General features: G+C 47.4%; 2 protein-coding genes, 2 long non-coding RNA genes and 1 other non-coding gene across 10 annotated transcripts; 1 reads left to right on the top strand and 4 right to left on the bottom strand.

Moving 5' to 3' along the window:
* Positions 1–6,066: 6,066 nt before the first annotated feature.
* On the bottom strand, positions 6,067–8,087 carry LOC140696265 (uncharacterized). The gene is made up of 3 exons (XR_012072403.1): positions 7,923–8,087; positions 7,102–7,219; positions 6,067–6,397 (listed from the first exon to the last, which is right to left on the bottom strand). It is a non-coding gene; the product is annotated as an uncharacterized lncRNA (long non-coding RNA).
* Positions 8,088–12,639: 4,552 nt separating this feature from the next.
* On the top strand, positions 12,640–18,400 carry LOC140696264 (uncharacterized). 2 transcript variants are annotated; one of them, XR_012072401.1, is made up of 3 exons: positions 12,640–13,173; positions 16,949–17,177; positions 17,984–18,400. It is a non-coding gene; the product is annotated as an uncharacterized lncRNA (long non-coding RNA). The 2 variants fall into 2 exon arrangements; XR_012072402.1 differs by having other exon boundaries at positions 12,641–13,064.
* SPP2 (secreted phosphoprotein 2) lies at positions 17,970–34,002 on the bottom strand. The gene is made up of 7 exons (XM_072960662.1): positions 33,930–34,002; positions 33,710–33,834; positions 27,297–27,419; positions 26,080–26,187; positions 21,258–21,312; positions 20,463–20,513; positions 17,970–18,073 (listed from the first exon to the last, which is right to left on the bottom strand). Exons 1-7 carry the CDS (start codon positions 33,994–33,996, stop codon positions 17,988–17,990), a joined length of 615 nt encoding a protein of 204 aa, XP_072816763.1. The 5' UTR covers positions 33,997–34,002; the 3' UTR covers positions 17,970–17,987.
* An 18,040-nt stretch (positions 34,003–52,042) lies between these two features.
* Positions 52,043–126,778, bottom strand: TRPM8 (transient receptor potential cation channel subfamily M member 8). Of its 5 annotated transcripts, XM_006209134.4 has the most exons (25): positions 126,662–126,778; positions 123,247–123,320; positions 120,176–120,332; positions 119,364–119,541; positions 116,702–116,874; positions 114,716–114,890; positions 113,823–113,890; positions 111,699–111,896; positions 107,060–107,162; positions 104,856–104,974; positions 100,568–100,858; positions 98,875–98,970; positions 97,926–98,055; positions 96,405–96,550; positions 93,358–93,470; positions 92,787–93,003; positions 83,037–83,128; positions 81,672–81,813; positions 80,448–80,619; positions 78,183–78,360; positions 69,427–69,617; positions 61,226–61,325; positions 60,128–60,161; positions 55,741–55,833; positions 52,043–52,855 (listed from the first exon to the last, which is right to left on the bottom strand). In XM_006209134.4, exons 1-24 carry the CDS (start codon positions 126,776–126,778, stop codon positions 55,783–55,785), a joined length of 3,315 nt encoding a protein of 1,104 aa, XP_006209196.1. In that variant the 3' UTR covers positions 52,043–52,855; positions 55,741–55,782. The 5 variants fall into 5 exon arrangements, 4 of the variants coding, with proteins under 4 accessions (XP_006209196.1, XP_072816759.1, XP_072816761.1 ...); XR_012072400.1 differs by lacking the exons at positions 93,358–93,470; positions 96,405–96,550; positions 97,926–98,055; ... (10 more) ...; positions 123,247–123,320; positions 126,662–126,778 and adding an exon at positions 90,761–90,913 and having other exon boundaries at positions 52,043–52,299; positions 52,820–52,855; positions 92,787–92,954; XM_072960658.1 differs by lacking the exons at positions 93,358–93,470; positions 96,405–96,550; positions 97,926–98,055; ... (10 more) ...; positions 123,247–123,320; positions 126,662–126,778 and adding an exon at positions 90,761–90,913 and having other exon boundaries at positions 92,787–92,954.
* On the bottom strand, positions 105,687–105,760 carry TRNAG-ACC (transfer RNA glycine (anticodon ACC)). The gene has a single exon. It is a non-coding gene; the product is annotated as a tRNA-Gly (tRNA).
* Positions 126,779–143,181: the final 16,403 nt, after the last annotated feature.

The following is a 143,181-nucleotide window of genomic DNA, read 5'->3' as shown; positions in this document are numbered from 1 at the left end:
TTCTCCTCAAGAACTTCCTCCTCCAAAAACTGCACAACAACATGATACCATGTCCTTCTAGAAGGATTGCTTGAATGTTTGCCATAAGAAAAATACCAAGCCTATTGTTAAACCCAATACAGAATGCTGTGTTTCATTTACTTTTTCCTCTTAACCTTTATTTCTGGTTTTGTGAGAGGTTACATAGCTCCTCTCCACCCACATCAGTTGTGGTTGAGGTGGTAAAAAACTATATCTCATCTTTTGGTTTCTAGCCGACAGAATAGTAAAGTCTAAAAGTTTGGCCCATCTTTTCATGTTATTTTTAAAACACATTGTTTATTTTTTGAATATATAATAAATGCACATGGGATAAAATTCAAAAAATGGAAAATATTATATGATGAAGAATATATATTCCCCCTTTACTTTCTCCAACTACACAGTTCCCTTCTTTGTCTCCTGATTTTCATTGATCTCATCATTTCTAATGCCTGTAACCCAGTGCTTTGGTCTGAAGCCCACAGTGTAATGAATTCAGGGCTCACTGGTGGTCTCTTTGCTGTATTTTTTCCATTGACCTTTCAACTAGCTGAATGTCATCCTCTAGTAGTTTCTTTAAAAGCACTCATGGAAACGATATTCTCTAAGCTCTTGCAGGTTCAAAGATGCTTTTCTGCAGCCTTTATTTGTGATATAAGGCAGAGGAGGCTATAAAACCCTTGTGTCCTGGGGTTTTTCTTTAGGACTTTTCAGACTTTGCTCTATCACATCAAGAACCAGTTGAGGCTGTGAGCACTCTGAGAAAGACTGATTTTCCCCTAAGATGTAGTTTGATCTCTTGGCTAGGTGTCCAAAGGATTCTTTCTTTCTTTCTGAAGTTTAGTAACTTTACTAAGTCAAGTCTCCATCTTGATGGTTCAATGTAAATATTTTCATTTGAGACAAATGCTGTCATCTTTCAAACTGAAGAGCCACTTCATCCTTTATTTCTGGAAATTGTGCTTGAATTACAACTTTAAATATTGTTCCCATCCGTTCTTTTGGTATCTTCTTTAGAGATGTCAATTATGTGTGTGTTTGATCTCCTTTGTCTGTCTTGCTCACTTCTCACTTCTCTCCAATTGTTTTGTGATTCTCGGCTCACATCAGTTTCATTTTTTTCCTAGCTTCCTCAGTCCTGTCGCCCATTACCTTTGGTCTGCTGTCAAGGGCAGGGCATTCTTTCTGTGCTGCTTCTAGTTAAGTTTTCTTTTCTATTGTCAGGGTGGAAAATTCTTCCCTTTTTCTCTTTTAGGCTCTGGTCTGATGATTAAATTGACTTAAGACAGATTAGCAAGAGAAAAACAAATTTAATTTCATACCTATGGGAGTCCCCAAAATATGTGACCCAAGGCAAGTTGGGCAATGGGCCATCCTGAGGAGCTTAAGGCGTAAGATGAGGGCCTGGGACTCCAAAGAGGAGGAGGGCCATTCACAGGGAGATGAGAGGAGCAGATGTTTGAAAAGTAGAAGTTTTTCCTGTCGCATAGACAGGTCATTCAGATAAAAGAAACATCCCTGTAGTTGAACCAAGCAGAAGGCCCTCTCCCCAAAGTGCTTCACAGAGACCCACAGCTCTGAAGAGGGGTTAACCAGAAGCTAAATTAACAAATCCACCCACCTTAGCCATACCTGCCTCACCTGCTCCTTGGAAGGTATTAGGGTAAAGGCTTCAAGCAAGATTCCCTCTCTCTGCCTGTCTATCTGTCTTCTTTTCTTTTGCTCCCATCTCCCTGTCTTGCACACAGACCACAGAGGCTCTCCTCTCTGCTGCTGCCATGGGCAGAAATGTTCACCGGGTTCTCCACTACAATTCAGTGGGTAAGAAGGAAGATAATTTTTCCAATCCATCAGTAATGAAACAGGAGTTTTGACTTATAGTCAGTACTTGTGTTTCTAAGTGAAACTGTTCAGAACCCCGAGGATGGGGCATTGGACTATTTGTGCCCTTTAAAGCCCAAACAAAAACTTGTCTCATGATCTACTGTATCCACAGTGCCAAGCACAGTACCAGGTATGTGCTATGTGCTCAATGGATTTCTGAAAGACTGTATACATATATGCATTAATAAACTTCCTCTGGGAAAGTAATGGAGTAGGTAACACAGCATCAGTCATAGAGCAGAATTGGACTAAATGTCAGGGATGTTGCTGTTGGCTTTCCTTTTCCCTACAATCTGTTTTTGAGAGGACAGAGTTCTCCCCACAGATTTCCCCAAGACATCATAAAACAGAATGAGAAAATAGCTTAATTTCTCTGGTCTTAAATCATTTTATTTTGGCATAGTCAGAGACATCACATTTCCCAAAATATATGCACTCCAAAAAAAAAAAAAAAGATAACCAAACATATAGTCTTACTGGAAGTAACAGTTGGTATCAAGAAATACACTGTTTTTTTGTCTCCGAAGACTTAACTTGTTACATGGTGATGAGCTATCTGTTTCCTAATGACCTGAGGACAGACAAGCCTGCATTACTGGCCTCAGGAGCTTACCTGAGAGCTCCTCTACTGCCCTCATAATACCTACAGCCGGGACCAGCCACCACCATCAGTTTATGGTGGCTCCTGCCCCAGGCGAGCCTTCGGATGAGACCCCTGCCCTGGCCAACACCCTGAGTGTAGTCTGTGAGGGACAGCTAAGCCACACTCAGGTTCCTGACCCAGAGAAACTGTGAGATAACAAAGCTGTCTTACGTTAAGCTGCAAAGCTTAGGTAATTTGTTACACAGACATAGATAACTAACACAGCATCCTTCGAATGATCTCCTTTTCCCAAATTTCTTATATACTGTAGTAGTTTCCCAGGACAGCCACAACCAAGTTCCACAAACTGGATGGCTTAAAACAGCAGAAATGTATTCTCTCACAGTCCTGGAGGCTGGAAGTCTGAAACCAGTGTGTCAGGGACAAGATCTCTCTGACACCTGTGAGGAAATCCTCCCCTTCCTCTTCCTGCCTCCTGGCAGTTGCCGCAAGCCTTGGTGTTCTCTGGCTGGAAGCTGCATGACTCCAGTCTGGGCCTCCATTGCCACGTGGCCTTCCTTCCATGTGTCTTTCTCTTCACACGAGTTCTTTCTCATAAGGACACCAATCACGTTGGATTAGAACTCACGCTACTCCAGTATGACTTCACCTCAACTAACCACATCTGCTATGACCCAATTTCCAAGCCAGACTACATTCTGAGGCACTAGGGGTCCAGACCTCACGTGTCTTTTTTCTTGTAGGGGAGGGGGACGAAATTCAATCCATAGCATATAAAAGGATGCTTTCAACTAGCATAATGCCGTTTTCTGAGTTAACTCAGAAGCAACTTAATCTCTTTTGACCACAACCTTTACACAAAGGGTAAAGGTCTGTGCTGTTCCTGATCCACGGGTGACCAATGAAATAGAAAACAAAAAGTGAGAACTTCCAGGGACGTCAATCACTTGCAATATTTACCCGACACTCTAAAAGCCCAGTGATGCAGGGCTGCAGACAAAATGCCTCAGCCGATGCCCTTTATAATATTTCCAGCTGACATGGTTATTGCTCGGTGAGGAAGGTGCCATGGCATGAAAAGCATGGTATTTTGTTTTTATCACTAATGTGAGTAATAGAAGAGCCGGGAAGTTTATGGATGTGAGAGATGACAGTACTTTAAGAAGAAATAAAATGTTTAATGTAGTTTCCAGGGGAGTGCTTTTACAATGGTAACAAGACCTAGCATTTAGTTAATGCTCCATGATTTATATTTGTATCTCCCCCCAGACGTGCCTTTTGCCTAGTGGGCACCCAGCACGTGCCAGTGAACTGAGCACCATAACCAGCTGGGGGTGCAGCTCAGGCAGGAGATGTGCTGGGGGGGCATTACTATTTTCATTTTCAGATGAGTGAGTAGAGACCTGGGGATCCAGAGTTTTTCAGCGACATTGAAATGACCTGCTCACGGTCATTTCCAGGGATTAAAACCAAGTTGTCTGATTCATGATCTAGTACTTTTGTCTGCTAATATAATGCCCAAAACAAAAACATTAAAAGGTGCTTTAATGGAGAATGGAATCATGGTTCCACAAAAATGAGACAAAGAGAAATGGGTTCACATACTCTAAAAACAATCCAGGCATGTGGTAGGGTCTGGAGTGGAGGGCGGACTACAGCTTTGTCTTATCTCCTCCTTTTCTTCCCTAAACGCGCAGCCCAGAGTGGATGTGTGGCCAAGATGTCCTCAGGAGCCTGAAGCCCTTTCTGCGCATCACAACAGCAATGGGCAGAAACATCCTAATCAAATGGCAAGTCTAATTGGAGAACAGGAATCTCAATTAGTCTGCCTGTCAGTGTCAAACCTCTGAAACGTCATTCTCCAGGCAGGCACCTCGGTGCTTGAGCAGAGATCAAGGAGGATCTCAGTAAGCTGGGTCACAAGATACAGTCTCTGAAACAGACACTGCTTCCTTGATTTTATCCTCTTTCTCTAAACGTTAGAGACTGCCACCCTCCCAACCCCAGTCCAGAGAGGTCCACTGGTCCACCAAAGAATTGTGTGCTCGGAAAGGTGTGTGGACCTTCCGCTTAAGCATATACAGGCTGTGATGGGAAGAGCTGTGGGCCGGTCATTAGGGGACTGGGCCCCGGTTGCTGGTCCTTCTCTAAGTAGCTGATGGTCGTGGGTCCTTCCGGCATGGCCTGATGGGCTCTGGTCTCTTGTACACAATGCGATGAACTGAACCTGATAGTCCATCACACTTAACGACCTTTGGCAGGACAGCCAGCCCCAAACCCCAAGCGCCTTATAACAAAGAACCGGCCAGCTCTGGAGGCAAAGGTGTAGGACAGGTCTGGGGCTTAGTTGACCCCACTGGCTCAGCTTCTCTCTGCTCTGCTTTCTGCTGGGTGTCAACTTCATCTTCGTAGAAAGAAAGCAGACCTATAAAGCCAGGAAATGTGTCCAGAGGCCTCCAGGAAACTCATAGCTGCTTAGCCCCGGCCTGCATGGACTCACCTGCCCACTTCTGAGCCAGCCCCTGGGAGGAGCTGGGATTCCCACGACTGGCTCAGACCACGCTGACCCGGACTTCCGGCGAGATCGAAGACTTCCGGGCTTCTGCTGCAAGGTGCTCGCCGGAGTCAGAGTCCACCTGACTCTAAAGACTCAAGAGGTTTTACAAAACAACACAAGTAAATCCAAACTTAGAAATACTAAAGAAACCCAAATAATGTCATAATATTAAGGAAAAATAAATTTAAATAATTCAAGGGCATTGCCCCTGGGTCTTCTAGAGATACGGCAGGCAGCCTGAGGACCAGTGTCTACTGGCCCTTCATTAACTGAAGGTGTGTTGTGTGGAAATGTCACCTTTCTTGGTGATGACTTTACTACTACAGGCCTTTCTTCATGATATACAGTGGTGATACTTCCTCCCGAAGAAGAGGCATAACGGTGCCAAGAAGAGGGAGGCGGGGCTGCTCCTCTGCACTGCTCTGTACTTTTTAGCATGTGTGCATGAGTGTGCCTGTGTGCATATGCGCAAACGTGTTTGTGTTTCTCTCTTAGAATCAAGAAGGAGTCTTACCCGATAGTTCTCAGCCAAACTAATAATGAATCTCCTATCTGATGGTCCTAATCAACTTCTTTCTAGACTAAAATGTTTAAGTCATTGTCAGATTCCACATCAGCATTCTATAGGCATCTCTGGTAAGCTTAGGGCAGGCCACAGTCTCTTATAAACTTACAAACGAGACACGATAGCTAGTTGGATAATGATTCCATGATTTATTTTGTTGTCTCTAATTATATCCTCAAGAGAGTAGTTCATATAAAAACCCAATGCTTTTTTCCACTGAAACAAATGAGGTAGGCTTCCTGGTAGAATTGCCTCGGTTTAATGTGCTTGTGACCTTTGTGACTACTATTCTTGCAAGGTCTTGACTTCAGACACCGTCTCTGAATGATGTACATCGCAAGGCTTCATGTGGTTCAGACATATCTGTTCAGACTTAGAAATGAACATGCGAATGCCCTTCAGACGAGCCCTTTAAACACGAGCAGGAGGACAGAATCTCGGAAATCTTTGAGTTTATTTCACCCACTACTCTCATTGTCCAGAATATGTCCCCAGGTTAAGTGATACAAATATTCTCAAGGTAAAAATAATTAGATGTTAGCAAAATGCAAGTTGAATCTCAGATCGTTTGAGTCAGGATAAATACAGTTTTCAGTGATTTTTTTCTATGCTGACTTCTTCAGAACAAAGGTACCCGAAGACTTCTCGGGCTAACGCTACTTCCGGCAGCTTTCAGGTTTGTCTTTGAGTATTAAAGACCAAGGAGGAAGCTGACCCCGTATTTGTTCTTGATGCTTAAAGATGACTTGTTATATTTCAGGGTTTGCTTTTAGAATTGAGAAAAAGCAGAAAGAAACACATTTTAATACACATTGGTGCCAAAACTGATGGCTGTGTGCTAGCAAAACTGTATCAGATGGCTGACGCAGACGGGCTAAGAGCTAGGCTGTGCCTGGTTTTCAGAAGGCTGTGTTTCACGCTCACAAGGACGGCATTTGTAAGTGTTGTTATATAAGTGAGTCCCAGGGCTTGGCCATGTCTTGGACCGACTAGCATCAGCTAATATTTACAGACATGATAGGCCCTGAGGGATAAGCTTCACGCAAGGGAGGCTCGCACACAGTGGAGGGTGTATCTTTGACCCTGTAACTCCACCCCTAGGGAACCTTCTTAAGGAATTTACCAGATACTCAAAATGAACGCTCACGTGCATTTAATTCCTTAGGATTTAGTTAGTTCAATTTTCAAATTCTCAGTATTTTGCAGTAGAGGATTGATCGGCTGCCTTACACAGAGAATAGTGACAGAATAGTGAGTGTCATGGAAGACACTGACCACAATGTCTGACAGCATGGACTTCGCCCAAGGCTCCGGGCAGAGTCCTTCCTCGCCTCCCAGCTGCTGGGGGCGCAAGGCGTCTGGCACGTGGCTCCAGCCTCTGCCTCTGTCTTCACGGCACCTTCTCCTCTGTGCTTACGAGGACACCTGTCATCAGATTTAGGACCCACCCTGCGTTCACGGTGATCTCACCTTGAGACCCTTAAGTGAATGATGTGCGCAAGGACTCTTTTGCCAAATCAGATCACACTCATGGATTCTGAGAGGATGTGTCTTTTTTCGGTGGGGGAGGAGGGGAGCAGAATTCAACCTATTACAATTAGAAAGGCAGTATGTAAACTTTATACTGTCCCGTCCCAGCAATGTAAAATATATTTCTATATGTTTATGTGTATTTATACATGTAAAACATATTACAGGACCACCTGTAACAGGTTGTTAGAGCTGGACTGGGGAACCAAAATGAGTGTGAACAAACCCCAAACCACCCCCAGATGAACAACTTCAAAGGGAGTGAAGGAACACATGGTCCCACACCTGGGCCTCTCAGCAAGACTGGATTTGCTCAGAGCATGCCTCTGGGAGGAGACTGGTAGAGAGATCTCTTTGGAGAGAACGGTTGCCTTGCTGTAGGTGCCCACCTTGGGAGAGGGGAGACAGGATGCTAGTCCCCAGCTCACAGCCCAGGGGAGGTCAAGGCGAAGTTGAATGATGCTGAGGACGGGTGTCTAATCCTCACTGAGAAGGAGAAAATGGACGGTGGTCTGGGGTCCAACTGCCACCAGGAAATGGAGGGAACAAGAGAAGAGCTCACCAAAGGCTTTGGTGGCAGGGCCAGGGGAGGGCTGCCCTAGGGGGGGTCAGCCTGTCCTTCCAGGTTTGTGGGGACAAACATTTCCTCCAACCAGATGGGGACTAATCGGGGGGGACATTGGTGCGTTCATCTCCCAGGGTGGCCATAATGAAGTACCACAAACTGGGTGGCTTAACACAATGGAAATGTGTTCTCTCACATTCTGGAAGCATCTGCAGGGCCAGTTCCCTCTGGAGGCTCTGCAGGAGATTGTGATCCCCGCCTCTCTCCCCGCTCCTGGCTGCTCCCGCAGTCCTTGGAGTTGCTCAGCTCGCAGAGGCGCCGTTCCCTTCCCCGCCTGCAGCGTCACGTGGACTTCCTCCCTCTGCCTCTGGGTTTTCCCATCTTATAAGGACCCTGGTCACTGGACTGGGGCCCACCTGAATCCACTATGACTTCATCTTAACTATTTACATCTGCAAAGGCCTTATTTCCAAACAAAGTCACATTCTGAGGTTCTGGGTAAATGTGTATTTCGGGGGACATTATTTCAACCCAGGACGGCTGACAGGGGAGAGTCATTGGATTCAGGTTAGAGTGACTGCATGGAGGGGTGAAGAAACCCTAGAAAAGGAGACTGGGGTGAGCTGCAGGGCACCCCAGGGCTGAGCGAGGAGTTATAGGGACCATTTGAAAGGTGCTCAGGGCCAAGGCCAAGGAACCCCACAGGGAAGGGAGCAGAGGGCATTCCTTTTTTTTTTTAAATTCAAGTATAGTTGATTTAGAAGGTCATGTTTCTGGTGTGCAGCCAAGGGGTTCACTTCTACATTTATATGTGTATTCTTTTTCGTTATAGGTTATGACAAGTTACTGAATATAGTTCCCTGTGCTGTACAGTAGGACCATGTTTATCTATTTTATAAACAGCAGTTTGGATCTACAAATCCCAAACTCCTAATTTATCCCTCCCCCTCTTTCCCCTTTGGTAACTACAAGTTTGTTTTCTATGTCTGTGAGTCTGTTTCTGTTTTGTAAATAAGTTCATTTGTGTCATTTTTTTAGATTACATATATTAATGATATCATTATTTGTCTTTCTCTGTCTGACTTACTTCACTTAGTATGACCATCTCCAGGTCCATCCATGTTGCTGCAAATGGCATTATTTCATTCTTTTCATGTCTGAGTAGTATTCCATTGTGTATATATATTTATATACACCACATCTTCTTTATCCAGCCTTCTCTCGGTGGACATTTGGGGTGCTTCCATGTCCTGGCTGCTGTAAGTAGTGCTGCTGTGAATATTGGGGTGCATGATCTCTCAGAAGTCGTGTTTTGTGGAGATATATGTCCAGGAGGGCATTTCTAAAGCACCCCAAGTAGAACCAAACCAGCCTCACCATGTGCCAGGCCCCGGGATACAGAGCTACCCCGCCCCCTAAGAACTGTCTGGTCCTCTCTCTCTGCCTGCAGGGGGAGGTGAGAACAGAAGACCACCCCGGCTGCTTCCCCACCGCAAGCTCAGCTGGGAGAGAGGGCGGGGAGGGGAGGCTTAGAGGTCTGGCTGCATCACAGGGCATATGCCAGTAGTGTCTGTTAGTATGTGATGCCCATCCATGCCCCGTAGGTAACATGGCATTATTCTAATTAAAGACATGCGTCTGTTTCAGGACTAAAATTAACCAGAGAGCTTTTTGTTATCTGAGAGTGATCAGAAGGGAAGTTGGGGGCAGCCAGCCTCTCACTCTCAGTCAGAGGAAGATTCTACAATAAATTTTAAAGGAAGATCAAGAGACAAATGTATGTGGAAGAATTTTCAGTGAATTTTATTTATTTTTTCAACGTAATGTTTCCTTTTACAAAGCTATGCCCTCTTTTGAAGACATGAGTGTTGCTACCGCAATAGCTCGCTTTGAGAGTGGAGAATGCGTGACTTGGAATGGGTCGCAGCAACCGTGCTCACCCTCCGAGCCACTGGTGTCAACCTGGGTGATGTCCCGGCAGGTCCTGGTCCAGCCAGGGGCCAGACAAGAGGGTGTGACACACTGTGACAAAGCAGAATGGAAAGGAGAGGAAAGAAAGGCAGACTGCAGTGCTCTTGGGGCCGCATGGAGCCTTGAAGAAGCAGCTTATGCCCACAGGACCACACACTTTTCCCAGTTAAACCATGACCTAGTTACTGGGCCCTGGTGAAAACGCCAAGCCTCGCTCTCCTGGCCGCCAGCCCGGGGCTCGGCAGCCCGCGGAGTGGTGCTTAGCAAATTCTGCCACCTCGTGCCCCTGGGGCAGGGAGCCTAGACAGACTGCTTGTTTTTCGTGCCCTCCTCCTCTGATTTATTCACCAAGCTGTGACCTCCACAGCACCCTAGTTCAGAGACAAATAAGGCTCAGATGTCTTATGTGTTCACAAATTTTGCTTTTTCTTTTGAGGCAAGTTTTGTTCAGCTTTTAGAGATGCCAATGTGCTGTTAAGTGCCAGCCAAGAGACTGTGAATGTGGATCCCAACAAAAGAATGCAGCTCATCTTATTTCATCAGCTGAGAAGTCCAGGCCTTCGGTCTAGGGAAGAGGAAATAGAAGAACAGCAGCGAGCGTATTTAACACGGTGCTTTGGGGTCAAAGAATCCCCACCCTCTCCCGTGTGGAGTCCCAGCGGCAGATTCAGAGACCCAAGCTCACTGGATTGGCTCCTGCAGTCACTTAATGCACTTTTATCAGAGAGGAAGGTGGGATGCAGGCGATGTTTGCAGTGGCTTTATAGAAGCAGATGTGGCAGCATCTGTTGGCCAGAGTGGTCCATCAAGCCAACAGTCTGGCTGTGATCCTCTTTGCTTCACATCTACTAAGAGAACTTCAAATCCACTGATTTACTTTCAAAGATTGAATTTTTTTTTTCATTTTTTTAGGGACGGGAGAGCAGAATTCAGAGAGCTGGGCTATGAACACTGGGTTTACCTCTTCCTAGACGTGGGAGAGGATTTCCTCTAAGCCATCTTTCTCTCATTGGTCTAACTGGGGTAGTGGCAGTAGATACCCAGAAGGGCTATTTCAGAATTAAGTGATGGAATATATGTAAGGTGCCTGACTGGTCTGCAGCGTTCAATAAATGATAAACACTTGGTAATTTGATCATGGTTACTGTGGTAGCTGCATAATGCACCCCTAAATGTGTCCACGTCCTAATCCCTAAAACCTGTGGACATGTAACTTTCCATGGTAAAAGGGATTTTGCAGACGCGATTAAGTTAAAGATCTTGAGATGCAGGTGTGCCAAAATATCTGATACTTTTCACAGTGTGTGTGGAAATGACATTTTTATGGACTGATTTGCGGCCTTGGTCTTGCAATGGGGTATCTATAGAGGTCGGGGTTGGGAGGGGATGTTACTGGGGACCCCTTCCCCACCCATGATCAAGGACAGTGCTGTGCCATTCAAGGGAAAGCCACGAGGTCTCTGTTTGTTCTCAGGAACATCCTGAGTGCGTGGGTCCCACATTCAGCTCCCATCTTTCATGAAGTCTCTGTTGCTGCCGAGAGCCAGTGAGCCCACATCCCCTACTAAGCAAGTGAGTGTCCTGTCACAGGAGGAATCGCCAAGGAAGCATCCAAGGGCCTCAGGTCCCCCAAGACTCTGACTTAGAAATGGGCCCAATTTGGTGCCATTCCTGGAGCCCGGACTTTCTACAGCCAGCCAGTTGCGGGGCTGAGCAAGTATTAAGACTGGAGGCTTCAAGAACCCACAAACCCAAATGCAGACCCCCACCAGCGAGACTGAAACCCATGTCAGTTCCCCTGGCTTCCACAAAGAGCCAGGAGCCCCTGAGAACTATTTTCCAGATGGATGATGTGCTAACTCATCACTGGTCATTTGTACCTTGATTCAGATTGATTTCTGAATAAATTTAGTCATTTATTCCTGCTCCTTCAGGGAACTGTTCTACTTACTGCAGCTCATAAATGTCTGGCGAGGCCAGTGCCCACCTCACACCCGATCACCTGTATTTCTCAGACCTCTCCTGGGTATTCCCATTTACTTGTTTTATTTCAACTGTAAGATCAGCTTGTCAGGCTATGAAAAAAAAAATTCTGGTGATATTTTAAATCAAAATATAATGATCCAATCTGTAGATTAATTTAGAAAAAAAGGACATCTCTAGGCTTTTGAATTTTGCTCTGTAAGAATATGATATATGTTTCCATTTACTAAATTCTTTAAAGAGCTCTGTATGCATGTTCCACATACTGCTTTTTAAATTTATTTGTTATTCTTCTTCTCATTGTTATTATAAATGAGCTCTCTTGTCATTATACCTTATAATATAAAACGGACCAATATATATTACTTTCGGGGACTGTCTTCCTACTGAATTCTTATATTTGTAATAGGTTTTCAGTTGATATTCTAGAGTATTCAGTTGATACTCTAGCCATAACTTTGGCGAAGAGTATTAATTTTCCCTCCTCCTCTTCATAAGTGAGAGTGATCTGTAATTTCCTTTCTGCTCTTTATCTGGTGTTAGCATCGATTTTGTGAAGCTCCTTCTAGCTTCAGTCTCTACAGGGCCCCTCCCCCTGCCGACAGCACCCAGCCTCCTGGTCATATAAGGGACCATGGGCGCTCATGGAGGACAAGTGTGATGTCTTTAATGGTCAGAAAAAGGTATTAGCTGCCTAGAAAGTACGTTATGTATGTCTGTAATTTGCCAATCTCTGAATCCACCAGTCTTTCCCCCCAATTTTTCGAACACCTTCCTTCCGCTTTCTTCTAGGGGTAGAGACTGTAATAAACATCAGTCCTGGCCTAGCAGTGGTCACGGCCCTGAGGCCGCAGGCTGCGGGGTCGGGTGTCCGGCGGCGGCGGAACACGCCGGTTTGTGGCGTCAGCGCGCACCCCGCGGTGGCCGGGGCCCGCCGCCTTCAGCGCCGCCGCGCCTGGCTCGGCCCCGCCTCCCCCAAGCTCCGCCTCCCCGCGGGCGGAGGGGAGCAGGCCCGCGGGAAGGGGACTCTCCTCGTGCGTCAGCTTCTCATCACAAAATGTGATAGCTACTCCGACTGAAAAATAAAACAGGCAATGAAAGAAAGCCATTTATTACGGACTGGAAGCCATCAATTCACGAAGTGTCTTTCTTCACTGGAACTTTACTCCTTCCAGTGCATTCTGCTGTGAAAAGAGAGGAAAAGGGAGGATTAAACCCCGTGGCGTGCGTTTTTCCTTCTTCCTACAGAGGCGCAGGACGCGGGATTCCTGGGCGCTATGTGAAAGGGAATCCAAGGTGGCACCAGGGACCAGAGCATCTATGTGAAGCTGTGAGCCCTTGAAAGAAGAAAAGGAGGGAGAGACACCTGCTGAGAGAAGAGGAGGTAATCAAATCCGGGGAGCAGAAATGCAGCCCCAGAAAGGAAGCTCATCTCAAGAGTGTCCCTCGGGAAAGTCTACAGGGAGATGCTGGACTCAGGCAGATCTAAAGAGGTGCTGGTGGTGAGAGGGCGGAGGGAGGGAACTAATCAAGCCACTAAGGAGTAGGTGGGCTGCAGCTGCAGTCATTTGAGGGCACGGGTTGGAGGTGGGACTATTTATTCATCCATCCATCCCTTCATCCATTCAATAAACATGTACGCACTGAGTATCCACTGAGGGTTATGAAGGTTAGTAAGGCACAGCCCCAACCTCTGAAAGGGAAAGCAAGAACTCACAAGCTAGGAGAAAAGACAGAGGCAGTTAGAGCGCAGCCTGGTACAGGCAGTTCCAGAGAGTCCCACGTGCAGGAAACCTCAAGGAAAGGTTTCTGGAGAAGACATATGAGACAGACTCCAAGCATAAGATGGGGAGCAGGGTCACTGGGCCTGGGAGTGAAGGTCAAACCCAGACTGGGGGCCGGTGGAACAGTCAACCGTGTGACTCTTCTGTGTGAAGTGAAGGCTGAGAAGCCAGGGACACAGACAGGGACCCTTCCATTGAAGGGAGGGTCCGATTCTGCATGTCCCGAATCACTAGGGAGTTTAGACTCCACCTCCCAGGTGAACAGGACCTTGACCTGTAAGGGCTGGTGTTAAGATGTCTCTGGTGGCAGTATAGAGGTGACTTTTAAGATCATCAGGAAGGTGCTGACCACACCAGGCTAGAGTGATGAAGCCAGAGCACAGACAGGGTCAGCGCGGTGAAACAGTTCAGAGGAAGGACTGGCAGAACACAGTGACTGATTGGATGAGGGCGGGGAGGAGGTCCAAGACGAATCCGTTCCGGTCTGGGTAACTGGAGCTGAGCTGGATACAGGAAGAAGAGTAAGACAGTCCCAAAAGGACGAATTCCATTTTGAGTGTGCTGTGCAACATCCGGACGGAGTGTCTGGCACGCTGCTGTTTAATCAAGCCCGCAGTTCCGGCTAGAGGGACAGTGTGTGCGTAGAGGTTGGAATCATCCCCGAACAGGTGGGCGTCACGGCCCTGGGGGTGCGTGCGATCGCCTGGGAGAGCAAGGACAGTGAATAGAGGGAGAGCGGAGGCTGGAGCCCTGGTGAACGCCACCGCAGTCTGACGAGCAGGAGGAAAACGGAGGATGCAGCAAGAAGAGAGAGACGTCTTGGCTGGAAGGAGGGCCAAGGAGACCAAGTCTCAGGGGCCGGAGGATTTCAGGGAAGAAGGAAGTTTCCCTCAGCATCAGTTCAGCCACGAGGTTCAGCAGAAAGGGAATGGACAGCAGCAAAGGGCGGGTATCGAGCAGGACAGAGACAGTGCCCTGAGAGAGGGGGCAGAGGAGGACCTGCAGGCAGCAAGTGCAGACGGCTTTTCCTTAAAGATGTGGCGAGAGGGACAAGAGAGATGACAGAGAAACTGGGGTAAACTAGAGGCGAAGCCCACTGTACAGCTGGCCCTCGTTATTCACGGAGGTTTGTCTACGTGCTGTTATTTTCTTGTTCAGTATTCCTGGCGCTTTGGAGTCATTCCAGGCCATGCACAGAGTGACAAGATTGACAAAGGGCCTCGCTGAGAACTGCCTTCTTCGCTGCTCTGGGGCGTAGCGTGTAGGACTCCCACACTAATAACCCCCACTAATCGACACTGCTGTGTAGACGCCCGCGCATCACTCACGCTGCGCAGTCTGGGGGCCCCTACATCACGCAAAAGTCAGAACTAGGCCAGCTATGAAGACCGGGAGAGCATGACGCTCTCCGACAGATTCCTTTCAACGTGAGCCGATTCCCCGCCCTTCCTACGTTAGAACAGCAAAGAAGGAAACTTTCAGAGCTCTTTTTTAAAAAAAATACTCCCTTTCACTACCCACTCCTGTATCTTAAATGCTTTTCTAACAACCTGAAAGCATCCAGAACAGTCACTGTGAAATTACAGAAACCCTTCCTGGGCTTCTAATTTGTCCCAGAAACGGAGGGAAGCTCGGAGGATTCGTGCTTTGTGAGCCAGGGTCTCCGCCTTCAGAAAGCTCCCCGCCGGGCACGCGGCTTCACGGTGTGAGAAGCGTCATCCTGAATCTGGTCCTGCGTTTGTTCATTCCTTCCTTTCAACCCGATAGAACCCTTAGGATGTTCTAGACACTACTTTCAGCATTAGGAAGTAGACAAAGGATATTGCTGTTAATACCTTAGTAGGGAGGTATTATTAATCGTATTTTTCTTGTTAGTAAGCCAAAATAGCTCATAAGGAGAACGAGGTAGCACACCCTAAAGGCACTCGTGGTCTAGCAGGGACAAAAACAAGTACAATGATTGTCATGAATCTTTGAAGAACTGAGCCCGAGAGGTTAGGGGACTGCGTTCCTCCCGCAGCTCCCAAGCTTGGCAGAGCAAGCTGGGAACCAGGTTCCAGACCCTGGGGATTGGCCTCCTCACTGATCCCCCTGTGCTGGCCTGATTCTAAGGTTCCAGGAACCTCGGAGCACAGTGTGGAAACCTGCCCTGCTGAGGGTCATGGGAGGGCAGGGCCATAACTGGGACACAAGTCAAAATCAATGTCCCAGCCAGGGCAGTGGCCTTTGGCCTTTATTTAGTCTGTGTGGCTTTTAAACAGACGTTTTTTAAGTGATCAGTTTCTTTACAGAAATCAGATCATAAATTTATACTGGGATTATACACACCATATGTATTTCCAATATAATCATTAATGAAGAAAATGCAACCAGTCTATTAAGGATTCTATTTTTCCCCTGAGGATGTTCTGCAAAGCAAAAAGAAATGATTTAACTGTATAAAAAAAGAATATGATGAGTCTGTTTCTTTGTAATGAGCAGTGTCTTGATCTTAGCATGAAGCTGGTTTGTATTTTTAGGGTGCACATAGATTAAAAAGAAAATGTACCGTTTGCATCTTTCATCCAGTACAGCCTCGCTGGTAAATTTCCATTCGATTTTAGTAAGATGTCAGTTGACCTCTTTCAAATTCTGGTGGTTAAAAATTAATCATACTACACTTAGCCGAGTTTTTTTTTTTTCTTTTTTTGTTAACAGAAGGTCAAGAACCCGAAGTGAAGTTCTGTCATCCACTCAAAAAATATGTCCTGTATGCTTGCTGTGTGCCCGGCCCCGTGCAGGGCCCTGGGAGTCACCTCGGCCCTCCCCTGGGAGGGAGGGGGCCTGGTGGCTTACTGTGCCCTGTGATAAGGATTTTAGGGGAGCCCATGAAGGGCCACATCTCTGGTTTGGGGAGGGGGTGAGAACAGACCTCACAGGGGAAGCAGCACTGAGCTGAGATCTGAGTGATGAGGGGGAATTAGCCGGGCCGATGTCCCAGGTAGAGGTCGCAGCAGGAGGAACTGCAAATATTTCAGTCCTGCAGGAGCTCTGGGGCAGGTGGACTTGGGAGAGACGATGCTAGAGAAGAGGGCAGGGGCCAGGTCACGGAGACCTTTGAGGGCCATGCTGGGGAGTTTGGACTTTACCCTGATGGCAGACTGTGCTATGCAAACTGTAAAGCCCCTGACAGCCCCCAAGCTGCATTATCAACTTGTGAGCGTGTATATAAAATAAACGTGCACTGAATCAATACCTATAATCACACCCAAAGTCTCCTTTTAAATGTGCCCTTGGTGATGTCCCTTTAGTACTTGGGAGCCTTTAAAAAGACAAAGCTGCCTTTGCTTCAGTCCCTAGTAACCGGGGATTTATACACCCGTGAGCCTCAGTGGTGTTAAGTGCGGCTTGAAGAACCAGGGCTCAACCTCCAGCTCCCCACACAGCGGGGCAAAGAGGCTGCTCCTTCTCTTGGCTCAGGGTCTGACTCTGCTTTATCCTGTAGGTGGAGTGAGTACTAAGGGGTTAAAGGAGAAGGACCAGAGTCTCCTCTGCGTTTCCAGATAAACCTGAGGGCAGCGCACAAGGTGGACAGTGTGGGATCAGGACCTGAGGCAAGAATGCTCGTGACAGTTCAGTGGTGATGGTAATGAAATGATGGGCAAAAGCCAGACAAAATGTGTGGGCAAAATCAGCAGGACCGGACCCCCGTGGATGTTGGGAAAAGATAAAGGGTAAGGAAGAGCCAATGATACCCTTAAGTTCTGAGCTTGAGAAAATTCGGTGGATTCAGTGACGCCTTCAGTTCAGACAGGGAGATGCAGAGAAGGCTAGTCAAGTTTCAGGAGCTCACAGACACTCATAGCAGCTACATCCTGGGGGCAGTGGATATAAGGGCCTGGATCTTGGGATAGAGCGAGGTAAGGACGCGTATTTAGAAAGACTTGCACATCAGTGATCAAGTCGGGCAAGTTGAAGGGATGATGGAGTAATCCACAAAAGAAAGAAAGAGCTGGGCTAAGGCGATAATCCAGATGGTCAGCAGGATTTAAATGATTGATCAAGAAAAGGAAGGCAGAATAGATGTTAGAGGTTTGAAGGATTCATATCCAGTTTGCAAAGAGCAGAAAAGTGAACAGGAAATGGGGAGGTTCAGGCAGCAGCCGAGACCACAGTTTTGTCCAGAAGCTAAGCAGAGAAGGAAGGATGGAAGAGAGGCAGTTGCTGGGGTGGGGAGACTGGGCCAAAGAAAGGGGCTGTTCTGTTGGTTGGTTGGTTTGCTCTTAAAGTGGAGACATTTGATCACATCAATGGCAACACATAACAAACACCACGGGAAAAAGACTGAGGGTGCAAGAGTGAAGAGATGACGGGGGAACAGTGTCTGGGAGGAGAGAGGAGGAGGCAGAAGGCCAGGGCGAGAGCTGAGTAGCAGCCTGCAGACATCTGGAGGTGTGGGAGTGGCAGTTTTAAGGCCTTCCGTCCCAGTAGCTTCTACTTCTAAACACACATGCTTTTCACCGCGTTCCCTTACCTCCAGGCTGTTACTCGAAGCCACTGTTTATTCTTCCTCTGGGCCGCTGGTTCGGGTACCTTCTATTTCCAGGAGGAAGGACCCTTCTCATGATCTCTGAAGACAAAGGGAATTATTCACATCAAGATCTAAGACAACATGGACTCCGTGACTATAAATTAATGAGAAGGACTGTGATGAGCACAACCAGAGCCCTTCCTGCCAAGAGACTACCCAAGAACGTGACGACTTTGCCTTCCTTGGCAAGCTCTCCCTCGCTCTCGCCTGCGTGGTGCTACCGCTGAGCCCAGTGCTGATTTCTCTCCACATGTGATCTGCTGTGAGCCCTCCAGGGCAGGGGTGTCACATCTATCTCTCAGTCCTCCGTGGAATCTGCCCAGTGCTTGTCACACACATGTGTTGAATTAAATTGAATTCAAAGCAGTTTCCAGAGATTGGCCTCACATCTGTGTCAATGATGGTCCCAAGGCCCCAAATGTTTTTAGAATTCAGCTCTGGGGTTATCTTCCGAGGAATATAAAAAGGATCAGTCACGTTCATTTGTATCCATATCATATTTTTTTGTCCCAAATGACATTTTCCCACTGTGGTAGCCAGCCTCCAAGATGGCCGCCTGGTATTCACACTCTTGGGTATCCCCTTCCACACTGGACCAGGGTTGGTCTGTGTGATTAATAAAATATGCAGAAGTGATGGTATGTCACTTTCAAGGTTAGGTAATAACCCAAAGACTGTGTCTTCTGTTTTGGGAGCTCTCTGTTGCTTGCTCATTCTCCTCTCTCTCTCTCTCTGCCTCTCTCCCATTCTCTCTCTCATCATGTTCTCTGGCAGAAGCCAGCTGTCATGTTTTGTGGGCATTCAGACAGCCACGTGGAAACACCCACATGGTAAGAAATGAAGGAAACCTCAGTCCAGTAGCCCATGAAGAACTCAGGCTTGCCAACAACCATGTGAGTAGTCTTGGAAGTGCATCCCTCAGCCCCAGTCAAGCCTTCAGGTGAGATCACAGCCCCAGTCAACGTCTTGTCTGCAATCTTTTAGAGACCCTGAGCCAGAACACCCAGGTAAGCTACTTCTGAGTTCCTGACACTCAGAAACTACGAGATAATAGAAATTTGTTGTTTTAAGTTGTTAAGTTTTGTGGTAATTTGACACACAGCAATAGATAACTCACATACCCAAACTGGTTATTAATCTGATTAACTGGAGTTATTTCCAAGTGACTTTTAGTTATTTCCAAAAATCAAATCCAAGGGCAACTGTTTGTCACCACTATAGAGATTCAAAAGAATGGGCCAGAGATTCGAAGGCATTCCAAAACAGAGTGTTCAAAAACATTCTCAGCAGTGGTCACATTGTTAGAATAACTGTATTTCTCCCAAAGTGTTACCTGGGAGGAGGTCTAAACTTAGGCATTTTTTAAAGCAAGCCTCAGCGTTCGTGCTTCAAATAAACTGGAGTAAGCATAAGGAGAGTCAGATAGCACACTCCATGAAATATTAATATCTGTGTTATTCACTTTTTTGAAGTATAGTCAGTTACAGTGTGTCAGTTTCTGGTGTACAGCACAATGTCCCAGTCATGTGTATATATACGTATATTCATATTTTTCTCATTAAAGGTTATTACAAGAACTGAACGTGTGCTATAGAGGAGAAACTTTTTTTTAAGTCTATTTTTATATGTAGTGGCTAACATTTGTAAATCTGAAACTCCCGAATTTGTTATTCATTTTATTGAAGAACTCTGATCATAGGGTGAACTTCACAATCCTGGAAAGCACATGGAAAAACAGAGACTTTAGAGTCCTCAAAGTCCTATCACTGCCACTCCTTACCTGGATTGAGGTCCTACATTGGCCATATAGCCTTCGACAAGTTACAGTAGCTCACTAGGCCTCAGTTTGCTCATCTATAAAATGGGCAGGGACATAGTGCTGCCTCTCAGGATGATTGTGAAGTTGAAGAGTAAAACTGTCATGCAACTTGTAGAGAGTGAGAATTTTTCATATACAATGAACACTGTGAGTTGCTACCCACTTCTTCTACGTAAGGAGGTAATAAACTGGGTGAACAGAGCTGCTATGAGGGTTAAATGAGAAAACTGACTGTAAAAGGGAGAAACTAAAAAATTATTAGTCCTGTCTTCTTGCTGAAAAGTGCAGTTGAGGATGGAGAGCAAAGAGGAGTTCAGAAGAGTTTGGGGTCTTCAGAAAATGCTCCAGACTGAGGCAGAAGGGAGACCAATGCTGATTTCCTGTGCCAAAATATTAAAAATATTTTGATGATTTTATTCCTGACAAATTGTGAGTTTTATAGCTTTTCAGTGATTGGCAGAACAAGTTTATGCAGGATGGTTCTTTTCATTTTCATTTTAAATAGTTTGTATTTCAGGGGTTTATCTCCTGCAAAATAGCGTTAGCAGAGTTTGGCCTGATCAGAAAAGAATGTGTTGGTGTCCCACCGAAGAAAACAGGACCACTTACCGACTGACCGCTGGTGAAACGTCTCACTTCTGGGTCTGTCGGGCATGAGGCCTGTAACATAGGAGCAGTTTTCAGGCAAGCCCCCTCTGACCACTTCTAGAATGTTCTATGCTTTTGTTACTGATGCCACACATACACCTTTCAGGCAAGGAAGCAGTGGAAGGTCACCAAAAAGTTTTGCTGCCATCAGCACCGGTAGGAAAAAGCCTCCTATTTACCTATTTTACCAACAGGTTAAAGTGTTTCTCAAGTCATGGAACACTAACTCAATCCCACTTCAAATGAGAGACCACATTAGAAGGGGGAAAGGAAAGCCCTTCCTCCCCAAAACGAGGTTCTCAGAGGGATGGTCAGCTCTGGTCACATGGCTGGGGGATGACAGAATTCCACCCCAACCAGTCAGATGAGGTTTGGTCCAGATCCTCCCACCTGCGCCTCCTTGCACACTGGGGCCCTGCCACGCTGCCATGCTCCTGGGAGGGAACAAGCGCGTTCAAGCTGGGGGACCCTCTTATGGTAAAAACCAGCATCTGCGGTGTGTAACCGATGGCGATGTTGGGGCCATGAGATAGAATCATGTATGGAGAAGCTCTGTATAGATATAAAGAGCTGCCGAAATGAAGAGTTGTGTCATTATTGCCGGGTGTCAAGAAAGGAGCGACATTAAAAGCAAATGTTTATTTTCAAAGGTTATGTAGAGATGGCTCCAGTTTTAAATGACTTCCTAACAGAGAGCTTCAACAGGAATTTGATTCACAAATTTAAAAATGCTGAAAAGAATAGGTCTCCACTTACCAAGTAAATAACTGTTTCTTGATGTAGAGGGTCCCAACATATCCGCAAAAAACATCTAAGTAAATTTAGGCATCAGTGTATTTCAGTGCATGAAAGAGAAAAAAAGGAAAGACACTGTAAAAAAATGCAGATATTATCTGGAAGACTCGTATGTATTATATCATTTATTTTTAGTGAAATGAGGGGATCTGACTACTCAACAACAAAAGGACAAAGAACCCACTTTAAAAACTGGCAAAAGATTTGAGTAGATATTTCTCCAAAGAAGATAACAAACAGTTAATCATTAGTCTATTAGGAAAATGCAAATCAAAACTTCACACGCATTAGAATGGCTAAAATTTAAAAAGACAGATAACAGCAAGTGTTGGTAAGGATGTGTAGAAACTGGAACACACACATTGCTGGCGGGAAGCGAACATGGTTACAGTTATTATGGAAAACAGTTTGGCAGTTTCTGAAGTTACACATCTAGTAACTATATGACCCAGAAGTGACACTTGTAGGTATACACCCAAAAGAAATAAAATATATGCCCACAAAAAAACTTGTACCTGATGCTCACAGCATCATTGCTTACAGCAGACAGAAAGTAGAAACAACCCCAATTTTGATCAGTTAATGAATGGAGAAATCAAACGTGGTTTATCCATACAACGGACTACCACTCGACAATAAAAAAGAATGAAGCACTGATTCACGCTACAACATGTGCGAACCTCCAGACATGCTAACTAAAGTGCGCCAGTCACAAAAGAACACATGTGGTATGTTTTCGTTTAGATGGATTTAGGCAAATCCATAGACAAAGTGGATTAGTGGCTCCTACAGAGCTGGAGGGAGCTGGGAGTGGGACTAAGGTACTGGGGTTTCTTTCCGGGAAGACGACATGTCCAGGATTTAGGTAGTGGTAACAGTTGTACAACTTTATGAATACACTAAAAATGACTGTATGCATTAAAAGGGTGAATTGTATGGTCTGTGATTATATCTCAATAACGGTGTTATTTAAAAAAATATATATATATATGGGACACATAGCCAGTCCCATGGGAGTTAACGCCAGACGGTGTCTTCAGCTAAAGCTACAAAGAAATGCTCTGTTTTCCACCTAAGCTTAGAGGATGTGAGTCTGGAGTCGCTCAGAGTCCTGCTTCCTGCTACAAGGAGAGAGCTCATTGGCTAAGTGAGAAGGGTGGGCCACGGCAGAGGAGAAGGAGAAAACGAAATGGCACCGATGGGGCCATTTGGTCCATGGGGCCAGCTCCTCCCGCTCCGTCCTGGAAACGTGAACCAGGAAATCATCTCCTTCTGGCTTAGGCTACGTCTAGTTGAATTTCTATCATTTGAGATGGAAGACAGTAAATAAAATGAAATCCCTGTACCGCTCCTCCTCTGAGTTCAGAATTCCTGTTCAGTTATTCTTGCTCAGTGACTCCTTTTGGACCATTTTGGGTCTCTTGGCTGAAACTCTAGCCAAACCTCATCCCATTCACTCTGAGTCAAAAGGATTTGCCTCAGATCCATTCATCAACCCACAGACCTTAGCGTTGCCCTCGCCGTGGTGACTCGCCATCGCGCGGTTGACTGACATGTTGCATGGAAACCTTTTATCCTCTACATACTTCTTCAAAATTAAAAAAATAATAATAAAAACTGGGGTGCGGCAGGGAAGGGTATAGCTCAGTGGCAGAGCGCATGCTCAGCATGCATGAGGTCCTAGGTTCAATCCCCAGCACCTCCTCTAAGAATAAATAAATTAATAAACCTCATTACCTCACCCCCCCAAAATTGTTTTTAAATAATAAAAATGACCCATAATTTAAACATTTATTTGATTAAGAGAGAATATTAGCAAATTTAGAAATTTATTTTCTCATATCTCTTTACAAAGCTTTTATACTTACTAAAATCATGGAGTGGAAACCCAATTTTTTTTTCTAATCTGACAAATTCTTTCTTCTTTTTTTTAGGGAGGGAAGGTAATTAGGTTTACTCATTCATTTATTCATGGAGCGGGTACTGGGATGGAACCCAGGATCTCCTGCATGCTAAGCGCTGCTCTACCACTTGAGCTGTACCCTCCCCACCCCCCAATTTCTTATATTACAGACACTTCCTCTCATTGTATCCTTACCAGATATTTTCCAGTTGAGCTAAGTCCTATTTCATCATAATTGGGGTCTTATTCTCCATGGCTTTGCTTCTATCTTTCTCTACATTATATTCCTTACTCTGGAAATTCTTTTACTATCTACATATGTTTTTCAAGTGGTCATTATTTTCATTATTCCGGAATTTTTTTTCCAGTTTTATTTGTTTAATACTCTACTTCCAACAATGATTTATTTGTTCCCTGGCTAAATTCATCCCAGTCAATTGTCTTTCATATTTGTAATATCACCATTTATTTCACTGAAAATGGTTAACAGCTGTTTTCTAGTTTTCGTTTTTTTCTGTTTCATGTAAGAAGTCTATTTTAGAGTTTCCAGAAATTACTTTAAATCTCCATCTGCTTTCTTCTCGTTCCTTTGAATTGCAGAGTTCTTTCATTAAAAAAATATTTTTTCTTTGCCCATAATTTTTTTAGGATCACCTAATCATTGAGGAAAAGGAGCCTGGGAGTTTATTTTAAAATCTTGTTTGTTTCAGGGGCTAACTGAACTTAACAGCAGAGTCTTCTTACAAAACTTGGGATTGGAAGAAAAGTGAGTGGTCTTCACTCTGCAATTAGAAAGTTGCAACAGATCTGTGGTTTGTGCAAACATTCAGAATCAACTTCCCAAATCAGAGATGGAAGAGAGGTTAAATTAAGGGCCACTTAGTTTAAATTGATTTCGATTGTGTTGAAGGTCACAGAAGAACTGGAATCCGTCTCTCTCAGCACTCACCGCTAACTTCTAGGTCTAGTTAACGCCCTCCCTCACCTGTCTGCCAGCCTCCGAGGGCCCCCATCTGTTCTTGCCTGGTTCCAGTCTGTTCTCCATCTTTTCTGTCACTTCCCTACTTATAGCCCTTCAGTAGCCCCACTGCCATGAGAATCAAGCCCAGGATCCTTGTACAAGACCCATGAGGTCCATCTTGCCCAGGCTGTCTCCTCTCCAGCCCCACCCCCACGCCTCTCTCGCCATGTTTGCTCTTCCATTTCAACCCATCAGCTTAGCTTTAGTCACACTTCAGGGAACTCCGTCATGCTCTCCCCATGCTAGGAATCTTTTCCTCCCTCCCCTCAACACCCTGTCCCCTTCGTCCTGATGGCACCCTCCTTCCAGTCCCCAGGGAAGGTGCGCTCTGACCCCAAGTGCTGTTCCATCCTCTCACCACGAGCTCCCGCATGCTTGCCTGGCAGTCAGGGTGACCCGTGCTTCATGGGCACCCCCAGACTCAACTGCCAACTCCACAGGGCCGAGCTGAGCTCGCCCTCCTCCTCACTGTCCCCTAGATTTCCCCACATAAACCTCAAAATCGGTACCAACAGAAAGCTTGTGGAATGATGCTTGACCTTGTCCCTTCTGGGTTAGCTTGGCCAAGCATGCACCCATGTGTCAGCTCCCCGGATACTTCACTGGAGCCGAACAAGGAGGCCCTGGGCACCTGCTCTAAGACCAAGAAGACAGGGCCCTCAGGAAATCACCCAGAAATCACCTGGGGATTGACCCGCAAAAGTTGCCATTATGGACAAGATCAATTAGGTTCTGCTCAACCCAACATTTTGCAGAGTTCACCTCTCCTTCCAACAACAAAACCATTCCTGTAACAGGAGACCCTCAGCCACCAGGGTCACCCCTTCCTAATTCTAAAATGATCTTCCATGGGGGAGAACATAGCTCAGTGATAAAATGCATGCCTAGCATGCACAAGGTCCTGGGTTCAATCCCCAGTGCCTCTGTTTAAAATTAATAAATAAATAAACCAAAAATTACCTTTCCTGCATCAAAAATAAAATAATAAAATAAAATAAAATAAAATGGACTTCTGTACAAAGTGTGTACAACACAGGTATGTTAATAATAGAAGAACATTACTTTTATGTCTAATTCTTGAAGTGGAAATTGTATACTCTTTTCATGTAATTTTCACTAGAGATTTAAATCTTGAGAAACTAAATAAAAATATGAGTAGGAAAAGTTGTTGGGTAGATTCGGCTATTTGATGGCAGAAATAATTTTTAAATAGCAGTCAAGGATATTATCCCATTATGACTAAACAAAGAATGTGATAGTTGTGTTTTTATCCCAAGTTAGAGTCAAGAGGCTTCCTCCTTGACATTTCCTGAGCATCTGTTATGTACCAGGTGCTGGACCAGATCTTTCACATCCGTTAACTTACTTGGTTTTCGGGACAGCCTCTCGGTGGTCTTTATTACATCCCCGTGATCTGGCGTGTAACTGGTGAAGAAGCTGCAGATCACGGAGATGAGATATCCTGACCTAGACTGCAGAGCTGGTAAGTAGTTTTGAACACTAGTGCAGCAAAAATGCCCCAGTGGTTTGTTCCACTAAACCACAGAGGCAGTGAACTGCAAAATTAGAGCTAAAGCTTTGAAGATTTGCTAATTATTACTTTAAGCTCATTTCCCAAATCTCAGTGCAAAAGAGAGAGAGAGGGGAGAGAGAGCGAGAGAAGGGGAGATTGGGAAGCAGTAAGGGATACTGAAAATGAGCTTGCAGGTGTAAAACGGAGACTCCAGGGGAGGACGCAGAGCTGTGCTGGCCCCACCCAGGTGATGCTCCAGCTACTCTGTCAACCCAGTTTGCTGGTCACAGACCCACACGGACCCTAACGGGCCCTGCTCCGGAGGACGCCAGGCCCCTGCTCATACCTCTTCGCTGCTGTTAGACTCGGAGCTGGAGGACCAGTGGCAACGGACCCACGCGTCCTGCACCTGCTCGGCAGACACCCGCACGGTGCTTCTGCAGACGGCCACCGGCTGGAAAAGGGGAACAATGAGCTCTGTGCCCAGCAGCTGGCAGAGACGCTTAGGACCCTCCCCAAGAGATCAGGCAACCCCGTAGGGCTTGACACAATGGTGCGGACAGAAGGGGAAAATCCACAGAGACATTTCATCTTTTCAAAATGAACATTTCTCAAGGCCTAAGCAGAAACAAACGATAGAAGATGTCACTATCTCTTAGTCGTTGGCTGCAGTACAAGTCCCCGGGGGAGGCACATGCGGCCTTCCTGAGCACCGAGCCGGCCGCCTCAAACGGCTTCCCGTTTGCACAGAAGGAGGTACGAAGATCTCCACTGCTCTCTCCTGTCCCTTGGCCTCAGATTTCCTTAGAAACAGATGCCAGTGACACTTGGGGTCTTTGTAAAACAGAATCACAGAGAAAAGTCTCATGAAACAACCAAACAAAAGACGCCCTTTTCAGAATTGGCATCATTGTGAAGTGACCCAGACATCAAACTGATAAAGTAATGAAACCCTGAGAACGCATACAGCCAAACGTGAATGTCGAGAACAAATCTGGGGGGGGGGGTGCTGGCCTGCGTGGTCAGGGTCCTGCCCCTGAGTTAACCAAGCACAGGGCCGGGGGGCTGGTCACTGGGGATACAGAATGGACCTTGCCGTTGCCCTGACCCCTGTGCGGCCCAAGCTGGTGAGGGAGATGGGTTTTATACAACAGTCAACTGTAAAGCAATGCAACTTTCAGGCTGGCGTTTTAAATTCACTCAAAATAGAATTTGAAATGTCTCTGGGGCTTTTCTTTGGTATTGGCCTCTTCGCAGTCACTTTGCCTGGAACCATCATTATCCCCATTTTAAAGAGCAGAAAAGTGAGGCAACAGGAGTTAAAGAATTCTCCAGGATTATCCAGGACTATGGACTCCTGAGCTGGAGTCCTCCACCACCGAGCCACACTGCCCCCACCCGGGGAACAGCGTGGACACAGTGAGTGGTGCCCCCAAGGGTGGCCGGACGCCAGGCAGCGGCCAAGCCCTCGGTGTGACTTTGAATCAACTCCAGTGCGTGGAAGAAGACAAGGCGCTCCCTTGCGTTGGCTTCTGGGCTGGTTGCCCTTCCCCCCACACTCACCACATAGTAGCCCCTTTGGAAGTCACAGGCGGCAGGATCATCTCCAGAATCCCGCCTGCACGTCGTCTCTCGAATGCCAAACTCTATGTCCATGCTCAGGCTGTCCTCATCCAGGACGTTGACCTTCACAAAAACAAAGCATCAGTTGGCCATAGATGGGTTTCTGAAGGTCACATGCTAGAAAGGTTTCTCCCTGCACAAGGAGGAAAAGACCCTCCACCACGGACGGTCTAAATGTCATAGCAATCACCCTGCTCCACGATCTAATTCTGAGGACCAGAGGACAGAGCGCTTTACCAAAAGCACACAATGCTTACTGAGATACTGGAACCAGAGCTTAGCTGTCCTAACTCCAAGCTAAGCGTTATAACTTACATCTACAAAGAATCCTCATTATTTACAAATTTGCCTGCTTGCTAAAATGTATTTGTAACCCCTGATCGGTACTGGGGTCCTTTCACAGTCATCCATGGACACACACAAGGCAGAAGAAAGACTCTAGTCCCCGACGGGTCAGAGAAGGTGACGTTCCGCCTCCTTGTCTCGGCTCCCTGACTGTACACTGTCACTTTCATGATCTATTTTGTGCCGCATTTTTCTCATTTTTATGCTTTTTCTTGGTGATTTTGCTTTTTAAAATGGCCCCCAAGCCAAGTGCTGAGTCCCGTCTGGGGTCCTGAGCACAGGAAGACAGCGACGTGCCTTACGGAGAAAGCACAAGTGTTAATAAGCTTGGGTCAGGCATGAGTTACAGAACTGTTACAGTGAGTTCAGTATTAACGAACCAAGGTATATATTAAATAAGTCTTTAAACAGAAACACAAGTAAAACAAGATCATATATTGATCAGGTAACAGAAACACTGTGCCCAGAGGCTCCCAGGAACCTGACTCTGTTTTCCCCCAGTAGCAACAGCTCAGGACGCACTAACCCAGTGGTCACAGCATCTCTCTGGGATGTAACTACAGCAAATAACAAGAACCGACTGTATGTGTTTCAAGTGTCATTTTCCTGAAAGAATGTGCCATACTTTGTTAATAATTCCTGAAATAAGTAAGCGGCAAGGACTTCTGTGCTGTACAGTGTTGTCCGGCCTCGCTTCCTGCTTGATCAGTTGCAGACACAGTTTTCCACTCCTTTCCACCAAGGGTGGACACCGGGGGGACCGTCCCAACTTCCCAGTGACTCCATGCTGTTCTGATGACACAGAAGCCTCGTGGCTTCTGAAGTGCCCGCTGTGTGTCCAGCACCAGAGGCAGAGCAGAGAGGACTCCACAGAGCTTAGAGTCCGGTGGGGGCACCACATGATATACACGTTAAAGAAAATTGCGATCAGGACATGGCAGATGACTGTGGTGCGATGAGGGAAAAACACGTGGTGATGGGGATGGGAAGCAGATCCTTTAGAAGAGGTGCCAGAGAAATCCTCCCAGGGAAGGCATGTTTAAGCTGAGACTTCAAGGATGGGAAGTGAGGAAAAAGCAGAGCCAATGTCCTGGGGCTGAACAAGCCCAGCTGTTGTGTGGCACAAAACGAGCAAAAGGAAAACTGCATCCCCGACGCAGGAGAGCTGGGGTGGGCCAGACGGCTTATGGTCGTGTAGCCCATTGCGAGGTGTTTCGATTTCATTTTCGTCGCATGGAGAGGGTCTCAGAGGGTTTTAAGAGATAAGAGCTGAGTCACTGCAGCTGCAGCAGGAACAGGATGGCAGCAGGGAGCCAGGTGGGAACCCCTGCCCGTCTACACCCCAGGCTCCAAACATCCCATGGGCCAATTTGAGTCGGTCACCCATTCACCTGCTCCCCAGAGAACACTGTGAGAGCACAGACCACTCACAGGGAGGGGATAACGGGCACGCACAGACATTCTGCTTTGGAGAGAAGTGACAAGCTCCAGGCTGGGGGTGGGGGGCCTCCCTCCGACACAGGATGAGGAGCGCTGATACGGCAAGGCTTTCTGAAAGCCAGTGGGACTTACAGCTCAGCCTTGCCTTGTTTGTGACCTTGTTTATCTATAATATTTAAATATTAGATATTACATCTCAATCTCATACAAAATTAAAACCTCTTCTGTCAGCCGGAGCACATCGTACAGGCTCTCCCCCGCCCCCACCCCCAATCATGCTTCCACCATTTCCCTTAAAGCAATCTGATGAAAGCAAACTGGCAACACCGCGGCTCAGTTAAAAAGATGAAAATGTGGCAGTTTTGAGTGCTGATAATTTTATTGAACTATGAGATGATTTCATAACCATTTTTGCATCTTTAAGCACTTTTAAGCACGCTTTCCAGAATATGGAAAAATGCCTAATAGCTTTTCTTTGTTTTTCATTTCAATTTACTTCCAGGCAGTGAATTTCTGCTCTATGTTGTTTGAAAGAGACAGGACAACTCAGGTACTCAACAGTAAGGAATCAACTGGCAAAAATCCCAAACCAGCGTTATTGCTGAAATAAATCGTGGTATTTTATAACCACTGTACCGTACGATCCTATTTTTCTTAAATAATGTATTTTATAACTGCAGATGAAGAGAAAAAGATCCAAAAAGATATCCTGCCACACGTTCACAGGGAGTGTCTCAGAGGACTGGGTGATGGATGTTACTTTTGGTTTCCTCTTTCTTGTTGTATCTTGTAGCTCTTTATAATGAGTATGTTTCTAAAGAAATAGAAATATACAAGCAATAAAAGACCCATAATAATCCCTTTTGGGAATTATGTTTAATTTTATAGGTTGACTTAGCTGGGCCACAGTGTCCAGATACTTGCTCAAACATTAATCTGGATGTTTCTGTGAAGGTGTTTTGGGATGAGATTAAAGTGGTAGACTTTGAGCAAAGCAGATTATCCTCCTTCCTGTGGGTGGGCCTCATCTAATCAGTTGAAGGCCTGAATAGAACAAAGACTGACCTTTTCCCAAGCAGAAAGGAATTCGGCCAGCAGAAGGCCCTCAGGCTTGAACTGCAATGTCGCTTCTTCCCTGGATCTCCAGCCTCACCCACCCTAAAGATTTTGGCTTTACCAAGCCTCCATAATGGAGTGAGCCAGTTCTTAAAAATAAATCTCTCTCAGTCTCTCTCTCTCTCTCTGTCTTATTTTCTGTGGTGATGCCTGACTAACACCATGATCATTTGGGTTTTTCAAACTAAGTCCTGATGATTGGACCAAAAGTAAAGATCAAGTGCAGCTGGCTAGAAGAATTTAGAAAGCCAAAAAGCGAAAAATGCCAAGAAGGGTAAAAATGGACAGAAATGGGCATGGGTCCATAAAAGATCCCACAGCCCCTGTGGCTTTGCTTCCAAATGTCCCAGAATCCACACACTCGCCATCCTCCCTGCACCCACTTGGGGCTCTTCTGCCACCAGCACGGCTGCCTCCCTGGCCCCCCACTCTCCACGGCAGCTGGGGAGATCTCAGAAGGCCTTCTTGCACTTCTCTGTTCAAAGCCCTCCCGTCCCCCAGGTAGGGGATCTTCCCTTTAATGAGGCCGGAAGTTCTCATCACTGTGTGAGTCTTAGCTCAAATATGGCGCCTCCAGAAAGCCCTCCACCCCACCAGAGGGCTGCCCCAGCCCCAGCCCAGGCTCATCCATCCGCCACCCTGTTCTTTCTTCTCCACAGGACTCCCCACTCTCTGAAACTAACTTCACTTATTTATAGAATTTGCACCCCCTTCTCCCTTCTTCCCCCTCCCTCCCTCCCTGCTCTCTTCCTCTCTCTCCCCAGTGGAATCTGAGCACCACGGAAGCACAGCCTTGTCCAGCCTCCTCTCTCCTCGTCCCCAGCCCAGGGCCTGTGTCCACCTTTCCTTCCTGTGCTTGTGTCCAGAGGGGACAGCCTGAGTGAGCCGAGTGTTGATGTTGGAGCAAGGAAACCATCGTGGCGGAAGTCACGTGGCCCCATGTTTTCCTATCCTTCTTTAAACTTGGAGTCCAAGAGGTAAGTAATTTAAAATCAATTTCAAGAGTATTTGATCCAGGTCCGCTGCTAAAACCCAATGCACGTTAGACTGACCAGGAAGCATTTAAGAATATGAACCCTGCCCTCTGAGACTGAGATTTAATTGGGCACCATCTCTCCTGGACCTCAGGGAAATTTCTGTCTTCCAGATAATGCTGGTGTAAAGCAGGGTTGAGAACCCCTGGGCTTTTTAAGCAAACTCAGGGGTAAAGTAGCAGGGCCTGGCCCTTCTCCCTCAGTCCACTAAACTCTACCCCAAAACTTTCACACATACAGAAACATGACCAAACCACTTATTTCCTTTGGACATTTTCCTAGAAATGAAACCATCAGATCAAAAGTTATAAATGTTTGCCATTTTCAATGTTTAACGCGTTTATAAACACATAGTTCCAAATTGCTTTCCGAAGATAAGTTTACCAAACTGCACTCTCTCCAGGAGCGTTTGAGAGTTCCTTTTCACCGTGCTATTTTAATTCTGATTTTGTTGGCTTTCAGAGAGGTGAGATATCTCTCCAAGTGTTTCAAGCTCAGCTGTATGTCTCCTCCCGTGAATTTTTTTATACCCTCAGTGCCAATGATCTTTTCCTTCATTCCTTTCCTGAGGGCTTTGCTTAGCTCTGAGTGTATCTCTTGCGTCTACTGGCAGGGACGGAATTGGTGTATTTGGAGCCATCTTTAGGGCATTTTAGAAGGTATGACCAACAATACAGCAAAACATGAACCACGTTTAAGAAGAAAGGAATGTCACCGGGAGAGATCAGAGGAGGAGGGTTTTCCTTCCCCTGGGAGAAGAAAGGAAGTTTTCGTGGAAGGGACATGGCGAATGCAACTTGACCGATGAATCTGAACACGGATAAAAGACTGGCGAGAAGCGGGGAGGGCACTCTTTCTGGCGAAGGATCACCCACACGCATACATAAGCGTGTTCATTTGCAGGTGCACGTGTGACTGGGCTCAGGTCTGTCACCACAGTGGCACATGTGCTGGAATGAGCCCTGGATGACCACGCCTCACGCTGGCTCGTCTCCACTGGCCAGATCTCCGTGGTGTCAGTAACTGGTCCTCTCAGGGCCTGTCCTCACACTCTTATTCACTTAGTTAATTGACCACTAACCTTCTTGTGTCGTGAGCACTGGCTAAATCACAAGTAAATTTAAACTTCATTTGCAACCTTGGCAAGAGGACACTGAATCCCCCACGCCACACGTGGACTTCATTAAATGCAAAGGACGGAAGCCAGTTTAGCCAGTGTGCAAGGGAGGGGTTCTTTATTGTGTCCAAGACTCTTCCAGAAGGAATTCACCCTTCGTCTTGGGAGCTGACTGTGCACATCATGCGGTGCCTCCGCACCAGGACGTCAGGCCACGTGACCCCAGCCCGGCCAGGACAGTGGGGCTCTGGGCTGGCAGCCTAGCTGAAGCACCGCCCTCATCTTGGTGACCTACGGCCTGGCTGGGAGAGACAACTGGGGCAGCTCGATTGACTTCCTGGGACCTGCAAATGAGAACCTGAGCCAGTTTCTGAAGAAGAGGGACCAAGGGGAATGCACTGTGTTTGGAGACTGGACCCCAGAAGCCGTGTGCTCCTCCCAGGAGGGAGGGAGCAGACTAGGTGCGCACTAAGGTGGCGCTGGTAGGGGTCGGGGAGGGGAGCAGGGAGGCAGAGAGAAAGCGATGACCTCCGGCCTCGGCTGCCTGGACCCCTGGCCACGTCCCCACGGTTCCCAGTTCCCAGGTGGCCTGGCTGCAAGTTCTCATCAGTGTGACCTGGAACTCTATAGAACCTCCCCACCTCCCATCTTAACCTAAACTCTCCAGAGAGGAGGACAGGTATTTATAGAACAAGAGGCAGGCCACCTGGGGCCCAGGGAGGAGAGAGGCCGCCTGCGGTCTAGTTTCTCATTTCCTTTGAAATTCATTTCCCCTTCTCTTTCTTTGCCAATCATGGGCTTAGTCACTGGAAGCCCATGAAAATTCATCTTTTCCCATTTCCCAAAGCTAACAGGAAACAGGCTACTGCCACGCTGACAAAGGAAAGTGGATTTCCTTGCCTCAAACGCCAGAATTTATTTCCTGTATTAGGAACAGAACTGCTGGACTGGAAAAGGCCTTCTTTCTAATAAACACGCAGTTCTTAACAAGACATCTCAAGAGGAGCCACGGGGACTGTGGGTACAGAAGCAGGAAGCGCAGAGGGCGACAGCTGGAAGCAGGAAGTGGGGCCAGAGGGAAGGAAACTGCGGGAGAATCCACCATCCAAAGGGCTGTGAGAGCTTTATGACCATCATTGTAATTACATACTTTCTCGACTGAAAAAGAGTGTGAAAGGGATGAATAGCTGCTGTCTTTTTAAACTGGCAAAAATTGTTAAGTGGAATCAAAAAAAGACGAAAGAAAAAAAAACCCAGAAAGCAGTGTAAAGAGGACTAGAGAAGGCGTAAGGGGCACTTACTCTTTTTATTGAGCTTCTGAACGCCCGAAACAGGTAAGGGCTCAGCGACTGGGAGTTCACTTTTGCCAGCGAGGCGCGGACTGCCTCCCTCAGAGAGGACGGGTCGTAGTCATAGACGGGGAAGCCTGCGCTCACGAGCACACGGGGACACGGTGAGACGGGGGACACGGACCAGGACGGCTCCACGTCGCTGCCGGCGGCCGGTCTCTGAGCTCCTTACCTGCGCAAGACCAGTAGTTCGTTCCAAGGACCAGCACGATCAGCATCTTCATCGCCGTCTTCTCCATCCTGGGGAGAATGATTTCAGTTCAGCGCCAGGGGTTGTCTCTTGACAAGTGGCAAGTCTTCTTGAAAGCAGCCCTTGGCCAGATGTGGCCCGGCTTGCTCTCTCTGGCCGCAGCAGACTGCCGTTCAAACAGAAACCGCTGGGCCTGGGGTCAATATTTACTGCTGGCTTTTCCCGTGGAAAGGTTCCAGGTAGAGGCCACTTCTGAAGTCTTGACCGCCACATGGGACTTTAGCCCGCGGCAAGAGGGCTCGAGAGGTCCGGGGACTCCATGCGCGCTGCTTGCCTCTGTTTTAATTTCATCCGCATGGACCGCCTTTTTCTCTGTATGTTCATTTCTTTTTCAGAGGCACATGATGTAATCTTGCTTTCAACAAAATGGTTAATTATATTTATTTTTTAAGTTTTTTGGGGGGCGTGGGTAATTAAGTTTATTTACTTTTTTATTTCTTTTTGAGTGGAGGTCCTGGGGATTGAACCTAGGACCTCATGCATTCTAAGCACACGTTCTACCACTGAGCTCTATCCTACCTCCAAAATGGTTAATTTTATTTTTTTTTAATTTTTAATTTTTTTAAATTTTGGAGGTAATTGGGTTCATTTATTTATTTGTTTGGTTTTTTTAAATGGAGGTACTGGGGATTGAACCCAGGACCTCATGCATGCTAAGCGCCTGCTCTACCATTCAGCTGTACCCACCCCTCAAAATGGTTAATTTTAAATTGGTGTTTATTTAGTTCTCTCTCATGGTCCTAAAGCTCTTGCGGTTGATGATTTATAAAAATGGTGTGGTGATTTCATGATCCTACTGGAAACGATGACTGCCAGGGAGGGAATTGAATCTGTAGGATTTAAATGTGCCGAGCAAGTGTCCATGCAATGAAAAACAGTGACACGTCTTTGTGTCCACCAAAGGACACACGTCTACTAATGGGCACTTTTTTTGCACTTCACCTGGATGAGGAGATGCATATTGGTGGTTGCCTTGTTCTGTAAGAACCCAAGGTAGATTGTGAATCATTACTTTCTAGTAATACAGAAAATACAGTTTGTATTGTATGCAGGTCATGGTGTTTTCTGGATTTATGCTTAAGAAGCTGTATTTTCCTGGGGCTCAAAAAACCTGGACTGAAATCCTGGCTCCACATTTTTCAGGCATGGATCCCTGGGCATAGTACTCAATGCCTTTGAACCTCAACTTCCTCACCTATAAAATGGGCATAAATGTTTAGCCATAAAGATGTATGATTAGCCAGAGAAAGACTGATTTTAAGGAACTGGCTCATGCAGTGGTTGAGGCTTAGCAAGTCCAAACTCTACAGGGTGCACTGGCAGGCTGGAGACCCAGGGCAGAGTTGCACTGGAGTCCAAAGCCGGTCTACTGCCACAATTGCTTCCTGCTCAGGGGAAGTCAGTCTTTGTTTAGTCAGGCCTTCAACTGATTGGATGAGGCCCACCCATAACATGGAGAGTAATCTGATGTCCTCAGAGTCCACTGAGTTAAGAGTTAATCTCATTTAAAAATTACCTTCATGGAAACATCCACAATAATGCTTGATCTGGGCACCACGGCCAAGCTGATGTATAAAATTAAACATCACATAAAAATTAAATAACAAACCCTTGGAAGAATGCTTAGTAAATTAATTACTCAATAAATGGTAACTGCTAGCAAGATTTCAATTCGATAAATATTTTTTAGTATCTGCTACATAAAAAGGCAACAGGGCCAGAGAATATATAAATGGACTAATAATCTAGCTCAGCCCCCTTAAACAAAGCAAACGCAAGGGTCAATAAGGGAAGCAAGAATGGCTAGGAGGATTCTCGGGACGGGGTGGGGGGTGGGGGCACCGGCAGTTTGCCCAGTCCTCTTGACCTCGGTTCCCAGGTGGTCGCGTGTCTCTTTGAACAGATGCAGGAGCGCCCAACGGGAGAGAGGGAGACCCAGGCCAGGAAGAAAGAGCCGGTTGGAAACCATAGGGAGGGGACTGCAGCCATTTACCAAGGACGTGATGCGGGGTGATGAGGTAACTTTTAATTATTGCTACTACGTAAGGCAATTTTATTAGTTAAAATGTCACCTCTGCCTCACCTGCCATTTGCACAAAGGTCTAAAATCATGCTTCTGACTTTACATTCTGTCTGGATCATGAATATTCACTGCCCTGACCCCAAAGCTGTTCTTCCTGTGAGTCTTACCTATCAGTACATTGGCACAAAAGTGTATTTAAAATCCCTGGAAAACCTCAGTGCCTCCATGCCCCCAGCCCCGCGCAGCACCTCTGTGTCCAGCAGCTCCTGGCCTCATCTGGGGCCACCCTCCTCCCCACACGAGGCTCCAGCCACAATTGTGTCCTTGCTGTTCCCTTGGAGACAACGAGTGACTTCCATTCCATGGCCTTTGTGCCTCTCCTTCCAACACACAACAATGACTTTCCTCTTGCTTCCCGCCCTCAGTTCCTTCTCATCATTTGAGTTTTAACTTGAATAGCACCTCCTTGGAGAGCTTCCCTGACTGCCCACCTCAACGTCACACAGCTGCTTGTTACTGAGTCCGAGCTGGTAGTGCTCGCCGCACGTCAGGCCAGCAAATCGAGAGACGAGTTGTTGGGGCAAGGAAGAGTGACTTTATTCAGAAAGTCAGCAGCCTGAGGGGATGGTGGACTAGTGTCCCAAAGAACCATCTCACCTGGGTTTGGAGGCTAGTTTCTTTTATACAGCAAAGCAGGGGAGGTGAGGAGGTAAGTAAAAAATGGGATAGATTGTTGCAATTATTTCCTGGTTCTGACCAGACTCCAGAGGGGATGTGTTAATTTCTCCTTTCCTGGAGCTATTTACAGGTAAGACTGGCCAGGGTGTTTCCTGTGAGCCAAACAAAGATATTTTAGCTTACGCTCAGGCATGGGAAGCAGGGTTCCCAGAGATGGGCCGTTACGTGTACTTTAAGCTATAGGCAACATCCTTTAAGTGGTTGACTTGTGGCAAAAGAAATAGAACACAAAGGTTAAAGTAAAAGAAACATTCACTATGGAGTCAGATTTGTTCTTCCCTGTTATTCTCTGCCCCCGACATCAGTTTGCTTCTTCCCTCTTAGGGCTTAACACAAAGCACAGTAACATTGCATTGTTAGATATGTTCTTTCTCCCATAGTTGACTAGAAGCTCAGTGGGGCAGGAACCACGCCTGTCTTGTCAATGCCATACTGCAGCACCCAGATGGAAACACAATGAAATATTTGTTGAATGAATACATGAATGAGTGAGTGAGCACACACAGTCTCTCTGAATACCAATCCAAGTCTTTCTGTTTGAAGCCAGTACTGATTTCTGGTGTGTAAAAGGCACACAAAACAGCGCACCGTGAAATGATGACCACTACAGTTTGTGATTCTGTTACTCTTAACCTGGTTTGAACTCAATTCCATTAGAGTCTTCCAGATTTAACTAACCATACCATCTGGCTGCAAACTCCAGGGTCTCATTAAATGAGCAGTAATAATAAAAGTAATTGCAAAAGAGTAGAGGAGATTAAGCAGACAGCAATAAAATGATGTTGCCAGCACAGGGCTATTGATTTTGTTTGTAGCTTGCTGGCGCGAGGATATATCGTTTTGTTTCTCAGATTCACTTGGTTACAATCAACATTGACACCGGGCAGGCAGAGCCACCACTGATTAGTGCTAAAAAGCAATTACTACTAAAAATGCCTCTGCAGAGTTCTGTCATGACTGATAAACCTAGAAGATTAAATATAAGCCAGCCACTGAAATTCAGGCCATAATGATTTCTTTCATTATTCTCTTTCTGATCTGCAGAAATGTGTACAGCATTCATTCCAGCCATTTTCTGCTGTTCCAACAAAAAATCATTTAGTTAAAGTGTTAAAATGTTTGTATCACTAAGTGAGGAACACAGTATAACTTTTCTTATACAGCCTCTGGAAATTCATAGAAAATTCGTCACAGGAAGCTTAACCAGCAATTGGGGAAAAGCTGAATAAAGCTGGGTGGGCGTCCACATCATAGACTAATACAATTCATTACTGTCTTCTTTATTATTTCTCTTGAGATAGTTTCTTTTCATTTTGATCATCTCTACAGTAATATTATTTGAGAAAAATCACTGAATTTAGAGCAAGTGTAAACCAAATCTTCATCAGATCCACAAACCACAAATTTTGCAGCTGTCTTCCAATTTCTTGTAAGAGCATGGATTCTAAACTCATCTTCTGGAAATGTCAATATTATTGCTACTTTTATTCTATAAGGAACGACATGTTTATTTGCAAGCAAAGTAGTAGAAATCAGAAGTTCTTAAAGTGTGGTCCCCAGACCAGCAGCCTTAGCACCACCTGGGAACTTACTGAAAATGAGAATTTGCAAACCCAACCCCAGACTTACCACATCAGAAACTCTAGGCGGAAGACCCAGCCATCGATGTTTCACAAATCCTGATGTAGATGGTTCTCAACTTGGGTGAGTTTGTGCCTCAGGACATTTGACAACATCTGGAGACATTTTCAGTTGTCAACATCTGGGGGAGAGAGTGCTACTGGGAATCTAGCAGGAAGAAGCAAAAGGTGCTACAATGCACAGGACAGATCCCCATAACAAAAACTCCAAGTCCAAAACCTCAAAGGTGCCAAGACTGAGAAGTCCTGGTGAAAGGAAAGAACCTTTGATCAGCAACCCTGAGTCTTAATCATGCTTTCCTATTCATTTTCACTTACTGTTTTATTTTGTCTTTCAGTGTTTTATGCCCTACAAATGATTCTTTCTTGTTTTAAACCCATTCAACTTGTTTTTGGTTTCTATTAGTGTTATCTTTAGAAGATCTTCCTCTAGCTTAGAATCACGTAAATGTTTACCTATATGTTATGATTTCCCTTTTACATTTAGTTAGTTAATCCATTTGGAATTCATTTTGATAAAAGTTGTGAAACAATGATCTAACAATTTCTTTGTTGTATTAAACTCCTTGTACCTGAAATATATGGAATTGTTTCTATTTCCTGACCAAGCCATGACTAAGAGGATGTGCTTCATCAAAACAAGAGCATTAGCTAAGCAAAATGAAGAATCAGTTTGAATCAGCTTCATCCTCATGTGACCAAAAACTCAATACCATACTAAATACTATGGAAGTTTATTTCTCACACTAAAAAATAATAATAAAACCATGACAATAAGCATCCCAGTGTTTGTTTTGTGGCTTAATAATTATTAGAGAACTAGACTCCTTCAAAATATTCTTGTCATCATGGTCTAAAATGATTGCTGGAGCTCCAGCCATCACATTCTATCCCATGTAGCTTGATACAGAAAAATACAAAAAAAGGGTGAGCCTCTTTTCTTTAAGGACACTTTCTAAAAGTCACATACAATATTATTGCTTATATCTCATTGGCCAAAAATAAGTTACAGAGCCCACCTACCACAAGGGAGGCTAGGAAATGTAATGCATATCTAGGAGAATAGATGTTGGGATAGCAATAATAATCTTTGCCAATTTGAGTTATAGGAACTAGGGGATTTATGCTTCACAATATGAAGATGAAGGGAATCTCCAGGGAGACAACTGTACAGGGGGCTGGAGGGAAACTCTTGAATGGAAAGTCCCAAAGAAAGGAATAAATTAAGAGTCCTTGACAAAGAATACTGAGAAGAGATTTATACTTTTAGTGGAGAATTTAAAGTGGGTACAGAGATATATCTTATATTACATATTATATTTCAGGAAAAATAAGCATTTCTTCAAGAAAGAATTATCAGTTAGGAAAACTTCAGTTGCAGTCTGGTAACAAACATCCCCCAAATCACAGTAGCTGAAAACAATAAGATGTTTTTTGCTTATGCTCACTGGATTGAAAAGGGGCTTTCCTCATCATAGTAGCAAAAGGGCCCAGGCTGATAGAGCAACTATCTTCTTGAACACTGGTGATTAGCAATGCCAGGTATAAGGAGAAACCCAGAGAATTTCATACCGGGAATTAAATGATCTGGAGATTATCAACCAGATCTAGTCATATGACTCCACCCAAGTTCAAAAGAGCAGGGAAAATGTCCTGCCATGTACCCTGAAGGTTAGAAACCCAAATATTTAACACTCAAATATTTGACACAGAGCATGTGACAACCACGAAAGGATAGGTGGTGTTGCTGTGAACGACATTTATATGGTCACCACCACAAACATACTACACAATCATAGCTGGGAGGGTGGAGGGTCAGAGGCGTGTATACTGCATGGAGGTGGGGTGGGGGGTAGAGACAGGACAAAAAGAACTGGGTTCTCATCTTTCACAAGCTGAAGTCACAAGAATTTGAAAAATCAAGAAATAGCAGTATCAGCCTATTATTTAGAAAGATGAAAATAAAAAAGCAGAACATATAAGCAAAGGCTTGTAAGTGTCTGCCTCAGTTCTTAGTCAGGGTGCAGTAGGGTAAGGATTGCTCTTTTTCACTACAAGCTTTGTGTTGCTTTCCGGCTTTTTAAAATATGTCAAATATTGTTTTGGAAAAGAAAGAAATATTTAAAATTTCAAGGCTGGGAGGAAATATTTCAAATATTTCACAGTTATCATCTCTTAATTTTTTAAATGTACACCACCACCACATCACCGTTCACTGCAAAAGGGAGGCATAGGGTGATTTACCTTATTGGCATCTTGGTGCCGCTCAACTCCAGGTGCTCAGATCTGGAGCAAATCCTGGTCTATTTCCATTTTCACAACCAGCAAATAAGCACCACTGAAGAGCAAAGAAAACTGAAGAACTCAGGAACCCCCCGTCAAAAGATAATTCACAGGCTTTTACCTTCCAATAATCACATCCAACCCTGTACCAACCCCTTGGAAGCACAATAGCATTGCTATGAGGCTGGAATCCAGATAATTTTAAAATAACACACTTTCCTGTTAAAAATTTAAATCAGTGGACATGTTTGCAGGCTCAACCTTGGAACGCGCTCCAAAGATGTATCTAAAAGCTCTGGGATGCTTCCAAATTCCTGGGCTCACTTTGTGTCTCTCTGAAATGAGCAAGAAATAGCAACACGTTTTCTTCCTACTTGATAAAATATAGATAGTTTCAGAACAGACATTTTCCAAGCATGCGCTTGTTTGAAGGACCAGAGGAAACAGGAACTGCTCAGGCCAGCACGGCTCTCTCCTGCTGCAGGCTTCTGGAAGGCAGCCCAGGTGACTGAGGCTGTGAAACTCTTTTTTGACTCACACAGTTGTAAATAATAATGACAATCTTGCATCTTCTCACCAGATGCCCCGAATCGCCCTTGCCTTCCTTCTAAAGACTGTGATGCAGGTGTTGGTGGGAGAAGACACAGAACAGGCGACCTCTAGACAATGCCCCGCCTTCCAGGGCTCACCTCGTGCTGTCCAATCCTATTATGCACATTAGAAACCCACAGTTACCTCTGTCCCCTTGCTGGACTCTGAGATATTTCTGAGCTCAGCCCCTCCTCCCACCCCAGGCAGGTGGAAATCCTGGGCCAACTGGGGAGATGGTCATATTCTCCAAGAGACCAAAAAGAAAGTATGTGAATCATTTCCAAAGTCGTCCCCCCACCCCGTTTTGATGCAGGCCCTTGGATGTTGGTTGCCTTGTACCAGGGGCGGTGCTGAGCATTCGCGTCCCCACAGCCACCCCGTGGGGGATGCTACCGGCCCAGACGGCAGGGCTGTGCTGGAGGCGGGGGCTGGCCTCTTCACTTGGTGGTGATACTGCCGTCCACTGGGTACACGTGCCGTGGCCCTCGGGGTGATAATGACTGTCTCTTAGGGACACCACTAGAGGTTTGATTGTCGAGGAAAAGGAGAGTAAGGAAGGGAAGTAAGGTAAAGACTCACCACGAACGGTGGGGACTTTCTCCCTCCCTTCCCAGCCTTCCTCACGGCCAGTCATGGCCCCACCAGACTCGGCTCAGGCCCCAGCCCACGCTGACCCCTCCTGCCCCTCTGCCCAGCCCCCGGGCCCCGCGGCGGCTCTCCAGGATCTCCTCTGTTATCAGGCCGTTCACTGTGTTGGGGTCTTGAGTACCTGCATCTGCCTCCCCCATTACACAGTGAGTCTTCTGAAGACAGCAATGATGTCATTTATTTCAAATAATTCAATAAGTGGTTTGTTGAATGAATGAATGAGCGAGCGAGTGAACAAACTCAGATGAGGAAGCGAGTTTGGTGACTTGTCCAACTTCACGTAAACCTGTCACTCCTGAGCGACTCTAACAGCTGTCTCCCAGCTTCTGACCCAAGGCCTTTTCTTCTGTACGTTACTAAACCTTGGATGTTTTCCTCACTCAGAGGAAGATAAAATTCAGCAAACAGTTGTGGGAGAAATTAGTTTACCCACTTGAAAGGAAATAGAATATAGACTAAAGACCTAGGAGGGCTAAAAATTTACAGAATTAGAAGGAGGAAAAGAGAACAAACAGAGAGAGAGGCAAACCATCAACGGCTTCAGAGGTTCCCATGGGGGTGGCCCCAGGGACGTGGCTTGTGTGGAAGGAGCAGAGGGATTGTTCTCAAAGCATTCACGTTTCATTTCTTTACATCTGGATGCTGAAGTCCCAGGAACATGCAGTGGATAAAACAGAATTACGCTAATTAATGTCAAGACCAGTGAAAAGTCTGAGGGTTCACCCACCATGCGACCGGCATGGATACGGGGAGGAAACCCAAGACTCCGGTGTCAGAGACGAGGGACCCGTCACTCACCGCGGCAGCCAGAGCGCCCGCGATTTCTGCCTGCGTGGCCTGAGCCCTGGTGCCCACAGGCAGCTCGAGCAGAGCCAGACGAGCCCTGGGCGCGCCGTCAGCTGTGCTGCGGAGAAGCGCCGGCTCCTGCAGAGCCCGAGGCTTTCCTAAGGCGCAGTAGGCACGCCTGCGCTTTTCCCCAGGGGAAGTTATCTTTGTTACATGGAAGGTTGGTCCCTGTTCTTTGTTCTGAAGGAAGACATTATTTCCATCTCCAAGGCTGTTCATCACACGAAAATCCTTGAACAGTCAGAAACAAAGGAGGAAGCGCAGAAAGATGAGCAACCTGTGGCTAACTGTCTCACAGCGATTACCTGACTTAACCACGCGCTCCCCAGTTGAACATCATTTAGCAATTGCATGCCAGGCCCTGAGCTGCTCGCCGAACATGTATCAGGAGCAAACCCAGAGGTGGTTCCCGACTGCAAGAGCTTGCAGCTGAATGGGGATATCAGTACCCACCCAGGATCCCATAAACATGTGCCAAATGGCCGCAGTGAGGAAGACCCCCAGAGAAGGGCTCGATGGCACCTCGGAGGATGTCATGGGGACACTTTGAAAGTGTGACGAGGCAAGGAAGAGACTCCCAGGCAGAAGGAATAGAATGAGCAAAGGCCCCGGGGCAGGAGGCAGTATTATTCACCCCTGAGCAGGGGGATCACACAGTTTTCCCAAGATGGTCCTGTTCACGCCTGTTGCTACAGACTAGTCATTAATAGCATTGCTTTTACCTCTCAGTGGTGCCCTTTGAGGTATCGAGAGGGTCAGGGTTCAGGGAGGGGGAACTTGAATCAGATGCTGAAGCCCAGGGGCTGGGCAGAGAAACAGGAGCTATGGGAAGATAAACAGGACCAGAGCACGCTGAGCCTAGCGGGTTCTGCCAACAACCTCAGTCATTATTGCAAGAGCAATGGGAAGCTACTCAAGGGTTCAGCACAAGAGCATCACGTGAGCATTCTTCTTCATCGCTTTGGTCTCGATGTGGAGAATAGTGTAGGAGGTGACTAGGTGAAGAGGGAGGCATCAGTGTCTGCCGCTGTGGCCCGGACAGGGAAAGCAGGGGCTTGGATGAAGGTAGTAAGGAGGGAAGCGGTCAGATTTAAGCAGAGAAGGGGAGCGGTGGTTGGACTTAGAGCTGCTCAGTGGGGAGGCAAGAGGGCATCGGTGATGACCCCAGGTTGTCTGTCTGGCACAACCTCTGGAAACACTAGATAGGTAAGTAGGGACTCTGGCCAGACAGTCAGACAAGCAGGTGTGAGCTCAGGTGGAAATACGGGCGGAGCTGTATACATCCGGGAATCAGCATCACCTGGACGGTGACCAAAGCGATGGATGTGAACAGAGGACCCGGGGCGGCACCAGGACCCAGGGCGGCACCAGGAGACAACCCAGGACGGAGCCCTGAAGAAGCCAACGTGAACAGACAGCAGAGCAGAACTGAGGAAGTGCTGACAGAGGCATGGAGAAACCGTGAATGGTGGTTTCCAGAAAGCCAAGCGAAAGGGAAGGAGAGAGTTGTCAACAGTGTCAGATCTGCTGAAAATGAGGTCAGAGCAAGACGGGGAAAATGGCTGGGAAGACAGGGCACACACTGGTGACCTTAGGAAGGAGAGGGCTGTGGGGCAGGGTGGAGATGGCCCAGCCGTGAGCGAGCGGGAGAGACACGGAGACCGTGAATCCGGGGACGACGTGTGTGAGAGGGAGGAGCGGAAGGGCCGTGGGAAGGCAGAGGGCAAGGGGTTTCCATCCTGAGGATAAGAAAGATGGAAGCAGACAGAAATACTTCCACCGGGAAGAATTCGCTGAGTAGGGAAGGGGTTAAAAGAAAGGGAGGAGGAGAAGTTTTCCAATCCTAGAAGGTTCCTGAGAAGCACAGGGGGATGGAGTCCAAAGCGCAGGAGGCAGGACTTGTCTTGGAGAAGACAAAGGGCAGGGGAAGGAAGGAGAAAAGCTGGACCAGGATGGGAGGGAGGGGTCCGCACACATGGAAGAGGGAGGCTGAGAGAGCACCCATGGGAACGGGAGGTAGAAAGTAAAGCTATTTGCCAAGAGCGAAGCAGGAGATGGAGCAAAGAGGGAGGCAGAGGTTTCAAGGATAGTAGTGGGCAGTGAGGATCCTGGTGGTCTGAGGCAGCCACTGCAGAGAGTGGGTAGGACAGAGGAGAACAAGGAGGGCTCCAGACAGCTTGTGTGTATGTACACACATACACACGGATGCACACATGCATACTCATGCACACACATACATGGTGCACACGCATGCACATGCACAAATACACGTATGCATTCACGCATACACACGTATGCATGGGCACACGCACATGTAGGCTAAGACCCAAAGTCTCTCCACTACCATAAACGCACTCTCACACCCAGCCAGCCAGGCCCCCTTCCTCCTCTCCCCTGTCCTGCCTGGTGTCTGCCCCTCATTTTCCATTGCCAGGATCATTCCCACAAGAGGTGGCTGAGGAGCGCTCTGCAGGCTGTTGCCCAAGGCAAGACGAGGAGCACTGCCAGCATGCCTCATCTCGCATCTGTCCTCTCGTCCCTGCCACATTTACACATTTATAAGTAACTGAAATGACCAGGAAGAGAAGACTCATCGGGGTGCTAACCAAAGCCAAGTCCTGCTTCACTTACTCAGGGAGTGGCGGCAAAATGCTGGTGTTTCAGAGAGGGGAGAGCCTGGGTACCGACCCAGCTCAACTCGTTTTTCTAATGAGGAGGCAGAGCCCAGGGAGGTTTAAGGGATCCACCTCGCCCGTGGGTTTCTGCATTCTTCGAGAATTAACTGGGCGCACTGGAGACAGAGGTGGGCGGAGAGTGTTTGATGAAAGTGAATTTATCTTCCCTTCTTCAAACTCAAAAATGCTTCCATCCAAGTCAAAGTCACTTCAAGTCTGAAAATGAAAGCCTCTCTCTTTTTAATCAGGGGAGAAACTGTGTCTGTCACTCCATTAAGGGGCTTCCAAAGAGGCAAGTTCATGAGAAAGAGACATCGGATTCTGGAGCGGGAACACAGAGTGCTCTCAGGAGGGGAAGGAAATTATTCTCCTGACCTGGAAACAACCCTCACATGGAATGAGAGTGTCTTGCTTCCAGACGCTCCAAGGACAGGAGGGGTCAGAGCCCGAGGCTTTAATGGGTAGAGACGGGGGAGGTCTGCAGGGAGCGAGGATGCTAGCTGGTGCCTGGGCTCTCTGGGGGAGCTGGGCTGTTAGGGAAACCGGGATGAGATGCTGAAGGCCACCCCCCACCCCGAAGCCGGGAACTCCCGAGTGTCCTCAGTTCTGGGTCACTGAAGGCACATGGCTCCTTAGGCATCCATAAATCGCCTGATCCGCCTGAAAGAAACTGACAGTGGGGCTTGAAAGAAAATCCATTTCTGGAATAATAAGAGAGGCTTGCAGCTTCCGCCGAGCAGATTCAAGGCCAAGCCGAGCTAGCCTGGGGGATTTTCATTTTGCAGGGGGATGGCGTGTGCCTGGAGGCTTAACCAGGGGGACGGGAGACGTGAGATTGGAGGCGAAATCCCCCTCCATCAGCCTCGAAGGGGAGCTTCTCTTTCCTCGTCATCTCTCTCCCAGGAAAAGGGAAGAAGACACCAGAGCCATCTGCCAGCGCTGAACTGAAACAAGGGAGACAATGGGGGAAGGAAAAGGACAGAGGAGGCTGGAGGAGCAGAAAGAAGGGCGGCAGGAAACAGGGACGGGCACCCTTGCTGTTAAGAATCAGCTGAGCGCTGCTGTGACGCGATCTGCTCTTTTGTCCTCGCTTAAAGGCAGGAAGGCGGATGAGCACATAGCACTTCATTCCATCCACACAAAATTACTGCAAACGCTCTTCCCCCATCTCTTAACAGTATACACGTGCATGCACATATACGTGTACCCACACGTGTACACACATGCACCGCATCTCTTTAATTTGGGAGTTACGTCCTTTTTGCATATTTTAAAGAATAAAGACAAGTTGTGCTCTTCTGTGTGAAGAACGCACTCGGGTTGAGGATGGGAAGGCGCCCTTGAAGACGGGCCCCAGTGCCTGCCACGCCGGGTCCCCTGCGCCCCTGCGGGAGGCCTCCTCCTCTTTATCCATACCAGGATGGGTCCCTGGAGGAGTCTGCCCGTCTTTGTCTTTGCCCGGCAAAAACTTTACTGACACGTGAGGGAGAATTCACAGGAAAACCGCACGGTGAAGCATTTTGCCGAGAACACAGAATCAGAATTTAAAGGCAATGAGTAGGTGACCCACGGGTGCAATGCTAACGTTGGGTGGGTAGGGGCTGCTTGGCAGGCTGAGGTCTGAGTCCCCTCCAGCGTCAGGATTTAAACCCAGATGAGCCAGTTCGAGTTTACGCTCTCAACCGTGTATTCCCTCTGCGTCCAGCAGTCCCCACCTGCTCTGGATTAACCCTCTTTATTGCTTCGCTGGTTCTGGGGATCCCTCCAGCCCCTCCCCCAGAACTAGGTTGGGAGCCCCTGGCACCTGCTCCCTGGAGCCCTGTGCTCCAGTCCCCATCATCGCCCAAGACCAGGACTCCCCACAGAGAGTAAGATCCCCAGGGGCAGGGTTAGGTGGTATCAGGGCACAATGAGGCACGCAGAGTATGTGACTGAGGGCACGAGTTAATGAGATAGTGAGAAAGACCAGGTCTCCATCCTACAAGAACTCCTAATCCAGCAGGGGGACAGATCGCTACCCAGGGACCATGAAACCCCAGGGACAGGCTGCCAGGGCTGCAGTCAGGTTTATAACTCGGGTTCCAGACTCACACAGAGAAGGACTGGTGACCTCTTCCCAGGGTGCAAGTAAAGGACAGGGTGGTGCTTAATTAGGAATGAGTAATATCTTAACCAGCTAAGAAGGGAGGAGGAACAATAATGAAGACACCACAGGGCGCGTGGTGAACGGTGACTGGTTCAATCCAACCGCACCTACCTGCTTGAACTCCCACCACAGACCAGGCACCATCTAGGTTCAGTGAGTCAAATACACCCACCGCCCAGCGTCCCTTCCCTCGAGAATGTCCCAGCGAAGGAGGGAGGGAGCCACAAAACGGACCACGGCGGGAAGTGTCAACCATAACTCCCCAACCAGGACGCCCAGCCAGGAGGGAGGTCAGTGAGTGAAGCGCTGATCCTTTAGTGCCGGGCATCTAGAAGGGGGCCAGACAAGGGCCTGCGGCCTCAAGAAGCCCCCGACCAGCACCCAGGTGACACACAGATGCTTCTGTCCTCTACAGAGCCATAAGGCAGAAGGGTTGGGAGGCTATCTGAGGACAGAGCTGCCAGATGCTGCACTGGGAGAGGAGGATCAAGGCAGGCTCAAGTTGGGCCCTGACCGTCGAGTAAGAGTTCGCCAGAAAGAAAGGTGGAAGAGATGTGGAACAGAGAAAGAGCTGACAGTGGTGACAGTAAACAGTGCTCACCTTCACTGAGCAGCTAGGACGTGCCAGCCCGGACCTAAGAACCCGTCAAGTGTCCCATTTAACCCTCCCAACCCTCTGAGGGGAAGGAGGTCACTTTACAGGCAAGTAAATTGAGGCACAGAGAGTTTAAGTAGCCTTTCCAAAGTCACACAGCCCGCAAGCCACGAAGCTGGGATTCACTGCAAGGTAAATTTGTCCCATATTTCTGAAGGATGGCGCTACGCCGCTACCTATTAGAAAATCCACTGAGGCATGAAACAAAAGAGGCAGAAGCTCCAGGGGAAAGGCAGTGTAAGCTGTGCGGCTCCCCCAGGACGCAGAGTGCTGGGCAGTCAGTGGTGAGAAACGGCAGGGAGGACACGGCATTCAGCTCAGACCCGGGGAGCCACGGAGGCGGCTGACCCTGGAGTTTGGGACGAGGCCAGGAGGTCATGTCATGGGTGCGCAGAGGTGGGTAAGGGCCCGGCTGCAACGTCGTAAGCTCCATGTGAGGGAGGTGGGCAGGAGCCAAATGGGGAGCCGCTGAAGAATCATGAGCAGGGGACAGGGTGCACCGCCTGGAGCATCAGGAAGAGACCTCTCAGGCAGTGCCAAGAATCAGGCGGAGAGGCGAGAGCTTTGATGGAGACACGAGTTGGAAAGAAACTGCTACAGGCCAGTGTGACGGGAGCCTGTGGGTGGTTCACAGGCACAATGTGGTCCTTAGTCTAGATGATCACGTGAGATCTGCTGCCGTGATTGCTTCATGGTTTGCGTGTTTCTTCTCTGACGATTGGCACCATCACAGGGAAGGGCCCCGAGCCCAGCGCCCTGCACTCCCCTTACGTGCCCCTCCTAGCCTGCACCTTTGAGTTGTGTCCCCATCTCAATAAATCTGCCTCTGTTTTCCCCCAGCAACTTCAAACAACTCAGCCCTGCGTGTGCACAGCAATTAGCGACTGTCTTTAGCTACTTGGGTCTCACTCCCATTCCAGGGAGCTGCTCAAGGCATTTCTTTGATGCAAACACAAAGGAACAAGGAGGAAGCCAATCTCCTCTGACTACTACAGAAGCGGGTGCCTCCTGTGCCCTTCACCCGACACAGGTGTCTCCTTGGTCTGCATCCCATGCCTTTGCCCTGGGCACACTGCCTACAGTGTCCATTTCTTAAATCAATCTTGTCTCCTCTAATGGATTATAAGATGGTGGAGCACAGAGCCTCCTGTTTGTTTTTTTTAATATTGATTTTTGTATTTGTATTTGGATTTTTTATTTATTTCATTCTCAGTGGCCAGAAAGTATCCACAGTGGACACTTAGTGACAATACACTGCACATAGGAGGAAATGAAAGAAACTTCTCCTAGTCAAACAGGACTTCTGCAGGTGGAAAAACACTGATTTTTTTTTAATTGCTGCTATAAATGTGTACATGTGGTCCCAAAGCCCCGGCTTGATCTTAAACTAACTGGGGCTCAGAAACGTCCCCTGAGGTCTGATCAACAACTGGGGCGGACCACCAAAGGTTGCTTTCCCCTCACGATGTCCATCTTCAGGAGAATAAAGGCTAGTTCAGTCCACGCATGCCTGGGTCAGGGGGTCGAGGAGGGCAGTGGGACATTTGTCTCCAATATTCAGCTCCAGCTAGGCCAAAGGCTCAACTTCTAAGCCTTTTTGAGACTGATGCTGTGGATGGGGCTGTCTCCATGACAACCACACAGTTCAGCCCCCAACATGGACCGAGAAGCGAGGAGGGATGGTGGGAGGGAGACACACTTCCCCAAGTCTGTCTGGAACCAAGGTGGTTGTGTCTTGCGGGGAAGCCATGTACCAGTCTGGGCCTGAGGCTCCATCACCACGTGGGGCTGTGAGGAAAAGACACCCACGCTGGCCCCAAGACAGATCCCAAGCCTGCCAGGAGACCCCTGTAAGCTCAGGAACAGCTACGCGTGTCTGAGGGGTGGCAACACAGTGGGTGTGGCTTCGAGGCAGAGAAAATGGAGACCCTCGAGCTACAGATGGGAGCACAACTTGGGGGACCAAAAGGTGGCCATGGGATCTGGACCTGGCCTTGCTGGTCAGAACCAGAACCACAAGGGGGTGTTCCTCCACTTGCATCCAATCAGAATGTTCTAGTCATCTGCTTCGCCAAGTCAGCTCGTGTAACTCTGGGAATCAGATCCCCACGGAAGTGAGTCTGACTGCAGAAAGGAGTTGCAGTTCTCTCCCACTTTCAACAGAATGACAAAGGCAACCCGTGGCATTTCGGCCTATTTAATTCGTTAAACACACTCATTTAAACCGAGCTGCAGGGTTATCGGCAGGGGTGTACCGGAGCACGCCACGGACAAACACATAGCACCTTTGATTACAGGTCCGTTCAATGCATGTGCTATTTTCATGAGCTACACCTAAAATAATGACTTTCAGCAGCGCAACCAGGCAAAAACATCCACCAGGCACGCTGAGCTGACAACACGGAGCAGCTCCCTCTCCAACAAGTGAATTCCGAGTAGCGTTCAAATTCTCTGTCGTCAGCGTCAACGGGAGACTCGCTTTTGCTGCTGATACCGATGTGCACAGAGGCCTATTTCTCACACTGACAAAAACCTGGTCAGGGGAGACATAAATATGTGGACAAATGCATTTATGGGGGTCAGCCAATGGGCTAGGTTTTGTCTCCTAGCAGGTTTTCAACTTAATGTTTCGTTCTATTCACTCACTACTGGAACTGAGGGTGAGACGTGGGATGTTGTCACTCTGTATGTTCAGTGTCGCGTACGTTATTTTTTCCAGTCAGCACGGAGATAACACAGCCTCTTGTTGGTGGCTTCAGAAAAGGCAGGTATTCTAGTTGCCGGAGTAAACCAAAAAGTGAAATTCTCTCACTGACTCGGACATCTTCAAATTTCCACTCATTGACAATTCTTGTCACATAAATTTTATCCCATGTGCTTTCAGCATCCAAAACTGTGAACTGGTCAACCCTGTTATTAAGATTCCCTTTTAGACCATTAACAAAGTCTAAGTAAAAAGACAACTTTGATCTGTGTTCATTTATTGAAATTATGAATATTGTGAGGAGTTAGACTTTTAACTACTGCCCAGACAAAATGGAAAAAAATTTTTTCAGTTCAGGCTTTTGTAGTTTTTCTAAATAGATAATCTTTGAACAGCTTCCTTCTAAGATTTCCGCCTTTAGCCACTGAGTTTATAGTCTACTCAAAGCAGAAAAAAACTAATTATGGACATTTAAATTATCTTAGTAACTTTCAGCACATCTCTTTTGATCAAAGATACCACCACTTGCAGACAGAGCTGGGACCAGAAGTGTTCAGTAATAATCTCTCCAACTTTATACCAACGTCTTCACCATCTGTAATATTGAAATAAGTATATTGGCTTCTTCCTAAACTAAGGGTAACATATGTTTTGTCTTAAGACTTCTAGGCGCATGTATCGCATATGTCATATCCATTAATTTCTGTTTGCTAAACATTGTATAAGAAAGCCTTGTAAATAGTTTGATAACCAATACCTATTCCTGAGAATCCGGCCATGGGGAATTTTCCCAAATGTGGAGAAAGATTTATGCCCAAAGTGGCTCATCCCACTGACCAACTGGAAACCACCTTCCATGACCAACATGGTGGAAATCATTAGAGACTGAATATTATGCAGTTGTTAATGTAATGTTTAAGAAGACTATGAATATAAGGAAAACATCTTCAAGTAAATATTAAGTGAAAAAGCTCATATAAAATGGTATGTGTGGTGTGATGACGTTATGTAAAATTTTTAAAGAGAAACAAAACATGCATAGAAAAAAAATAGACTTAAAAAAACCTCTTGACTCATTAGCAGTGATGACCTTTAGGTAGGGAGTCTGTATTTTCTACTTTTCCAAGTAGCCTACATTTTCTATAATATCTAGGAATTTTCTATAATGTCCATGAATTATTTTTAATGGGAAAATAATTTTTAAAAAGAGGAGAAAGAGGGTCATCCAGTGAAGACAAAGCCAGTGGCGCCGTCAGGCTTGCTCTTTGGTGACTTTCCACATTGTTGGCGAGGAGCTGCGTCCTCCAGGCGGAGTTCCCGGCGAGATGCGGCTTCATGGCCTCCTTTAGTGATAAAAAGCACAATGAGAAACGGAAACAGTCTCTCCTGAAAAGAGCAGGGTCCCCTTGCTGCAGCGTGCTTTAGAAACTGATCTGACTGGGGAGACTTTTAACAATACGCCAGCTAATGAGTCACATAACACAAAAAAAGGGAAATAGCAGAGGATCGTTTGGAGGGAAGCAAAATGCCCACACGGGGGGAAAGCATGGCCCAGTCCCTATTCCCAGGAGAGGTGTTCTGTAACATGCAGGGGTCAAAGGAGGAACATGAAGGGGACAGGAGGACACGGGGGTACAGTTTAAATCATCTCCAGCAAGTTCTGGTCACTGAGACTCAGAAAGTAACAGGGCAGCCTTCAGGCGAAACACATCGTAGGAAATATTCTTCCTCTACGTCCATCTTCTCATGTGAAAGCAGTCACATGTTCTCAGACGGCTCACGCTGGGCTTTTAAAACCATCGCTGTGCACCCAGGGGCCTGAACAATTCTCATTTCGTCAGTAACAAAATTGTTCAGTCATACCCCTGGAATCCTTTGCGCTGAGATGTCTGCCACTGCCTGTGAAAAGAAAGAAAGAACACTGTGTGAAGAACGGTTTCCCGCTTCCATTCTCACAATACGATTTGCTTCAAAACACGTTCATAATATACAGGGAATGGGTCCAAACGTACTACCAAAAATTGAGAGATTGTCTTTTGGTACTGAAGTCATTACAAGAGGCATTTTTTTCTCTTAATGAGGTGAGTGTTGACCAGTTTGCCGGTGTGAACAGAATGACTGTGGTTGAATGGTCAAGGCTTAGCTCAGTCAAAGTTAAGGCCCAGAAAGTTTCCCAATGTTTTATTTGCCGAATGGTTTCTGCATAAATAAAGGATGAGTTGATAATAAAATAAGAACTGCAATAATTTATTGAAAAGAATTTTCTGATGACTCCCAAAGGAACTTCAAATTCTCTCAGTGAACTAGAATTTAAGTGCAGCAAATACAAGGGTCAGGGGATTATTATGTAGTCATCGAACAATCTGGTGGCCTCAGGGAAGCACTTCCCACCCAGCCCCATCAGGAGGGTATAAAGGTACATTAAAATAAACAGCTTTCCCTCACCGTGGTTCTTACTTCCTTTGAGCTTCAGTGTGGGAGAAGGAAAAATATATACACAAATGTCCCATCCTGAGTTACTGGATCAAAGGCTGATTTGAGACGGGCAGCCCAGGTGAGGAAATTGGTTAAAAAAAAATTCCCCCGAATGTCCACTCCTGCCCTACCTCCGCTGGGGCCAGCTCACACCCACTTGAGCTGGCATTCTCTTCCCTTGCCCTCACCCCAAGGAAAGACACCCTCACCCCTCTAAAGAAAGAAGTATCAGAGAGGCACTACGAGAATACTATTTTAGCATCATGTACCAGGTGGGGAGGAGGGCAATACAGGGCTAGGGGAGGGGGCAACACAGGGGTAGGGGAGTAAGAGGTACAACTACTTAAGTATAAAATAAGCTACAAGGATATATTGATCAACACAGGGAATAGAGCTAATATTTTACAATAACTATAAATGGATTATAACCTTTAAAACTTGTGAATCATTATACTGTCTACCTATAACTTATATAATATTGTACAGCAATTATATTACAATAAAAAAATCAAAAAAAATTTAGCAGCAGACAGGTGGTTGCCTAGAAAATTACATTTTCAGTGAACTTAAGGATATGCTAGACAGACAACATCAAAACAAGAAAATGGATCTTACATCCAGAAGTAAAAAGTATACCAAAAATTGGACATGCCAAATTCACTGTTTCTAAACAATAAACACAAAGTTTAAAAAAAAAAAAAGGTATCCGTGGCGAAGACTTCCTGGGGTCTGTTCTCTTATACACCCTTTCCATCCCTTCTCTCACAGATGCCCATACGGGCGTGACGTGACATCCTTTGCCCAGGTCATCTCCATTCACCAACTCACTCACTCTCCGTATGTTCATAAAAGTTTAAGTGGAAGCAAAAAGCAAGCTGCTAAGACACCAGCCTGTCTGCTCATTTTCCTTACCGTCAACATTTTTTTTGGAGAAAGGAGAGATGAGGAGCTTAGAGCTTCAGGAGGTGTATGTGTACATCTCATTTTGAATCTTTTCTGATTATTACACCCTCTATGGTTTTTTTTGAACCATTTTAAATTGTTTTGTCTATTCCTAATTTTCTTCTATATTTCAGCTCATAAATTAAACAAAACAACAAATGCTTCAGAACTCACATTATAACTTATTATAAGGTATAGTATTGTGTTTATTAAACACCACGGTGGAAGAGATGGCAATACATTCTTCCTAAACAGACAGGTTTATTTGCATGAGCCACTCGGGAGGCTGTACCTGCCTTCACAGTATGTATAAGATGCATGAATCTTGCTTTTACAAGGTCTTCCAGGATAGAGGGCTTTTAATATGATCCATAATTGTCTGACCCCAAGGAAAAGTACTGTGTGCCCAGGTACATTGAAAGGAAACGACAACACGATGACCCCTACAACACAGTCACCCTGGGGGAGCGGTTCTGCCACGTGGATATAATGCAGAGGCAGCGATCAGTGTGGAGCCTTAGCGCGGGTCAGAGCACAGATGCCTGGCATTTAGGAGGCGCTCAGTAAACACTGAGGGGGGGGAGGGGAGGGGAGCAGAAGGGAGTCAAGGGAGGGGAGGGGAGAAGAGGGGAGGGAGTGTTAACTGTGTTCCCATTCCTTGCAATTCACTTGCTCAAAAAACTCTAATCAAATGGCATGCTCATTGCCGTTTTCTCCCTAGCTCTACACATCCCTGACAACATTTTGAACATTTGGTTTTAGAATCTGGACAGGTAATGGGGTAACATAATTAAAGCAAATGGTAAGAGCATGGAGCAAAGCTTTGGGTTCAATTTTGCCTGGTTAACTTAATTACATTTTTATTGTGCGAAGGAGCTCTTGCTAAAAAAAACCTTAAAAGCTTTACTAAGACATTGTTGGTAGTAAAATGTGATCAACATGCATTTGATAGGAAATAAAAAAAACCAACCCAAAGAACCATAATCTGGATATCCCACACAGCAGTGAACAGCAGTGATGTGTCATGAGAATGCGGTGCATGTCTGAAGTCTAGAATAGTGTGACCTTGACTCAATGCCAAAATAGCTGTATAGTTAGCAAGCGTTTTGTTTAAACATCCAAAAGGGTGCTGTCCCCTACTGCCAGGTGTGCCAGCCTCAGGTGGGGGGCAGACTAGGCGGGGAAAGTCACGTGACGGCAGCTTCTTCTTGGTTTTTCCTATATCCCCACATTGTTGAAAATGTTCACACCATGCATTATTTTCAAATAATGTGCAATTAAAATAACTGAGAAAAAAATCACAATTTTGAATTAGCCTTAAAACATGTAAATTTTCAGAGCAACAAAAAGCCATTAAAACAACTTACTGTGCCAGAATTAGATCTTTGTCCATTAGTGTCCACGAAGTTTTATTTGATTTTATTTGCAATCTCTTTCAGGAGACCCTTGAGATCATTTAGCTTGGGAAGGGAAAAAAAAATAGAACTCGTCTTAAGATCAATTTTCCAACTTTAAATTTTAAATGATTACTCTATGGCTTTTCCATGAAATAGACATACTATACATGAACTATTCAAGTGTAGCTCACGCCTGGGTGGGTCGCAACGACTGGCAGGTGACATGTCGGACCCTGTCCATCGCTAACTTTCTGAAGTTGCATCACTAGTAAATAATCATTTGCACCAATTAGGATTAGCTTTACCCAAATACAAATCACTAGTGATTCCCACATAGAAATGACAGATTTTAACAACACAGAGAAGTAATATATAAAATAGCACTGTTATATGTAACTAATGCTAATCAAATTAAAATCTATCAATAGAGTTCTGCTTTAATACTAAGGAAAATAATATGATACAATACTAATCAAGCTTTTGCAAATAGTGTCTCCCCTCACAAAAAAAAGGATAAATAGCAAAACAACTTAAGTAAAAGGCACAATCAAACTATTTTCAATACATACGTATTTCACAAGTTTATTACACAAGATATATAAAGCTCATTTTAAATTGCATTTCATGTTGTTACACATGATAAAAGCTACAGACACATCACAATCTCCGTGCATCCGTGCAGTTGGCTTCCAACTTGCTACATCACTCACTCAAAAAAAACTCTGTGTTTAACTTGGGCTTATTTCTAGTATTAAACTCATTTAACTCTTTTTTTAAAAGAACAAAAAGAAATCATAAGAAAAAAAAACAGGTTTCTTTCGTATAGCACAGGGAACTATATTCAGCACTTTGTACTGACCTTTAATGAAAAAGAGTATGAAAACGAATACATGTATGTATATGCATGGCTGGGACACTGTGCTGCACACCAGAAACTGACATATTGTAACTGACTGTACTGCAATTAAAAAAAAGAAAAGAAAAGAAAGAAACCATAAGGGCTAATGGCTGCTTAAAATAAAGAAGGCAGAGGTAAAATCTCTACTTCAGACTTAAGGTCAATTGTGAACGACTTTGTTTTCTGGTGTGATAGTAAGATGGATACATTTTTTGTTCACTGTGTTTGTTGACAGTAAAATGACTTTAAAAAGCTGTTTAAAGTAGGGCCCAAGACTTCTAGCACTTGAAACACTAGGCGATCCCTAAAATTCTCTGTGGATAGAAAGGGGAGACTTTGTGTTGCTCAGAAGAGAAGGGGTGGAGCCTGGAGGAGCGAACAGAAAGGAGAGAGAGGGCAGGAGACAGGGTGAGAAGAGGACTGAGGTCAGGAGAGAAGGGGGAGGGGGCAGTGAAATCCCAGGTGGTCGCCGATGACTCCGGGCTGTGTGGTTGCAGGTTTCCCTGACCAAATTCTACCAAAACCTGCAAAATGCACAGTGTAGATAGGCTTCTTGTGGGAACCAAGGGGCTGAGCCCCGCAGCCAGGGGGATGCAGAGAAGGCTGGACACCCAGGGGGTCCTCGGAGGTCCCCACAGAGCCCTGGCTCGCGCCTGTGTGGACAGCCTCCAACGGGGACTCCAATCACACAGACTTCCTCGTGCTCCCTGGGGTATCGCCCTGCCCAGACCCTCACAGGCTGAGAGGCTTCCCTGGCCCCTGGGAGTCAGTCCAGCTGGTCCAGGGCCCTGACGTCCTGATCGCCCCCACCCCAGGTGCCTCTCTGCCCTGACCCCAGTTGCTGCCATCCTGCTGGTGCTCTGTGCCCAGAGCAGGGTCAGCACCAAGGCTGGCAGAAGCTTTAGCCCCACGCCAGGGCAGCTGTCCACTGGCTCCTTCAAAGCCACCGCAAGTGAACCCACAAGTGAAACAACGCAACACAACAAACAAAAGTAGCCCGTTTTCTCTCCACACACACATCCCCCTAGACAAGTCCCCCGCATCTCTATTCCCAGAACCAGACTGTTTCAGCCGCTCCTACATGGCCACTCTGACCACTCAAAGGGCTCTCTGAAAGGAGTGTGTCCAGAGGATTCCCGGCACAGGGACCCATCCCTGAAGAGGCCAGCAAGTTCCTGCACAGGACGACCCAGCCTCCCCGCTTCCTCCTGCTCAGCATCCCCCGTCCACGCCCTCCCTCGCCACTGCCTGGGCCACTCCACGCGTCTCTAGGTTCACCTGCTGCCCCTGCTCCCCAGTGAGGCGGACACGGGCCACCTGGAACACGCACCCGATGTCGCAGAGCAGGGCGTTACTGCTTTTCAGTTCTCCATAATTCTGCTTGAAAGTGCTGCTATCCCCAAACCACTTAACAAGGGATCTATCTGTGAAATCTGGGGACCACAGTCACTTTGACAGCACCTCGCCCAGGACCTGGCACATGGCAGGTTCTCAGTGAATACTAAGTGCCATGAGGTACGTAGATGCAGCAAACAATATATTTAAATATAAATATATGGTGAAGAAAAATAATCACGTAAGCACTCTACATTATGTACCACATATTATATTCATGTAATGTAACTACTCAGTCCTAGGGTTTGTTCCCCTATTGTTCTTTTCATACATTCTTTTAATGTTTTTTAAGTTTTCTTTTAAAATATCCAGGGCTTTTCTTTTCCCTCTCCACTGGTTATAACCACGGTGTGCTACCTGGCCTGACTGTTCATGTGCAGACACGACCCTAATGACACAGGGGCTCCCTAGCCCCTCAGCTCAAAGTCAGAGGACTGCAGCTGTAACAAGGTACACTCCGGGCGACAGCGCGTCTCCAAACGTGGCCGCCCGGGTCCTTTCTCCCTGTGTCAGTCCCACGTCGGGAGGCCGGTGATGGAGAGGTGGCGCGTACTCCCCCCGCCCCCCGACCAGGATCCCGGCTGGCCTCAGGCCGCTCTAATCAAGACTTTCCGGTGGAATTGAGGTCACGTCAGGTTCAGACACCAGCACTGGCGGCTTCTGTGCGGTTTCTGTTTCCTCTCTCTCGGAAGCCAGCCACTATGTAAGAGAGGCAGCTGCCCAGAGACACACCACCCCTCCCCCGCCACATGGAACAGATGACACATGGGAGAGAGAGACCATGAGGAGGAGCCCCACGGGGCCAGATCCTGGCCTCACCACCAGCCCAGCCCGGCCCAGTCAACCCAGCTGAGCCCACGCGGAGCAGAACTGCCCAGCTGAGCCCTTCCCAAACTCCGGGCCCGGAAAAGCAAGAGCGAAATGAAGCGGTTGTTTGAAGACACTCGAGTGTGGGGTGGTTTGTCGCGCAGCAACGGAGAACTAAAGTGAATTGTGATGGAAACCTTCGGGTGTCAGCACCGAGGCACCATCATCTGCGTAGCTGACTCTAACGCATGCAGGCAGCTCCGGGCCGGGAAGGCCGGGAAGAAACAGAAGAGCTACTCTGGCGGCGGGGGGACGGGGGTGGGGAGGAAGACCCCAGGCATCGGCCCGCCGTCCCGCACAGGACCCGACTCAGGAGGGGAGGCCATGGAAACACGGCCTCAGATTCTTTAGATGCTGGTGGCAAATAACACATAAAAACATATACAGGAAATTGTGAACTGAATAGAGTCTCATGTCGGAGCTCTGAGGACGGCTCCTCTGGTTCATTTATTCATTCAACCAATGTTCCTTGAGACCCTACTAGGTGGGCGGTGCTGGGTGCTGGAGACCCCCACACCGGATGGGGTACTATCTTGTCCTAAGCAGCACAGCACTGGGAGGAAAAGTGAAGCCATCACCCGGGAGCCGTTCTCAAAACACCATGAGAACTACCAGGCATCGCCTCCTCTTCAGAGCCTAACAGGGAGCCAGCATTTGTGACTCGCTTGTCATTTCTGCTCAGCCAAATCAGAGTTCCGGGCTCCCCAGCTCAGGGTGGAGGCAGCCGGCTCTCTCTAAGCTTAATTCACACGTGTATCCGTGCATTTGCATTTCAGGTTAAGTAGGTGACAGACTAGTGTGGCATCAAAGGCTAGCAAGGAGGCTCCCAGGCCCCCAGCCCGTTCTTCGGAGCCGTTCTGGTGGTCCCTGTGACTGCAAGCATCCTACGCCTGCCTCTACAGCTGAGAAGGGAGAAGAGGGGTCCTGGGTCAGACAGAGCCAGGTGAGATTTCAGAGGTCGTGGAAATAGGACTTCAGGACTGCTCCGTGTGGGCTGGGAGCCTCCGAGAAGCGATGCCATCCCAGCAATTCCATCCCAGACCTTCTGCAGTGAATGAAGGGCGCTGAACACAGGACGGGGTCACATGCATTTTTCTTAACAATTAACCTTGTCTATTTTTGGACATTGGCCTCCAGCTGAGAGCTCAAAGATAACAGATTTTAAAAATATTCCCCAAACTATAAACAGAACCGTACCTTTGTATCCAGCTGTCTGAAACGATGCCTCATTCTTCAAGGAAGTTAAAAAGAAGAGAGGAGAGAGAGAGAGAGAGAAAGACTATTAGGCTCCATTTTAGAGTCTTTTAAAGAACAAAATACAGATCATTTTCATTTTCAACGAAATTAACGTCAGCGGCTTTTACCATTTTTACTTTCTTCCCAATACCCAAGCGGAGCAGAACTGCACGCTCACTCCAGCTGTCAGTACAGCAGACAGATGCTCCCTTTATTTGGGGGAAGGGGTGGGAGATGACCTGTAAAGTCCGTCCCTTCCTTCCAGAACTAAAATCCCCAAGTCTAGGAATGGGGGAGAGTTTAGGGCATCTGCTGTGTTACTCAAAGAGAAGGAGCATGCATCACATCCTGTGCTCCGGACAGCTGGGCTGCACCCAGCAAAGTGACTAGCTGTTCTTCTGTTTACTCTGAATTTTGAGGTGTGTTTGGAGCTCTCAGGGAGAGTGACATCTGACCATTAACCCTGTTCACTTTGAACACAAACGCCACGCTCCTAGATTCCCTGCATGCCACATTTCCTGAGGACCATCTACGGAGTCAGTGATTTATCTAGTTCCACGGGGTGTTTATAACAACTCCAGGTGACTCATAAAGGATGTTCGGGACTTCTAGGGACAGTGTGCAACAGGTCAACCAAACGGTTTCACCGTCTTCTGATCTCTCTGCTTCTTCCTCACAGAGATACCTGTGCAGCACCTGCAAGGTGATGTCCACTGCCCACGACCTGCGGGTCTTCCCAGAATTCACCTCTGCAGCCATGGCACGGGCACTAACACTCTTGTCACCTGGTCCCAAGGCCCTGCCCTGCAGGCTCCAAACACTCCTCTCTTCCCTTCAATCAGAAGGACAATCAGATGGCAGCTGGGTAGCCTTTGCCCTTCCTGTAGGGCTGACAAACTCTTATGTGTTTGTCACTTTCGGTTGCCCGAGTAGCATCTTTTTGGTGCCATTGCTCTCAGCTGCAAATCTTACAGACTTGGCTCAAATAAGCTGCCTCTGTTCTACCAGCTTCCATGCACAAGGGGCGCCTGGCCAAGCAAGAATAAACGACTGGCATACTCCTCTGATGTGTCATTGGCTTTTGTGTTGATCTTGACAAGGTAATTTTCCTTCATGACGCCCTCCCATGCTAGAGTCATGTTGTCTTCATTTTTGAAACCTTGAATAATGAGACAAAGAAAAACATTCAGATTGCTTCATTTGCCCCTTCCCTCCTAAATCAGCACCTGCTAGGCATTCTGCAAGACTCCAGAACTAGAATTCGACTCGTCCTGCACAGGCTGATCTGACTAATGTTCCAGACTAGTGACAGGAGCTGAGCGATGGAATATTAATGAACTTCTAGGTAACAATGAGGAATTGGGGCTGCCTGCACGAGATAGGAATGCAATCTTTATTCTAAATAGAGTTCCATCCAAAATCATTTCACTAATGAATTTGGTTCTCACATTTCATACATGCTCCTCTTCCATTTTGATGACATCAAAACGCTAAACCAATCATTTCAGTTGGATAATTACTGGTGGATCGTTTACTCTCAACCTAAAACTAGGGCAGAAACTTTGGAGGAGAGAAAAATAACCCCTGGACACCATTCCTATCCTCCTGAAATACGCAGTTTGGCTGCAGACCGCAAGGAAAATTCTTATGATTAGTCTTTTCCTCTCCCCTAAGCCAGCCATGCTGCAAAACTGGTCAGCGACATGTTCCAGCAAAATTCTTAGTTGAAGCTTTTACAGTGCCTTGGCCTTTCAGATGGCAGGCAAACCAAAGAACAGCTCACGTGTCCCCTGTGTCTCAGGTACTAGTGCAACAGAGATCCTCGGTATGAATTCATGGGGAAAGAAAATCACACACATTCATTCACATGTCCACTTGGAAAAAAATTTATCTAGTGTTCACTTTTTAGTTTATTCATCAACACATTAGAGTTTAGGAACAGTTGAAAATCTTCCTCTGTGTAAAAAGAATTAGGAGACAAAGACAGAACTAATACGCAAGTGGCCGGACTTCAGCAAACCCTATATAGCAACACAGATTTATTTTTAAATGGCAGGCATTCACTTTAGAAAACAATTCCCAGCTGGATTTCTTTCAGTTGTATTTTTCCCAGCAAACTCATCTCCAATGTCTTTTCCTCAAACTAAAATGTATGTAGAAGCCCAACACGAATACTTAATAACCAACGTGGACGGGGTGGGTGCTTCTGAGCTCGGATGACTAAAGAGCAAGAATGAGCAGTGACGAGATGTGCAACCTCTCTAGCCATCAGGGAAATGCTGATTGAAACAATGACGGCTTTTCCGCAACCTAACTGGGAAATCAGCGGGGCCGACAGTAATGCCTCCACCCTGTGTTGGCAAAGATGCAAAGAAACAGGTTTCCCACATACGGAGAAAATCTGTTGATTATTACAGTCTTAGGCAATGAGAGATGGGAAGAGGGGCAGACAGTATCAAAAGACATAAAGGTGTGCAGAGACTTCACCCAGATATTTCTCTTCTAGAAATAACTCATAAAAAAAATCAGTGATGTGCTCAAAAATGAATACATAAAACTGTTTATCAGAGCATTTTAGGATCACAAAAGAGTGGAAATAATCTACGTGTTTAACAAGGGACTGGTTAAATTAATTATGGTGCAGCCAGCAGCTGGAACAGTCCAGTTGAAAACTGTCATCCAGATGTATATTTATGGACATGGAAAATGTTCACAATGTACTATTGGTTAAATAAACAAATTCGATCTTGAATGTGCGTGCACAGAGCGATCAAATCATTATACACCCACACAAGAATAACAAATACCGATATGTTAATGGTATTTATCTTTGGATGGTGGGTTGCAGGTGTTCTTGCTCTTTCTTATTTGTGCCTTTTTGTGTTTTTCAAATGTTCTGTACATGAATATGAATTACTTTTTCCATCATGAAAAACAAAAATTTTATAAAAATACAATTACTGGGTAACATATTACTTGAAGATGTCACCAAAAAAGTACCAAAAATGGAAGTTTCGATGTGACCTTTTCTGAAAGCTATTTGAAATATCTTGCATTTTTCTCTAAAGAAGGGTGATTTTAAGCTTAATCTCCATGACTTCCCTATCACTGGAGGCAAATGCAAAGAATTGTAGGAAATGAGTTACCACGAGAGAGTCTGATGACCACAGAACACTGCGGTTTCTGGAAATAGCAATCCCCGAGGGGGAAACATGATGAGGTGGTGACCAGGTGCCCCTGGAAGTGTCCAGGGAGCAAACTGGGCTCTCGGCTCCTGGTCTCTGGCCATCACTGCACAGAGGGTGAAGGCTCCTGTCCTGTGGTCTCCATTCCTTGTACTTCTTTATTCCTTCCTGAGACTAAGCACCATTTGAAGAGAACATCAATGGCCCACTGTCTGTTCCTCCAGTAGTTGGAGAGCATCACTCTCCCAGGGGCCCATCAGGGAGACAGGTGCAGATGAACGTGGCTCATTTCTGACCTGTTTGCTTTCTGAAGCCGGAGCTCCTGTCCACCTGCTGGCCAGGTTGGGAGATCCATTTCCATTTTCATGACCTCATTGTGCTTAATCATTAAATAAGCTTGGAAAGAATGTAATGCATTTCGTGCTGCCTTCCTAACCCATCCTGACTCCGGAGAACTGTTTCGGCCTTACATAGACACGGAGTTTCCTGGTTCCCCGGATCCTGGGCTGAGCACCATGGACTTTCTGTCCCTCACAGCCCCGCTACCCACCCCAGCTGCAAGCCCACTGGCCACGGGGAAGTCGCTGCCTCATAGGGGGTTCACATCACTTCCAGGCAGCACGTGTGCTAGATACTGCCTTTTCTCTCTGCTGCATCAAAATCTTCCTCCCCGCAACTTTTATCCATTATTGTTTTTTTCTCTGAAATCACTCAGGGAAAAATATGAACCTTGTTGCCGGAGCCTCAGGTTGGCAATTCATTTTCTGAATTTATTTTGCATTTGCCTCCAAGTCTGAAGGTAGGCATCGGTCCCCTCTGCCCTCCCTAGGTTCTACAGACATTCACCCATCACACGACTTCAAAACAGACTAAAGGCAGTCTGAGACACTTCCTTGCACACCTCTGATCTTTGGGTGTGGTCTCTGAATACAATTTCCAGATCTCAACTTTCAGTCCCCATCCCTGACACAAAGACTGCTCATTCTTTCAGTTAGAAATGACTCACTTTCTCTGCCAAGGCAAAATGCTGAAGAGAAAGACAGCGGCTTATCCAAACTGTCAAAACACTTTTCTTCATTAAGAAAGACAATTACGTACGTGTGATAGTTAATGACATCCCCAAGGTGACATTTAAATGTCTTGAAATAATGCTGTTAAAAGAGTTAACAAAGAGGGTTCTTTAAACTGTGACACAAGGTGGGGGCCGTGGGTACATTTACATTCTGAAAGCCAGACTTCTGAGGATCACGGCTCCAGGGGCAGCACAGAAGTAGTTTATGACTAATAGTTAAGGTCACACTCCTGAGTATCTTTCCTCCATTTCTATGTAGTTAAGGAATCTCACACATACACACACAAATGATAGTTCTTGGCAAGTTAAATATTTTCTTGACTACCACCAATTATCATGTCTGGGTTAGTAAAATTCATATCTTTAGTTTCTGAATCGTCAAAATATTTGGGATACACTGAAGGGCAGGAATGATCGGCCCAGCATGGAACATGAATCCCAGAATGGTGGTCCCTTACTATTTTACCAGGTGCAACACAGAAAAACCAGCAGGCAACACACACACACACCCCCAGCAGCCACTGGGAGACACAACTCTGCAAACAGTAGGAACAAGGCCCCAAGTGGAAAATCTCTAACACGTTCTGACAAAAATCAATAGGAGACAAGACCAGCCTAACCACAGTCCTGTCGTTACTTGTGCCAGATTCTCCCTTAGAGTCTCCCTTTCCCAAACTGCACCCAACACCCTTTTTTTCTCTTTTTTGCTGTTTAACAGAGGCTTTTCCTTGTCCCATTAGTGCCCCAATAGGGGGGACACATCTCAAGGTCCTGCCCTGCTCCCCGAACCCTAAATTGACTGCACTGTACACGGGGATCTGGAGATGTCTGTTACTGGCCCGCAGAGTTTCGACGTTCACTTCCACCTGGAGGGAAACAAGTCCAATCAGCAAAGGGTCCAGTGATGTGTGTGCCATGATCCGTCTTACCATCTTACACTGTCACATCTTCTGTCTGCATCTTCTTCCTTCCGCGGGGACCCGGGATGGTACACTGCGATGCGGTGGGCAGGGGGCAGGGAGACTGTGTGGAGCTAGAACTCGGCTGTGGGACCTGGACCACGGTCTTTCATTAGTCTCTCTGCAACCCCCAGCCCCAGGACTCCTCTCCCCTCTCATCTGACGACTCCTCATTCTGTGGGCCTCTCCCAGCTTCTACACTTTTGCCTGGCTAATCCCAACTCATCTTCTAGGTCTCAGATTAAATAACCCCTTCCTCCAGGAAGTCTTCCCTGACTCACTCTAGTCTGAGGTTTAAGCATCCAGGGTGCTGTCATGGCACCCTGCAAATTCTCTAAAATAAACGCTTCCTGCACTTCTCCATAATGGCTGTTTCATTTTCCTTCTTCTCCTGAGATGATGAGCCTTGTCTGAGGGCAAGGATAGCTTCTATCTTTTTTAGTACCATTTCCACAGTGCCCAGCTGCCGTGTGGTGGGTGCCTGACACATATTTGTTGAATCAAAGGTCTCCAGGCCCCCTTCCCTCCTTGAATGGCAGGCTCCCTGTGACACTAACCGCCTCGTCCCAGGTCTGGCAACTCTCCGGGCCATGGCGCATGAGCCCAGCCCCCAACACTGCTGCATCCACAGAACTGAGAGTTAACGTTTGTGAAGGAATGAATGCCTCCTGCAGTACCTTCACAGTAGTTTCTGTCTGTGTGCTCAGCTAGGGGAGGTCCCTCTTCATGCCTGCCTTGCCTTCCCTGTCACATGTCCATCCATCCCTGCACTCCGTCTGTTTTTAAACACAGATTCACAGTAAATGTAGGGCAGGTTTTACAAAAATCTCCCAAAGATAACTATAGAGGGAAATGAGGTTGGTAGGTTCCTGCTTTTGGAATTTATAAGAACTCAGTGATTTTCCTCTCTTTTATCCCCCTACTTAGACATATTACGAGGATTTTTTCACTGGTTCTAAAGGGGTGTCTAGAGTCTAAATATTTCCATTGATTCTTGGGGGTTGTCTAGAGTCTAAGTGATAAGACTAATTGGGTAAGTCATTAACTTTGAGGCACCCATTTCTCCCAAATTTGGGCACAAATTTATCCCAGATTGCTAAAGGTCATTTTCTGGAACCAAGTTTGTGCTTTTCTATACCCTCCACATCTGCTCAGAATGGAAGTGCTCAGGAAAGGTTACTTCAAGCAAGGAAAACACAGCAGATATTCAAATGACTTGTGAAAATATATCAGTTTTAGAAAATGGCAAAGAAAAAGCAGCTAAGCACTGAGAAAGATCAAGAAGCTGTTTTTTAAAGATCTGTGCTCAATTGCCCAAGCTTTTGAGAAGCAATAAAGATACAGCAAATAGGCCAATATATGTACATAAAGTCAGCCTAGATTCTGAGCATTTCCCTGTGGTGAATGCAGTTATAGCTGTTATACCTTAGAAAATTTTATTTTAAATTGTTCAAGGCAAAGATAATTTTGGACTGCTCAGAACCACCTGGTGAAATAAATGTTTTCATTTCTAGTGTGTCAGATCTAGGTCTAACATGGCAGGTGAGCTCATGAGAGGCACGCCCCCATGCACACTGCCCCCCATGCACAGCTCAGCTCAGCTGCAATGCCCGGGTGGGGAGGGTGATGACAATCTTGCCTTCTTGTGAGAGGCTGGCATGGAGGAGGGGACTCTCAGGGGATCAGCTCACCCAGCTTGTTCAGGGGATAGCCGGTGTGATAAATGTCAAAGTAGGGCCACAGATTCTGCCCACCCTGAGTGTGTAGGCTGCTCTCCCACCAAGAGGTGGACCCTCCTTCTTTACTCTCCTGATGTGGGCAGGCCTGCGACTTGTTCTGACCAACAGAACGTGGCAGAGGTGGTGTCATCTGATTTCCTGAGCCAAAGCCCTCAGAGGCTTTGTAACTGCTTTTTGTGGGAGTCTAGCCTCCAACTGTGGGAGCCTGAACTGGAGGACACCAAGTCTCCCAGATAAAGCCCAGCCAACCCTACACGTGTGGACATCAGGACCAGCCAGGCCATGCCCCGCCTGCTAATGACCGGACACCACGAGGAACAGAGACCCGGCCAAGGACAGACCCACGGAATCATGAGCAGATAAATGCTGGTTGCTTCAGGCGACCAAGTTTCAATGGGTTGTTTACACAACAGACGTGCTCAGAGACCCCCAGGGACCTTTCTTTGCTTTTCCTCAAGAAGGAATGGGAAGGAAATCCCACAGGTACCAACACTGGGTCCGACCTGAGTCATTATCCCCACACCCCTTGTCAGCACATGGGGCCATGTGATGACTTTCATAGGCCCTGCTAGGGTGACCAGCAGCCCCTGAACTGATGGGGCCCCCGGGATGCAGGCCTTGCAGTTTGCTAACAGGGATGGTCCCTGGCAGACTGAGAACAGTTGGTCACCCTAACTGGGTGCTCAGAACAAAGACAGGGAAGTTCTGGGCAAACCAGGGCAAGCTGGCCACCCCAGGCTCTCGGCACTTCTGCTGACGTGGGCCCTTGCGGGATAAAGACAGCAGTAAGCATATTACATGACTGGCTTGGTAGAAAGACAAGTACGTACCAGTAGGTTTTCTGCTGCCTAAAAGTTCTTTTTCTTCTGATTTTTAAAAGAAATGAAAAGAACTGTGTGGACCGAGAAGGACCTGGCCCCGTCGCTGTGCAGAAGTCAGCCCTGCAGCTGCACCACCCCACCCCAGCCACCCCAGGGACGGGTCCTCCGGCTTGAGTCTGAGGTTAGAGGGCAAAGTGTGTGCTATTTACCAGCGGTGCCCTTTCTGTCTTTTCCTTTGTGTCCAAACGTCCAGATGAATGAATAGGCTCCCCCCTCCCTTGTGCTGAGCTTGGCTGAAACACGTCTGTGGGTGAGGAGGACTCATCTGGCTTAGTGACTCCAGGATGGAGAGTTAAGAAAACAAAACCTGAAGTGATGTGGGGAAAAGATCTGGATGCCTGCTCCCTGCAGCCAACAGAGATGTGAACCTGGGTGTGCCTGGGGGTCAAGGGTGAGAGATTCCGGCTCCCACAGTAGGGGCGAGGAGAGGGGCTGGGTGGGGACCCGCCTGCCCACAGTCTGTCAGGACTGAGGAGGTGGGTGACCACATGAGAAAGAACAAACCTCATGGCCGTGTTGACTCCTGCCTTCCAGAAGGCAGTGGGTCCGCAGCAGGGAGAGTCTGTGCAGAGCTCAGCCCCAGAAACCAGACACTTGGTGGGAGCCACCTCTGGAGAATGCGCTGCCAAGTCCCGGAAGCTATGGCTGGGGACGGGGGCCAGGCAGGGAACGGCTGAAGGACCCGCCAAGTGCCCACACAACAGAGGGTCTGTTTTAATCATGCCCCAGGCCAAGGAGCAGGGAGCCGGCCTAGCACAGCACCATGCTTCTAGAGAGCACTTCTGCCCTTTCCTGTCCGCTCTCCCTGGCTTCGACTCAGGGGAGGTCAGTAATGGCAGCTGGAGGGCGAGCGGGAGGGGAGGGAGTCAGAGGAGCGGAAAGTCAGCAGCCCACCCTCCCTGACAGCCCCGCGGGCGGAGACGGGGCGCGGCGCGAGGGGGTCCCCGCTCCGAGTGGCGGTTCTGGGCCGGCTAATCTACTGGATGGACGTCCTAATGTCTACATTGAGACTGTTTTACCAAGTAAAGTGATGTAGGATTTTCTATTTCCCTAAGACCAACCAGAAAAGCCATGAGCCCTGCGGGAGTCAGAGCTAAGGTCTCCCAGAGAATAAACGTCACAGAAGCAACAGAAAAGCAAGAACAAAGTCACGTTTTGACACCATCCCATCCATCCTGTTTGCCCAACACCCTAATTATCATTATGTCCGACCCCAACCCCCGCAAACAAGGCCACCCCGACGGATCTACACCGCCTTCTTAATCTCCTCTTTCTCTTGAACAGTTCGCTGGGGAGACCTGATGCCTGATCTTTGCAGAGAGACACCTGTGAGGGGTGGAATGACTGAATAAGCCCCTCTGTTGAGGCAGGACCCCGAAATTAACCGCCGCCTCGGAGCCCGAGCAAACGGATAAGCCACTCACAGCAGGCGGAGGACTCCACGCCCCGGTCTTGGCAGCAGCAGCCGAAGCACTTCTTGACCACCATGTAGAAGTAGGCGAGGACCACGAAGGGGAAGGGGACGTTGAGGCGGCTGCAGTACTCCTTCACCAGGAAGTACCTCTGGAACTTCCACACCTGGTCGTTGTTCTCCTGCACGGTGCCCACGGTGTAGCTGGCGGGAGGGGGAGAAGGGCAGGGCTCAGCCTCCCACGGCCCGGCCCGGCCCGGCACTGCCGAACACGGCAAATGCTGATATTAAGGGGCGTAGAATCCACGCTGGAATCGGGGCCAGAACAACTCGGCCCTTCCGCTGGGCCATAACTGGGTCTGGCTTTTGTTTTTCATTTGTTTGGGTTTGTTTTTTTTTAATCACAAAAAAATGTCCAAGGAACTTTAAAATTATTTCTATTTCAAGACCTTTCAAGGATTCTCTTTCTCTGCTAGTCCGTTGTTGCATTAATTGTAAACAATCCGGGAAAGCAATTTGTTAATATTTATCGAGGGCCTTAAAAATATTTATCCCTGTGACCCATTGATTTTACTTCTGGAAATCTAACCTAAGAACAAAGGGATATTGAGAAAAGAAAATACGTGAATAGACACACACACACACGGCTGTCTGCCACAGCCCTGCGTGTCCTAGCGGCCCCCACCTTCCATCCAGCAAAATGGAGCAATCGAACCGTTCAGCACCAAGAAAACGTACCACGAGTTACGGTTAATCAACATGATTCCATTACGCAGCCATTAAAAGTTATGTTTATGACTGATTTTAATCCTTTCGTAAAATGCTTATACATGAGCGAAAATAATGAGGCTCAAACTTGTATATACAACGTAACCTCACCATGTAAACCACGGTTCACAGGGAGAAACAGATCCTCGAAACAAAGAATTAGAAACATGTCCACTTACCGGGAAACTGTCTAATTATACCCCTGATTTATCTGTTTACAAGTTAAACCAAGACTATAAACTAGCTAACACTTGTTACACACCAGACGCTGTTCTAAGCAGTCTCGTTATATTAGTGGATTTGAATACAGACAACTCTCTAACATGTTAAGTGTCATCACCATGTATGAGCAGGTCAGGAAACTGAGGTACAGCAGAGGGAGGCAAATTATCCGAATTCCCCAACGGGAAAGTGGCGAAGTCAGAATTCGGACCCTGCAATCCAGCCCAGTGCCTGTTTGCTCCGTCACTAGGTGACGGCGCCTCAGGGGGCGGAGCGTGAGCGTTTGGATCTGCATGCTCCATTTCAGAAGAATCTGGTTGGATCACTTAGTAAAAGACACCTGTGAGGCACTTTACCATTTGTTAAAGTTCAACCACCCGAGACACTTTCATTGCTGACACCAAATCACTCTTTCAAGAGCCAAAGAGGCAGCAACGAACTCCCTATAAGCTCCTTATAAGTCACTTATAAGCAAATGTTGGTGGCGGATGGATTAAATTCTCCAAATGCTGGTGAAAACATCAAAGCCAAAGCGGAGTGAGGCGAGCAGGCAGGGCACGGGGCACGTCTGCTGCGACTCCCCGCTCTCGCCCCTCGCCACATTACAGCTAAGACGTCAACGCCTTCAGCCTGGAGAAGGCCACACAGAAGCAAAGCCCTGACCTACACTGACCGTGGCTGCGGCTTTGCTTACGAGCCGGGCTCTGCTCATCTCGGAGTTTACTGGGACCAGACGCCTCTGAGCCCCACTCCCGTCCCGGGCTCTGCGTGGGGCGGGCCTTCACGGTGTGTGCTTGCTACGGGGAGGAGCTGTGGCTTACTGAGCATCTGCTGCTACACTAGGCGTGCAGCACAGCCTCTTGACTGATCCATGTGTCAACTCTACGTGGTAGAATTTTTAGGTGAAAAGCAGACAGGACTGTGATGCATTGAGTGCAGCACGCTGGCGCTGGCAGTGAGCCTGGCGTTTCTTCCAAATGTAGGTCAGGTTGCTTTGAGGCTAATATCAAGCACCATGATCTGTCCTCACTAGTCCCCGCGGATGCTGTGTGTGCAAAGGGCACTGCAGGCTTCTGTCACTGCAACAGGGTAGGACAGCGGGCAGGCCCGGACAAATGAAGTCCCGGCGCAGACCCGGCCAGGAATCACGGTTTACTATGTACTTTTTGCCAGAATAAGTATCACCATTCAAAGGAGTCCCTGGGAGCATCTTAAAATCACACATACTTACCCAGAAATGGATTCTGCTGACTGCTCTTTCCAATGCCCCAAACTCAAACACACACACAAACTGCATCCATTTTAATACATCCACTGTTGTTTTCTGAGGTTTTAGCCAAAAGGAAGCAGTAACTCCCACTGAAGGGAGAACACCTGGGGTGCTTCGAGCTGGGGAAGGGGTTTTCTCCTCCCTTCCTTGGGAGCTTCCAGTGGGACCACGGCCGAGAAGGGTCCCACTGGGAAGAGATGTGCATGTTGGCTTAACTGGCCACTTAGAGGTCTTGAAAAGCAGCTTAAGTCTTCCAGGGCATCTAGAAAAGGAATTGGCAAACTGTGACCTGGGGGCCAAATCCAACCCCAAACCTTCCAAATTGTTCTTTTTCTCTAGAGTCAGTTTCAAATTTAGCCAACGAGACCATGAGGTTCCCCAGGGAAGGCTGACCGCTGGGCACTGCTTCAGACTGCTTTAATTGTTTGCTAAAATTAGTTTTATATCCTTCAGACATTGTTTTCCATTTCTGTAGCGGAGAGGCTGAGTTCTGGGGCCAGCACATCCACACCCGCCTCAGCCAGCCCCAGCGTCCAGAGTAGCTCAGAGACCACCTCTCGCGTCCAGGCTCCCACCCACCCAGCTCTGATGGTCTTCAGTCTCCCTGCCAACCACCGGCCATCGGCCATGTTCCTGAGAGGAATTCTGCAAGGTTCCCTTTGCAGCTACATCTCCCGTGGTCCTTGTGCCCTCCGCCACCTAGCAGGCAGGAGCTCGGTGGGGACAGCTAAGCTCTGTCCCCTAAGAACACTGAATGTCTCAGTTGAACAGGGGAGGAGGCGGGAGCTTCACAGAGACACAGACTCTGACATTCACCGACACTGAAAACGTTACCAAGAGATGACAAACGTTAAGGACTCAGACTGCTTCATACGTAGACAAAATTCAGTAGTGCGTTTAAAGAGTAATGGGCCTGACCGAAGAACAGAAGGACGACTGAAAATTCAGGTCATTTCTATAATTCATCATTTTCATAATACATCATAGATCAAAAGGAGAAACACCGTTGCAATTGTTGCTAGGAAGTCTCCTGGCAACCTGCAACATCCACTTCTGATTAGAAGAAAAAAAGAAAAAGAAGAAGAAAGGAGCCCTAATAAATAAGGGACAGAAGGAAACTTTCCAGACGTGATAAAAGGAAAAGAGAGAGAAGAATTCAGCAGGGAGACTCAGTCCAAAATAAGTAAGCAGCGCTCCGTAGCCTGCCTACATATCAAGAAGCTGTTATTGAAAAAACATAATGGAAAAAATACCTCGTTCACAACCACAAATGGCTGGGGGAAAAAATGTAACAAAAGACCAGCCAGATGCATGTGAATAAAGTCATAAAACTTTACTGACAAAATATATGCATTTGAATAAATAGGGAACCACACCATTTTTTTCCTGGATGGTGATATGCTCTTGTTTTTAAAAATGTCAGCTTCCCCGAAATGATTTTATAAAGGTAACATCAGCACAATAAAATTCACTTAAAAAAATTTTTGGAAGAGGAAAGAGAAAAGGCTTTCAGAAGATGAGCCCGAGGTTCCTCCATATGATTAAATGTACAAGAAAAGCCAGGAAATTTCTGAATAAGAAAAATGAGGGGCACGTGTACAACAGATGTTAACATGATAAAAGAAAAAAGTCAGAAATTAAAGCCATTTGGTCATAAAAACCAAAACAGAAAGACTGATCCACAGAACAGAGTGGAAGGCCTGCAAAAAATTCACACACAAAAAAAGTAGATGCTAAGACAACAGCAGAATTTCAGAAAAAACTGAAATACAAGAAACTTGCCACCTAGATGGCAATCAGGTAAACCCCTCCTCCAGGCTATTCACAGATTTCATGTTTTTCCACCTGCCATTTCTTCCCCGACACGCCAGCGATATCCAGCCAGGACCTCCCCGGGACCCCTCGCGACCCTGACTTTTGTACCCACGCAGCGCCCCAGCAGGCATGTTAACTCGTCCTGCACATGCTGGTTCCTCTGGCTCCACAACATCAAAACACGCAGGTACAAAGCTAACAGCAAGTGACAGCCAGCGATCTCACTGCACTGATTTTTGAAATGCTAAGTGTTTAGTATGTTTCTGTCAAAGTAACACAGCTAAGATTGTGCCATTCACCTGGGTAAAGACCCGTGAAATCTCCCTTCACCTGCAGGGAAAGGTCCAAATTCCTTAACACGGCACGAAAGACACTCCATCACGCAGCCCCTGCCTGCCTGCCCCTCAGGGGCTGGTTCTCCCCGGACAAGCTTCACCTCCTGTTTCTCCCTCTCCAACCAACACTCGCGGGGTCCTCCAAGCAAACGTCTCCTCCACTCACTGCTGCCCACCCCGAATATCAATTGATAACCCCCACCCTGTGCACCGCAGTCCTCTGTAAACAGCCCTTCCGTGCTGCTGTGCTGCTGTGTTATACACCTGTGTCTACATGCCCAGCTCCTCCCTTGGACAGCGGAGGCTTTAACCTCTCTCCGCCTCCATCTCCTTGTTTATAAATGATTATAAAGCCAATTACAATTTTATAATTATAAAAATAATTAATAATCCAATGAGGCAGTGCATGCAGAGCACGTGGATGCATCTAGCATGGAGAAGTCTCCGTAACTATTAGCTGTTGTTATTGTTACAATGATCTGCTTTCTTTTTCTTCTTTTCACCTCATTTCAGTAGCCTCCCTGGGGCTGTCGAAGTCATGCCCAGACGCTTCGTCTGCACCAGGTGATTATGTTCTTTTTTTGTACTTTTCTACATGTTCGTAATGAACATATATTATTCCTAAGATTTTAAAAGCTGTTTTGTTCTTAGAAACTATCGTAGATCAGAGCACGCCTGATGAGTCCTTTTCAGCAGAAACGCCTCGGGTGGAGTCATCCCCAGGACACGGTGCCTGTAAGCATCGCAGCTCCGTGTTAAGACATCCCTGAGTCACCTACGGACCTTAAGTTCACCTCATACCTCTGAGGAGCCACACAGGGCTTGTGATGGATGGTTTTAGTGCAGAATATTCACAGATGTTTACATCCACTTCCCTTCCCCGCTGAATGCCATCTAGAGAGCATTCCAGGACCACTTTAAACCCCCAAGTGTCCATTTACACCACAGCTCGTAATGCACCATCGTGTACGGTTAAGCTCTTACGTGAACATTCTGATGCGGAGCCAGACGGGGTCACAGCCTGGTGCTGTCGGTGCGGAGTGGGCCCAGAGCAACCATCACAAGCATCAGAAACAGTGTTCGGACAAGTTAGCCCCAGGACGGCAAGGGGGCCCATCTGGCTGCTCTCAAGTTCTCAGATCGGTATTAACAAAGAAAAGCCCTCTGGTTTAGGCTAAGACAAACCCAGGAGGCCCCCCAAGGGAAGGGGAGTCCCCCGGTCGTCACCCTTAAGCACTGAATGGGGCAACCGCGGGATGTGGTCCAATAGCTCGGGCCTCGTGGGGAAGAGACTCAAGTTCAAGCCTCGAGTGGACGCAGGCAAGCTGGCCGGCAGAGTGGCCAGGGCCACGGGGGCTGAGCTGCCCGACTTTCACTTCCTCAACCTGAAAATATCAGGCCCACCTCCAGGGCCTTTCGGCTCCAAATTCTGTCCTTTTATGACCATTATGCGGATAATGAATTACAAACATGATACCATCCTCAAAAATGGCTTTGGTGAGCAGCACACAGCACAGACTCAGGAAGGCTCTGAGCAATATTCCACGCGGCCTCCGGAGATGCACTGAATCAGTGGAGCTCAAAGGTCACGGTGCTGGGAGCTGTCAGCCCTTTTGTTTAACTTTTGTAGGAATTATGCTAGTGGTCGGTTTTTACAGGGACCATCCAGTGCTCAATGTAAAGATGACAGGACATGTCATCACTGCAAAATAGGACCCCAAACCCTCTTGTGTCCTCCCCACTCTTGCTTCACATTTGGGAATTGGTCCTCCGTTTCCTGCCTTCGCGTGGATACACAACCACCCATCTCTGCCACCTCTCTCTGCAAGCTCGGACTTGGGTCCAGCTCCCCATAAGCAATACAGGCATCTGGATTCCTGAGTCCTCCCCTAGCCAAGTTTTAGGGGCAGTGATGGGGGAGGGACTGCATATCCCCACTTTAAGGCCAGGTGGGCCCAATGGCCACAGGGTGTCTCAGTGGCCCAGGCACCTGGCACAGAACAGATGTTTTCATCTACGTGATGAACCCCTTGCTGGTCTGACACTCACCACTGACACTTCTCAGTGAATAACATATCAGGAAGCCAAGCTCTGACCCGATAGCTGAATACTGAACTAAAATTGGGGAGAATCTGTTTTTTTCATTCATCGAATAAACCCATGAAGGGCCAGATGCTGAGTCAGGCACAATCTGCATCCTCCAGGGCTTACAGTCTGGCAGGAGAGAAGGCTGTCGCTGTGCAGGGGGCCCACGGAGTCTCTACGCCCAGTGGGGAGGGCCCAAGGGACCACTCGGGTAAAGGATGCTGCCGGGCTCCATAGAGAGCAAGCAGGAATGGGAAGGAGATGGTCAAGATGCAACAGGTAACGCCGACAGAGGGATGACATTTGCAAAAGCATCAGGTGTGACAGATCAGCCCGTTTAGGGATGGACAGCTGGGATGCCTGCCAGGGACAGATAGCAGGGTGAACCCTGAAGGCATTTTCAAAGGCCAGGTCATGGATGGCCTTGGGAGGAAGCTGAGGAGGCTGGAATTTACTCTGAACACTAGTGGGAAATACTGAAATCCTTCCAGAATTCTAAGTGGGGAAGTGACATTTTAGAAGCAGTACTGCAAGCACAGAGTAGAAGCTGGACTGGAGGAGGACATCCCAGTACACCTGGACCAGATGACCATTCTTTGCTCAGCCTCTTGGAAGGGTGATGTCCCCAGAGGCAGGTGTCCCCCAACCCAGGCACACTCAAAGGGAGGCCACTGACCAACAAAGACAGATAGCCCCCCTCTACAACCCTTGTACCCCTCAGGGCTCTTTGTGACAAGTACCTTCCTATTTTTCTTCCAAATTATCAAATACATGATCATTATGATAAGTGAAATATATATGTGATTTTCTTACTTTCTTATATTTTTATTGTCAGAAAACAAGATTATGCTATGAAAAATAAGTCTGCACTATGCTTTTGGTATTTAACAAAATATCATCCTTCCACGTCAATAAATATAGGTCTCACTTTTTCTTTTTAAGGGCTGCATACTATTCCTTAGTCCCCATACAATACTCTTTGTTTTGCCATCCCCCACATTGATAGGCATCAAAGAATAACCTAAGAAAGGGATTTGTATCTATATCTTTAGGGAAGATTTCCAGACAGATGTGAAGGAGTTGACCCAAAACTTTGAGTATTTTTTAATAGCTATTTTCAGATCACTTTCCAAAGAGTTAGGGACCATTCCTGTTCCCAGCAGCAACACCCACTTCCCAGCATCCTCCCCAGCACTTCCCGGAATGTGTGTTCACCTGACGGATCCTAAGCCAGCACGTGATCATCGCTGGTTTCACCTGACCTTTGCTGCCCACGAGGTGGAGCCCCTTTCTCGAGGACGACTGGCCATGTGAATCCCTCTGACTTGCATTTCCTCTGCCAATTTTCCACTGGGTCATCTTTCTCTTACCAATTTGCAGGGGCTCTTTCTGTGTTAGGACTTAGAAGTCTTTGCTACCATCTGCTAACATCACCCCTCCAGGCTGTCCTTTATCCTGTGACTCTGCCTGAGGTATCTTGTACCTGAAGCACCTGTTTAACGAAATCAAACGTGTTTGTCTCGTCTTGCCTAGTTTCTCAGTCTCCGGTTTCAAGTACTCTTTTTTTTTTTTCACTCCAAGGTTTAACAAACAATTTTTTAATTTATATTTTGTTTTTAAACTGTCTGTCTGTGTCTGAATTCATGGACCCAATATAACCACCTATCTTATAGCAACAACATAAAACTAAGGTACCCCCACCGTAACCACCACGTGGGACCCTCTGAAACCTTCCTAAGAAAGACAAAGGGAAAAGACAGACGTAAGTGTATTAAGGAGAATGGCCAAGGGCAATGAAAGTGCTCTGGAGTCACCTCCATGTCCTCCCTCCAGCCTCACTAGCCGTGAGTCCCAGAGGAGAGTCACTCTCCTGACTCTGCGCTTTTGCTTTATATTTAAACTAAACATTTTAAAGCAGCAACTTACTAAAGGCTGAGAATCCACCCCACTGAGTCCACAGAAAACGAGAACTCAGGATGAGCTAACTGCGGTCAACAGCATGCCCACGTGGTGGCCTTTGGGGGAGACTGGTAAACGGATGCTAAACAGACAGTCTGAACATCCTGGAGGGGGTCACAGGCTCGTCTCTGGTGTCAAAGAAACTTACGCTACAGCTGATAGTGACACGCTGTATTTTTAAGATAGTCCCTTCAAGGCCCCTCCCACGCCAGACCACCAGCCCCCCGCAGACCTCCACCACAAGCTCCTCAAGGAGGACCCTCTGCCACTTTGCTCCCGGGGCCGGGCATGGCGTGGTCCCCGGTGAGCGCGTACCCGAACATGGCGACCAGCAGGTTGACCAGCAGGATGTTGGTGGAGAGCATGTAGATGCACACCAGGGGGATGGTGATCCACTCGGGGAACCGGGGCAGGTTGTGCTCATCCAGCTCCACGCACAGCGGCTTGGACTCGTTCCCCGTGAAGGTGCAGTGGGAAAAGTCGTACGTGGTACCTGAGGATGCAGAAACCGAAAGGCAGAGTGAGGACCCCCTGGCGGGGATGACTGTGCTGTCTGCCGGGCCCTGTGCTAAGGCTCTGCCCAAACAAAGGGTAAGACTCAGGGTCACATGTCCATCCACTTGGTGTGTATTTATAAGCCACAGACATCACTGGGATTGAAGATAAAAGGAAGGGCAAGCGCAACATGGTCTTTGCCTTCGGGGAGCTTGCAACCTCTTCAGGTAGGCAGATGATCAACCACCCAAGATGACCATTTCAGCCCCTGGGAAGTGCTGAGGAGGACTGTACAGCACGCTCTGTGGGGACAAACTGAAACAGCTTATCCGCGAACAGCTTTTGCAAGAAGGAAGTGTCTCTGAACTGAGGACAGAAGACTGAGTAGGAGCCAATTACATGAATGGGGAGAGATGGGTGCCCAGGCATCCAGACAGGAAACTGCACATGCAAAGGCCCTGTGGTAGTGGAACTGAAAAGGTAGAAATGAGAGAACAGGATGTGCAGTGACCAGACATGTTAACATTTTTATCTTTGCACTAAAGGCCACAGCACACAGAGGAACGACACATCAGATTCCCTTTTTTCAAGGATCACTCTGTCTGTGGCACACATTACAGGGAGCCAGAGGAAAACATGAGGAGGTTAAGACTAAGAGCCATGCGGACAGACAACAAGGATGGCTTGGGTTAGTGTTGGTGGAGATGGTAAAAAGTGGCTGGGTCTCAGAAACATTCAGGAGATAAAATCAACAACAATAGTTGATGAGCTGATGGGGGATGAAATTATAGGAGGTGTCAAGGACGTGACATCTTAGCTTCTGATCTGCATATCTGTGTGACTGGCAGTGACAGACTCTAGAATGGGAGCCTTGGAGAAAGTCTGAGTCTGGAAGGTAGGCTGGAGAGGCGCGTCTGAGAAACCTCAGGAAAGGCAGTGGGTGTAAGAATCTGGTCCTCTAAGAATTGCTCTGGGCTAGAGGTCCTCGTCTGAGCATGTGAGTGAGGTCTTGTTTTACCAAGTTGCATCCCAGGGCCACACATGTGGCTGGATCAGGATTTGAACCCCGCCTGTCATGTGCTAAGTTCCCATGAACTGCTTCCCACGGGACTAAAAGCACCACTGTGTACGGCTGTCATGAGGACCAACGCACTCACTTATGTAAAATGGCGAGTACAGTGTGCAGCAGGGGGCTAAAGAGAATAGCAAGGTGCCTTGCCATCGCTGTCTGGAAAAGAGCTGTTTCTAAGGCCTTGGAAAAGGCTGCAACGGAAGAGGCCAGAAAGACCACGTGAGGCCACGAAGATAATCGAGAAAGCACCAGGGAGCTGAGAAACGCGAGCCAAGGGCTGGGCAAGTCGGGGTCATTTTCTCCTGGCAAGACAGAACACGACGAGCCCAGGCCACTGTCAGCACCACAGAGATGCTCTAGACAGTTTATTCAAAACACACGCCAAGGTTGGGGAGGGTCTAGCTCAGCGGCAGAGCGCATGCTTAGCATCGAGGAGGCCCTGAGTTCAATCCCCAGCACCTCCATTAAACACACACACACACACACACACACATCAGTCTCCACGTGTCCCATGCTTTCCTTGTGTGAACTGGGTGTGGCCAAATTAGTGCCATCTGTGCCGCCATTCACCTGTCACCGAAAGATCGTGGCACACACATTTGAATTCCAGGTTCCAGTGCAAGTTTTTCAGTATTGCACTTTTTGAAATAAATGGGCGCCCAGTCCCTGTCTTGTATATGGGAGACAGCTCACAACATTGGTTTCTAGACCAGTGAGGCTTCTTGCTGTCTTTGGCCATGCTGCTGTTGGAAATATGAGAAATACTATTTTTAAGAAGGTTTAGAAACTATGGGCTGAAATGTCGGGCACATGTTTGCAAGGCGGACAGAGAATTCTGCTCAGAAGAGAGAAAAGGTTCTGAGGGTTACTGCCCACTCCAGGTGTCAGCCTGACTCCAGCCACGTGTGCCTAAGACGGACCCAAGAGTCAGAGCGGGGAGCCCTGCAGGCCGGTTCTGACAACAGCTGCCTCCTCCCAGCTGTCCCCCCACCTCCAGGCCAGGTCAGGCTCACCGTCCACATCGCTGGGCACTTGGCCGAACATGGCCAGGTAGGGCTCGTAGATGACCGAGCGGAAGATCCACCTCCAGCGATGCTCGTTCTGCCTGAGGATCCCTTGCCGGGCCACCCCGAAGGCCACCATCCACACCGCAAAGAGGAACAGGAAGAAGAACACGTCGATCAGCTGTCTCGGGAGAACGGGAGGACCGCGTCAGGACCGCGCCAGGGAGGCCGGTCCGCTCAGCTGACCGAGCGAAAGGGCAGAAGCTCCAGGGCCCCGGGAACTTGCCACCCAAAATTGGCTCACTCAGGCTTTATACATGGCCATCATCACCTCTGCATCTCAGAACAGCTGCGTCCCAGCATTAAAACTGATGGATGCATTTTTGCCTGCAGGTCCCCAAACCAGCTCAGCAGCAGAAACTTTCTGAATGAGACCAGCCAGAGGGCAGAAGAGGGTCCCAACTCTGGAGTCCCTGCTCCCCTACCACTTACATTCTGTAGACCCCCGAAGTTAATTTTTTAAGGAAATAAAAGTTCTCCTTATTAGACAAGAATGCACAGTTTCATCTTTTTTTAATGTTTTGCACACATAGCATGACTTCATGGTGACTAGATACCCCAGATATGCTTTGAGTTAAAACCACAAACTCCAAGAACCTCAGTGCTGGAAAGGAACCTCCAGATGAGCTCATCCAACACCCATCTGATTTAAAGCCGGAAGCGCAGGAGGCTTGAGTCATGCGGAAAACAAGCTGAGGGAAGCAACAGCTTCGGTATGTAATTATCTCCCGGTTCTAGGTCCCCGTGAAGCGGGTCTGGTGGTACTCTCCCGAAGGCTTTATCACAGGGCTGTAAGGTAAAGTTCCAGTCCTGGCTATGCTTCCAACTCACTGCATACATACTAACCTCCTTGAATCCCACTGCCCACATCTGTAAAATGGGTATAAAAGTCCGTATGTAGCCTCAGCTGTTAGTGAAAGCACTTGGTAAAGTGTAAAATCTAACCAGGTATCTTAATCAGCAATGCAACTGAATCATGCCGATGGCTCCTAACAGTTATCTTCTGTTAAATTGTAACTGGAAGAGTGCCTGATGAAAAGCCATCAAAGAAAGCAAACCTTACTGATTGTGAAATGCAGTTGTCCCTCTGTGGGCAAAATCCTCCTCTCAGCAGGTAAAGGAACCCTGGGCGCGGCCAGAAGGAGGACAGCCACCAGTGTTCTCCATTCTTACCATTCTCTGCAACATTATAATCTTGGGTCCTAGGTTTCTGCTGACAGTGAAGATGTGGACCAGCCTGAGCGTGAATATGATATAATCCAGGCAAAAGATCACTCGCCCGGAGTACAAAGAGGTTTTGTGAGAGGAGTGGAGCCTGTGGGAAGAGGGGGGACAGGTTTTGTAAGATCCTGACAAAGTAATTCAAAGTTTTGCTTTTAAAAATAATCAAAGGTGACGAAATAGCCCCAAACCCGGGGACTGAAAGTAAGTGGGAACTGGCCAGGGGCTGCACCTTCCCGTCAGCTGCTAGAGACAAGGCCATGACTTCTGCGCTTCTGGACTCCAGGACAGGCGAGGACATCACCCGAACCAGCGTTTTTGAGACTCCCAACACTTTAGTTGTTCCTCTTAAATACGACCGCAGAACCCAGCCCCTTCCTCACTAGCTTCCCGGCTCACACGACTCCTACAATGACCCCACCCCCTTGGGTCTTGACCCTGCAGGTTCTCCCTAATGAAACTTACCTCATTTGCACCAGACCATCCAATTAGCTAACCGCCTACCAGCGTGTTCACTGAAAGCCCTATGAGCTTTTAACTGGAATGCTCTAGAAATCATGTCCAACCAATTGTGATTCAGATGCTAGGCCTTTAACCGAAGCAGAAAGGGACATTCCTAGAAGAGGAGACTGAGCTCTGAGCCCGCTCACATTGGGCGGCCAGCACTCACTGCAAGCCCTCGCCTTCTGGGCAGGTGTAACCATGAACAGTCAGGTTTCTCTGCTCCAGCAGAACCGCGAGCTCTCCCCCGAGGCTACGTGGGGGCGGAAGGCCCGGAGGCAGCGGGCCTGGGGAAGGGGAGCCATGGTTTGGGCGCACCCCAACTTCTCTACCATGTGGAGTGCACATTGCTTTTTGCCTTCAACCATCGTTTCCAACTGATTTTTCTAATTCCACGCTCCAGCTCAGGGATTGAGGAAATCTTCTTGTAACTGGAAGGACAGACTCTGGAACCAACATTCAAGCTGGAGTTAAGCGCATGTGGGAAGATTATACGGCCCAAAATGAAGACACTGTGCAACGTGTAACATCTTCCTTGTTCTCCACAACCCTCAATCACTAACGATCTCTCCCTCAATTCTATAAGCGCAAAAAGAAAAATTCTGAAGAACCCTTTTTCAGCTACAGGCCACCAGGAGTGGGGAAGAGAGGAGACACAATTTCATGCCAACCAAGCTGTCTCTAAAACGCAGACCATGGGCATTTGTAATGATCCCCAACTGGGGTTGGGGGGCCTTAAGATGCCTTTCCTTCATCTCTTCACCCAAGAGAATCCAAAAACACCTGGAACTTGGAAAAGTGGTGAGGACTACTCACCGAAACACAATTCCAGCTATGAAGTAGAAGAGTCCAAGCGTGTCCATGACGTTCCACAGGTCGGTAAAGTAACTCACCCCGTTCACGTACCACTGCAGTGCAGACAGGGATGGAGAGAGGGCACAGCAGCTCAGAAACTTCCACTGCTTCCAGATTTATTAGTCTTCACCCATTTTTTTTCCAGATCCTTTTTGAGCCAACAATGTAAGCCCTACGACACAGCCCATGTCATTCCAAGGGGATAGGGAAGTAGGCTGCATGCCTGCTGCTCTGTTATTCATGTGTTGCTAACAAAGTTGAGAGAAAAAAAAAGAAACTCATGCATCCCATCCTTCTGTTCTTTAAAGATGAACCTGCAGAGACCGAGCACAACCTGTGTGGGCAAACATGGAACCCCTGGTGACCATGTAGAGTGGTGTAGGTTGTGCACTGCACAACTCTAGAGGGTGTTACTCATACCGTGCTCATCATGGATTTGCATGTTTATTGTAAAAATTGTCTGACACATGGAGGTAAAACATCTGGATAGAAGAAACTTTTTTTAAGTTTCAAAGACATCTTTTTTTTTTTCTTGCACCCAGGTGCTATGTGTGGCACCTATGAGGACAGATGTGGTCACAGAAATGACTGACGGGAACAGTGTGTCTCAATGATCCTTTTCTCATGATTTGTAGATATCAGTCATAATTTCTCAGAAGAAAGCAGGTCAGGAAAACACTGAGATGAAGAGAGCAGGACAGATTATTCATTAGAACTGCACCTGGACAGCCTCCCTGGCAATCCACATACGGGGTGTAAGAGATTCCAGGGTGGTCATCTAAACTTGTCATTTGTCCATCCATTCAAAACATACTGACTGAGAGCCCACGGGGTTCCACACACCGGTGCTGGGCTCCTGGGACACAGAGACCTCAGACTGGGTGCAACGTTGTCTCTCAAGGAATCCACTGGCCCACAGGAAAGACAGGCATTAAACACATTTAAAATGAAGCATAAAGGTTGAGGGGAGGTGAGACCGAAGGTCCAAGTGAGCCCAGCTAAGGGAGCCACCAGACTGCCCTGGGAAAGGCAGGGAAACAACAGCACAGAAGTGTCATCAGAGGAACACGGTACTTTTCAGCTCTGCTAAATGAACTCGCCAGTGTGGGTCCATCTGAGACTCAGATACTGTTTTTCCTATTCTGCACCTGAAACCAAGGCCTGGGAGAAAGAAGCAAAAGAGCCTTCTCAAAGGCAGAAAGCCAGCAAGTGGCAGGTCTCTGGGTTCTGAAATGTGGTTTCCTCTCTCTAGCATCACCCTGTTCTTTAGGCCCCGCAGAGATTCCAGTCTCAGACTTACGAGGGATATAGGAAACATTATCAGTTTCTCAAGAAACGTTTGCTTGCACTTATTTATAAATGCAAATAGCAGTTTCAGTGGACGAGGCGGGTGAGGGCATAATGAAATCAAGCACCGGGGGAACATTAAATTAACCCAGGTGGGAGCAGCCCGCTTTGACCACGTCCCGCTATGGGATGGCTGACCTCATGGGCTCAGAAATGGAATCAGGCTCTGTAACGATGCATGGGGGTGGTCCCAGTGACACGGATCCCCACCCACCAAGGACCCTGCACAAGATGAGGATGGTTGGGACAGGCTCTACCTGCCTCCCGCTTCCCTCTTTGAAACCCTGGTCTGAGAGGCAGGTAGGCTCAGGGCAACGGGGCAGCCCCAGCTGGGCTCAGCCTCAGGTTGTGTGACAGGAGGAACCCTAAGTAGATCAGTTCTGGGGCTCAGAGGCACCGTCACAGTAAGATGACATTCTTAAAAAGGAATAGCGATGTATTACATTGATTGATTTGCGTATGTTGAACCACCCTTGTGTCCCGGGGATGAACCCCACTTGATCACGATGTATAATCTTTCTTACGTGCTGTTAGATTCTATTTGCTAATATTTTGGTGAGGATTTTTGCATCTGTGTTCATCAGTGATATTGGTCTGTAATTCTCTTTTTTGGTAGTGTCTTTGCCTGGTTTTGGTATCAGGGTGATGGAATGAGTTTGGGAGTATTCCCCCCTTTTCAATCTTCTGGAAGAGTTTGAGAAGGACTGGTATGATTCCTTCTTTGTATGTTTGGTAGAATTCCCTGGTGAAGCCGTCTAGTCCTGGACTTTTACTTGTAGGGAGGTTTTTTATTGCTAATTCGATTTCATTTCTAGTGATCGGTTTGGTCAACAAGAGAAAGGACAAAAACCACATGATCATCTCAATAGATGTAGAAAAAGCATTTGATAAAATTCAACATCCATTTATGATAAAAACTCTCACTAAAGTGGGTATAGAGGGAACATATCTCAACATAATAAAAGCTATATATGACAAACCTACAGCCAGCACAGTACTCAATGGTGAAAAACTCAAAAGCTTCCCACTAAAATCTGGGACAAGACAAGGCTGCCCACTATCACCACTCCTATTCAACATAGTCTTGGAAGTCCTAGCCACAGCAATCAGACAAGAGAGAGAAATAAAAGGGATCCAAATTGGGAAAGAAGAGGTAAAGGTGTCACTATATGCCAATGACATGTTACTATATATAGAAAACTCTAAAAGGTCCACACAAAAACTACTAGAGCTAATCGAAGAATTCAGCAAGGTAGCAGGTTACAAGATTAACGTATAAAAATCACTTGTATTTCTTTACACTAGCAATGAATCAACAGGAAAAAAAAGGTAAAGAAACAATCCCCTTTAAAACAGCACCCAAAGTAATAAAATATCTAGGAATAAATTTAACCAAGGAGATGAAAACTTATACATGGAGTACTATAAAACATTGATTAAGGAAATTAAATAAGATTTTAAAAAATGGAAAGATATCCCATGCTCCTGGATTGGAAGAATCAATATTGTTAAAATGGTCACACTGCCCAAGGCAATCTACAGATTTAATGCAATCTCTATCAAATTACCCAGGACATATTTCACACAACTAGAACAAGTCATAATAAAATTTATATGGAACCACGAAAGACCTAGAACTCCCAAAGCATTACTGAAGAAAAAGAAAGAGGCTGGAGGAATAACTCTCCCAAGCTTTAGACAATACTATAGAGCTACAGTAATCAAAACAGCATGGTATTGGTACAAAAACAGACATATAGACCAACAGAACAGAACAGAGAGCCCAGAAATGAACCCACAAACTTTTGGTCAATTAATCTTCGACAAAGGAGGCAAGAACTTGCAATGGAATAAAGACAATCTCTTCAGCAAATGGTGTTGGGAAAACTGGACAGCAGCATGTCAATCAATGAAGCTAGAACACTCCCTTACACCATACACAAAAATCAGCTCAAGATGGATCAAAGACTTAACATGACAAGATACAATAAACCTCCTAGAAGAAAACATAAGCAAAACATTATCTCACAGACATCTCAAAAATGTTCTCCTAGGGCAGTCTACCCAAGCAACAGAAATAAAAGCAAGACTAAACAAATGGGACCTAATGAAACTTACAAGCTTCTGCACAGCAAAGGAAACCAGAAATAAAACAAAACAACAACATACAGAATGGGAGAACATTTTTGCAAAAGATGAAACTGACAAAGGCTTGATCTCCAGAATATATAAGCAGCTCATACGACTTAATAAGAAAAAAAAAACAACCCAATCCAAAAATGGGCAGAAGACCTAAACAAGCAATTCTCTAAGGAAGAATATGAATGATCAATAAACACATGAAAAAATGCTCAATATCACTAATTATCAGAGAAATGCAAATCAAAACTACAATTAGGTATCACCTCACACCAACCAGAATGGCCATCATTCAAAAGTCCACAAATGACAAATGCTGGAGAGGTTGTGGAGAAAAGGGAACCCTCCTACACTGCTGGTGGGAATGCAGGTTGGTGCAACCACTGTGGAAAACAGTATGGAGATTCCTCAAAAGACTAGGAATAGACTTGCCATATGACCCAGGAATCCCACTCCTGGGCATATATCCAGAAGGAACCCTACTTCAAAATGACACCTGCACCCCAATGTTTACAGCTGCACTATTTACAATAGCCAAGACATGGAAACAGCCTAAATGCCCATCGACAGATGACTGGATAAAGAAGACGTGATATATTTATACAATGGAATACTATTCAGCCATAAAAATGATAACATAATGCCATTTGCAGTAACATGGATGTTCCTGGAGAATGTCATTCTAAGTGAAGTAAGCCAGAAAGAGAAAGAAAAATACCATATGAGATCGCTCATATGTGGAATCCAAAAAAATAAATAAATAACATAAATACAAAACAGAAACAGACTCATAGACATAGAATACAAACTTGTGGTTGCCAAGGGGGCAGGGGGTGGGAAAGGGCAGACTGGGAATTCAAAATTTGTAGATACTGACAGGCATATGCAGAACAGATAAACAAGATTATACTGTACAGCACAGGGAAATATATACAAGATCTTGTGGTAGCTCACAGAGGGAAAAAATGTGACAATGAATATATGTATGTTCATGTATAACTGAAAAATTGTCCTCTACACTGGAATTTGACACAACATTGTAAACTGACTATAACTCAATAAAAAAAAGTTTAAAAAATAATAAAAAAGTTTAAAAAAAAAAGGAATAGCGACCTCTTTTCAGAATGGAATGCCAGAGACAGGCTATATTCCTAAAACATCAGGACCACACGTCATCACATCTCTCAGGATTTGGGGATTCAAGGGTTTGACGACTGGATGGGCTCGCCACGGAGGGAAAATGGGACTTCGCTCATTTTAAACAAACATTCACAGTCTGGTTAACAGACCTGGGTTATTCAGCAACTACATTTGCACTTATTGATTGTCTTGGTTAAAAATTCCAATGAATGTAGCAACCTCTGCCCTCAGGGAAGGGAACACAGGGAGACACTGAAGAGCATGTGTTTAACACCCAGACGCAATCGGAAACAGGTAACACCCTGCCTGGTTTTGATTTTCGCTAACAAGTGTGAATGAGGTTAATTAAGACAGTACCAGGCCAGCAGAACTGATTGAGGAAAACAGCCGCACTGGGGATTCCAAAGGCGGCAGTAGGCAGACCTGAAGGGAAACAGCGCCCCCTAGTGTCAGAGTCCTTTAATGACAAGAACCTGCGAGGCCGTGTCTTGCAGACGCACTCACAGACCAAGGACTCAGAGCTGGGCTTCACCCCGCGCTCTAACCTAAGCACAGGCACCTCCCTTACCACCACTTTAACACTCAGGACTGCTGGGCTAAAACGGGCACGTTAAAAGACAGGAGGAAACGCTTGGATGAAGCTCTGAATCCTTATTGTCGTCAGACACCACCCACGATGAAGGGAGAATTGCTGGGGCTCAGCCTGCCCCGTGGCATCACACTCAGGCCCAGGGAGCACCTGGGAAGCACGTAAGCTCACCCGGCTCCCCCACAGCCGCCTCCCTCCCCCGAGGCTCCTGCCCACCGTCCGCTCCCACTCAGTGTCCCTGCTCTGTGTCTCTCTGCAGCAGTGCACCCACTCCACCCGCCCAGGGACCCTCTCTAAGCAAAATGCACCTGTCCTGAGTCTGCCTCCCGCCTGATCTGAATGAGTACTGAGTAGTTAAATGTACATCCGAATTTGAAGGGAGATGTTTGTGACTTAAAGACTAAACTTTACTATCGCAAGTCCCCTCAGCCAACCTCCTGAGATGGAGCAGGACCCTATGGGGCCTTCCCAGGACAGACCCCTCTCAACCTCCATGTCCTCTGTCTGCCTCCTGCCTGTAGAAAAACTTCAGCCAAAGAATAAGTTTAATCAGAGAAATGAGAAAATGCAGAAGCCAAGGAAAGCAGGCAAATTAGACCAAATAAGAATAGTTCAGTCATTAAGCGAAGTCAAGGATCTCCGGTTTCTCCTCAAGGGCTGGAGACACTGAGCCAGATCCTTGGAGCTGTTTTGCAGATACCAGAGCCCCCACCCGGGGGAAGAAGCCAACTGCATGATGACCAGACTGCAACCATGAATAGAAGCTGCTCCATCTTGCACAGTTCTGAGAAGTGGCCTCAAAGAAACGGGAACAAACCCACCCTGGAACTGGAAATTAACTACTTAAAACACCCAAGATGATACTGATCAGACCATCGCATGACTAACCTCAAGACGACTGTCAGAGCTGACTGAGCTGTTCTGCACGTAGCCCCCTCCCTCTGCCGGGGCCCCCCTGAAACTCCCCTTTAAGAGCTCTTGCCCTCTGATCAGCAGGGGCAGGTATTGGCCTCTGGACATGAGTCCACCTTCTCCCCAGGTTGCCGACTTCCTAAATAAAGCAACCTTTCCTTTTTACCAACACTTGTCTCTCGAGTTAGCTTTCAAGCAGCTAGTAGCCAGACCTGAGTTCAGTAACACCCCTGGTCAGTATAAGGCTCGCTCTTCGGTGCTGCCCATGCTGCTCACCTCCTCTCCTTGAAAGCTCCCAGAAGGGACCCTGCCGGTCACCTCTAACTGGCAGAATGTCCTTACGGACAGAGATATTAGCCTGTTTGGTTCCTCGCTGTATCCCCAAGGTCTAGAACACTGCCTGGCATGTACTAGGTGCTCAATAAATATTGGCTGAAAGGAAGAGTGGCTGAATGATGTGCTTGGTGTAAGCCAGGATGACTCTCCGTGCATCTCCACCCAGGCCAAGCCCTGCCCTCCAGAGCAACCCAGGGTAAGTCCTCTCTCTGGACCTCACGCTTCTTTAGATGCCTGGAGGATCCAAATACCATTTGGACTCACACCACAGCTTCTGGAACTTAATGCAACAACAGGGAAGCAGGGTCAGGAACGGGATGAGGGGGGAAATGCTGGGAGCGTGAGTGAGGGGCACCAGGAGCAGGAAGAACATTTTACTTCTTACCAACCATTCCAAGCAGCAGCTGCCAACAGCACCCTCTGCTCAAAAGGATGCCCGAGCCCCTTCCTGCCAGGTTCCTCCCCGACTGCCCAGCTCTGGCCTCACGGCCCCCCTCTTACTCCCGGTCGTGGCAGGGCTCTGGAGTTGAGTCGGGAAGACCCTGCCTCATCAATCGATTTCTTTAAAAAGGATACACACCCCTGCCAGAAACATGGCAACGTCCACTCCTGCGCTAGTCCCCGGGGATCAGATATGAATAAGCAACAAACATCTGAATCAAGCCACTTCCAGGCCACCCAAATCTGGGCAAGAGCAGGGCGTGTGGGAGGAGCTGGAGAAGTGGAAAGAAACTCGCTGGTGGAGCTGACGCCAGATGAGATGGGCGAGGCCACCACAGGGGGAGTCCTGTCCTCGCTGTCCCCTTCGTAACTCCTTGTGGTGGTCCTTTCGCAGGATACGTACGTCAAGTCACTGCGTTGAACACCTTGAACTTACACAGCGCTGGGTGTCAATAATATCTCAGTGAAACTGAACAAATATAACCTCTTACAGTAGGAAAGATGGCGAAGTAAAAGGTCAAAGAAATTAAGTAAGTTACTACCGTGCCGTCTGTTTGCAATTCCTGCTGGCTTTTCCCTCCCCCCCTCCCTCTCTCGCCCTCGCTCTCTCTCTCTCCACTTCTTTGTGCTGGAGACTTATTTCCCCACTGGGCCTCCCCAGTCCACAGAGGACGAGAGGTCTGCTGGCCTCTCAGACGAGATGGGACTCAGGGTTTCCCCCTCCAGTGAGACAAAGCCCTCCAACCCCACCCTTCCATCCTCTCCCTCTGCAAACGCTCACCTGCGAGGGCCATCTTTTTCTCTCTGATGTGCCTCTGCAAGGCGGCCAACCACGCTGGGAGTGGAGCAAAGGGACCCTGACCCCATGGGCCTGGGGGGAACACGCGGGACTTGGAGCAGCGCTGGTTCCCATGACAACAGAACTCAGAAGTGCCTAATTTAAAGGTTCTTGGTTAACTTTCTCGAGATGGCCTGGGCCCGTTCCTGTTTTAAGTGTTGGCTCTCCTTCATCTTTCTCTGCTTCATTCAAGCGGGGTATTCTCACTCCCTTGCTGCTGATACACAGCAAGCTGAGAAAAAAGCTGAAGTCCTAGACGCTAGTATTTCAGGATGTGACCTGTTCCGAAATAGGGTCCTTACAGCTGTAAATCACTCAGATGAGGTCACACCGGAGCTGGGTGGGCTCCTGATCCGATATGACTAGTGTCCTTATGACAAGGGGACACCTGCACAGGGACATGCACACCGGGAGAAGCCGTATGGGTGTGTGGACAGCACATCTCCAGAAGCCGGGGAGGGGCTTGGAGCAGATTCTCCATCATATCCTCAGAAGGAACCAACCTTGCCCACAACCGGACCTCAAACTTTCGGCCTCCAGAACGACACAGCGATGGCCTCGTGTTGTTTAAGCCACCCAGCTGGCGGCGCTTGGTCATGGCAGCCCTCGTGAACTAACACAGAAGTGCCCAGGGGGAGGGTGTAGCTCAGCATGCGTGAGGTCCTGGGTTCAATCCCCAGCACCTCCTTTAAAAATAAATAAACAAGTGAACCTAGTTACCTCTCCCTCCCAAAACATTTGAAAAAAAAAAAAGTGCCCTGGACTTGACTGTGACCTCCTGAGCCAATGCCACGGCTCCCACAAGGCTGACCTGACGTCACAGAGACCCCGTCCTGAGGGAGAATTGCTGGGAGATAGAAAGCCTGATGATCTTATGCTCAGCGATGACCCCCACCTGCACCCCACCTCCACCCCACACCTGCACCTCCTACCTGCTCGGCAAGCGAAGGCAGATCCAGGGCCCTGGTGCCAGGACGCCTGCCACCCCTTGTACCCGTGGTAGGTGCCGCTAATTGATTTAGATACTCTCCTGCTAAAAGCAGAGCCTCAGAACCTTTCACAACCCAGAGCCCTTAGAAGCCACCAAAAAAAAAAGTCTATTCGAGTTGGCATGATAGTAGAAACCAACTTAGGATTCCTATCACAGGCAGCAACTCTGTGAAGTCCAGAACAGCATCCTTTGCCCCTCCAGGTACCTTGTATCGCTAGGCACAGTATCTCGTTAACTGTAAGTACGCAGGCCACACCTGCTGAATGGCTGTGTGCTTGGATTTGGGCTGAGAAGGGACAGCAAGGGTGACAGCAACTGCAGCCCTCCCCCATTTTGCAAACTACCATCTTGCAACGATTGTCTGGGACAGCACCGACCTTCACCACCACCGTTAATTTATTCAACAGTTACTAACAGACCACCTGCTACGGGCCAGGTCTGGGCTAAAGTCTGGCTTCCAGGGTGGGAAGAAGGTGCTGAACAGCGCAGACCCCCAGGAACTGCAGAGAAGCGCCGTGAGTGACACGAACTCCCTGAGAGCCAGCAGGACTCACGTGACTTTCCAGCACTGTCAGCCCGACGCACTGGGCGTTAAGAGGCTGTGGGCTGGAAAGTCCTCCCAAGTCCCCTGCACTCACCGAGCCGCCTCCCCCGGTCACGGTAACGCCAGGATCTCAAGCGGCTCCTGACGGCAGGAGTGGGCCTACAGCCCAAGGTCAGCCCGCTCTTTGAACACATTCCCGACCTGACTCACTTATCTCCATCAACCGACATTCTTTAGAGAGCCAAGTGTGGGCTTGGTGCTAACACAGCTCGTGGACGCTGAGACGCTGGAAGCACATCTCCACGCTCACAGACAGCCACCTAACGGGAACATTTATTTGGGGGAAACGAGGACTTTGCCTGCTCCTCTTTGGCGTGAGGAAGACGCCAGCCCCTGGGGAAGAAGGAGGTGCCCTCCTTGGGGGCTGCCCTTACCTGTCTCACTTCATCACAGAACAGGACAAAGACCAGCGCGTAGAGGACCAGCTCCGGGGGGTGGGGCACGGAGTGGAAATCCATCAGCAGCACGTAGGCAAAGAGCAGGAGGAAGGCGATGTAGAAGACCACGTTCCAGGAGAAGACCACAAACGGGGACGTGAAGAAGGCCACGTAGGACCACAGCAGCTTCCTGTGCTTGTCCAGGGGCTTCTTCCTGGACCAGGACGGGGAGCGCCGTCAGTGTCCCAGCAAACACACTGTGTGGGCTACAACGCGCCTCCTGAACACACATGAATACAGAGCCCAAGCTGGCCCCGGGAGGGGAGGGGTCCAACTATTCTGAGAAGGACTCAACCAAAATTCAGCCCTTGGCACTTCCTCATCAACAAATCCAAATTCTGCCTCGGATACTGACCACGTGACCCCACTCCCATCCGTCTGAGATCAAACCCAGGGGAAGCCGGAGGAGACCCCAGAAGAGAGCCAACGTCGTAAGTTCCAGGCCTTACGATCCTTTACACACACACACACACACACACACAACTGAATGTGTGCCTCGGTTTCATACCGAAATGAGATAAAGCCACAGCCAGCCAAAGGTATGATAAACAGACACAGGATAATCTTCCAGTTCTTGGTGTCTCGGGAAATCTCCCCGTACCATTGCTTGGACAGAAAATTCTACAGGAAACAGAGGAAAGGACACAGGTCCTCATTAAGGCAATGACCTGCCAGATGGCATGCGACCGTTCCACCCAGCCCTCAAACCTCCCCCAAATAATTACTCTCGGAGGCAACGTCCCCACGCTTTTGTATTAGTTACCTGGACTCTCAGGGGCTACGATAAAACTGTTTAAAATCCTGTTTGATTTTCAGTCCTTTCTTAAGTTGGGTTCTATGAGCTTTTTTATTATTTTTTATTGAAGTATAGTCAGTTTACAATGTTGATGTCTAGTGTGCAGCACAGTGTTTTAGTTGTCCATGTATCTATTCTTTTTCATAATCTTTTCATTCCAGATCATTACAAGATGTTGAACACAGTTCTGTGTGCTAAACAGGGGACCTTGTTGTTTGCCTGTTTTATACATAGTAGGGTTCTATGAACTTTAAACTAGAGGTTGTATGAGTCCAAATTCACTAAGCCTACGAATTTTAACCAGCCCTAACTGTTATTATGTAAGCTTAGACAAGCGTCTGTGTAGTTCCTCTCTCCCAAAAGGTCACAAATTCACACATTCAGTGTTATCTGCATGTCCCCCCTCTGCTGGGGGCAGACAGGTGGCACTTGTCAGGAAACTAAAAGGAAGTCAGGAAGGGAGAGACCGCTGGTGTCTCCACACCAACTCGAGCTGCAACGCCCCGAAAAGCCGCACTTCGAGTCCGCACACAAGGGGGGAGCCTAGGCTGGGCCACATCGAAGGACCACACAGCTCTCAGAAAAGACCGTCATCAGTCAGAAGGGGGCTGGCGTGTCTCTGTGGCCAAGCAGGGGGGCCCCCGAGGCCTTCCCAGCACTGACCGGAGGGCTCGGACCCAGATGCCCACCCACCCCGGCACTTCCCTCTGGGAAAGGACGGCTTCTCCGGGGAGCCCTGTCACGCTCTGCCTGGGCAGCTGTGGCCCAGCGTGTGCCTGGCCCACGAGGGGCAGCCCCGGATGCACCGCAAGCTGCAGCTGGTGGGTGAATGCCAGTGTCCTCGGGCTCAGGAGGGCGACACCGGGGCAGGTCCACGCGGCTCCCAGAAGCCCCCAGAAGCCGCACCCCGTGGCAGCTTCCTCCCCAGCACACCTGTGTCTGCTTTCTTCCCTTTCCCTCCCCCTCCCCCATCTCACTGCCCCACTCCCCTCACCCACCTCCTGGACTCACGTCCAGAACAAACTAGCTGCACCCACGTCGTTTGGGGTCTGCTTCCACGGGACAAAGACAAGGTATGTCCAGCCCTCACTCTTGTGGTCCAGCCGGGGTGATGGGCAGCCAGGCCATCGCCAAGTGGCACCATGAGGCCCCCGATCACAGAAAGCTGCCCGCAAGCTCAGTCCCACGGCCACCAGGGACAGCCGACCCCACGCAGCAGCCCTCCCACAGGAAGCACGTTCCCCAGTCCCAGGGGCCTGGCAGTGAGACTGTCTGTAAACACCAATGAACTGGCATCTGGTTGGAACCCTCAGGACTGGTGAACTTGGACGGAAGCGTGAGTCAGCCTCCCCAGGGCCAGCAAGATGGGGCGAGAGCAGAGCGTGGCGGCTGCGGCAGCTGTGGCGGTCTCCCGGGCCACCCCCACCCCGGTGCCAGCCTCCCTCCAGCCCGCCGCGGTGCAGAGGCTGAACCTGAGCGGCTGCAAGACGCCTCGTGAGTCTCAGCATCCAGGACCACATCCATGGACTCGAGCTCAGCGGCAGCGGCAGACGGAGTTCTTTCACAAACCCCGCTAGTTACTGGCTGCGTGGCATGATGGTAAGTCCGTAAGGCAGACAATCATCACGGGATCAAGCCCCAGCATGGCTACTTCCTAGCAGCAACCTGAGGACTGTTCCAGAACCTCCCTGAGCTCCCGAGTCCCCATCAGTAAAATAGGATGACGTCCACCGCCATGTGTGCTGGGAAGATGAAACGTGATCACGCATATCAGTTGCATGCAGACGGCATGCGTCCGTCCGTCTCTTCCCTACCCTCCTCCCCTTCACCCCAGGCGCCTCCAGCTGGGATGGTGGGTGGAAAATCTCACTCCAAAACCTGGGACACCAGGTGCAACCCACTGTTAATTTAACTCAGGGCAGGAAACCTCTACACTGGCTGAACCCACTTCACTCTAGTTTCTCTGCTGCCATTTCTACTAATAACTGTTGCAACAGGAACGGCCGACACAGAGGGCACTGTTCGCATGTCCTCACTGAATCGTCACAGCAGCCTCTCCTTTGCCCCTATTATGCCCATTTTACAGATGAGGAAACTAAGGCCCAGAGAGCTGGTGTAACCTGGCCCATCACCACACCCAGTTAGAGACACGCTGGAGCCAGAGACCCAGCTCATAATCATGGGCTGTCCTGTTTGCTTTGTGGAAATGCAAGGAATATTCTCTCTTTTGCACCATCTCCAGAAGCAAGGATCTCCACCGACGCCTGTGCCCCGTCTTCTCCGTAACATCACCCAGCGCTCCTGCTATGGCCTTTAAATCGGAGAAGATTCATTTTTAAAATTATACATACATCTTTTAAACTATGTTTTCAGGGATTTTTTAATTTTGTTTTCAGCTTTTTATTTCAGGGGGGCAGTTAATTAAGTTTACTTATTTATATATTTTAATGGAGGTCCTGGGGGTTGAACCCAGGACCTCGTGAACGCTAAGCATGCGCTTTACCACGGAGCTATATACCCTTTCCCATTCTTTTTTTAACTTTTAAAAATTATTTTTAGGGGGCAGGTAATTAGGTTTATTTAACTTTTTGATGGACGTACTGGGGATGGAACCCAGGACCTCATGCATGCTAAGCAGGCACTCTACCACTGAGCTCTACACTCCCCCTTTTAAAATTATATTTTCATACGCTGCTAATAGCATCTGATGGAAAAGGCCCCTTCCTGGGCGTGATGTTTGATGACTGTGTGTTGTTTACCTGGACCCCAGGCTGGGCGATGAAATGCTGGTCCGTTGCCTCCACCGCCAGCTCCAAACAGTTGCTCCCACCCCAGGCTTCACAGGAATAGACCAGGAGCTGTTCCGCCAAGTCTTCGTCGCTGCTGTAACACTCTGTGAACAGCTCTGAGCGACATTTATCACCGGAGAGAGGGAAGCTGGAGGCGGGGCTGACCAATACACCAAACTTGCCCACGCCCACCTCCCCAACCAAGCCCTGACTTCCAGAAAAGCCTAGCGGTGAGCACAAGGCGTAGAGAAGGAACACCAGCACAACAGGACTCTCTACCGAACAAGGGGACCTTCTTTAAGCACCACACGCCCAGCACAGCGCCTCCTGGTGGCAGCTGTCCAGAAATGCCCACTCCATGCCCTCTTCGGTGGGGGCTCAGCCACTGGGGAGAGGACCCAGGCCTTCTGCCCCCTTCAGAGGGCAGCCCCTTCCAGCTCATCTGCCTTCTGGGCTTTCCTGATGAGGTTTCTTTGCAAATAAAGCACAGGACAAGAAACCCCCAAATGGTGTTAGAAACCCCAGCCTACTGCATTGAGGGCGTGCCTACGTTTTGAGACTTATCACATACAGACTAAAATGCTGATCCTCAGAAGAAATGTCTTGAAAGTCAAAACATTAGGAGCCACTGCCTTGTTGAAGTCAATCAGAAAACAAGTTATATCTTCAGACTTTTAATACATTAAAATAAATAATTGAACACCTTTTCTCCAACCCAGAGAAGCTAAACTCAAGAGCATTTTTTCATTAGCTAAGACAACAGACAAACAAGCCTGCATTTTGCAGCGAACCACGCCGCAAACTCCCAAGTGGAAAAGAAAACCCTGAGCTGGCCTGAAGCTCTCTGTTGCTGGAGGCAACTGGTCTTGGATTTCTCGCATCCCCTCAGTCTGAGCCCTTGGAGCAGGTGAACTGACAAGCTTTGATGGAGGACAGGTGAATGGCAGAGGACAGACATTCCAGGCACGTCACACTTAGCGATGCCTCTGTGCCCTTCTATTCCAGATAGTGAGAGACGTCGCCCTGCGGCTGGGCAGCTCACCTGTAGCCTCACAGAAGCTCCGAGTCTCCTAAGCTTGGGGAGCTGTAGAGCCACCAGCACCAGCCCTATTCACATCACCCCCTAGGGAATCGAGGCACGGGTACCACCTCAAGATACTGTTCTGCCTTTGCCATTGGTAGTAAGTTATGTGCATCCCTGACCCAGGGGTCTGGGGTCTCCATCAGTATTTGTATAGGGAACTGGCAGGCTGACTTAGCTTGCAAGTCAGGTAAAATCCCAGACCTGCCACGGTTTCTGAATAGCATCCCCAAAACAAAACAGCCCAAAGCTCCCTGTGGTGCGGCGTTACTCAGATCTGGCCTGGGCGTGGCCCTGGGCGGCTGTGGGATGAGAGAGCCCACATTTTCCCACTTGCATTCTTGGAAAAGCCAGTAAGTGCCACGGGCGCCTGCCTGTAGCGGCCGCAGGTCCCATCCCGGGAGGCTTACCCACTGCCCGGGTCTCGTACTCGTTGGCCAGCTCCTCGGACTCCCCGGCTGCATTGATGTCGTTCTTCACCTTGGCCAGGGTCTTCAGAAGCTTGCTGGCTCCCAGGGCTGCCAGGGTGCAGCCCTTGGTCTTTCAGAGGGGCGAGAATGTTCGGGTTAATCCGTAATCCCTTGACGTGGTGGAGCCAGCATCAGAGTCAGACAAGACAAGGGCAAACTCGTGGCAAAAGCAGGAAATGGTAAAAATCAGAGCTGTTCATAATGACACCGAGTACAATCTGCAATGTGCGCAGTCTTGAACCTGACTCTACTCGCAGTCCTGAACGTGGAATCAGCATATAAAAAGAAAATATCAAGATAAATGCAGGAGACGCTGACAGTAGGACAGCGGGGGGCCTGACCACGCGCCATCACACCGCCGCGGCTCAGAGGGGGAAGCGGCCAAGGACACGGAGACTGGGCACTGCGGTCAGTGAGACTGGGTGGGAATCAGTGCTCAGTACCCAACTGCATGCTCTCAACATGGAGAATGTAGCTTCGTTTCCACTTCATAAATCATTTGTAAAAATCACTACGTGCAGAATCCCAAAGAAAAGTCTCAATCATGTCCCGAAGCAACATTTGCACAGGCCCTGCTTCCTGTCCACAATGCAATAAAGCTGGGGATTAATTTTTAAATTAAAATTAACCCCCCCACACTTGGAAAACAGTCACAAATCCACACACACCTAAGAAGCAGGCGCCTACTGGACTGCCCACCAAGCACAGAGGCTTTTCAAGGACCTCTCATCCCAAGCACATCTCTGTTCCCATGGAAACAGGCACAACTGGACCCACCAACATCAAACACCCCATTGTACTGATGATGTTTTAGGTTAGGCACTTAAGTTTTGAGAGGGTCACAACAGCCACAGCAAAGCATACACTCGCCGTGGACCTGGATATTTACCTGCTCCCAAATGACTTTGGAAAGTTCCTTCTTGTTCTGAAGAATGGCCCAGATGAAAAGTGCTTGCAGGGGGTGCCGGGTAATAGGAGACACGTCCTGGGAAGGGTTAGAACATGTGGTCAGCCCATGCAAACGGAACATCACTTAAGCAGCGGCACTACTACAAGAATGAAAACGGGGTCAGGATGCCCTAGCAGGGTACCCCGCGTTTCCAGGTCTCTATGACTTGGTGTCTGAATCCATTTTAATAGCACAGTGATGTGACTTTCATCTCCACAACTCACCAGGTGGTATAATTTGACCCAGAATCTTTTATCTGTCATAAAAGTCCACGTACAAGTAGATGGGAAGGTTTAAAGGGTGAAAAAATGTGCTGACAGCAATTTAAAAACTGAATGACTTCTGACAGGCTGAAGAGAAAGCAGTTCCTTTGCATCACGTAACTCCCTTTCTCATCCAGAAAAATCGTTCGAACTAAATTCTAACTTTCCTATAATTTAAGTTCAACCATCACAACATAAAAATTATACCCATTTCTTTGGAGCGTTATTCAAAATTTCAATTCATAACACATCAATTAGAATCTCAGCTCCTATTCAGCCTCCCAAATCTTCCAACGGAACCTTTCCAGTGAAAAAACAACTATATGGATATATTCTTTTTAAACTTCCCTACAGGTTTTACCAAGATCCGAAATGTTTCTGGCACAGTTATAGATACTGCAGACAGTTTTAACATAAATCACATCAAACAAAAGCTTTCTAAACATGTCCAGTTCTTTCAAATATCCAGCTTCTTTAGATTTTTGCCACACGGACACATACATTGAAATTCAAGAACTATAAACAATAATGACCTAGTCTGAGTTTCCCCAGAAGCAACCGAGCATTTGAGACAAGTAGCTTGAGAGGTGATCCCAGGAAAACCAATAAGAGATTGAGAAAATGAAACTGGAAAAGAAAGAACCCACAAAGGGAACATTATCAACAAGTCATCATGGTTGGTAACCAGAGATTTAATCCCACGAGGCAACCTAGGAGCTGGTGTAGAACACATGCCTCAGAACCATCTCCTCTGAGCAGGGAGGCTGTTGGGGTATTTATACACCAGCTTCCAGCCATCACTGGGCTCCAACAGACAAAACCTTCAGCAAAGAGCTGTAGGTGCTTTCAGTCGGAAACTGGGTCTGCCTCAGGAAATCCCGAGAGAATACAGGTGATCTATTCACCACATCCTCTCATATGGAAACCTGGCTTATCCCTTTGGAAATATCCACTGCCCCTTTTATGCACAAAAGAATGCTTGGCAGTTCTCCAGTCCTCTGCAGGGGTAGCAGAGAACTATTTTAGGCAGATCATATCCAAAAAGTATGAGCAGGCAGTCATTTGTTTGTCCCTGTTCCCTGTTAGATGACTTCAGAAAGTGTGTCACACCGAGCTTTGCAATTAAGAAACACTGCAACCACTAGTTTGAAATATAGCACAGAGAATAAAGCAAGAAAATTCGCCACTTGTTAGCTCACTTGGACTTGCTAGCACAAATAAAGGCAGGAGAAAAAGTGAACAATCCCAATGTGTTAACTACATTACGGCAATGAGGTAGGGAGTAGGAAAGATGGAGGTAGAGAAACATTTTTTGAAAGAAGATTCTAAACGTCAGAGGATTCAAGCAGATAACGGTACCCAGTACATACATGCAGTTCCACATCCATCTCATCCTTGCTATTTCTGTCTTCCTTCCGGAAGCCTCTTCGGAAATTAGCAACCAGTTTCCAGACGAACGTGAGGAGGGCGTCATTGTAGGAGTTCTTGGCGATCTGCAGGTTCTGATACACCAGGCTGCTGAAGTGATTGGAGAAGAGCTCGGTGAGGACGTCACTGGTGAGGAACTTCCGCAGGTTCAAGCCATTCTCCAGAAAGAGGCGCACAAACTTGGGTCTGTCCTTAATGAGAGCCGTAAACATGACTTCTTGAAGGTCAGCAGACTGAGGAGAAGGAGCAGAGAGAGAACTCACAACCCAAGTCCACTCAAGGAGACACAAAGCATTCTCCTCAGCCACATTGCATTTGCATCCACAAAGTATAGCATCGGTATCTTCACCTTTGCTTTCAATTCTGCTTTGGGAATAAAATTTATTTTTTTCAATCACAACACAACATTGTATTACAGCTCAAACGTGGAGACATGGGAAGCAGCGTGGCGGAATCCTTGAGATCAGCCGGATGTGGGCTTGGATGGGACTTGGCCTCTTGCCAAGTGAAATGGGAGAATGACGCCCACCTAAGGACGGTATTGATCAAGAATTGTATTCCAGTGTCCGGCACACAGGAAGCACCCACTCCCTTAGGGGCAAGGGGCTAGCCTGCAGCTCACACCGTTTCTCTGAAGCCTACAGTAAACACCGATCGTGAGCCAACCCCCAGCCAGCTCTTCCCTCCCTGCCACGGGGATCGTCCGGCTGCCCTTCACGTGCCACGAGGTCAATGCCTGGTCATGTCACACAGTCATGAGCCATCGGAACACTTGACAACTATACCTGGTCATTATTTATCTTCATCTCTACTGCCTGGGCTCCTGATAAACCCCATCCCATAGAAGCTTAACTGGGAATCTTCGTAAAGACAATTAATGTGACCCTCAGACGCACCCAGTGGTCTATGGGCTACACCAGCTCTCAGATACATTCTGATGGTCCTCCAGAGTATCTCTTACAATCTGCTTCAATTGCCAACATTAAAAATTAGACGGTTCATAAAAATCTACCTTTCCAGCATTAAAATCCAGATTCACGAGGAAACCCCGGAAGCTCTAACAGCACAGAGAACCATCAGCTGGGGCCAAGTGGCAGCGGCCCCGGGAGCCTGGGCACTGCAGCCCACCCAGCCCTCTCCTCACTTGGCTCGTCTGAGCCCGGCTTCAGGAACAGCCCCTGCCCAGGGCAGCATTAGCAGCTCCTGTTTCTGTCTGATGTTGGTCTCACAGGGATCACACGCTGCCTGCAGAGGGAACTGCCAGGGGTCCCCTGAGTCCCCCGACTGTGGCTTCAGGTGGGACGGGGATGCGAAGAGGGGGCTGCCCTGGGGTCAACAGCCACTGCTCTTTCTCCTCTGTCCCCGAGGCTAGTGTTCCTTGTGCCCAGCCTTTCACGTTTCCTTCTAAATCTGTGTGCCTTTCCATTGATCACACATTTTTTTAGCATAAGGCAGTGTTTCTCAAACTACAATCAGAGCCATCTGGAGGGCTATTAAAGCACAGGTTGCTGCTGTCAACCCCGGAATTTCTGCTCTGGCAAGTCTGAGGTAGAGTCTGACCATGTGCGCTGCTAACAAGTTCCCGCTTCTCCCTGCACCACCACCGGTCCACGGACCACTCTCTGAGAATCACCAGCACACGGGGCAGAGAAAGGCTTGACAGTCAGACACATCTTTGTTTCCAACCCTTGGTTCCACCATGACCTTACGTGTGACCAAACAAGATTGTGTCTCTGAGCCTCAGTTTGCTCTTCTGGAAAACAGGTGCTTGTGGAGATGGAATGAGGTAACACAGGTCAAGGAGGCTTCAGGGATTCAAGTTGAGAGCAGGCCCTAAAAACGCCATCAGTTAGGCCCTGCCCGTGGTCCCCATGGAGCCTTGGGTTATTAACCAGTGAAATGAGATAATCCCTGTGGTGGCTGGTGTGAGGGCCAAGAGAACCGGCCCAGTGAACGAGCTTACACAAATGTTCCCACTATTCCAAAGATTTTTATTTCTAAAGAAAGACGTATATAGGGCTTAATACGTGCCAACGTTCTAAGCATTTTAGAAACATTATCTGATTTAACCATCGTAACAATCCAGCGAGGCAGGCACTGCTATTATCAGTATCTCCATTTCCAGATGAGCAGTGGTGTGCTGGCCAATGTTTAACCACCAACTCTCTGGAAGAAGACACTGAGCCCCGACCTGCAGCGTCTGCCCGTTCCTATGGTGTAAACGCTCCCACCACGGCCGCTTTTCAGCTACCAGTGTGACATCATTGAACACGGAACTGGGACTAGATCAGGGGTGGCACGTAGTGGTCCCAGCCCGCAGATACAACAGGCATAATCCTGAGAGCAAAGGTCACAGTAAATGTAGTAAAATAATGGGAAAGAAATGAGTCTGATTATTTATGAACTTTGTTTTTAATAAGATGTATTTGGTTCTAAATGTATATTATTTAGTTTTTAATAAAATATATATTTTAATAATGACTGCATTTAACAACTGACTCAAAAATCCCTAAAAACGGTAGCAGTAAAACCAGTATGAGCTGATTCCAACTCGCCACTGACTGAGGAACTGAGGCCTAAAGAGGTTAAGTCACTTGCAGGGGTGAAGTCATGCAGCGGCCGGCTCCCGAGTCCACACGCTTAACCATTATGCCCTTCACCCTCAGCTGAGTTAATAAAATTAAATGTACCATTCAGTACATGCCTGAGTTTATTTGTGCCATCTGACCTCACTTAAATAGAACGTTCCACACACAGAGATTCATTTATGAATCAATTAACTGGATCTACTTCCAGTTCGACTTTCTCTCAAGTAACTGAAGACTTGCAATGTGCCACAGGGTTCATTAGACTGCAAAGACCAAGCAAAGGTAATGTTTGCTAAAGGAATGAATAATTTAAGAACCCCTAAGCCATTACTTAATTTGTATTCTACTATTAAAATTGATCCATTTTAATATAAATGAAGTCTTCGTCTTTGACTAAGTAACGGTAGGCCTAAAAGTGTTTTCTGAACCTGACTGCAAAGGATGAAAGTTATGAATACATGCGCCTACGTTTTCATACAATTTTATAGGCACATGAAATTAAATTCTCGCTACCTGCTAATGACTTAATTCAGAAGAGCTGAAAATAAAGAAGCTCCTGCCTTGCAGAGTCAAGCGTCATAGTTTATAATTGTTCCCATGAAACAGAGCTCCTAAGGCAGATGTAACTCTAGTTGTACACAGAGGACATGGCTAGAAAATGCAGTCCTGCAACTCTCATCAAATTCCAAGTGAGAAAAAAATAATCCAGATGAACTTATTTATAAACCAGAAACAGATTCACAAACATAGAAAACAAACTATGGTTACCCAGGGGAAAGGGGAGGAGAGGAAGGGATAAACAGGAGTTTGGGACTAATTCATGCACATTACTATACATAAAATAGATAAACAACAAGGACCTACTGTAGAGCACAGACAACTATATTCAACATCCTGTAATAACCTATAATGGAAAAGAATCTGAAAAATTATATATATATATATATAACTAAATCACTTTGTTGTGCATCTGAAACTAGTACAACATTGTAAATAAACTATACTTAAATTTTTAAAAATTCAAAGTGAAAAAAGTCAGTTTACTAGAAAAAAATACAGATTTTTTTGGACATAAAACTTCCATTTTGGAGGGGCTTGATTGCCTGGGGAGCCCTGACTTTCTAGCTTTAAGACATTCGTTGCATATATTCAGTCAACTTATTCTATTTTTCTCTTATGCGTCTCACTGCAGACGATCCTCTTGTCAGAACTCGGCTAGGTAGGTGGGACAAGGTGCAAAATGACTACTGGCATCTTGAGTTTTAGTCGTGCTACTTCTGATAAACCCCGTCAATCACCCTGTACATATTCTCCCCTATACTTCCGTCCATCAGCTCCCAAGAGGAAATCTGCCCCTCACACCAGACAGAGAATCACCTCTTACATCATGGCTGAAGAGCTATAAACTTTGGATAATACTGGTGGACTGGTGTTACCTTAAGTTGGGGCATTTATTTTTATCATCTCTTCGTAACAAACCTGCTAAGTCCGTGCTATTATCCCATACAACAGATGAGAAAAGTGAGGCTTGGCAACACTGATGTACCAGGACAGAACACTCTTCTACACGATTTGACATTGAAGACCTTGTCAGAAATGGACCAGACCTGATGCTGGGTAACCCAGGGGGCTTCTTATTTACCTCCCATCGGCGGTCATTGGTGAAAATCTCGTCATTGGCCAGGTCCAGCTGGTTCCATTCCAGCAGAAGCTTCAGCTGCCCATTCCAGTTATCCTTATCTTGATCGTTGGTGCTAAAGGCTGGAAGAGGACAGAGAAAAAAATCCGCTCACCAAATGCTCAGAAATCAGAGAGTCAGAACCATTCCATATGGCCAATTATCAGAGCCATTTATCAAAGGAGATTCTAAGCACGTTCTCTTAGAATCTGACACTCAGAGCCGTCATTTCACTGAGTTTATTTTTATCCATATTCTGTATGTCCCAGAGTATATAATAAGGATCAATTTAGGCAATAATATCTTTCCTATCCTAACAGTGTAACTATGCTATATAGATACTTCTCCATAGAATAGACTTAGATTCCATGTTACATTTCAAGGACCACATCTCACTTTTACCAAATCTAAATCTATGAAATAATGAGCTATATTCTAACAATGGTCTACTTGTCTTCCAGAGCTAATATTTTCTGTATCTATGTACCTCTATACCCATAATTTAAATAAATATCCTTACAGCCGAATTTCTGACAAGCACAATAAGTATGATTCCAATGAATAGCTAATGCTGCACTTGCACTTACTAGGTGCTTTGTCCTGCTCTGCATTCCCTACATATGTTAATCTGGCAGCTCAATTCTACATGGTCTTCGCCAAGGATCTATTTACGTCAGGCAATTCCATCTTGATGGGATTCTAAGACAGCAAAGTTCACACATGAGAATTTTGTTATTTTTTAATTTTAATTTTTGGGGGGGGGTTATTTATTTATTTATTTATTTATTTATTTATTGAGGAGATACTGGGGATTGAACCCAGGGCCTTATGCATGGTAAGCACACACTCTACCACTGAGCTATCCCCTCTCCCATATACATGAGAATTTTAAAACTGATTTTCATTCATAAGCTTCAGGAAATCTGTAAACCCCTGAAACTGAATGCAAAATAATTTATGTGCGTGAACTATGTGTGCACGTATAACCAAGCAGGACCCTTTGTCATCGGTGATCATTTGCTATCTGTAATGGTGTTTGTAACTGCTTAACTGTGTAATGGCTTAAAGGGTTTTTCTCATTCTCTTGCTGACTAAGATTAGGCTGGAGAGGAGGGAGGCTTGGGTGGTCCACCCAACCCCCACATGGTGCTGTGTGCAGGGGTCAGGCTCAGTGCCCTGCTTTTGACCCCAGTGCCCTCCTGTTGAACTGACACCTCAGAAACAGCAGTTGGGTGTTTTGTGCATCTTGTTGTTCATAACTCACTCCAACTGTGCATGTCTGCAGTTGCTTTTGGCCCTTTGTGGTTTCCTTGTATTCTGTTGCTCAAGCTGCAGGACTCAGGCTGCAGTTGGAGGTCCTATGCCTGCTTAAAAGGCTAAAAGCATTTATCAACCTGACTTTAAGCTGCACAAGTTTTTCTCTAGAGCTCATTTCCATAGAGCCCCTTCCTATGCATCCTTTGTTCTAGGAATAAGGATATTAAGAGAGTCCCAAAGCTGGAGGTGAGCTTCATACCCAGCAGAGGGAAGGCGACCCCTGCATCTGCAGAAACAAGAACAACTTTGCAACAACTTGTTACCTTGTATGTGATCTCTATGGAAACTAGTTCTGCCCTTTGACCTCTTGAACTTTTACTATTAAATCCCTAGCCTTCTCTCCCAGGCAGGCTCACAGTCTTGGATGCATTAGCCTACTGTAATTTCCTTTGCCTGGCAAAGAAATAAAGCTGCCTTTTCTACTTTATCCAAAACTCTACCCTCAAGTCTCAGTTCAGTAAGTGGGGTACAGAGGCTATGTTTCAACAAAACATGTGTGTATATGTATGTGGAACCCCGGGACAAAGGCCCATAGCTTTTATCATATTCTCAAGGCATCTGACACTCAGATAAGGGTTGTAAACCACTGTTAGAGACAGCTCTGCAGAAAGCACTGTGATCATATTCAATCAGGATTTTAATGACATTAAAATTCTTCTATTAAATACATACAACCAAGGAGATTTAACTCAGCAGGTCAACAGTATATTCTAACTTCTAATCTATGATAAACAAAATTAAGTGCTAGATTATATTTCAGGAAAGCTGTTTAAAGAAATAAATGCAACTCATTAAAAAGCCACAGAGAGCAACAGGGAGCTGAAACTGCTAGCGGGGCTGTTCTTACTCACCTTTGTACAACGCGTAGGAAATAGCGTTGCTCACAATTTCGTCCCCAGCTTCTTCCATCTTAATAACTGTTAATAAGTGAGAACTTTCAAGAATTTCTTTGAGCTGGTAAGATTTAAAGAGCAGAGTTGTCAGCCAATGATTTTAGGCATGAGGAACATAAACTACGCTCTTTGGGTAAGGAATCTTTTATTCCATTTTGTTTTTCAAGACCACCTATAGGAATGTTCCAGATCTTCTTCACTCCCCTACAGCACCTGTTCCCACAGCGTCTAGTTTCTAAATTGGAATAGTGAATCCTTGACAACGATGAGAGTAAGTATTGGGTCTACAAGGGCACACACAGAAAAAGGGCTCTTTCAAAAAGCTGAGAGACTCGGTGACTAGGGGGGGTGAGAGTGTGTGTGTGTGCGTGTGTGTGTGCACGTGTGTGTGTGCACACGCACGCATGCATGTGTGTGTGTGTGTGTGTGTGTGTGTGTGAGACAAAGCCTGGCAGCACGTGGTAGGCGCTCAAGTGCTGAATGAGTGAATAAAAAAGGAAAGACAACAGAAAGCCAGAGAAACCACCCAAGTGTGAACAAAAGCCAAGACAATCTGGTGACTGAATAAAGGGATGAGGAATTTGCTATATTAGCCTTTGGGATTCTTCTGTAATGTTTAATTTTAAAACAGTTTTTTAAGATTAAAGAGCTGGGGGGGAGGGAGACACCCTGACCACAAGGTTTCAGGCGTTGGCAAGCTTGGTGGCTGGAAGGGTGAAGACGCGGACTATGATGGGCCCCTGGATTCACACTTTAGGAGGTGACCTGAAGGCTGCAGTTTCCTGGGAAAGGCAGGGCTGGAGTTCAAGAGGCATCTGAGGATGACGAGGAGGTAAATGAAAACTGCAGGAAAACATGGAGCACGGTGGGTTTGATGGAGAGACAAAGGCTGGCAGCAGGAAGGGAGGGGCCCTCTGACCACCCTTGCAGCCTTTGTTCAGGCAAAGGAAAGCGGTCCAGGAAAGGGGTCAGCTAGAAATGCAAGTGGGGGGGGTCCAGGTCCTGGGATTCTGGGGTGCAAGTGGGGGTGGGCAGTACAGACAGGGCGAGACACCTTCTCCTCCAAAATGGAAAGGAAGAAAGAGAAGGTGAATACAGACAGAGAGCAAACTGATGGAACCCAGAGACGCTGCAGGAGCTCCTGGCTCAGCCCCCCTCCAGCCATGTACTCCCACCTCTCCAATCCTGGCCCCCCACGGCAGCCAGAGTCAGACTTCCCGACCACACTCTGATCACATCTCACCTCGCTTCAAATTCTTCAGTGACTTCCCATCACACTTTACAACAAGACCAAAGCAAGACCATTACAACAAGGTCAAAACCTGGAGACAGTGTTCAAGGGACTCCCCAGCATGGCTTCTCCGGTTTCCACCCACAATATCCACCCGCGGTGCCATCTTTCCCCTCCGCGGGTGGGCCAAGCCTTGCAGCTCAGGAACTTTGCACATGCTGTTCTCACCAAACATCCCCAGTCATCAGCCTTTCAACCCTCAGCATTGTGCAGATCACGGCCCCCACGTCACTTCCCCTGAGAAGCCTTCCCCAGAGAGCCGTCCACTCCCAGCCAGGCTCCCCTGGCTCACGCCCCTGTGCATCCACACTGTCTTTCTTCAGAACACCCGTTCCAGTTTGAAATTACACAATGCACTGTACTGTAATCACGCGACAAGAACCTTTTTTCAGTTTCCGTTTCCTCCCTGAAAACAAGCACTCCCTCTGTTGTGGACACCATTCAGAGCCCGGCAACTGAATAAATGAAAGGGTTTGAAATGAGTGAATGACATCTAGGTTGACCGAGAGACTGGGAGACTACAAAGGGTCAAGTGTTCGAGAAGGTGGGGAGTAGGTGCAGCAGAATGAGTAAGATGGCACTGGGCGGGGAGGAGGTGTGGTCCCAGTGGGGAAGTCCACTGGGTCTCTCCAAGGGGACTGGAAGATACGAGGCCGGGTTTGGGGGCTGGCTGTTCACGTGATCAGTGAGGTCACCTACAATTACCCTGGAAGGGTGCTCAATTAATATGTGACTGACTGTATACATTCATTAATTAATAATTCCACTTGAGCTTGGTCTTTTGGGAAAGCTCCACCAATGGCAAAACCCCATATAAGTGCGTAATTAAAATGCCAGACTGATCTTTATTATTGATGTATGTCTTCTGATTGATCTAATTATAATTATGATAAATATGAATATGAATTAGACATGAACCCCAGAAAGGATAAAATAATTGCAGAAGGTGGAATGTGTCTGATGTTTAGCCTACTTCAGATGAATTTCCTGTACCAGTTTCCTTGAAGCAGAGATAAAAATCCTTCATAAAGGCTGTGGGTGCCCATAAGGTGATACGGCCCCTTGGCCATGACCTGGTCTGGACTCTACAGTCCAACTTGCATGAGGAGTAAGAAGAAAGTTACTAGAACGAACCTAGGTCCCCCTTTGGTGGGTGAGCTAAGAGTTGTCCATTCCTTCCTCTATGAGCATCCTGGAACTGACCGCTGAATGCCTTCCATCCATCACAGGAGGTTACCTGGAGTGCACTGCTCAACACACAATGTCTTCAGCTGACATCTACGCTTTGGGACTGCCCCCTTGGTATGTCTGGAATGACTCAAACTGCTTAGGTCTGAATTCGTGGAAAATTGAAAACGTACAGTTGCTCTGGGTTTTACATAATTTCCTCCCCCGTGTATTTTCGTACAGAGGAAACCCTCCATGAAAATTAAGCCTTTGGGTACTCACCACCCTTTCACTCACTGTTACTCAGGGTGGGGGAGTAGCATGGCCAACTGATGACTGTGGCCTTGCCCAGGCAGTCCTTTCCTGCTTCTCTACTGAGACATGCTCCTTGCAGGGCACTCGGGCTCTGGTAACTGCTGTCAACCACACACCTGGGGAAGGGGAGGGGGAACAGAGTGGGCAAGACTTGCTCCTCCCTACTGCTGAGACACGCAAAACAGAGACGCTCCATGCTTGTTGACACAGAGTAAGGACTTTCAGCTTTGTAAACAGACTAGACTTTTAGTCCTGTGTGCCTCCCTTTATGAGGTACAGAGAGTAGGCAAGTCAAATTATGTGAACTTCATCAAACAGGGGTAATGTGTTCATAATACCAAATACTGATGCTCAGCTTGGGACTTAAGAATTCTTTGAAAGTCTGACTTTCTCTCCCTCATCTTGAAAAACAGACTTACACCTCACTCCGCAGGAAGTAGCCAGAGTGACTGTCACCCCGTTCCAATCAGGACTGAGGAGTACCAAAGAAAAAGGGAGAATTGTAACTGAGCGGGACCCTCTGGGGCCTTCCCAGGACAGGACCGCAGCCCCCGCCTCCAGGTCCCCTGCCTGCCTCTTGTTTGCAGAAAAAGCCGTGGTCTCCCAGGCCCCCCTGAACCATAAACAGCCTGGATCAAGAGCAAATGATCAATGATGGGGACATTGTGCTGTGCACCAGAAACGGACACACTGTAACTGACTATACTTCAATTTAAAAAAATATATAGATGTATCTAGAAATATCAAATCACTATGTTGTGCACCAGGAACTAACATAGTGTTGTAGGTCGACTGAACTTCAAAAACAAACAAACAATATATAGAAAAAGAGATCAGCTTTGTGGTTACCAGAGATGGGGGATGGGAGCAGGGTGTTGGGTGAGGGTAACCCTTTTGACTATAAGGTCCATACTTCCAGGTATAAGGTAAGTAAGTAGCAGGGATGTAATGTACATGATAATATGATTAACACTGCTGTACATTATACATAAAAGGTGTTATGGGAGTAAATCCGAAGCATTCTCATTACACAAGGAAAACTCTTTTTCTTTCTCTTCAATTTTGTGTCTATATGAGATGATGGATCTTCACTGAACTTACTGTGGTCATCATTTCATGATGTACATAAGTCAAATCATTATGCTGCACACCTTAAACTTATACAGAGCTGCCTGCCAATTACAGCTCAATAAAACTGGAAGGAAAAAAAAAAAAGAGTAAATGACTGAAAGGATGTGAACATGTGGTGACAAAAATAACAACCGAGCCAGGAGAACTGGTAACAATTTAAACAGTAAATCGGCCAGATGGCAGTCCCAGAACCTAGCTCTCCCCTGAAGGACATAGATAACAGTGTCCGACGCACATTCCTGAGTGCTTCACAGATGCTAAAACCCCGAGCAAGTGGAAGACGTAACTACTACGTGATGACCATGAGCGTAGCCTCCAGACCAGCTGGAGCCTAAGGACTGACGGTGTTAACCCCTGCGACACCGCCCTGTGACCTCACCATCAACCAAACAGAGAACTGTGCACGGGCTGATCCTGCAGCCTGCAACCCCCCTCCTTCATCCCACTGGGGAGTTGGGTCTTTTGAACAATAGGTGCCTGGACTTCTTGCTTGGTGCCTACAATAAACACTGTATTTTCTTTCACCAAAAAAAAAAAAAAAAATTATGGGAGTTTCAATTCCAGCAAAATACCTGGTTCAGGCCAGGATGCAGATTCAAAGTCACTGAGAAAGTATAAAGCACCCGCAGCCACTAGCGGGGCCGGGCACTGAAGACGTCTCCCTTCCCGGGAGCCTGCTCCCCTACCACTCACCCATCTGATCCAGCTCTCAGTCTCCTCCTCCGGCAGCCGGGACACTGTGCGGGGTAAGAAGCGCACCAGCTTCTCCTTGATGATGGACGACGTCAGGGCGTCCTCCATCTCCACCAGGCTCGCGATCACATCGGCGATCTGCCCTGAGCCTTCCACCACCACGCAGGGAATTTTACTTTTGATGGAGGTATTGATGGCCTGGGGGAGAGGAGACAGAGTTGGCCGGATGGAAAAGACATGGAGGGTGAATAGAACCCAGCTCGGGACCCAGGTTCTAATCAAGCTGGTTAACAAATCACAATGACACATCTCTGCACTTTTTTCCTTTAGGGGGTTTAATTTCAATCAGAAGCAAAGCAAATATCTGCAGTTGCTTTAAGAATGAGAAATGCAAGCCAGATGTACGACACCCTGCGCTAATGCCAAATCCCCTAATAAAGACACGTGTGGCTCGCAAGGTTTCCATAAGTAAGTGCTGTAAAATACCCCCATATACAACATCGCTCATCCCAAATATTGACGTTGTAGATTTGATGACGGCTCTTAAGACGGTACCCAACGTTGGCACTGATCACTTATCTGATGGAGGTTAATAATATTCATACTTTAAGGTATAAAAAAATCTCTGCAGTGGCAGCCACACTTTTTTGTTACGTTGTCTTACATATTTCTCTCCTCAAATATTTTCCCTTACCCCTTTCATTAAAAGAAAATAAAAATATATTTGCTTTCTGGATAAACACCTACCACAGTTGTACTCCTTTGATAAAAACCACAGAGACCAGCCTAGGGGAATCAGGTCGGAAGAATTTTGATCACTTGACAGCAAGACAAAGTGGTGTGAGTGATGGGTATGAAGAGAGGGCGACGCCCCTTTCTTCAGCCCGGAGTGAAATGTCTCCCTGAGAGAGGATGTCGCCCGTGAAGGGTGCGGCGCCTCCGTCAGCGGGGGCAGAGGGCACTCACAGACCACACTGGGGTCCGCCCTCCCCTCACTACCCGCACTGAAGGTGGGTGTCAGGGCCGTGAGGCGGTGGGAGTGGGGATGATAACAAGTCAGCTGATGGATGCCAGGAGTAAAGAGCTCAGCTGACAGTCTCTTCCCCTCCCCTCCTCTCTCCTGTCCCCAGGTCTGCGAGCCGTGAGACGGCGGAGCAGACTTGGTGGGAAATGCTGTGGACAGGCAGTGCCCCAGGCCTGCGGCAGCTCTCTGGGAACCTTAATCCTAAATCTAAAATTTGAGAGAGCGCTAAGAAATGTAACCACCTTCAATTACTTCCTCTTCCCATCTCTCCCTCTTTAACATGACTGCTTCTTCAAGCATCTCCGTACTGTTTCACAGTGAAAAAAATTTTTTTTAATTTTATTTATTTATTTATTTTATTACATTATTTATTTTAGTTTAATTTTCTATTTTAACTTTTCTCTGAAAAATCTTTCCCTGAAAGACTTTTGTTTTTTGTTTATTTGTTTTTTTGTAGGGGGGTTCATTATTTTACTTATAAGTTTATTTTTTTAATGGAGGTGCTGGGGATTGAACCCAGGACCTTGTGCCTGCTAAGCACACATTCTACCACTGAGCTATACCCTCCCCTTAAGATTTTTATTTAATAATGGTCTCAGCAGTAGTTCTCATAGCAGGTGTTCAGTTAATACCTGCTGATGAATGAATGAGTGAATGAATGAATGAAAAGATCATTCTTACAGAAAAGAATAAACAAAGGGAAATGTTAGATTACAATTCTAAATAACTGTGCCAGAAATTTCATGTAACCCTAGGTGTGTATGATCGCAGCTCATCTCCACACAGATGGGGTGGCCAAGGTTTCCCAACACACATGTTGGCCAAGGTCCTTAAGTCTTGTGAGTTAATACTGAGACTTCTCTTTGGCAGGTTGTTGGCCAAAGCCAACATCAAGTATAGAGTCTACTCATGTCGCTGCAAAGTCTCTTCCTAAATCTTCTCAATTGAGGAAACAACCCAAGCCTGTTAGGGACACACTGTGTGGTGGGAAAATGCTACCTACTTGCTTATAGAAAAGAAAGTAATCAAATGCCCTGAAAACACAAATTTGTTGAGTAAGTTTGTTAACTGATCTTCTAGAAAACCAAACCAAGACTCACTTTTAAAGTCTCTTTCCCACCTCCTTGGGCAAAACACACAATGGGGATCTTGCCACCGTAGTTGGAATCTGCAGGATAGAAAACATTAAAACTTAATTTGGGCTCATCAGAAATACTCACCTACCTCAAAGAAGTGGGGGACCAGCAGTGCCTGCCCCATGGGCCCAGGATGTGGGCTGATGGCTGCAGATCTCACAGACTTGACTACCTACCAGCTCATCACAATGGATGCATCTCTGTTCCCTAAACCAGTAACAGCATCACACAGGTCATGCTGCAATTTGCTAAAGTCTGTCAATGACTTACTTTGGCTGATATACATGAAGGCCAGGTTCAAGTTAGTCCCTACAATAATTATACTTTCACTCAATTGCACAATCTTATACTTTCTTGAGAGGGTGGAAAAATTGCATAACTATGTGTTTCACTCAATTGCCACATTCTCCCCTTGAAACCAATGTTTTTGGTGGTTCTAATATATACAAGTAGCCAGTATTCAAGAAGTAAACCATCCAACTGTTAAGCTAGTGGGTGGTTTTTATCATTTATGCTCTAGCTAATTGCATTGCTTTATCAGCACAAATTTGCCACAGTGGATTTTACGTGCCCTTAAATGTTGCATGCAAAACAGACAGCAGGTCACTACACTGACAAACCAGGGTGGGACGAGGTGGCCTTGTCAATGTTCTACACGTTGAAGGGTACACATCACCATAACCTTGGCAGAAGCATTTCTAGTGCATTAAAGAAGAGAAACAGCAGCTCTTCCTTAGCAGACGGACACCTAGTCAGGTGGGTTCACCAGGCTTCACTCAATAATTAGGAGTCACGGCTGGTGCTGCTGCTCCTCTTGTTAGCGACATTTGTCGACATCCCACCTCCTAAATACCGACCCTGAATAGTGCGCTCGGAGATGTACTTCTCCAGCTGATTCCGGAGCTTTGCCTCAACTGTGGGATGCCCGTGACAGCCGCTGTCCACAAGCAGCAGATGGGTGTGATTGTTGTCCAGGATGTATAGAGGGTCTCTCTTGAAGTCATCCATGATGTACTGAGCTGAAAAATATCCCTGAAAAGCACAGAGAAACTTGTCTTAGATTTATCTGTTGGCCAAAATGCATGATGACATTTTTATATGTTCATATGAAGGCTAACCCTTTGGGTTCGACTACACTGATGCCCCCTCCCAGAATCCTAAGTGCAGAAGGGTCTTAGAGATCTCACAGTGCAGGCCATCATTTTAAATACGAAGAAATGAAGGTTTGATGTGGTTGGGTCACTTGCCTACTGTCACATAAATGACGGGTGGCAATGTGAGAATCAGATTCCCAATCTAGTTTTTATTCCATCACCCTGTGCTCCTTCGGATAAACTCACTGGAACGGACATCATTCAGGAAAGCGTGTGTGTTTCCAGACACACACACACACATCCGCGTATTTGTCGGGGATGTATCATATGACAAGACCTAGGCCAGGGTCTAGGGATTAGAAAATGAATAGGATACTTTGTCCCAACGCTTAATGCCAGAGAAATAAAAACTGCTGTGGGCGTATAAAGAAAGAAGTTCCTGGCCCTCATTTAGTTGTTAAAGTATCAGGGTTGCCCATGAAGGTGCTTCAACCCAAACTCCAAGAACACAGGTTGAGTTGAAAACTCAATGGGAAGAGGAAGGTTATTGACTCTATTAACAACACCTTTACAGCCAGAACAAAGGTAGACTGAAAAGTAAAATTCAAATGTTACAGTTCGTTAAGTGGCCCTTGCCCAGTCAGGAGCTCCAATCAGGAGAGTCCTGAATATGACAGATGAGATCATATTTGCGAGACAGGCAGCCAGGCATTTAACAGAAGAGGAATACAAAACCCGTGGATAAGGAGCCCTACCACATTCATTGTACTCCGCCATTTATAAAGGGACTTGAGCATCCTCGGATCCTGGTAACTGCAGGGTAGAAGCTCCCATGCACTCTGCTCAATTTTATCCCATAACAATACAAGGAGATTGCAATAAAAACTCAGAGAAGGGCCCTTGCTCAAGGCTGTGCATCTAGGAGAGGTTGGTGATGCACAGACTTCCCTGCTCGCAGAGCCCCTCCTTCCCCCAGCCCACCCGCCGCCTCCTGGGAGAGGCTCAGCAAACACCTTCCCACTTCCCACTGCCTCTCGCAAACTCCAAAATGGTTACAGACACAGAAGTCAGATAATTTTTAGAAATAAGAAGAACCATAGCAATTTCCCAAATCCTGAAGATTCACTGCCTAAACTTCTGAGGCATCCCAGGTGGAAGAAGGTGTAGATTAAATCGGGATTTCTCATCGCCTGGCTCAAAGCTGCTGGGTATAGAAGACCAGTTGGTTATGTGGTCCTCCACTCACTAGAAATGCTGTTTTCAAAACTGCACACTTGATACAAAACCTCATACGTCTACCTTGTCTTTTGAACATGAACTACACATTTGAGTACTCTCTAAACATGCTCACAGGAAATCGTGGAGGAGGGGGCGTCTCACAGCCCTCTTAATGCCAAATTAACCAGGGGCCACAGAAGTCACTTCAGTTCCTGTGAGTGTGGCCAAGCAAGAAGGTAACCGTGGTCTGGGCTTGAGCCCTCTTCGTGTGGATTCAGGTCATGGTTATAAACAATCAAGAACCTGACTCTACCACAGTTTCCTGGGAACAACTTCGAACGAACAAAGCACATCCATCGGTAACGCCTTTCCAGGAGTTCTTTGATTATGTCATCCTTGTTTTTAATTCCTGAGGCTCCAAAGGTGCTCCTTGTAAGGCCAACTCCCCTACGAGCTGCCTCCACCCCAGAGCCCCGTGCCATGCTCTTTCACCCCTGTGACCTTGCAGACCTCCTCGCGTCCCGCTGGTACCTCGACATCACAGTTCCTGATGAGGGCATCCCTGTTGGAGACCATGCCCCAGGCCACTATGCCGATGGCCACGACGTTCTCCTCGGAACTCCTGCTGATGGTGTTGTCTCTCACCACCTCCCCGATATACTTCATCAGGCCATAGTGCGTGCCTCCGGTGAGAATCCAAGCACCTGCCAACAAGAGAGGAATACAAGGCTCCGTGGCTCTGAGTCGGCTTCCCGTCCTGTGCTCACAGCGCCCTAAAAAAGCTCCCCCCATGAGCACCAGGACGCAGCACTGCAGCCACACTTTGGAACAGGCCTGACCTACGACCACATGGAAAGGAAGGAGGGACGGATCTCAGCGTTTCCAAGAGATGCTGGTTTAAAAAAAAAACCCACAAATTCTAGACTCCACTCTAGATCCACGTCATCAGACTCTCTGGGAGGTGGGCAGGGCTGTGTCTTTACCTAGCCTCTTTTTATGGATAATAATTGCCTGGTTTGAGTCTTTGAGCAAGTTAGGCAGTGCCACCATGCTCAGCGGAGTGCTCTGCTCTCACGCTACTCCCCCCACTTCCAGGGATCTGAGTGGTCTTCCTGGCATGACCCTAATGCCTACAACTTAACTTTACAGTTACACAATTTTGCACAGTGGTATTTCAAAGTTTATATCTGATGATTTTCACCATGTCAAGGATTTTGCACATTTTCCTTTTCGCTTTCAAAATTGAAGTAAAATACCTAGAAAATATTGTTTCACATAATAATAGAATCTAAAGTTGGAAATGCCCTTAGTCTAATATGCTACCCACACGAGAATCCAGCCGGAGGCTTGGTCCCCAGCCTCTCTTGACTAGCTCTGGTAACAGAAGCCTCAGGGGTCCTGAGGCAGCCCTGTCCCCCAAACTTCGAAAGTCCTTTTGTTCACTTGTCTCCACTCTCTGATTTACTGCTGTCTTTGCCAAAAGGAACTAGTTGAGCCATCTCCCACATGAAAGTCCTTCCAATGGTTTAAGGCAAATGTGATGTGGTCCCTAGAAGTTTCAGACCCAATCCCTTTGGCCAATTCTCACAGAATGTGAGTCCCAGACCCCACACCCAGGCCCCTTTCTCTGGACAGATTTCAGCTGTCAACATCCCCCTTTCAGATGAAATGACAGAAGTAAAATAGCACTCCACGGGGCCAGCGCAGCACACATGAGACAATTAACCATTAACCTCCCAGCTCTGGCCCCTCATTTCATCTAAGATGTCCCAGCTAGGGGGTTTTTGTCTGCTTCGTTCTACTATATCCCCAGCACCTAAAACAATTTCCTACACACAGCAGGCATTTAATAAGTATGTGTTAAATGAATGAATGATGTGTGCACAGATTTAGTAGTAAGGAAGCTGAGTTGCTAGGCTTCATAACAAAGTAATTACCTACCAGGGTCCCTTCTGGTTGGTCAGGAAATTAAGAATAAATGGGGGGTAGGGGGACACAATTTCTTCTTGACATTAAGGAAAAACATACCTAAAATAAGACATGCTACCTTAGTTCTGTCAACTAATATTCTTAATTAAGAAGTTTTTAAAATGTTAGCCTTAGATAAACTGATACAAATAAATGTTAGGCTTTGATAAATGGAATCTAATCTTGAGGAAACATCTGTCAAACTCAAATGGAAGGAAGTCTACAAAAACAACTTGCCTATCCTCTTCAAAAATGCCCTGAAAGACTGAGAAAGGCTACATATAGATCAGTTCAAGATGAAAGAAAAGTGTTTTGGTTTTCTACGATATGAAAAGCTGAATGGGAAGAACATCGTTGAGATAATTAGCAAAATTAAAATGTAGACTCTCAGATAACAGAATCGGTCAGTGTTAACTTTCTCAGTTTTGAAAGTTGTACTGGGTTATGTGACAGAACATTCCTGTTCTTCAGAGATGCACGATGACATACTGAAGGGTAAGGATTATGATACCCAAAATTTACTCTCAAATGATTTTTTAATCATGACATCTGGATAGTTAGAGAGATAAGACAAACATGGAAGAATGCTAACAACTGATGAATCTAAATGAAGGGTGTACAGATAGATATTCATTGTATTATTCTTCCAATTTTTCCGTAGGTTTGAAATTTTTCCTAATAAAAAGTTAGAAAGAAAAAAATAAGCTGACTATTTCAAATAAAGCCACGGTGATTTGTTTTGATCTCCATCAGACAGTCACGTGGTGCTCACAACCCGCCAGGCACTGTCACTATTTCCCAAGCGCACCACTGATCTCAAAACCAAAGAGCACACGTTAAACTTGCTTTTCTGATTGGCCAGGAATACTCTGGGGGAAAGCATCTATGTAAAAATAACGAAATGAAAATCTTAGAAGATTAAAAGAAACATAAAGTTACCCACAAGGAAGCATCTTAAAGTCGATTCTAAAGGGGCTACTGTGGGAACCACCCTCACCGCACCCCTCCCCCCACCCCTCCATCTGCCAGGGCTCCCTGTCTGTCCCTCCACTTGAGGATCTTGTTTTGAAACAATGATTAAGCACACAGTTTCAGAGCTTCTGGATTCCGCGCAGGAACCGCAGGAGAACGGCATTCGGTCCGGGAGACGCTGCGCAGCCGCCGTGGCCCAGCCCGCGGCGCAGGGACCGCCCGGCGCCGCCCGCCCTCCCGGCGCCGCGCGCACCTTTCGACTGCGCGATGTAGATCAGGCGGCTGAAGATCTTGCGCATGCGCGGCTTCAGGGCGAAGTTCTTGGCGCCGCCGGTCACGGAAATGACCAGGTTGGGCGTTTTCAGGTGCCAGTGCTGGGTCAGCAGCTCGTAGAGGGTCTCCGCGTCCGTGTCGCAGGACAGTCGGATATACTGCGGGGAATGAAAACTCGAGTGAGAACCTGGACCCCAAATCATTCCTCCAGGGGATGCTCCCGAGCGGAAGCGTCAGGATTCGCACGTGTTCGCCTGAGCGCCGGCCTCGGCTCAGCCCAGCAAACCGGCTCCTCCGGGAGGGGAGAGGGAGCCAGGCAAGGTGGCCCATCCTGGGGCAGAGGCCTTGGGAAGAGACAGAGTGAATGGAGCTGCGTCACCTTCCAGGCAGCCGCAGGGCTTAGGGATGTGAGGATTCAAGGCTCAGCTCCCAGCCGCCTCTGGGTGGTTATGTCCCTGGGACGGAGGGCACAGGAGGATTTAAGGAGACACCATTAACAATCATTGACCATCTTTGTAAAATCCTGCCTAAGAGCCTGCAGTGTGGGTGTGTAGAGGGCAATGTCACCTTATTCAAGGCCACATTGATTCTCGGGAATGTCATATGCCAAAGTGAATCACACGAGTCACAAAAGCGTCTGTGGGGCCTTTTGTGACAGTGAGGGTCAACATGGATGTTACGTGCGGCTGGAGAAAGGACGCTGGGTGACAAGCCAGAAGTCACCCATTGAGCTTTGCTGTTGCACATAATCGCACCTGGATTAGCCAGTTAAAGCAGAAAACTATGGCTTACCTTCCCTTTCTTCCCCAGAGTCTCAAACTGAATGTCCCCAAAGGCATCAGTGGGAAATTCCTTGGTGTGTTTTTTGTAATTCCATTTCTCACTTTGGTTGATCTGGGTGCCTTCGATGTGCTGGCTCTGGGCATAGCCACACTTGCACACGTTTTCCCTGAGCGGAATGATGTTGACAGGAAGGAACAGATTTCATTAAACTTACCCAAAGATTTCATCACATTTCTTAAAATAAACCACACAGCTTAAATAAACACAAAGAGATTTCACCGTCACATCTGATTTTCAGCCTATTTTCATCATCTCGGTTGTTTAAAAACTGTCTTAGTGTTGTATCCCTGTGACGTGGACCATCCAGGCGATACAACTGTATCGCTTCTGAGAAAGAAGAAAGCCGGATGCAGGGAGCAGGGGGCACAAAGACAGAGAAGACTTCTTTAGTCTCCACATGTTCCAGCAACGGTCCTGACCATTCTACACTCCCAGCCACTTCTCTCTCTTAGTGTCTGCATGGCATTTCTGTTTCCTTAGTGTAAATCGTCCCCCTACTTCCCATTTAGGTTAAGCTAATTTGGGTTCCTTGTAACTGAAAGTCTTAATTACTAGAGTAAGGAAATTATCTGTATTCAAACTACATGTCAAAACATTCAATATTTTCTAGAGCTATAAAAATTGAGCAAGAACCTGTATCCAAAATCATTCCTCCAGCAGCAATCTTGTCTCCTTTTTGGGACAGTTTCCTGGGGCATCACTCAGTTTGGCCAAGGAAAAAAAGTCCACCAGAATTGATCACAATTTCTTCAATCCTTTCTCTTACGAAGCCTGGAGGCACTTCCTGAGCTGAAACTGTTCCTGATGGTCTCGGGGTCACCCCCACTAGGGTCCAAGTTGGCTTCCTCCCCTCTCTCTTTAGCTGTTATCATCCCACTATCCTTTGGGGTCTGTCCACGCCCACCCAAGCTCATTGCAAGACTAGGGAGGGAAGTCCTTGTTCTGCCTGTCCTTGCTATAACTGACGACTGACTCAAGCCCTTTTTCCTTCCAAGGGTAGGCCTGTGTCTCAGGTGACCTTGACTGAGACACTTCTTCGACTCCATCTTGGTGGTCTTTGGGCTGGTAGCCCTCCAAGCAGCAATTTGCATGACTTGGTTAACAAATGGTGAAGAGGCCAGGAAGTATGCCGGGAAGGCATTAGGAGCACAGATACATGGAAGAGGCATAGGTGTAACAGAAAGGAGAGATGGCGAGGACAGGAGAGCATCAGGACGCAAGTTCAGATCCTATAGCGCCACACTGTCAAGATAGCAGCCACTAGCTACAGGTAGCTATTTAATTTAATTTAAAAATTCAGTTCCTTGGTTGTGCTAGCCACATTTCAAATGCCCACTGGACACAAGTGGGCAGTGACTGGTTTTTCTTGCATCCATTTCTCCTTCTGCCAGGAGGAACGCCCTGATTCCCCTTTCAGGAATCATGCCTTTCCACCCTAGGTCCATGTGGACACAACGCTCAAGGTCACGTATCCCATCGCCCAGTCCCAGGGATTAGAACCAGTGCCTGGCCCAGGCCAGGCCAGTAAGAGCCATGAACGTGGGCCCAGGACTTTGGGAGAAATTGCTAAGAACAAGGCCCTCTCTCCACTCACTGGGAAGCTGAAAAGGTTGTGGTGTCCAAGGCAGTGTTGTTCTTAGAAGAGTTGGGAGCTGGGAATAAAAAGAATGCACAACTAGAAACAAAAAATCTGGGTTCAACTCATCGAGCTCCTGCCAGTCACGGACCCTGGATAAAATCCTGAGCCCCTCCAGGCCCCACTTCGCCTTGTCAGTCACAGGGCACTAACAGCTATCTCGCAGTGTTCATAGAATGAAGCATCAAGCGCAGAAAGTCTCCCTGACACAGTCATTAGCCAGTAAATATCTGTTGAATAAATGAATGAATGAATCCAAACTGTGTTTCCTGCTAACCAAACAGATTAACAGCAGAATCTTTCAGTGACACGTGGGGAATGCGTAGCTGATTCACAGAGTTTATACTGTGTCAAGATGCCTCGTAATGACTTAAGTTTATACCAAAGACAAAACAGAGCTCTCTTAGCTTTTCCCATGTTCATTTTCCAACTGTACAAAGTAAGAAAACACATTTTTTGAGAACCAGCCACATGCTGAGGCTCTCTAATGGGAATTTTCTGTCTTACCCCCTGAATTCTTACCACAACTCAGGATATATACTTTGCTAGAGTTTTAGGATAAGAGGATTGGGTTCAGTAAAGAGAGTAACTGGCTCGAGGTCATGCAGTAAGCAGGCAGCCAGGCCAAGGCTGGATCCAAGGCTGATTCTAACGTGCCCGCTCTTGCTCTCGCCTCCTTTGTCTGTTCACGGTCTCTGTTGAACAGAGTCAGTGCTATAAACTACAGCAGCAACTATCCAGTCAGTTAATAGCCAGCCTGTCTCCTATCCCCAGCAGGCAAAAGAGGCGGGGGCAGAGAGGGGCGAGACGGGAGGGAGGGAAAGCTAAAATCGCTTCATTTGACGCGGCGCACGTTCCAGAAGAGAGCAGTGGTCAATCCTCTCACTCACTGGCCCAGCAGGTAGCACTCGCTGAGGACTGCCCGCGGGCAGAGCTGCTGGGGGCTGCCCCCCAGGGCTTTTGTGACTCAGCCTTGATGTTTCAAAACACACGAGACTCCGAGTAGATGAAATCCAGATTCGATGGGATGGACCACAGTCAAACTGCCTCGTGTGCGCGGGCTGGGTGTCACCTGCCAAGCTCTATGAAACAGGAAGCTACGCTGCCATGGGCTCCCGGGCGCGCGGAAATACTGAAGAGAGTGACAACCTCTTTTGGAGTCTTTACCAACTACCGCCAAAGCTAAAAATACGGAATGAAACGAGACCTCTCTAGGGACGAGCTGCTTGCCAAATCCTTCCTGTTCACACACCATTTCTGAGAATTGCAAGATGAAAACAACTTTAATAATGAACTAGTGAGCATTTGTTTGTTGGCTGTCATGGCGATCAATAATTTTATTTTTGAACATGGTAACAAAAACGGAGGCAGAATCGTTGCTTACGTGGCCTTGGAATCTTTGGTAAAGAAGACACATTCCCGTTTCTTAAAATTTGCTTGAATAAAATTCACCAAGTCCTTTGGAGAAAGAACATTGGAATAATGCATCACTAATACGTTCTCACCCCCTGCCGCTCTTAATGAATATAAATGTGACCTACACCTATTTCAAAGGTTTTAAGAATTCACCACCTACCCGCAGCATCCAGCATGCATTCACGCTTTCAGAGCACACAGACTTTGTAAAAAGAGGCATACACTTAAATTTTTATAACTAAATGCAAATTTTTCTAAAAGTTACTTGGCGTCATCTTATAACAAATGGCATTATACACATACAAAGTATGTTTTTCCGACTGTAAGGCTGCTGGGGGAATGTAAGCGTTTGCTGATAGCTTTGCATCAATAATGTATTATTGCAAATTCCCATTCTTCTTATGCTTGCTTTTCAAAAGAGGATGGATTCCAAGCACTCCTTAGAGAATCACATCTGTTCCCCCCATGGGCGTATCCAGGACCTAATTCTGACAAAACCACAAGCTTCCCTTTAGTTGGCAGAAGCAAACTATTTGGGAATCGTTGGAAAAAACTTCAAAAATATCTACAGTCCTCAAAGAGGGGGAAGATATTTGCAACCTATATGAAGCATCATAAGGTTGGTAAATAGAACATGTAAAGGTCTATAAATCATTAAGAATAAGACAGACAACCCAGTGGGGAAATGGCAGAAGATAGGAGCAGGCATTGAATAAAAGAGGGCACACAAATAGCCCATAAATACGTGGAAAGAAGCTCAGCCTCATTAGTAATGAGGCAAATGGGAAGTGAAATCACAAGGACATCCCATTACACACCCACTAGGCTGGAAAAATTAAGGCGGCATTGACACCAAATGCCGCTCGGGGCGGTGAGGAGATTGGCCCAACCCCTCTGGGAAACAGACCATCACTGCCAGTAGTTACACCCCTAGAAACAGTCCCCTGTGTCCCGTGAATGACCTGCAAGCTCAGATGCCTGGCACTGGGCGGGCAGCTTCAGGTGGCTGTCTTGTCCCTTGGAGGTGGGGCTGGCACCCACCTTCTGATGTCCTGAGACATCAGAGAATGGGGACCACGTGCCCCCTCTTACTGGCCTTTTGAACGAATTTTCCCTATAAATCCTGTGTCTTAAACCCAGTCCCGGCAAGGGAGAGGTGCTTGCTGTCACCCACCAGCCTTAACCTAAAGAACGCTCTTCAGGGGGCCCGGCTCACACATCTGAGAAGGTTCAGGGTGGCCCTGCTCCTAAAAGCAAAACCCCAAATCCAAATGTTCGCTCCTCTTAGGCTGGAAAAACGTGCACGTGATGGAGTGCAGCATGTCAGCAAGTCAATCAACAGCCACTGAGGCCGCCCATTGTGGAGGGATCACCAACACAGGATGGTGAGCAAAGCAGGAATTCACAGAAGACTACTTCTTGTGTAATTCTGCATATATCCAAACAGACAAATCGAACCACATATTGTTTTGGACATATATTCAAATCATAAACTTATAAATGAAAGTAAGGAATGGGGAACACAAAATTCAGGAGAGCGGTCCCCTTTGACACGGAGGGCACGCGGGGACTCCTGCAGTGCTGGTGGTGGGTACGAGACTGTTCATTTTAGTTGCCATGGGGAAAGGGGATGGGAAAGGATAAATTGGGAGTTCGAGATCTGCAGATACTGACTACTATGTATAAAATAGATAAACAAGAAATTTCTTCTGTAGAGCACAGGGAACTATGCTCAGTATTTTATAGTAACTAGAATGAAAAAAATCATGAAAAAGAATATGTGCATGTATATATGTATGACTAAAGCATTATGCTGTACACCAGAAATTGACACAACATTGTAAACTAAATATACTTCAATTTTTTAAAAATTTGATGTAAACCAATAAATAAATAAATAAAAGCTATTATCTTGGGGGAATAAAGTGTTCATTTTATGATTCCTCCTTAAGCTGGGAATTCACATTTGTACATTCTTTTCTACTGACAATAAAAATGTGGAAAGCAAAAGTAACTTCTACACTCATCTAAATGCAAAAATTTTGAAAACCTGTGATGCCCTTTCTTCCTCGTAAAATTTTCTACTCACTTCACTAATTTTACGTCCACTTAACAAAGATGATGAAAACTCAACAGATGTATAAGCTGTGAAATCAATGATCATGGAGGAGGGGTGGTGAGAAAAACTGCCTTGTTGCTAAAAGTTCCTTCTTAAAATGCACTTTGCAGAAGCGTATGTTCTTAGGGGCAAATAGGACCCCCAGAACTGGGATGTACTTGGTGGTCTCAGAAGTTCTACCCAAATTCCATCTCTGAGCGAAGCAGGAAATCCATCCAGAAGTCCCGAGGAGCAGGGCAAGAGAGTCAGCCTTTGCCTCCCAGAGGCACCAATGCCTGCATCCAAGTGTGATCTGGAAAGGCGTTTTCTGCCCACCCCCCAGAGCTCTCTCACTGTGGAGGCTGGAGGAGGGGGGCGTTGGAAAGCCCACCAGCATCCTTTACCCACTGTGTAATTCTCAGGGGCCAGGGCCAAGGTCACAGCAGGTGGAAAAGCTAGGAAGGCACTGGGTGTTGGGCGTGGCAAGTTCAGGAGCGGCCCCCGAGATCAAAACACTGACATGGCCAGCACCCCAGAAGGCGCCTCCCAGCCCCTCCTCCTTCCTTTTTCCGAAGCTAGCCACTAGCCTGATTTTTGACACTCTAGTCGAGGGGAGCCCTGGTGTCAGACTGGCACATTGTCTTTGTTTCCTGACAAACAAGAGTATTCACTAGGACCTGTGAGTGAGCAGAAAGCCTGCTGGGCCTGCTCAAGGTGCGGGGAGGACAGGGGTGGGAGGGGCAGCACAAAGAGGGGGGCCTTCTGCCGGCACCCTCACCCCCAGTAGGGACTGGGTGTGACTCTACATCCTGAAAGCAGCACGGACACGGGCTTGGAACGAGGAGGGACAGGTGCCAAGGAGAATAGTTTGAAGCCATGACAAGAACAAATGCAGACCCAGAAGGAGCCTCCGGCCACAAGGGTGAAGAAAAAGACTGGGATTCAAGGAGCGCTTCCAAAGTGAACCCACGGGGCTGGAAGCAAGAACACCAAGCGTTAAATACAAATATTAAAAGTGTGGGATTGAAGATTTCATAAAGTCAGCGAACGAGCACGTTCTTTCACAACCTAAGGCAACAGTCACAATCTTTAAATTAGGAACGCTTGGAAAAGGAAGCAGAAGGGAAATGCCTCTACATTTGACAAAAATAATCCACAGAAAAAAATACTGTACAATGAGATATGATCTTTTTGAAGAAGGAGTATTGGTCCCCAGATCATCCTAACTGCAAAGTGATGCTTTCTGACGTAACAAGGGCGTTGGTGGGGACCGCCCTCGACTCACGCTCTCGCTGTAGGACACATCTGTGCTCCGAGACGCACTGGAGTACAGGGTCCGGGTGCTGCCCAGCGTGCAGTTCCTTCTGCTCCTCATGCTGAGCCGCGTGCCCTGGAGGGACATCTGCTCTCCTGTGGAGAAAGGGGGGGTGGGTAAGTCTGGGTCACAAACAGCGCAAGGGCGCGGTTGCAAGCTTTACCAAGATGCCCTCCCCTCCTGCCTCTCCTCGCAGCGTCTGCGGTGCCCCCCACCAGCCGATGGTACCCCTGCCTCTGCTCTTCTTGCTTCTTTCCTCCTGGTCCTCCGGGACTCAGCTTGAGTCCAGTTCTTCTGCACACCTTCCCTGTCCCCTCACGCCTGGGCAGAGACTCCCTGGGTGTCCCCCTCCTCTGCAAGGTGGAACCACGCATCACAGACCGCCGCGCATCGGGGTGCGAGAGAGCCCCTTCCAAGTTAGCGGGTTTGGAGCGAAGGGAGCTTACAGAACTGGGGCTCGCATCCGCTGGAGGACGTGGTGGGTGGCGGTGGCCATGGCGAGGAGGATTGCCCTGACCCAGTCAAGTGAGGTGGGAGAAGGGCCCTGACCGACGGTGACAGCAGGGCCTGAGGGCCAGTGTGCCCTGGCTGACCCTGAGACTTGGAGCCAGCACATGGGTCCCAGGGACACCCGGCAGTTCCCTCCCAGGCTGGGGAGCAGGCCGTTAGCCCGGCGTCAGGGAAGCCTCAGGCGCCATGGAGACGCATCCTAGGCTGCCCCCGACCCCGTTCTTCCATGCTCAGACCCGCCCCTCCGAGCAGCAGGCGCTCTCCGTGCCTCTCTGTTTCCCAGACAGCAACTCAGACCCTTCCCCACCAGGAGAGCCTCCACATCCCCATGCTGTTCAGCAGACACAGCAGACACGACATCCCGTGTCCCTGTGTCTCTTCCCGGGACGGAGCTCCCGCAGCTGCCTGTGACCTCCCCCCATTCCTCGCCTCCGTCATCACCACCTCCAAGTGACAACCCCACCCCCTTCGCCCTCTCCAGCCCCTCCCCTGGCCCACAGTTGGGGCCCCGCTCGCCTCCTCAGCCTGACAGCACCCACCTCCCTCTCTTTCAGGACCAGGCCCCTCACTGGGCCGCGCCTTTCCCATCTGGGCCCCACTCTCGGTCTGGAACCCTCTTCCCCAAACCTCCCCCGTCTGGGTCGCCTCCTGCTCATCCTCTCGACCTCGGCTTCCACACCCTTTCTTCAGTGAGGTGCCCAGTGTTGCCCAGGCTGGCGCAGGCGCCCTGTTCTGGAAGCACCTTCTATTCCCCACCAAGCTGTGAGCATCCCGACTTGTTTCATGATCTGTTTGGCCTCGTCCATCTGCTTAAGTCAAAAACCAGATCTCTCTGTTCGGCACTGTATTCCCTGAGCCTGGCACAGTGCACGGAGCAGAAATGTACCAGCATTGACTGAGTGAATAATTTAAGTGATCGCCTCACACTCCCTCCCATCCTCCGAATCCTCCTTCGGCTTGCGCATTACTGGCCCCACACCCTGCCTTCCACGCCCCTTGCACGTGGGAAGGCCTGAGACCCACGGCCCAGCCACACAGCTCCCCATCCCTCCGCCCTGCTCCTGCTCCACCGTGTCCAGATCGGATCGCCTGTCCGGGCCTCAAAACCCTCCCACACCGCAGACAGGATGCTTCTCACAGCTCACGGAACCCTGGGGCCAGGCTGTTTAAAACGAGCAGCTCTTCTTTTACTTCTCTCCCCAGGCATCTCACAGAGAGGCTCAGAGTATTAATTGGTACTTTACATACATTATTGTAAAACCGCAAATCAATCCTGCAAGGTATTTACTATGATCCCCCTGCAGCAAATTGCTTCTGAGTAGGGCTCCAACGGCCAGGAAATGATTTTACTTGCTCACAGTGAAAAAAAGCTGCTTATTTCATTGCAAGGGAAAAGTGTATTCGGGCTTTTAAATCATATTTCAGTCAAATAAGAAATAGGAGCGCGTGTAAGGAGTGCAGGAAGTTGCCTGATTCTGACATTTCAAACGCCTTTATTCGGTATTCGTTTCCAACCGCTTTTCTGAGGCCAGTTGATACTCAACTTGACTAATTACGAGGCCAGGCGCCCTTCACACCGCCCGCCATGACAGCTATTCCAGGTGTAGCGCCTCCCAACCTCCTAAACGCATTCAGGAGTTGAGGCTCGGGTGTGGAAGGGGCTTTGGGAGAAGGGCCATCACGCCCAGGACCGAAGGCTTCCAGGCCAGTCTGGAGAGGAGGGGAGGGGGGCCACGGGGGACACCCCCCAGGGAACCTTGGGAAAGAGGGTGGCCCACGCCTATAGGGGGTGAACTGGAAAAGCAGGGTGACAACCAGGAGGAGGAAGAAGTGACAGTCACACCAGGGAGAAGCCAGTCGGCACATCACACTCTAAGGAAAGGTAATAAATCCCAGCGCCGGGTCGAACAATACAAACACCAGCAGAGAACTGGGTAAATGAGCTAGAATCTTCCAAACAAGGGAGCCCAAACCACTAATAAACACGAACACACACCACGCCTTCCTAACACGAAAGCCAGGGAAACACTCAGGGGACATATTTTCTGAGGACAGCGTTTGATGCTGGGAAGCGTGTACTGGGACAGGCTCTCATGTGACTGTCCTGCCTGCAAAGCAATGTGACAATCATGTAACAAGATATTTAAATATTATCATTGGTGACCCAATGAATTGGTTTTGGAGAATTCTACATAAAAGAAATCATCAGAAACATACTAAAAGGTTTACTAAAAAGATACTCATTTTACAGGAGAAATCAGAAGCGACCCAAATTTCCATCAGTGGGAGAATGTTGCACCCAGAAGCAGTTAGAGGATGCTACCATGAAGGGGGTATATTTTAATGACATGGCAAATTATTATGATTTATTGTGAGCAGGAAAAAAAGCAGAAGGCAAGAACTCACGGTGGTCAGCAGCTCTGGCTTTAGAGATGGTCAGCTTGGGTTCAACCCCTCACCCCGTGACTTTGAGTGACTCTTTTGCCCTCTCAGCTTCCCTCTGAAAGTGCCTCGGTGGCTGACATGTGACGCACCTTCAGGAAAGGCAGCTATCGAAGTAGGAGATGTAAACACGTTACGGATAATGTGTATAAGGCACCGGCAAGTAAATACATCCAGCTGTTAACCATTGCTATGTGTGGGGTGATTTTAATTTTATTATTTCACTTTTTATACTTGCCAGAATTAAATCTATTGCTTATGTAATCTGGAAAAATGTATTCAATAAACAGGAAAAGTGTCTAGCTGCTGGACAAGGCAAAAATAACCAGTGACCTGCGTGATGGACAGTTTCAGCAAGTGGGGGTGAGAGACTGAGGATAGCCGGTGCGGACCCTTCCCTCCGCGGGAGCACGTTGGGGGTGCACGGGGCAGGGAGGGTGGAGCTCGAGGGGAGGGGGTTGGTGGCTGACTTGTTTTCTCCCAAGAAGTGGGATCATGTTCAAGTCTTGGGGGAAGAAAACGAGCAGGGAGGGAGAGACCAAAGTACAGTGCAAATACAATAATGTAATAATTATAATAATAACAGAGCATGGAGGAGGACTTTGTGTGGCAGGCGGGGGCCGTGAAGCCATCGGCACTAAAATGATCGACTGTGTATAAATGACAAGCTGAAGATAAAAGGAGAAGATAGTCAACAGTAACATAATAAATACTGATGAAAATGTTGGTTTTTTTCTTTCACAGCATATTCTTTGAAATCATTCCCAGACATGAAACTGACTCCCTACCAGCCCCAGACCCCTTGGTCTTATCTGGGCTATCTCCCTTGTGCTCCAGAGAAGAAATGCCAGTGCCCCCCAGAACAGAGGCTGGCTGGGAACACTGCATGAGTTCTGGGGGCTCTGAAACCCTAGGGGAGTTATTTTGAAAGCCAAGTCTAGAGTGGTGGTTTCCGCAGCAGGGCTGAGGGCTTTGCTGCTGTGAAGGGCTCAGGACCCCTCTCCACATCAGTGGTGACAGCGCTGCTTCATCGGATTTCCATCCCCATGGTCCTAGCAGGTTCCCCTGATGAAGAGCAGCTAGGCGCATCTGCTCCAGAGCTTTGCTGCCTGTCTGCTCCCGGCCGCCTCCCTGCACAGCAGCCGGGGGACGTCGGCAGCTTCAGTCTCTTGAATGGAAGTGATGATTTGCCAAGCTCCAAAAATTCAAGGTGACAGACTTATTCCCAGTAACCCAACAGTTAGGGGTTGGAATTTCACATGCAACTTGGAATCCGTGATGGCGTCACTCCAGAACTCCAGCACGACATAATATACCACGATCTGACTATGCTGTAGAACTGTGACGGTCCTGAAGCCTCACCGACCTTGCCTCTCAGGTACTACTTCTTTCTCTGGATCAGAAATGTGGTCTGTAGTTCTCACATCAATGAGGCACTAACTTGGGTAGGGGAGGGTATGGCTCAGTGACAAAGAGCGTGCTTAGCGTGCACAAGGTCCTGGGTTCAATCCCCAGCACCTCTGCTAAAAAATAAATAAATAAACCTAACCACCTCCCCTACCAAAAAAAAATTTTTTTTAATCATTTGTTAAAAAGAAGCGCTGACTTTCCACCCATTTAGAGGGCAGGAGAGTATAATGCTGAAAAGCATGAGTTTCAAGTCTAGACCGTCTTCTTGCTTTCCCTTTAACCCGGAGTGCATTTCTCTGAATCCATGGAACTCTCACTGAGGAGTGGGAAGATGAAGTCAAGAAAATGATAGCCCTGGATGTGGACAAGCCCCACCGAGGGGAACTCCCCAAGTAGGAATACTCCAGTAGGGTGACACCACACCTGCCCCAGAATGTCATACGCTGTCCGAGGAGGAGGATTTCGCGTAGCTCACACACACCGTTCATTCAGTCACTCTACTTCGGAGAAATCGTGGGTCTGGCTAGTGCATCAGGAAAGCACTGGTATCACAGCACAGGCCAGATATCCAAAAGTTCCGGCAAAAATATAGACTTTCCTTCAATAATGAAAACTTCAGTGTCAAGAGGAATTCAAATAACCACTCAAAGAGACATCTATTATTAATAAAATCAAATCAAATTTGGAGACACAGAAAACAACACAGAAGCCTGAGTTTGGGAGCCAGGAAAATCCAAGCGTGGGGCTGGGCTCCACCGCTGACTAGCAACTTACTTACCCCTTTGGGTCTCAGTTCCTTGATCTCTAAAAACGTGTCTCCCCGCCCCGCCATAGATTTGTTGTCAGGATTAAAGATGAGGTGCCTACAGCAGGCTTGGCAGATGCTTGAATGATGTAAACATTGGTGCTTTTATCAATTCTCCTATTACTGGTAGCAGGGCTTCCCAAACAGAGCAAGTAAAGAACAGGAGGAAAAGCTGTGTGGCAGGAAGAATCTGGGACAGGAAGGCACAAGCGTCCTGACCGCTCCCCTCCCTCGCTCACCAGGAAACTTGTTTTTATCTGCTCAGTTCCTGGGACCCGTGTGGGATGAAAACTTGGGAGTAGCCTAGGGGAGCTAAACAGGCTTACGAGGATGCGGAGACGTGCGGAGACGTCGCGGGGGACACATGTGGAATGTGGGGATGGGGAGTATGAGCAGGAGAGCTAGGTGAGTGGGGAGGGAGAGGTGAGAACGCAGACTTAACGGGGAAAGTGGCTGCCAAGGCGAGTTTACGGCTTTGGGAAGAGTGGACCGCATCTTTTGGACATTATTCCAAGTCCATCCATCCGTATCAGTTGTCTATTGCTGTCCCAAAATGCGGCTGCTTACAACAGAACGCACTTACGATATTGCAGCTTCTGTGGTCAGGAACCTGGGCTCAGTGGAGCTGGAGCCCCTGCTCGAGGCTGCCCTCAAGGTGCCGGCAGAGGCTGGCGTCTCATCTCAAGCCTGGAGGGAGAGGACAGGCTTCCAAGCTCATGTGGTTGTTGGCGGGATTCTGTTCCTCGAGGGCTGCTGGTTTAGAGGACTTAGCACCTCACTGGCTGCTGGCCGGAGGTCCTGGCCACCTGAGTCTCTCCGACATGGCAACTTCTTTATCAAAGCTTGCGCGCCCACAGGGCAGTAGAGGGGGTCTGCTAGCCAGACAAAGCCACAGGCCTTTGTCACCTAATCATGCAGGTGACATCCTGTATCATCATTGGCACATTCTGTTGGTTAGAAGCAAGTCAGTAGGTCCCGCTCACCTTCAAGAGGAGGGGACCACACAATGGCATGAATGCTCAGGAGGTGGGGGTCCCAACCTAGAAGCCCACCTCCCACCACACCCTTTAACCCGCATTTATTTCCATTGCTCTTGCTTTATGGGACCTGAGTATCTTTTGAATATAGCATCGTGCCAAGCCTGGCCGTATGACTCCTCAATTTTATTTTATTTGGGTCCCATAAATGTAAAATTCAAATCAGGACTCTTAAGTCATCTGATTTAGCAGAAATACGGAGGAAGTAATCAGACAAACTAGGAAACGGTTGAGGGACAGAACCCACAACGAGCCTCCTTTCTAAGGGCACCCCACCATACGCTAAGCTGGTGTTGGTGCAAGTCTGTTTTTTTTTAAAATCTGCTGACTGCTTCTGCCCAGTCCCTGAGCACTGGTTCCCCAGCTTCTCAGCTTCAGTCCAGTGGCCCATCCAGTCGGGGGTTTAGACCCACGTTGATATCAATGAACAATTCTTTTTGGATCCATATTTTCACCTTCGAGAATAATATTTCTCTTCATATTAATTTTTATTCTGTATTTTCAACACTCATTTAGACTGAGTCCTCCATGCATCACTGGTGTCCATGCCCAGTGTGAGACTTGTCCGCCTTGGACTCATCTGTCAGCATCAGGAGATGTTCCTAGGGAATGATTTTAGTGGAGTGACGCACAAGAGGGGTGTGTTAGGAGCTTTTCATCCATATTGTTAACCTGAAACAAGTAAACTGCCAGATGTTTCTCCAGCAAAGATGGGTTTATTCGAGATCAGAAGAGAAGTGCATTTCTGGGTGAACCACAGGCAAGTTCCTGCGCAGCAAGAGGAGGAGACTGCTTTTATGAAAGGAAAAGGACGTGGGGAGGGTGGCAGTAAACAGAGAGTCCCTGGCTTTTGGTTGGTGAGTCCTTGCCAGGGAAGAAGAGGAGTCTGTCTTCCCGTTGGGCTCTGCTGTCATCACAGGGCGCGAGAGCGCCCCCTTCTGGTCTCCTGACTCTTTATTGAGGTTACTGGCTATTGATTTTTTTACAGTGTAAATGCCTTTTTACTGTATTCACCAGTGGATAATTTGACCAACACTTTTACCCACTAACACCATAGAAACAGCTCTGTTCTTACTAGATTTGTGATCTTATAAAGGAAAGCCCTGAAAGCAGCCTCACTTTTATTCTTCCTGCCCAACATTTATATGCTTTTCCCCCCTTTTCCTTAAATTCTCATGTTTTATTGACTGTGACCAGATATTCGTGTGAAATGTTTGCATTGATCACGTGCTCTGTTTTATGTGCAAACTCAAGTTTGGTGGAGTTTGGGGGGTTTGTTTCTTTCAGCCCTGGAAAGCTTATTGTTTTCTGATTACAGCCTCCCCCAGAGAATGGACAGCACCCCAGGGGGTGTGCTCCCTCCCAAGGTCAGCAATGCCTAAGGAAGGCAGTTGTGGCAAGGGGAGGAGGAGGGTGGAAGCCCAGAAAAGAGATCTTGTGGCCATCCATGAAGTTCCTTCCAGAATTGACTCCTGTCCTTATTTCTGCAGAGCTGGTACCCTACTCAGCAGTAGCTAGGACTGGCATCAGCATGTGACGCAATGTTACACGAGAGGATGTGCTCGGATGCTCAGTGGATGCCAGCCCATGGCGTCCTGCACAGGGACCCCTGATGCAAGCAGCATCTGGGGAGGGACGGTGCAGGTAGAATAAGCCACAAGGCTCTGCCCATCAGCTGTCACCTCAGGCAGCTCCACTCCTTGCTGTGGAGCCATGGGGAACATGCACAGGAGATGTGTCATGTAGGAGACGTGTCAGTTCTTTCAGAAGAAGAAAAGTTTCTGCACAGGAGATGTAACAGTCAAAAGCCAGCAGGACAAATCTTCTTCCCTGGGCTAAGGAAAGAATTGAGTCTTTTGGAAAAAAAAAAATCCCAGAGTCTCATACCAGGCAAAATTGATAGGCTTAGAGGTACCTAGTGAAATTATATAAGGATAAGAATAAACCTAAAGCCGTATAAGCAACATAGCAGGAAAAAAAGTAAATCACAGAAGAGCAGAAATCAGGCTGGCATCAAACTTCTCCTAGACTGTAAGCTAAAAGATGTAGCAAAATTTGCAGTTTTTTGAGAGAAAAGATTGTAATCCGGGGATTGTATCCTCAGCCAATTCAGCTGTGAGTGCAGCAGAAAGACACACTCAGGAATCCAAAGAGGAGGAAGGAAACTGCAGCCACACAACCTTCAGCAGTTCAAGAAAGAGGGTGGGAAGGGGGAGCTGAATTTAAATAATAAATGGATTTCATCTCGGTGCATAAAGATTTAAAGTGACTTACTAAGATTACTGAATACAAAGGAATGGAGAAAGACATGAACAGAGCATAAAATGAGAGACACTGCTGACATGGGGGACTCATCCGACACATGGAAAGTCTGCTTGTGGGGTGTTGCTAGAAACTGTACCCTAATTGCTAGGGGCCAAAGCAAGGAGACCAACATGGCCCACTGCAAGCTTCACAGCATCCATAAAGCAAGATCAAACCCACGTGCGCTGACCCAGAGCCCAGTGTACCAAGAGCTCCTGCAGGTCGGGGTAGGGGTGGGGAGGAGGGTGAGACCATAAAGACATAGGCAATCTTTCTAGTGACAGAATAGGTTCATCACTTGGTTGTGGTGATGATTACACAAATCTACGATTGCTAAACTTGCATGAAACTACACACACACAAATAAATAAAATCAGAATAAGAGTCTGTGGATTATACCAGCGTCACTTTCCTGGTTTCGATATTATACTATGGTTCCAGGTGATGCCTCCTCTGGGGGAACCCAGTGCATGATGTTTGAACGGCTACCAAAACTAGACTTGCGTTTCTGCCAGTGCCTGGGCCTCAGAGCCCAGGGCTCATCGCCTAACTGCACAAATTAATGCTGCTATGTCCAATGATGAGACAAGCTTGGTTATAAATACACAATTTTCAGAATGACACGCACTTAAAGCTCATTAAGCAAAATACAAAAATATTGAATTTATGAACAATGCAATTTGTCCTGATAGCACATGAAACATACATCTTCATCAGGCTGGGAACACATAACAGCTTTGCCTTCTCTAAGGCCTGTTAAGGGCCAAGCACTGGGCTACACTCTTTCAATCTCTTTCAGTCCTCTCTTGAGTTACATGAGTTATTATTTTCCCACTTAAACAGATGAATAAACCAAGGCACAGTGAAGTTCGGTAACTTCCCCAAAGTCACACAGCTGATAAGGAGAGGATCCAGAATTCAAACCTGTGCAGGCTGGTCTGAGAGTTCAACCTATAAAATGTAAGCTACTTTGTGCTAATTTAATACCTCTTTGTGAAGGAATATATTGTTATTTTTACTATATTAACACACTATCAAAATACAAGTAATTAGAAACCTTGTTTGTTTGCTGGGGAGAGGCTGATCTGGTATTATTTTATTATTGATGCTCATGTAAGATTTCAAATAGTCTAGAAGTCACCCATTAACAGCAGAATATTCTTGCATTTTGTGAGCCCAAAACAAAGACAAAACAGAAATCAACCTATGTTATTGTCCTAACCCAAGAATGGCATTTGGCATGTTTTTAGAATTTCATTTCAGCCTGCCTATTACTAAAGTGTCATTTTCGAGTTCTAAATCTCTGTATGGTTTAAAAAAAAAAAGAATAAATAAGAAGTTCTCCTGATTAAGACTGAATGAGAGGGGAACTAAATTGTTCATGCTCTGATTAGAATGTTCCAAAAGGCCTCGTACCAAACCCCAGTCAGCTCCACTCCTTGCTCCATCAATTATTCATTGTAATGATGAGTGTTACACTTACAGAGGCTCCAAATATAAATGACACCATCCAGAGAAATCTTCTCAATCCTCATTTTGGCAAAAGTGCTACAGCGTTGTATGCCAGAGTGACAGGGACCTGCAAGGGTGAATGTGCACCTTTGCCTCCACGTCTCACTCACCACTGGACAAGAACTGAGGTCTGTTTTGTCAGAGGAATGACCCTGCTCTTCTAATTGCCTCTGTCAGCCACATTTTTGAGATCTGAATAGATGGGTAAAAACTGGGAAAATGGCAAAAGCCAACGAGGCTCAATTCCATCAGTCCCATGTAACCTGCACCAAAGAGCAGAGATGAGAGACAGCAGGTAGAATCTGAGCCTCAGAGGATGTGCAGAGATATTGTCTGAAAGGGGAAAGGCAGGGGGTCCCTATGGTGCCTGGAACGCTGCTGTCTTCACAGGTGCCAAGAATCACATCAATTCTTAGGCAAGACCAAAAAAAAGTAATAATGGATGATAACAAATTTTGCAGAATTATAAATCCAAAGTCATAACCTTGGAAGGAAGTTCTTTACACTCCGAGGCACTGATGAGCTAAAACTCCGCTCACAATAAGCCGATGTGTACGAGCACGTATAGAATAGACTGAAGGAATAGCCCTTCTCTCACTTGCAGCTCATGAATCTTCACGTTGAGAAAGTCAGCGTTAGCGATAATGGCTTCAAAATTAAATAGAAATAAAACCTTTAATTATTCATCCAACCCCTCAGTATTTCTCTCTTGCTTCTAAGTGACACAAGCAACGAGCATGTTTCAGAAGCTGAAAAAAACTACAGGAACCACAGTATGTAAAATTAAGTCAAATATACCTCTTTCTTTTTTATTATCAAAGAATAGTGACCATTTGAATGAATTCTTTCTTGATGCTAATTTATGTTTCAACATAGTCTTTACTTAAGAACAACCTGTGTTATTATGTTCCCAGTGTGTTTGTGAACACAGGATTGGTTCAGACAGTCAGTTGCAGACTGCAAGATGTCAATGACTTTTTTACCAAAGCTTATTTGAGGAAATTTCTGACTCTATCAATCAGGAAAAGAAAAAAAAAACTACAAATATATTTTAAATCATTCAAAAATCTAGCACAGATTTCTATATTTCTCAATAAATCCAAATAAGTACTAAATATACCAGTGAACAAGCATTTTGCTTATCCACACAGATCTTTGAGAAATTTTAAATGTTGTTTTCCTTTAGTTTCTCATCTTCATAGAAAAACTAACCGATACCCTTCTCAGAGATTGAACTCGCATCGATTCTGCAAGTTATACAATTGCAACTTTTATGGGAGGAAGAAAAGCAAAGGCAGACAACGTACCAGTGGAGGTTTATCAGGCAGGATTTGCTTCCACTCCAAGGATCCTGCTCCTCTGATCTGCCTGCAGGGAGAAGAGGTTTTTATAACCTGAGCTCTTAGCCCCGCCTTCCACCCTGAGGTTCCTTTAAGAGGACGAACAAAAAAACTCAAGCCACTGAAAGAAGACACTAAAACCAAGGCATACAGTAGCAATTTAGCAATTGAATTTGAGTAACGACTGCATATTCATAGAACAGAGTATTTTTAAATGCTCTTAAAGTAAGAATGAAATCCCCACTCTTCACTTGCTGATAATATCATAGTATTAAACCTACTAAAGTTAATTTCCACAATTTGTGGCACATTTTAGAAACCACAAATGAACTAGGAAATGCTCATTAGGGAAAGTCATGACAAGATTAATTAAGATTAAAAGCTTTTAATTAAGATAAGAAAAAATTCTTTAATAGATGTTTAACAAACATTGTTTTTTGGCGGATTTTGTTAACCTTCTTCACACCAGCTTACATTCAGCATTGGGCTAGCTAGGCAGGGAATGGGGGCGGGTGGCTGAAAATTCAGCAAGGCTGGCTTTATTAATACACAGTTATTTCCCTGCCTCCTTTAAGCTATACTTGGTGAAAGCTCCAGTAGGAGAGATAAAGTAATCATTGTTAGTGGGTAATTTTCAGTCATTTTATTTAAATCATCAACCACAAACATCATTTAAATAGTTTTGTTATGGTTAATGCTCCTTAAGTGTTGGCTGTTATTTCTATCTCGTATTCATATATGAAGTATATGCTTCAGGCAAGGAGAAATAAGATAGTATAATTTAAAATTTGATTATACAGTCAAGCAAATGCAAAGAGGCTAGAGGTTAAACACAATGAGAGTCAAGGGGTAGTTTTGCAAAGGCAGAGGGATTTGATCAAGGTCCAAAGGGAGAGATGAGATAGAATAAATTATAGTGGTAACTCCTAAAAAGAGCATATTCAATTCAGGAGAAAACCCCTTTGACAAAGAAAGGCTTTGAGGAAAACCGAAGGTAGGGTCACAAACTCAAATACTCCAAGAGTCAGACAGGTAGTGAAAATGAATGGAGTGACCAAGTGTGAGGTAGTCGGGAAGGGTAAGGAAAATTGGAAACATCAAGGGCCACATATGAATGAGGGCTCATGTGAGAAGAGATCTAGCCAGAAACAGAGAGAATCAGAGAAGTCTCAAAATCACCCTTAATGTGAATATTAGGAGTAAAAACTCCTGTACCCTTCCCCCTACAATTTTCTTCCTGCCCCCCGCCACCCCCTGTGAACATGAGCACACAGACGAGGCCATGGGTCCAGTCCTCTCTGTCCTTAGCCTGCTGTCTACACAATGTCCATCCTACTGTTTTCAGAGATACAAAGGAATTTGAAAACAGAACCTAAAATTTAGTTTGAAAGCCAAAATATGAACTAAAAAAGACCAGAAAGCTAGAAAATCATAGAGACTAAAGTAGAAAATGCATACTGGTCTCGAGGAATACTCCTTGTGGATGGCGACGGAGCAGTGACCCCAGGCTGGCAGAGGGAAAGATGAGAGCAGAAGGGAGCTGAGCAGAGAGGTGAGGATGAGAGAGACAGGAGAAGGGTGGTGCTCACATCAGGGGGGCCACTGCAGAGTCATTACACGTGCTGGCTCAGAGCGGTGTTTACACTGAAAGAACAAAATGCATGTTCCCCAGTCACTGGGATGGGTTATGAACAGGATGTACAGTTTCATCTTGGGTTTAAAATATACCTAGAGAGGAAGGACCCAAGAAGAAGGAGGCTGGCTTGAGGCTGGAAGAAGAGGGACCGTGTTGGGAAGAATCAGGCAGGACCGGAGGGACGTGTGGTCCTGAAGAATAAAGGAATGACAGGGCTTTGAGTACCAGGCTGGGGAACTCAGATTTGGCCCAGTGGGTCCCAGACGGTCATGGTGAGAGTCACATGCATCAGGAGCTGGAAGGGAGGGGACTGGGGGAGAGGACTGTCTCCAGGCAGTCGCAGCCCTGTGCAAGCCGGGCTCTCTGAGCGTCAAGAGGACAGGATACTGGGCCTACTCTACACTTCCCGTCACCACAGCTCAGCCTCCCTGCCTCCCCCAGAACGCTGGGTTCAGCCTCCGTTTGGAAGTGAGTGCCCCTCCAATCCACGTGTTAAGGTCCTGACTCCCGCAACCTCAGGATGTGACTGTATTTGGATAGAGGATCTCTATAGAGTGAATCAAGTTAAAATGAGGTCATTCGGGTGGGCTCCAATCTCACATGACCGGTGTCCGTTTAGAAGAGGAGGTTAGGACACAGACACACACAGAGGGAAAACCCTGCAAAGATGCAAGGAGAAGATGAGCCAAGGAAGGAGGCCTCTGAGGAAACCAAGCCTGAAGACTTTATCTCGGGCTTCCAGCCTTCAGGGCCATGCGGACACAGACTTCTGTTGTTGAAGCCGCTCAGTCTGTGGCATTTTGTTAAGGTTTTGGTAGTCCCAGCAGACTCCTACAGGTCGGGTGTTGAAGGAATTGTCAACCTTTCCCTGGGGACAGCCAGGACCACCACAGATGCCCAGGGGAAGAGCAGAGAATTCCCAGGGGAGCCTTTGGCAACTCCCCCCACCCGCAGGTCTCCATCTTCAGCAACTCACAGTGAGCGTGTCCTTCTGAGGAGAGGCCAAATGGGGTTTTACTGTAACTGTTGGAAATACCGGGAGCCAAGTAACCCTGTCCTAGTCTCAAACTGAGATTAACTAAGCCAGTGGGAACTTTTCTCATTCATTTTCTGAGTATTAAACCATCAAGTTCTCTGTTCTATCCCAATTTTCATTGTAATTCCAAACTTGTATCCACAACAAATAAGGTATCACCTGGCCTAAACAAGTTCTTTTCTAGTGTTTTCAGGAAGTCCTGAAAGTTTTAAGTGAATGGATCCTTGCTGTAAATAAATGCTGCCATGCAATGGGAGGGATAGAGACAAAGATGGAGGTGGAGGTGGAGATAGAGGTGGAGATGGAAGTAGAGATGGAGGTGAAGGTGGAGATAGAGGTGGAGATGGAGATGGAAGTGGACGGGAGGCAGAGTTGGAGGTGGAGATGGAGATGGAGGTGAAGGTGGAAGTGGAAGTGGAGGCAGAGATGAGATGGAGGTGGAGGCGGGGATAGAGGTGGAGGTGGAGATGGAGGTGGAAGTGGAGATGGAGGCGGAGATGAGATGGAGGCAGAGGTGTATAGGTAGAGCTATAGTTGTACAGGTGTAGATATCAACGTACAGGATAGATAAGTATGGATGTGTAGGTATAAGTATATAACCTATAGATTTGCCAGTTTACCCAAGACTTAACAAAATTCCCAAATTCTTTTACTGTGGCATTAACATGATTTTTTTTAAAGAATGTTTAAATGCTAAGTCGTTGCATTATTTTTCAGTGCCAGAAGGTGGCTTCTCTGAGCAAATTCAGTGCTGCAGTAGGGACGTTTTCACCCATCCTTATCGCCAAAACAGGTTTCACAGGTGAATAATGATGTTGGCCCGGCATGTCCCTCCAGAGCCCTCTTTGCCCCTAGACAATAAGCAGAGTCCATCAGCTCGATGTATAGACCAGGTTCTCAACTTCGCTTCCTTATTTTCTGTGCTGTGAGAAAACATGTCAAAATTGCATGGACTGGAAGCAGACAGTAGTGGTGACTGTGCAACGGCGTGGCTGTACTTAATGAGTGCCTCTGAATTGGATTCTTCAGATGGGGAACATGGCAGATTTTACATGATGTATATGTTGCCACAATGGAAAATAATTTTTAAAAATACTGAATGAAACTCACTCTGGGCCTTTGCTAACGGCTCAATCCCTTGAGTCCCAGCTCCTCAGTCATATGGGATCGTAAAGCTTGTGTCTCAGGCTGTGTCAGGGTTTGGGGGGAGTCCGAAAAAGGCAGCCACAATGGATGCACCAGCCACGTCAGCATCCTTCCTCCCTCTGACTTCCTTGGTCCCCCACAACTCAGCGCTCACATGTCTGGGATCCCACTCTGCAGACGGGGGCAGGGAGAGGGCGTGTGTTTTTTCTGTTGCGCAGCTGCCCCATCCCCAAAAGAAGACGAACCCCGACGTGCTCACTGCCGGGTTTCTCTCCATGACCCACGAGCACCTGCATCAGCCTTTCAGGGGCACAGGTAGAAACTGATGCTCCAGGCTCCACCCTGGGCCTATTGGACCAGGAATCTGATGACTATCAAGGTCGGCTGAGTCAGACACTGCAGCTCTGAAGAAACAAGGGCCAACAGAAGAAACACCCAGCAGGAACAAGGCAAAAACACAGCCTGCTGGGTGGCGGCAAGACTGCTGCCCTGGGGACAAGGGCAGCTGGCAGGGGCTGGGCGACCACACAGAGAAGTGGTCACACTCCTTGGGGCACCCCCATTGTCACCCCCAAGGCTTGTTGTCTGCAAGGGAAGGAAAAGGTCAACACACGCTCTTCTCACCCACAGCTTGGGTTCCTTCTGCTGCTCTGGCTGCGTGTCTACTCACCGCTGTATGCTCCACTCTGTGTCCTACACACACACGCACACCGCATATACAGGACAGCATAGTAAACAGCCCGCAGATACTCCATGCGGTAAGTATACGGCATACCCCCTGGGTCATGGGAGAGATTTCTTGGCCACTTGTGCCCCCAAGGGCCCCTCTTGAAAGCAGGCTGTCTTGCCCACCGCCGGCACACAGGCTCCCTACAGGAGGCACACACCGGCCATGAAGGGGAGCCCAGACAGCAGCAGGTGCGCGAGGGCCTCAGCTCGGCTCCCGTCCGTCTCCCCAACCTGCCCCCTCCCCAAACTCCCAGCCTCCTGGTCCGCTGGGGTCCCCTTCTCTCCAGGCACTCAGGCCAACTCTCCCCGCCCTCTGGCTGAGTTGGCCCCACTGGCGCTGTTTGCAGCGACACGGCCTCTGGCCCAGGGTGGGAAGGCCCCCTGGGGCCTTCCCTGAAGAGTCCACCCTTCGTGTGGAGGCTGCACTTGCGAATTTCGTGAACTTGCCTCCTCCCCTGACCATCTGCTGGCAGCTGGAGTCCCAGGCAGGTCCTGGCCCTGCCTCTTGACCGGGATCCCAGGCTTCCTCCGAGGTCTGAGTGAGAGAGAAGCCACGGGTACCAGTTGCGTGGGCACACGGGTA

This window comes from Vicugna pacos, chromosome 5 (genome assembly GCF_048564905.1).
Source record: "Vicugna pacos chromosome 5, VicPac4, whole genome shotgun sequence".
Taxonomy (NCBI): domain Eukaryota; kingdom Metazoa; phylum Chordata; class Mammalia; order Artiodactyla; family Camelidae; genus Vicugna; species Vicugna pacos.
The sequence above is the reverse complement of the archived record's forward strand: the minus strand, read 5'-3'. Positions and strand labels throughout refer to the sequence as shown.

What these genes read in the sequence shown, in the direction of transcription:
- TRPM8 (XM_006209134.4), bottom strand. Translation starts at nt 126,778, where the DNA reads ATGTCCCTCCAGGGCACGCGGCTCAGCATGAGGAGCAGAAGGAACTGC. An exon ending in GTGGGAAAGAGACTTTAAAA is followed by an intron (nt 111,897 to 113,822) that starts GTGAGTCTTGGT and finishes CCTCTCCCCCAG; the next exon opens with GCCATCAATACCTCCATCAA. An exon ending in TTATAATGTTGCAGAGAATG is followed by an intron (nt 80,620 to 81,671) that starts GTAAGAATGGAG and finishes CTCCCGAGACAG; the next exon opens with CTGATCGACGTGTTCTTCTT.
- SPP2 (XM_072960662.1), bottom strand. Translation starts at nt 33,996, where the DNA reads ATGGAGAAGACGGCGATGAAGATGCTGATCGTGCTGGTCCTTGGAACG. An exon ending in TCAGAAGCTCAATAAAAAGA is followed by an intron (nt 27,420 to 33,709) that starts GTAAGTGCCCCT and finishes GTTTTTGTGAAG; the next exon opens with GTCAACGTCCTGGATGAGGA. An exon ending in GTTTCACCAGCGGTCAGTCG is followed by an intron (nt 18,074 to 20,462) that starts GTAAGTGGTCCT and finishes CTTTGTCTTCAG; the next exon opens with AGATCATGAGAAGGGTCCTT.